Here is a 144,179-nt window from a genome sequence, read left to right as displayed (position 1 = left end):
AGGTCTATAAAATTATGCATGATGTGGATTAGGGATGTGCCAGAAACATAGTTCAAAGCATGGTTCTAGCCCTGAACAACGCTTTCCCTGAAATTAAAAAGAGGACTTTAAGAAAAAGGAGAGCAGTTCTTGCCTGCTCTGCACTGCCCCTTCCAGCTTCCTGCTGGGTCCCAAAACTATTCATGACAGAGGAGACTTCCCGGGCGCCATCAGTCTATCAATGGCTACTAGTCTGAGGGCTGTAGGCCACTTCCAGCCTAAGAGGCAAGATGCCTCTAAATACCATTTGCAGGGGAGTGACAGCAGGAGAGAGGGCATACCCCTATCTCTTGCCTGTGGGCTTCTCAGAGGCATCTGGTGGGCCACTGTGTGCTTTGCTGGCATAAGATACCTCAAGCTTGGTGCCCAGAGGGACAGGCACCAATTCCTTACTCCCTCTGCTACCAGGGCTACTGGAGAGGACTGTTCAAACTTAGATGCTAATATCATATCCTTCTAGTCCTAGGACCTAAGTGATCTTAGAAAGCCAACCCCAAGTCACTGCCTGGTACATCTAGCTGCAAAATTTCCTACAGTACCTCAGATACAATCTGAGTAACTCTTTGCTGATAGAAGCTATCTCTCTGTGCTTGTCTACTGGCCCACCAACAAATCCCTGTTGGCCCTCCACCTTCTGTTTCAGATACTGTCCAGCTATGGGACCTGGACTTTGTCTGCACTTGGATGTCAGTGATAGGCAGCTTGTCATGTGCTCTAGTCAATCCTTAAATGTTCCTCCTTGCATGCACCACCTGAAATAACTACCTAAGCAAGACTGTGTGGAGTTTCAAAAGGTTCCATACTGTTCCCAGTGCTCTATAACATCTACATGAAACCCTGGAAGAGATCTTCAGGAGGTTTGGTGCAGGGTGTTATCAATATGCCGATGACACCCAAATCTATTTCTCCACATAAACCTCCTTAGGAAAAGGCATAACTTCCCTAAATGCCCGCCTGTTGGCGGTAATGAGCTAAATGAGAGATAACACAATTTTAAAAGAACTGAACTGGCTGCTGCTATGTTTCCGAGCAAAAAACAAAGTGCTGGTTATTACTTATAAAGCCCTCAATGGCTTGAGTCCAGGGTGTTGAAGAGAGTGCCTCCTCTATCATGAACCCTGCCACCTATTAAGATAATCTGGGGAGGTCTGGTTACAATTGCCACTGGCCCTTCTCTGTGACTGCCCAGTACTTTGGAATTCACTCCCTTTCAGGGGAGTAACAAGGTTGGAGTGGGCCCAGAAGCAAACTTTTAAAATGGGCCCCCTGTCACTGCCTTCCTCTAAATTTTTAAAAATATATATTCAAGGAAGCTCGGGCAGGCATTGGGTGGGGGAGATATATCTCGGGGGGGGGAGGCCTGAGGCAGGGGACCCCGAGACAATGGTCTCCCCTTGCCCTATTATAGTTATGCCCCTACTCCTTTTCACAATAAGATCCCATCTCTGACTGCCTTTAAAAAGATCCTTAAGACACATATTTTATCAGGTTTTTAATTAAAGCTATTGAAAATATTTTAATTATTTTATTCTGTAAAAATGTTTTAATTACTTGTTTCTGTTTTTATGGTTGCTGTATTTTTAAATAATGTATACCACCTAGGGATACACATATCAAGCGGTCTATAGATAGATAGATAGATAGATAGATAGATAGATAGATAGATAGATAGATAGAACAATAAATAAATAAAACTGACAGTTATCTGCATCAACTCCTTGGCCTCAGCTCTGAATGCTTGACCTAACTACTGTACAGCATCAGGACCAGCTCTAGGCTAACCAGCAGCCTGTGCAAAAACTGAAATTGTCCCTGCTTCCTGCGAAAAATGCAGATATTATCAGATTCACCTCAACCATCATCTGAAGCTTGGCACCCTGTTTGTAGTACCCCCAAAGCATGGCATCCTGTTCAGTTACACGTCCTTAAAGCCAGTCTTATACAGTAGTGGGGACTTTAATACATCATAAGAAAATACATTAGAGTAACTTTTTTGTTATCATCTTTATAGAGGCAAATCTAATTCAGGGACCTTATGCAAAGTATGGTTAACTGGGGAGACATTTCTAATATGTTTCTATGTAACCTGCTTTTGGAATTTTTGTAGAGAACCCGTATATAAGTATTCATAGTAGTAGCAGCAGCAGCAGCAGCAGCAGTAGTAGTAATGATTTAAAAACAAAAAACAAAAAACAGTTCTCCAGGGATAATTCTGTATGTGAATAGGTAGTTAATGACTCAGGTCTGGGGAGCTTAAGTTTTCTTCTGTTTGTTCTAATATTATTTGCTCTAATGTTTTGTGCATGAGGGTACTAATGTGTACTTTTTTGTGCATGAGGATATGAGTGTGTACTGTTGTATAAGGAATATTGTTTTGCTACCACTAGGATGGGTATTTTGCTACTGCTTTAAGTTTGCTTAGGCAAACTAAGTTTTGCCATCCCCTGTTTTACAAGAATCTGTGAACATGACCAAAGAATCTCACCTTTTGTACAGGGGAGGGGGAGCATACTTCACTATTAACTTAGTCAGGGGTTGTCTTCTCAAACAGAGGAGCCAGAATTATAAATATACCAAGTGATAATTTTGCAGCTTGTTCTTCAGTCTGGAAAACTGACTGTTTTTCTTTTTTTTTGAAATGGAGTATGATGCAAAAACCGGTCTTGTATAATGGCTCATAAGCACCACCTTCAGGTAAAACATGTGCCTAAACAAATCTAATTTAAAGCCAGAGGGATGCAGTAGATAGGTTATAGGGTATGGAAATAAGCAACCCAGGGTTAAGTGCCCACTCCAATAGGCCTTCCAAGGCTTGTAAAGTGTTGTTTTTAAAAAGTATTTTAATTGGTTTTAAATGGTTTTAATTATTTTTGAATTGTTTTTATAATGTTTTTAGCACTGTGTGTTTTTATGTCTTTAAAAAGTTGTTGTACACCGCCCAGAGCCTCTAGATGAGGCAGTTTATAAATGTAATAAAATAATAATAATAATAAATATTATTATTATTTAAAGAAAGAAAGAAAAAGAAAAACAAGAAAGAAAGAAAAACAAGTTAAAATAATTGACATAGCAATACCAGGGGATAGCAGAATAGAAGAAAAAGAAATAGAAAAAATCACAAAATACAAAGATCTACCAATTGAAATTGAAAGGCTGTAGCAGAAAAAGACCAAAATAACCCCAGTGGTAATTGGCACCCTAGGTGCACTTCCAAAACAACTTGAAGAGCACCTCAACACCATAGGGGCCACAGAAATCACCATCAGCCAATTACAAAAAGCAACTTTACTGGGAACAGCCTATATTTTGCGGCGATATCTATAATAACCAACAGTATTGATGATAAAATTCAGCCATCCCAGGTCCTTGGGAAGGACTCAGTGTCTGGATTGACAAACCAGTCAATAACACCTGTCTGACTGTGTAAACAAGAAATAATAATAACAGTAGTAGTAGTAGTTCATGTTTGGCTGGTTGTTGTCTCAACAACCAAGACCCACCCACGGCCAACACAATAATGAGGTCTAATGAGGCAGCCAACTTAGGTGGCAGAATGGCAGAAGGAGTGGAGGTGCCCCACACCCACTGAGTGCTTCCATTGACTACCTCATTACGGAGCTGCCCTTACATGGTAGTCCCCTTACCTTTTCCTCCTCCTCATTCTGCTCCCTTCCATTCCAAAGGATAGACAGCGGAGAACACAGTAAGGCTGTTCTCACAAGCAGCCTAACCCAGGCTAGGGCAGCTAAGACTCCTCGTCTGCGGCACTTTGATCGAGGTGGATCCCAGTGCTGCCATGGCGCCTAACCCACCTTTTTGACCAGCCTTTTGCCAGGGTTAAGGGTGCAAGGGAAGTTTAGTTCAGCACAGCCCATCCACCCACCTCCAGTCATGTGAATAGCTTTACTGGCTGACATCCTGACTAATGATGCATGCTTGCTTCTAACAAAAGTGGCAGGAGCAGCAGCACAGGCAGCAGGAATGGGGCAGAGGCGAATGGTGGGGCTGCAGCAGCACCCCCTCAGCACCCCCAGTGGCCTGCATTCTTGGAATGCAGGTGAACACTGCCACCTCCATCCCCAGATGTCCCGCTGCATATCCTGTATAATCTGAACTGACACCAAGAGTAGAGGACTGATTCCACCACTGATATTTAAGTACTGCAAATTGAGCTTATTTTGTACTGTTGTTTATTAATGGTCAGATGAGATGGAATAATCCAAAGAATGTCAGTGGTTGCTATTTATGTAAATCTACAGATGAATAATCTGTAACACATTTTCCCTGCATCTGCTTTGCCATTAGTCCCTAACTTGCCCTGACAATATAGGGAGATTATTTTTTTTAAGTTTAGCAAATACCCAAGACATGATGACATCTTTATAGATTTTACTTGTTGGGTTGATAATGATCTGAGAACATACCACAAATCTGATAGCACCTTTGGGCAGAAACTGGATCCTTGTTTAAATAGTCTATCATGCACATTTAGAGAACTAGTGCAGTGTAGTGGCTAAGTGGCTGAGTTGCAGATCAGGCCTTTCTTGCTTTGAAATCAAATCTTGCCTCTGCTGTGAACTCACTAGATGGCTTTAGGAAAGCCACTCTGCTGGAATGTGGGGATAATAATTACTGCTAACGCAGCAAAGAGGGACCTTTTACAGTGGTGGATATCTTATGTTAAGCAAGGGGAGAGCAACTGTCCCTATCCAATCCCAGCACAGCATCCTTCTAGTAGCTGTTGCTGGTGTCAACCATGTAAGATTGTGAGCCCTTTTGGGACAGGTAACCACCATTTATTCATTCTTTTTCTAAGTAAACCACTTTGAGAATTCATGTTGAAAAGCGGTAAGTAAGCAAGCAAGCAAGCAAGCAGGGGCGTAGCTCTAATAGGGCAGGGGGAGACAGTTGTCTGGGGGCCCACTGCCGGGGGGGGGCAGAAGCAAGTCACATGACTGACTCCCCCAGCTGTGCACCCTCATGGGCTTCCTTCAGTTGTGTTCATCCTCTGAAATTGATGTGAATGTTAAGACCTGGAGCTACCAGAACAGCATGGCTTTCTCTAGTACCATTAAATGACTTGCATAGTCCACAATTTACAAAACCTTTTAAAAAATAATTTAGGTTGATGTTATATTGTGGCACATAAGATAGATAGATAGATAGATAGATAGATAGATAGATAGATAGATAGATAAAATTTTACTATGCTTTTTGTTACCACTATTCAGCCTCATTTAAGATTTCTTCACTTCATGAGCTGAGCTTCAGTGGTGGGGGGAGCACATTTTAAAATCTTGTCTCTGGGCCCACTCCAACCTTGCTACAGCCTAGAAAGTAAGTAGTAGTAGTAATAGTAGTAGTAGTAGTGATAGTGGTGGCAGCAGCAATAGTAGTAGTAGTACTCTTACCACAGAGGTTCTCAAACTTGGGTCCCCAGATGTTGCTGGATTACAACTTCCATAATCCTCAAAGGTCACTGTGGCCAACATCATCTGGGGACCCAGATTTGAGAACCCCCACATTATAGGGTTGTTTCTGTTTTGTTTTAATGTTGATATCCCGCTCATTGTTCAAGCTAGGCTGAGAGATAAGTGACTGGCCCAGAGTCACCAGGGCAATCCTTGTGCAGTGCGCCTTGAACATTCCAAAACCACAATACAAAAGTTAGGCATTAATATTATTACATTGCCTTGCAAGAACAAAATGCAGCATCTCTTGGTCGTTCATGAAGAACAGTTAGTTCTGTTGAGCAGGACTCTGTTTTTCATTACTATCCTTTCAGCAGTGTCTGAAATATTGCGGGATGGGGGGCCACAATGAAATAATAAGCAGTTGTTACTTATGAAATGTTGTGTGTCCCACAGGGATACGTCTTTGAACTGTGAACAAGCAGAGTGCGCTTGGCACTACAATAGAGGCTTTAAACATTTCTGCAAATGCCGACACAACGGGGAACAATTTTTCAAAGGCAGCGGCCATTAAAGACACAGGCAGCTGGACAGCCTGCTTCTAGACTGCACCAGCCAAGAACATGATTTTTATGAGAGATTTTCATTCATTTAACAGTTTGTGCTCACAAAACCAGATGTCTTAAATTAGTGGGACCCTGCTAGTGCCTACGCGGTTCATGTTTTCTCAGGTGGCAGTAAATAAGCAAAGATTCAGGGATGAGCTAAGAGAAAAGGAAGATCTTTTCTCTCTCTCGTGCTGATCACTTCATTGGATACTACTTTAAGTTCAAAATCAGTATCAAGGAACCATGGGGCACACTGGACATAATATAAAACCATAGGTCCATTCACACATTATGTTCAACACTTGTACAATGAGTGTACGCATATGAATATGAATACGATGACAACCTTTCCTTTTCAACAAAAGTTCCCAAAGTGGTTTTCATAGATATAAATAAATATTATTGACTGATTGATTGATTTGATTTGATTTGTATACTGCCCTTCCAAAATGGCTCAGGGCAGTTTACAATTAAAATGGCTCCCTGTCCTCAAAGAGCTCACAATCTAAAAATGAAACATAAGATAGACACCAGCAACAGCCACTGGAGAGATGCTGTGCTGGGGGATGGATAGGGCCAGTTGCTCTCTGCATGCAGGTACAGATCGGTACACTGGTACAGTCATTCACATGTTATATTGAATGCAGGTACAGAAGTACACTTCTTCTCTGTACCATGCATTTGGAGGTCCTGTATCCAGGTTCACTTTTTAAAAGAACACAAGTACAGTCATTCACACAAACAAGCCAGCATAGCGTAGTGGTTAGAGTGTTGGACTAGGGCCAGGGAGACCAGAGTTCGAATCCAAATTCAACCATGAAACACTGGGTGAATCTGGGCCAGTCATGTATCTCTCAGCCTAACCTACCTCACAGGGTTGATGTGAGGATAAAAAAATAACCATGTACACCACTTTAAGCTCCTCAGAGGAAGAGCGAGATATAAATGTAATAAATGTAATAAAGAAAGAAAGAAAGAAAGAAAGAGAAAGAAAATGTATGAGAGTACAGACATCAGTACACTCATACAGCATAATGTCTGAACTGGGCTCATGTATCACCACATTTCTGTCTATGGTTTTGTTTTCAAAATAGCAGCAGCAGAACTCTCTTAGTTGGGATTGGAGTCATGGTGCAAGGGAGAGGGGTCAATCCTTCCTGCCAGTGCCATTGAGAAGTCTCCACTACCTCTGCAAATTGTGCCTTGAGAAGCTTCAGGGAGCAGGAGCTTTCATTGATCCTGATGGTTAATGGTAAGCATCTTGGAGAAGGGATTAGAGCTGGGAGGATGTGAACGGTGAGATTAAAAAACTCCCCTCCCTGCACCATACAGGGATGTTTCAGGGCAAGGAAATGAAAGATGACAACTTTTCCCCATTTCCTCTCTCCAGAATGCCCCTTACCCCCCTCACTGTACGGCAATAAAATTATGTAGTTCAGAAGCTGACAAATAGCCCCAAATGTGACCCTCTAACACTGTATAGAACAGCAGATAAAGGTTTTGTGTAAAAGCTGTCCTTTCCCCCTTCTCCACTCCTAAAATTTCATCCCCACCCCCACCGCCTGCCCCCACTTCCATTAAAGGCCTGAACAAGCCTTTAGGTCTTTCAGCTCCTGTTTCAGACTGTAAGCGGCACTGAAATGGAGCACTCCTGTTAAGGACTTCATGTGGGTCCCACTTGTCCCCTCTAATAATGAATTTGGGTGGTTGAGTACCTATCATTTTGGAAGCAAAATGGGGGCAATCCAAAAACAAGGTAGTAGGCTCTATATACAGTACTGGTAGAAGGATCCCTAGGTACACAGAAGCATATACAATTGCAAATTAAAAGAAAAAAAGATTTAAAAACAAAAAAAAATTACAGCCTGTGAACTTCTAGGACCTATTAAATGTTGGAGGCACTGACATAAGAAAATACTACATTAAGTAATCTCATTGTCTGTGGGGGAACATCTGAGTTCACATTGAATGTTAAAGGCAGGAATTCCAGAGTTTTCACTTGCTCCCCAGCCCAGGGAAAGGAGGGGGAAGTCCTAAAGGAATGGAAGTTGGGCAGACTGTAATTTACATGTTATGTTCAATGCATGTACAATCTATGTATAGTATATGCATGTACACATTGGTCCACAATGTATAGTTATTCACATATATCCAGTGCACATACAGTGGTACATTTTCTATATGTACCTGCTTTGGAGAGGCCTGTACTCAGGTTCACCCTTAAAATGAATGCATGTAGTCATTCACACAAAAACAAGTACAAGTGTACAGACACCTGTATGCACATACAGGGTAATGTCTGAATGGAGCTTCAATGAGTCTGTTGTACAAATCTGTGTTTGTAGGTAGTTGAGCAGTGAAACATTAAAGATATAAATGGTGGGGGGAGAAAAATGGAGGGGGAGAAAGGAGATTGGCCTTAACAGTACATAGTAAGAATTCTAGTGAGAATGTGGGGTGGGAATGAGCCATGGCATTAAGAAAATCTCCTTTCTATCCAGCTCTGCCCAACCCACAATATAGCAAAAGAGCATTCAGGTTCAAGACTAACAGTCAGCACTGATCCTGAGCCTGTTAGCACTATATAGCACACCAGGGGAAGGTTAGGTGTTGGTGTTGGTGGGGACATACTGCAACATTTTAGCCCTGTTCAGACATTGAGGTCATCCACACACTCAAAAACTGTGTTCTATCCAGGTTTAGGAGCTGTGTGTGCTCCTAATCTTTTGTTCTGTGGAAGCAAGGTAGGAGGAAAACCTGGGTGGTTTTTCCTCCTACCTTGTTTCCATGCAATTATTTCTACCTAGGTTTTCCTCTTACCTTGCTTCCACACAACCAAAAATTGGGAGCGCACACAACTCCCAAACCCAGATCATTTTTGATTGTGTGAATGACCTCATTGTGTTGTACCTGCGTTCAGATGTCTAGACATGTTTTTGTGTGAATGACTGTACCTGTGTTTATCCCACAAATGCATGATATAGATGGGAAGCGTACTGTTGTACCTCAGTTCAACATAACAAGCCCTTTCTCACAGTCGGAGAAAGGGCTCAGAAGGGGTGAGGGGAGGAAGCCTCAAAATGCTTACCTCCCCCTCAGACCTCAAAATGCTTACCTCCCTGGCGTTGCTGGGCAGAGGATCGCCTGCCCAGACGACTGCCAGCTGCTCCCGGCAGCATGGAGGTTTGGAGGCCGGGAGGCCCCTGGAACTCCCACAATGCACGGCACGAGTGCGCTGTGCATTATGGGGGATCCCACTGATACTGGTCAGGAGCCCCACAGTGCAAGTAGCCAGGGCTGGCAGACGACCCAAAAAAATGGGATGAAGAAAGCTCTTTGCTCTCTCAACTTCATTGAACAGGCTGGCCTCTTCGCGGGGTTTGCCTCTGTGCTGTCACCGGGAGCCACACAGCTCCCAGCAGTTCTTACAATCAGCAAAGTCCGGGCTTGGCTTTCCTAGCCCAGTTTCAGCTGATTGTAAGAACAGTCTCAACATGTGCCTAACTCAACTGTACCTGCATACAGATCTATACCTGTGTACACTGAACACAGATTGCACGGCCATTGAACATAGCATGTGAATAGGGCTTTTGCTGTAGGTCTTCACTTATATTTATATATTTTCTAAGAACTCAGGGTCCTTTATATACAGTAAATTAGTCATACATCAACTCTAGGGTAGGCCATTATTTTCAGTATACATCCGTTGTTTTAATTCTAGATCTTTTCAGTACTAGTATTAACACATTCTACTCGGACCTGGTTTTTAACTCTTTTTTTTTTTTTGCCACATGTTTGCTCAGACGTTTTTTAGTATATCTTCGAGTAGTGGAGTTACCCTGTTCTAAAGTGACACCAGACGTCCCATCAGAAGACACACAAAGCTAGCTGGCTTATTGCAATCCTCTTCCTTTTCATAGTGAAATTTGTATTTTCCCAAGATAGCACCAGAGCCTTGCTATCAAATCTTGACTTGAATAACACAACAGCCAGAAGGTGTCAGCCTTTCCTTTTGGAGTATATGAAATTGTCACAGCGTGTTCCAGAGAAGTCTTTTGGAACTCATGCACACAAAATATTTTAAATGTTTTGTGGACTCAGTCCTGCATTCTGGGTGAAACTGAAGCTAAAACATGCCAGCTACAATCCAGCAAATCTCTAGCATGTACATAAAATATTGCATGCGTGCACCAAGGATTTTTTAATCCTTCAGTTCCTGCAGCCAAACTGCACACTGTTATCAAAGCTTCTGGTAGTCTAAAATGCAGTTCAGAGCACTTGGATGCAGGAAGGCAGAGAGGGAAGTAGGGTTAGATCTTGAAATCAATACTTTTGTTACTTGGGCAAGGCCTAAGTGGAACCTCATTATTGCTTAGAATTGCTGACTATTATTATTTTATTATTTTATTTTATTTATTTAACTCAATTTCTATATCACCATTCAAAAATTGCTCAGGGCGGTTTACACAGAGAAATAATAAATAAATAGGATGGATCCCTGTCTCCAAAGGGCTCACAATCTAAAAAGAAACATAAGATAGGCACCAGCAACAGTCACTGGAGGTACTGTGCTGGGGGTGGATAGGGCCAGTTACTCGCTCTTTACTGACTGTCTCATTAACTGCAGCTGGTGTCTGTAATCAGGACTGCTTTTATTATTTAATTTGTGTTTTATAATTGCTTTTATTGGGTTTTTAATTTGTTAGCCACCTTGTGGCATTTTTTAGATGGAAAGGCACACTGTCTTGTGGGTGCAATGATGGAAGAGCACATGAGTCTTTATCATAATAGAATTTCTGTTTGATTTTTTTCCTTGAGTTTCCCATGCATTTACATCTTTGAATTTATAATCCATATCCAGGAATGCACGCAATGTTGTTCTTAGTTTTCTTTCAAATGTGAAAAGAATTGAAATGCAATCCAATCTGGTTAAGGCTTTGTTGGTATTGTTTGTTAACACAATACTGTCACTTAAAAAATGAAAGCCTAGTGGAACTCTGGGAAATGGGGGGGGGGGGCAGAATAGTTTTAGAGTTGGCCTAGATACTTATAAAAGTATCTGCCAAATTGTGAAGCAATAAAGCTTTGATTACACACACATACACAGGAATCTCCTTGGACTGTAGTATAACACAAACAACAGTTCAGCAGGAAAGAATCCCATTTTCAAAGATGTAACCCTGTAATTCAATAGAGCCAGATGAGGATCTGTGTTTGAATCCTCTGCTGAGACTGGAAGTAATATGCTTGAAATTATATAGTTTTGCAAATGCTGTAAAGTAACAACAGGCACACAGAAGTACATTATCTGACACAACACAGGAATTCCATGCCTTGCAAAGAAGAATTTTAGACAAGAAATTATATGGTCAGGGGTGGACTAACTTTTTTGCTGCCCATAGGCAAAAGGTGTCTGCAGCCCCTAAAAAAGTTAAGCAGCTACTATGCGGCGGCAGCAGCTGTGGGGGATGGGGGGGTGAGAGGAGTGGAGAGGAGAGGAGTGTTCCTCTCCCTTTACGTTTATTTTTTTTTAAGCCATGGCGGCAGTAGCTGAGGGAGGGGGGTGAACAGGCAAGGGGAAAGTTCCCCCTTTTGCCCCCTAAAGTAAGATCACCGGTGGCGGTGGGATGGGGTGCAGCATGGCTGACTGCAGGGAGGGTGGGGGTCAACGAGGGGAGGGTGCACCTTTTTTAACCTGTGAAAACCTGCTGTGTGGCTGGGTGGCAGTGAGCTCTTTCCTCCTCCCCTTCTCCCAAATGACTGTGCATGGGCTCTGCTATCTGTAGCCCATTTCTGGCTTTCCTTCCTCGCCTGGTCACCCCCCCTCCCCACAGCTAGTGCCACCGTGGCTTTTTAAAAAAATAAAGTAAAAAGATGGAACGATCCTCTCCCCCCACCCCTACAGCTACCTATTCCCACCGCTGCTGCTTCCAGATAGGGGCAGCAAAATTTGAGGAACAGCACCTCTCCTCAAATTTTGCCACCATAGGCAGATGCCTCTTCTGCCTCTGCATTAATCCATGCCTGGATATGGTTGGCAATCGTGTTGGACAGCAGAGCAATTTCAGGAAAATGAGAAAAATGCAGAACCAACCGATAGTTTTGTCCTGCATCAAAGAACAGATCAATGCCTACCTGGGACCATGGTTCACTGATCAATAGGATCACCATCATGGGCTGCTTTTTTTTTTTAATAGAATCTATATTTTTGACATGTTCCACAATTTTGTATAAACATTTCTATGTCAGAATTCATGTTGGGCCGATATAGGGCACTTCTAGCATATCGTTTGCATTTTTCCATGCTCATGTGTGTTTTATATACCTGTTCTAGCATTTCTGCCTTTAGAATACCAGGAACTACAAATCTAGTATGTTTGAATAGAATTCCATCCAGCACACATAGGTCCCCCACAAAGTGGCTATAAGGCAGATGCATTTTAGACCCACCAGAATTAATAGCTTGGATGACTTGCTGCAAAATACTGTCCTGAGATGTGGCCTGTGCAATTGTTAACCACATCTGGTCAGAGATTGGGAATGTCTTCTTAAGCAGATTAACAGGTACTACATAAGATTCGGTGTCTGCTTCAGTCTCCGTCCCATTGTAAGCTCTGGACAAAGTGTCTGCAATCACTAAGTGTTTGCCAGGACTATACTCCAATTGCAGATCATATAACTGTAATTCAAAGAACAGCTTCTGCAATCTGGGAGGTGTGTCTGCTAACCCCCTCTTTGTTATCGATACCTATGGTTTGTGGTCAGTTTCTGCCACAATTGTTTGTGGTCAGTTTCTGCCACAATTGATCTCCCATAAATAAACACATGAAATGTCTTACAAGCAAACACTATTGCCAAAGCCTTTTTCAATTTGTGCATATTGTTCCTCTATTCTGGTTAGAGCTCTGGGTGCATAAGCAACAGGTTTCCAGGGATCACCATATTTCTGTAGAAATACTGCTGCACAGATATGCTGAAAAGCATCTGTTGACAACTTGGTGCGCCTTTTGCTGTCATACAACTGCAGAACTGGTGATGTCTTTAGTAGATATTTAAGTTTCTCAGTGTTGTGATTGGCATTCCTAGTCCACTGAGCATTTTTACACAATAGGTTCCTTAGATTCATTGTATGATCAGCTGAACAGGAAATTTCCCCCCAATAAAGTTCACCATGCCCTCAATTTTTTTGGTAAGCCCTCTTTATCTATGGTTGCTGGCATGTCTGTGATTGAGTGAATCCTACTGGGATCAGTATGGGCACCTTAGTCAGTTAACTTATCTCCAATATAGATTCTTTCTTTAACTCTAAATCAGCATTTTTGCCTGTTGAGTTTTAAACCAGCTGGATGAGCCCTCTCCAGTCTGTAATTTCATATTATGTTCTTTTAATGTATGTCCACTCCTCAGATCAAGATATCATCTATTTAGCCTCTAGTACCTTCTGTCCCTTCAAACATCAGTTGCAGTTTTCTGTGAAATACTTCAGGGGCAGAACACAGCCCAAATGGCAATCTAGAAAAGCAATACTGGTGGCCTTTGTTATTCGAAGGAGTTCCATTCTTGCCTATAACCTGCAAAACTGCGAAAACAACCTTACCCATATGGGAATCTAGGGATTAGGTCCCCCCCACACACACACACAAGATGCCAACAAAGTAGGAGGGGGCGGGGAGAGAAATAAATGAACAGTACCTTGCTCTCCAGGACTGCAGAAATGCCCCTGAAACCCCACAAATCAGGCAAATTTTTAGCAAACATTGGCAAAAAGATTTTATTTTTTTAAACAGAAAAAACTTCAAAATGGCTCCATGTTGTAAAATGACAGCCAGAAGTGACACTGGAAATAATTTCTGAATCATTTCCAGACACTCAGCAACCACGAATAGGCAAATTTTAGCCTATTTTTGTGCCATGGATAAAGAAACCAGGTCTTTAAGATCCATCTGTGGATATGTAAAACCACGGATGCTGGGACCACAGGCAACGAGGGCCACTTGTACCTTCCAAAAGGTGTATTGGAGAATCGAGCAGAGGTGTGTGTGTGTGTGTGTGTGTGTGTAGTCTATAAAAATATATACAACATAAATTTAATGTTTAATATCACTTAAATAATCAACCTAATGAAACATAAATTAATAAATTATAGTTAAGGACAATGCCTTCTGCTGGTAAATGTTTTCCTTGTTTTCATGGATAAGAAGGCAAAAATACCTGTATTTTTATATAACAACCTGGTGGGTAACAGAAGGGAATACATGTTCCAAAAGAAATATCAAACATTCCATAACGGAACCCCTAAAGTTAATAATAATAATCTGTTTTAAGGTCTTATCTCTAATTGACTCATACCAGGGCAATAAAATACATAATGAATAATGTTGTCCACCTGACCGGACCCACAGGGGCAGGAGACAGATGTATACATAAGAAAAATTTGTTGCACCTCACAATTGACCAAAAATCTGTCTTGCGGAAAATGTCATATAGGAAAATGTTCCCTTTTAACATCCTTGGGATCCAGACATAACCTTAGGGACCCATCCTTTAAAAAACAACAACAATGACTAGAGCATCAACCCATTCTGTGGGTTCCTCAACTTTTTATATTAAATCTAGTTCAATCAGTCTATCCAATTGCTGCTTTAACTCGTCTCCCGGAGCCAAAGGAACATTCTTGGATGCATGAATGATGGGAAAATAAGGCTTAGTCTGGTCAACTGAGAGTTTTCCTATGCCCATAAAGGCATCTTGAAAGTGGTCCTTAATGTTCATGAAGTCTTGGTCTTCCACACTATATAACCTTTTAATTAGACCAAGTGTCTCACAAGTTTTAAGTCCCGAGATAGGTATCCTATGTCCTAAACACACTACAAAGCATAGCTTCACATGTTACCCTTTTCCATGACATCTAGTTCACTGACTCCCAGAGTGGGAAGAAGCTTCTCACTGTAAGTCTTGAATTGAATCTGTTGATACTCCATATGACTTGACTTTCTCTCTAGGCTTCTCACAGTAACCTCAGATATCACATTCACTTGAGTGCCTGTATCCAGCTTGTATGTCACAAAACTTCTGTTAGTGTTTAGAAAAATTGTCCAATCACTGAAAGCTGTTGTGTCTTGAAAACATCCCACATAAAAGGTCTCCACTGTGTTTTCTCTGTGCAAAGGAGCACTGATGCTTTCTTCATCTTGCAGAACAGTGCTCTTCTTCTTCTTCTTCTTCCTCTTCCTCTTCCTCTTCTTGATTCAGAGGCTGTTCACATGAGTAGCCAAACCCAGGCTTGGGCAGCCATGCTCCTCATGAGAACAGTATCTTTATTTAACTATTTACATAGTAAGTATATGTTATACTTGGAGAGAAATACCAGTTCTGCACTGTTTCTCAGCTCAACTCTAACTGAGGGGTTGCTGTGTCACTTGACAATTATCTTTCAAGTTCACACTCTTAAAGAGGGTGATCTTCACATCCCCTCTACTCCTTCTGCCAGATAATTTATGAAAACGTTGAACAGCACAGGGCCTAGGACAGAGCCCTATGACACTCTTCTCAATATCTCCCTCCAGGGAGCCATTAATGAGTACTCACTGAGTATGGTTGTTCAACCAGCTGTGAATCCACCTAATAATAGCATTATCTAGCCCACATTTTACCAACTTGTCAACATGTATATCATGAGTGACTTTGTCAAATGTTTTGCTGAAATCAAGATACACTATGCCCACAGCACTACCATGATCTACTAAACTAGTACCTCTATCAAAAAAACAGATGAGATTAGTATGGCATGATTTATTCTTGACAAATCCTTGCTGGCTCCTACTAATCACCAGATTCTTTTGTAAGTGCTCACAAAAAGAATGCTTCATAATCTGTCCTAGGATCTTGCCAGTTATTGATATAAAACTGACAGTTCTATAGTTTCCCGGCTCCTCCTTATTCCCTTTTTTGAAGATAGAGACAACATTTGCTTAGCTCCAATTTCCTGGCAGCTCACCTGTTCTCCAGGTGTTTTCAAAGGCTGCAAACAGTGGTTCTGCAAATGCCTTCAGTGCCTGGGGATGTAATTCATCTGGAACTGGAGACTTGAAAACTCATTTAAGATAGTCAGGTGTTCTCTTATTATCTGTTTACTTCTCTCAAGGCACATTTCCCTGTTTTCTTCATTTGTGACATATGGACTATGTTTGCCTTGTGGGGTATAAAAAGTAGGACTGAGCTGAATGTACTAAAACAAACAATTTTGTCTTGAAAACTTTTGGGGGCTTTTCTCTGAAGGCAAGAGGTTTCACAAAAGGCTTCCTTTTACATGTCTCCTTTTTGCCACCTGTGTGCAGTTGTGGCAGCTGCATTCCTTGCTGCTGTTCAGCACCATTTTTAAAAAGTCAGCTGCTCCAGAAAAAGAGCAGGAAGCATTGCCCTTCTTTGATTTTGACTTCGTCTTCATGACCTCATCATATATCCAAACCTGATTGGCTATGTGGCATGATCACAAAGCCAAATCAGAGTGAAGGCAGTGCTTCCTGCCCTCACTTCAGTGATACCATGTAACCAAAGAAAACCATATGCTGCCAGCAGCAGTGCAGTTCCACTCTGGCCATGTGCAACGAAGCCTAGTGTGGCTAGGAATGGTCTGCATCCAGAGCAGTGCAGGGTCAGTTGCACCACCCATGCTGCAAGAGAGACCTGGGAGCATGCAGTGCCATGCATTCTCTGCTGTTTCAGGAATGTCGTGGGTCTCGGATCTGTTTGGGGAAATTTTCTGCCCCAAATGGAACAGATTCCTGGCCCGAAAGAACCCTGAAAAATGCATCAATTTGTCTTCAGCCCTGCATATATTCCTAACAGTATGCAAGCTCTATTCATATATTCCTAACAGTATGCAACAGCAAGAAACAGAAGAACCATACATCTGTATAAGAAGGAGAATTTCATATTTTGGATAGTGGAAAGCAGCACAATGAGAAAATAATTAAGTGGGTGAAAGGGGAGATTGCCCATATTGTGAAGTGCAAATATGTACTCTTGGAACCCATAAAAACCCAGGAAAGCAGAAAACAAAAAGTAATCAGAAGCTACTAGGGAAAAATTATGTGACACAGCATTCCAGGGTGTTTATGAAGAGACCACACACGCACATGTGCCCTTTCTGTTGGGGAGCACTTGTTCCACTACCAACAGAGCACACAGTGGAAATTTCCACTGCTACTCACAGCCCATCTCTAGTCTTTAACCCTAAATATCCTGAGTTTTTGCAACTCTTTATTGGTGGTTGAAATGCACAACCTTTACTTAAGTAAAGATAATGATTTGCAATCTGTCTTAATCTAATCTTCAGAGCTGACCAATAATAAAATTCTCTCTCTCTCTCTCTCTTTCTCTGTTTTACTGAGGAACACCATTTATCTGAACTGATCTGGACTAATTATTTATTTTCACAACTAAGTTGTCTTGCCATAATATTGTATTTTTATAAAATAATATTTATGTGCAGGTGATAAGTTGCAAAATATAACAGAAAGGATTTGTTACGAACGTATGCAACTATTTCATTAATGGGCAACAGTAACAATAATATCATAACTGATCTTGTTATAGCTCTAAGTACAGCACAAGTTACTTCTTGGTTGTATGATTCCTTGAGAAGCAAAATTAAACATGTGAAATCATCCTATTAAATTCAAGAGCCGGTAATATTTGTGCACATACTACAAAGATTCATAACAGACAAATTGTACCATTGTTTATCTTCCCTATGAAGTGTGTGAGTAGATTGTGGAAGTTTTCATTAAATTAAAATATATGATTATGCATGATTATTAAAAGTAATAATAATAATAATAATAATAATAATAATAATTCAATTTCTATACCGCCCTTCCAAAAATGGCTCAGAGCGGTTTACACAGAGAAATAACAAACAAATAAGATGGCTCCCTGTCCCCGAAGGGCTCACCATTTAAAAAGAAATAAAGGTAGACACCAGCAATAGTCACTGGAGGTACTGTGCTGGGGGTGGATAGGGCCAGTTACTCTCCCCCTGCTAAATAAAGAGAATCACCATGGTAAAAGGTGCCTCTTTGCCCAGTTAGCAGGGGTAATGTTTTATAGCCCCTTCCCCGCTCTCCCCAGTCCAGTGGGGGGGGGGATGTGGAGAGTCAGTGTCCCTAGCTGGAGAAGGAACTACATATGGACAGAGGTGGCACACATATGGTTCCACTCTAATTCAGCTGCTGGGGCTTCAAATGTGTTGTCTTTTCAAAAACCAGCAATAGTGTTGATTAGTGTTTGGAAGGGTATGACAAGACTAGATTTTTGTCTTTCACAGCTTCATCATCCCCACAAATTGCATTTTTCTTCTTCTGAGAGACCGGGGTGTGCACATGTGCAGACTAGTGTTGAAAATTCTCACTGAATAATTTTTGGCTTGAATTCAAGGATCCAGGAGGAATTTGGGAGTTGGCGAAACCAAGGTGATTGGGGGCCCCCTGCAAAATTATTTGAAACTTTTACTAGTTGGCTATAGTTGTCCTTTTTTCCACTTCAACTTCTTTTTTGCTGCCTCTTTGGCAGTAGCAGTCATGGAATTATTCCTGGGCAGCTAGCTCTTGCTGTCCATCAATATTATTATTATCCCCCCTCCCCCCAATGCCCCAGAATGATACTACATGCCAAGGCATTCTTGGGGGGAATCATAGACCTCTTCCCCACAAATGTTCAAATAATTTCTCAGTCCTCCCCCACCACTAATTCACTGAAATTTCACTTTTGCTGTCTCCACATGGAACAGAGAAAATGTGTGGACCTGTTCCGATTATCCCTTGTGTAATCTGATGTGCTATGCACCTGCACCAATGATGGCCCATCCAGGTGTGTGCGTGTGCGGGGGGGGGGAGAAAATGAGCCACAGATGAAGCTCACCCACTCTTCTCCCCCCACCTCAGCTGCCTCACTCTCCCTCATCTTGTCCCACCACAGCATTAACCCCAGGCATATGGGCTGGCCATACAACTGGTTCCTCAACCCAGCGAATCACCAGCCCACATGCCTGGGTGGGGTGCCTGGGAATGCCACGTTGGGGTGAGTTGAGGGAGAGCAAAGCAGTTGGGACAGGACGAGAAGAGTGGGAAGGAGCCAAACCTGTGCCTCGTTTTCTGACACACACACACACACACACACACACACACACACACCCTGATCCCGTTCCATCCGGATGGGCCACCACTGAGTGAAACAGGGCTATGGAAGCATCCCTTCTCCAGGAAAGATAATGTTTTGGTTTTTAAAAAAATATTTATATTCTGCTCTTCCTCCAAGGAGCCCAGTACATGGTTATGTTTACCCTCACAACAACCCTGTGAGGTAGATTAGGCTGAGAGATACATGGCTGGCCCAAGGCACCCATTGAGTTTCATGGCTGAATGGGGATTTCAACTGGGGTCTCCCTGGTCCTAGTCCAGCACTCTAACCATTACACCATGCTGGCTCTCTTCTCAGTATTCCTTCCAGTCAGTCTTCTCAGTATTCCTTCCAGTCAGATTTGGGGGAGGAAAAGGTCATTGGCCTAGTAAAAATATGATGTTTCCTTCCCACCCACAACCTAAGACTCATGTATTCCTCCTTTTCTCCCTCATATGAACATAGGGGGCTCCCTTATATCAAACCATTAATTCATCTGCCTAGATCAGTACTGTCTCTACCCTCCTTGCCCTAGCTGGGGAAACCAGGAATTGAACCTGGGACCTTCTGCATGCAAAGCACATACTCTTCCACTGAGCTATAAGCCGCCACCCCCCACTTACAAACTGCAGTGCCTTCTTTGCCTTTATATTGCTAATTATGGCTAGCATTGGTTCTGCAACAAATAGAAGGTATCCTAAGGCCACATTCACCTGTAATGCAAAACCGGAGATTGATAAACCTGCGGTTTCAATTTCAAACCATAAATCGCATCACAGACATTCCCTGAAGGCGAACAACCTATGGTTTCAGGAGAGGGGAGCCCCTCCCTCTTCCTGGTCCACCGAAGCCAATTAAAAAAAACTCTGTAGTGCTAGCATCGCCAGACTGCGGGCAAGGCATCAGCACATTTGGCCAGAGCAGCTGCCATTGGTCACGATCTTAAAGGGGGCGTGCCAAGCACAATTGTGCCTTTTCAGAACTGTCTGCCTACCATTGGCAAGGGAAGGGCCTAACCTGTTTAGGGCTTTATAGGTTATAATCTGCACTTTGTATTTTGCCTGGAAACCTATCAGAAGCCAGTGTAGTTCTTTCAGTACTGGAATATTGAAATACATGCTCCTGAACCAAGCACAGCTCAACAGCCTCATATAGCAACCTACCAGCAAATATCTATTTGCCACAAAAAGCCACACTGAGGGCAAATAGCAGTTCTGCAGGAGATTTCTGGAGGGCAAATGGCACAAGGGGGAAGTGTTAAACTCCTTCCCCCTCCATGTGCCACTGTCTAGATCTGGGCTCTCTGCAGTTGCTTTTTGGTTTAAAAGATCTTGTCTCTTAATGACGCATTTGAATGTGTAGTTTGCCCCTTAGAGCATTGGCAATTGTGTCTCATATAACATCTAATTTGGCACTTTTGTCTCATTAAAAGCAAACAAAAACAACCTCTACTGCGGCAGAATGGAGGTGGTTCTAGGGAAAGAGGCATGCAATGAATGCTAGCAATAGCAATTCAAAATGTGCTGCATATCAAAGGGAATGAGATGAGATCTTCATTCATGGTGTGAATTGGAATCCAGGAGAAAGGTGTAATTATGCGCTTTGATGTTAAGTTGGATGTCTTAATTCTTCTTAGAAGTGAACCAGCCAGTTTAGCCCTGGGGCTAGAATGACAGTTCGGATTGGTGAGAGCTTGATCCCAACCCAGCTGAAGAAACTGAGAGATGCAGAGGAGCCTTGAGGTGGGGGTGAGGGTCAACACAACAATAGACTTATGTGTGCATTTTTTCCCCACCCCTAACACTTTTCTTCTAAAGAAATAAACAAAAGCCCCGGTAACAAAGAGCTCAAATTAATTTCTAATCCACTCCAAACACGGAATGCATGAAGGGCTGGTTTGGATGAAATCTAAGGATGGTACAGGATTTATATATATATTTTTGAATAAAATATTACAATGTAAGATAATATAATTATTTTTAAAAACAGTAGAGAGGAAAAGAAAACCTCAGTAACTAATATACTTGTCTGGCCATGTGTACCTCTGGACCTCTCTAAGGGGTCAGTGGAAGCACCAAAGGCTCAGCCTCAGGGTAAGGGGAGGGGGTTGGCAACACCCAAGACCTCCTCCTTGGCAGCAGGGTTCTTTCCCCCCGAAAGTCCTGAGACTGGCTCCTCAATGAGAGACTACCACCCTCCTACTTGCTTCTGCCCCTCATCATTGGCTGGGTCCTTTTAAAGCAGCTTCACAGGCTGAGCACCCCGGCTACACCCTTCCTGCTCCCATTTTCCCACTCTTTATTTGCCCGTCCAAGTCATTCCCTTCCCCTCCATGCCGTTCCTCCTCTTCTCCCACCCCCAGCCCTGCTCCCCAGGTGGCCCCCATCCTTCTCTGTTGGCTTGTCCTGCCAACAATATTGGTGGGCGCCACTCATCCCATCAGGCTTCCTGACGGATGCCTGCACTGTCTCTCTCTCTAGCTCTGGCCTGCCGTCTGGCCCCTCTGTGTCCACACCTCCTCTTCCCCACTTGGGGTAAGCCAGAGTTGTCGACGGGTTGGCCAGACAATACTATAGGAAATCCTTTACCCCACTCATCAAAAATATCTAACGTCTTCTTCCTCACAAAGTTCATTAAAGTTGGACCAAATAGTTAAGAAATCCTCTTCTTTACTATTCTGTTGAAAAAGAACCAATTCAAATGTTGACAGAGAACACATATCAGTTATCCAGAATTGCAAATCAGAAGTAAATTTGCCCTTCCGATGCTGTATAATAATTCTCTCGGCAATTCCCTATGTTGAAGAACCCATAATTCTTGATGTAGAGATATATTCTATGCACTTGGGGATAGAGCCCAAGAGAGCACGGCCATCTTTAATAAACAGCGATCGCTATGAAGTCACATTAACAATCTCATGAATTTCAGACTAAAACAGAACAATAACAGGACCAGCCCAAAATATAAGTGTTCCCCCGGCCAAATTACACTTCTAAAACCTAAGGGACCCCCTGATTGTGTGGTAGGGTAGTGCATTCCTTCCCTCGTGCCAAACCCTACCAGTCATGCTTGCCCTAGGGCTGGCACCGAAATTTCACACCAAGTGAAATTCAAAGTGTATTTCAGGGTTCCTGCCAAGGTGAAACATCTGAAACAAGGGAAACCCAACAATTTTATGTGAGACAAGCGGAATTTATTGGTAGGTGGAGGTTCACATCCTTACCTCCTGGCCTGCCAGATGCTGACATGTTGAATGTAATGTTTACACATGTCTTGTGCATGCACATTCTCATGTGAATAAGCCCAATCCATATCTATTTGTATCTTTGTGTCATTATTTATTTAATAAATTTATATCCCACCTTTAGGCAGTATTGCTTGCAGAAAGACAAAAGGTCAAATGGCTGTGTTAAAAATTGTTTTAAGGTTCTCATTTTTAATTCGTTGTATGTTGTTGTAAACTGCCCAGAGTCAGAAGTTTGGGGTGGTCTACCAATTTGAGAAATAAAAATATATAGATATGAACTATTATTTACATGATAAAAATACCTAATTCACAAGTAAAAGGTCTTGTGGTAGCAAGCATGACTTGTCCCCATAGCTAAGCAGGGTCTGCCCTGGTTGCATCTGAATGGGAGACTAGAAGTGTGAGCACTGCAAGAGATTCCCCTCAGGGGATGAAGCCGCTCTGGGAAGAGCAGAAGGTTTCAAGTTCCCTCCCTGGCAGCATCTCCAAGATGGGGCTGAGAGAGATTCCTGCCTGTAACCTTGGAGAAGCCGCTGCCAGTCTGTGAAGACAATACTGAGCTAGGTAGACCAATGGTCTGACTCAGTATTTGGCAGCTTCCTATGTTCCTATAAAAGCCTTATGATAAGCCAAGTTATACAGCTGGTGGGTCTTTCCAGGCAAGACATTCCACAGTTGCTGTGGAACTTCAAATGAAGTCCTAGAGGAGCTATTTAGATGAAAAACCTCCCTATGTGATAAAGGTAAGTGCTGGGAGGGCATCAGAACATCCCTGGAGAACATCCTGATGGTCGTGCTCTCAGCACAGCCCCTTCCTAATCACATGAGCTAGTGAAGTATTGTCCAAACTGGCTCAGAACTAAACCAAATGATTCAAGAAATACGCTTATGTTCTCATAACATCATAACCTCTTAATATTTTTTTTCTTATGCATACTTTCCTGTAAAATCTTCTGGAATTTTGTCTTATGAAGAAGGAAGTAGTTGACAGGATAGCCTTTGCTGCTGCCATCAATAAAGAACTGTGCTTCTAATCTGGATAGGTAAAGGTGAAGTGTGTGCCGTCGAGCGACCAAAGAGCCCTGTGGTTATCTTTGGTAGAATACTGGAGGGGTTTACTATTGCCTCCTCCCGCACAGTATGAGATGATGCCTTTTAGCATCTTCCTATATCGCTGCTGCCCAATATAGGTGTTTCCCATAGTGTGGGAAACATACCAGCGGGGATTTGAACCGGCAACCTCTGGCTTGCTAGTCAAGTCATTTCCCTGCTGCTGAAACTGAATACATATTTATAAAATCGGAAAAAGAAGAGTTAATTTTTTAAATAGCTGTAGATATGGATTACAGATATAGATACAGATACCCTATATTATCTAGATATAAATACCCTGGGTATTTAAGAGAACGTCTTCCTTGCTACCACTGCCATGAGTCCCACCGCCCATTGAGATCATCCGGAAAGGTCCGTCCACAGTTGCCACCAGCTCACCTGGTGGCTATGCAGGGATGGGCCTTCTCTGTTGCTGCCTGAGACTCTGGAAGGCACTCCCTGCTGAAATAAGAGCCACCCCATCTCTGACAACTTTTTTAAAGTATCTGAAGACTCGTTTTTTTCTCACCCAAGCTTTTTAACCTGACTGTGCTAAAAAATGTTTTAAGGTTCTCATTTTTAATTTGTTGTATGTTGTTGTAAACTGCCCAGAGTCAGAAGTTTGGAGTGGTCTACCAATTTGAGAAATAAAAATATATAGATATGAACTATTATTTACATGATAAAAATACCTAACTCACAAGTAAATTGGCTTGAAAACTGGCTATGATTCTTCTCTGTTTGTCAGTGTGAACAGAGAGGTGCTCCAACTCATAAGATCTCAGTTCACTTCACCTCATTCTTTGCCTCTTTCTTACCTCAGGCAACTTCTCCTCAGCTTGGGTCTCATCCATCATACCCCGCTTCTCTTCAGCTGTACTCTCCCACGGTATCTCTCCCATGCCCAGGGCTTTCCTTAGGCCACCCCCCTTGCCACTCTATACCCTCCCCAGCTCTCCTGCTCTTTCTAAAACTCTCACTGCGGTGCCAAGAAATCAGTGCAGGTTTCCCTCATCCCCTCTATTGGCCTTTAACATACAAGTGAGTGTGCTGATAGTAGCTGTAATCATAGTTCATCTCAAAGGCTCCTCACAACTTACTTGTGCAGCCCACCAGGACAATGGAGGTCTGGATATGGTGGCCTACTTACACATGAACCTTACACATCAGGTGGGGCTGTGACTAAATAACCAAAGCATTGCTTACTAGGGTTTGCCTGCCTCAACAGCGTCAGTGCAGAATGCCAAACCTGTGCAGCAAGTCACTAGTCATGTGTGAGTGCTGTCCTTCCACCCAGCTTGCTCTAAAAACCATTTAGGTTCTTTGAGCATTCAGCAGGAAGACAAAAAAAAAAAGCTCAGATTGGTGGAATGTGCTCCCCTCTTTTCCTTTAAAATGATAGTCTCCATAATCCCCATGAGAAATGACACTCTCTGCATCATTCCCAGCTAAGGAAAGGCCTTGTGGGTCTTTGCACTGCAGCAGTATGCTCTCCTCCCCACTGCCTGCCCTCCTCCTTCTGGGCAAGACTTTTATTTTGCTTTTTTGTAAGATGGGGAGATGAAGTAGCAGGGGCAGGATGCACCTCCCCCTTTTGAATCACGTCCATCTGAACACAAATCGAAATGGGGCCGGAGTTCTTGTCTTTTGTGCAGTTGAAGTTGCTCTAACTGATGGCAGCAGTTGGTCTTACTGCTTACCCCTGCCAGCAGAACAAAGAGGCACCTTTCAAAATGGTGGATATCCTATATTTAGCAGAGGGAGAGCAACTGTCCCAATCCAACCTCAGCACAGCAACCTTCCAGCGGCTGTTGAGGGTGTCTACCTTGTGTTTCCCTTTTGGAACAGGAACCCTTTTGGAATTGTGAACCCTTTTGGAACAGGGAACCATCTTTCTTATCTATCTATCTATCTATCTATCTATCTATCTATCTATCTATCTATCCTGGTGGCAGCCAGGTTGGTCTCTGGGTCATCTCGGAGAGACCATATCACTCCTATCATAAAATATCTACACTGTTCGCCAATGTGTTTCTGGGCAAAATATAAGGTCTTGGTTATAACCTATAAAGCCCTAAACAGCTTTAGCCCTGGGTATTTAAGATAATGTCTTCTTTGCTATGAACCACACTGCCCATTGAGATCATCAGGAGAGGTCCGTCTGCAGTTGCCACCAGCTCGTCCAGTGGCTACTCAGGGACGGGCCTTCTCCATTGCTGCCCTGAGACTTTGGAACACGCTCCCTGCTGAAGTAAGAGCCTCCCCATCTCTTACAACTTTTAAAAAAGGCAGTCAAGACACATTTATTCACCCAGGCTTTAATTAGATACTGATTTAATAGTTTGATTTTTAATAGTTTTAACCTTTTAAATTTTTAATTGTTGTAATGTTTTAACCTTTTTATTTGTTGTTTTTATTCCTTTGTTGTAAACTGCCCAGAGTCTTGTGTTTTGGGCGGAATACAAATATGTTAAATAAAATAAAAAAATTATATATATATAAAAAATGCTTTAAGAACTTATGTTGGAAAATTGTATATTAGTAGTCCTTGTTGTAGTAATAGTAATAGCAGCAGCTGCTGCCTCCACCTTAATTATTGTAGAGGAAGTCCCTCCTCCCAGCTTTTGATAATCTCACCACTCATTGAAGCTGTGTCTGCAATTCTATTATGAGCCAGTTCAGGTCTCCAAATGTTCAGCACAGCAGGTGATTGGAGGAGAGGGGGAAACTACAGGACCAGGGACAGTAGCAGCACCAGAAGAAAACGTGAGGGAGGGAACAGAAGGGGCAAAGTGCATTTATGGGCAAGTGAGATGTATCCCACACATTAGATTTTTGGAACAGAAATGGGGGGTGATGGAGGAGCAAGCCACTTTTCTGAGGGTGCTTGCCCCCATGCACCACTTGGAACCGCCCATGACCAGGGAAGGAACAGGCAGGAAGGGCATAGTGTTATTTTCTCCTTCTTGAACTGGAGATGAGATGGACCAAAGCTCAATGATAGAATAGGACCTGATTCAATCCTGGATATCTCCAAATAGGACTGGGAAAGATGCCTACACAAAACCTTAGAGAACAACTACCAGGCAGTGAAAATACCAAGCTAGATTGACCAGTGGTAAAAGGCAGCTTAATATGTTCAGATTAAATGGGCAGTGTCCTATATACCAACCTTCTCCCATATGAAGCTGCCCAGTGATTATGATAATTCTTGAAGGACTTATCTGGGTGTTACAAACTTCTGAAAAGAGATCGGTAGTCATCAGGGAGAGGCCAGGAGGATCTCAGACTTGGGTCCCTAGATGTTGTTGTACCACAGCTTCCATCATCCTTAGCCACAATGACCTTATGGCTAGAGATGATGGGAATCACAGTCCAACATCTGGGGACCTAACTTTGAGAAGTCTTGGAATAGGGCCTTTTCAGCTGTAGCACCCCATCTCTGGAACTGATCTCCTGAGAAACATTTTCCTGCAACTGAGTCTTTGTGCCAGTTGAAGACCTTTTAAACTTGCCCCAGGTTTTTTTTAGAAAGTTTTAATCTCTCAGCTCTGGTCCTAACACTAAGATACCTGGAGGTGCTCTGCTGTGATGCCCTCAGTGGGTTGTTTGTGGATAAAATCTCCTGTATTCAGGCCGACTTGGATTCCACTTTTTCTGTAGGATCTATGGAGGAGGTGTCCAGCAATCCTTCTTGCAGTGTTAGGTAGGATCAGTTCAATCTGTGATTCCTGAGGATGTGGACAAGCTGCTTGGAGTGGTGCGGTCCACCACTTGTTCTCTGGACCCTTGCCTGACTTGGCTGCTTCGATCTAGCAGGGAGATCATTCGAGGAGGCCTGGTGAATATCATAAATGCATCGCTGAGGGAGGGTAAGGTGCCTCCATGCTTGAAGTAGGCAATAATTAGACCTGTTCTTAGGAAGCCTTCCCTGGATCCCTCGGCGATGGATAGTTCTAGGCCAATCTCTAATCTCCCTTGGTTGGGCAAGGTGATCGAGAGGGTGGTGGCCCACCAGCTCCAGGCAGTTCTGGAGGAAACTGATTAGCTAGACCCATTTCAAAATGGCTTTAGGGCTGGCTATGCGGTTGAGTCAGCCTTGGTTGGCCTGACAGATAACCTATACCGGGGAATCGACAGAGGGAATGTGACTCTGTTGGTTCTCTTGGATTTCTCGGCAGCATTCGATACCATCAATCATAGTATCCTTCTGGGTAGCCTGGGGGAGTTGGGGATAGGAGGCACTGCTTTGCAGTGGTTCTGCTCCTATCTCTCGGGCAGATCCCAGTTGGTGGAGCTTGGTGACAGTTGCTCTTCTAAACGAGAGCTGTTATTTGGTGTCCCTCAGGGCTCCATTCTGTCACCAATGCTTTTCAATATCTACATGAAACCGCTGGGTGAGGTCATCAGGAGAGTTGGTGCTGGGTGTTATCAGTATGCTGATGACACCCAAACCTACTTCTCTTTTTCATCTGCTTCATCAGGAAATGGCGTTGATTCTGTAAATGCCTGCCTACAGGCAGTAATGGGCTGGATGAGGGATATCAAATTGAAGCTAAATCCAAGCAAGACGGAGGTGCTCATTGTAGGGGCTCAGAATCTGAGGGATGAGCTAGATCTCCCTGTGCTGGATGGGGTCACACTCCCCCAAAAGGAGGCGGTATGCAGCTTAGGGGTACTCCTGGACCCAGACCTCACCCTGGTACCTCAGGTGGAAACCGGGGCCAGGAGTACTTTTTATAAGCATAGGCTGATTCAACAGCTGCGTCCATTCCTTGAGGAGGATGACCTCAGAACAATGGTGCACCAGCTGGTAACCTCCAGGCTTAACTACTATAATGCGCTCTACGTGGGGCTGCGTGTTGTAAACCTGTCAGGCTAGTCTCAAATTATATGACACCCAGGAGGCTGCCAGCACTGGCATTTAGCTTATCATCAGGTGAAGTGGAGAGTAGACAGAGAGACAAAGTAGGTTATCAGGCAAAGCAGTACAAGCAATCCCACAGCAGAGCTAGTCCCAGTCGTAATGATATCTAAGCCGGTTGACCAAGTCCAAATCGAGTTCCACAAGTAGAGTACAAATGGTCCGGGGTCAGTGCATGAGCAAATCAAGCAGGAACACAGCTGGGTAGTACAACAAACACGACGTTGCTTCCAGCACTGCAACTGTGGTGTGACAGTCTTAAATAAGTGGAAACCATGTGCTTTCAATCATTGGTCTCTGACTCAGCAATTCTCCTTGTTAGCCAAGTAGTTCTACATGTATGTCTCCTAATCTCCTCCTGTCTCTTCAACTGGTGCCTCTCTACAGCTGAGATCGTCTGCGTCTCCTCCACAGGAGCTGTCATACTAGGCTCCATCTCTTCCTTAACGTCCCGTGAATTGGCCCCGCTTGCCTCGGCAACTTCTTGCCTTTGAAGCTGCTGCACTCCCTTCTCCGCTGTCACACTGCCTGCCTCCTCCTCATCTTCAGAGTCTGATAGCATGCCCATGACACTGCCTTTGTACATAGTTCAGAAACTTCAGTTAGTTCAAAATGTGGCACCCAGGCTGGTCTCCAGGGCAACTTGTAGAGACCATATTATGCCTGTTTTGAAACAGCTGCACTGGCTGCCGATATGTTTCTGGGTGAAATACAGATTGCTGGTTATTACCTTGAACGACTTAGGTCCAGGTTACCTTAGAAAGCTCCTTCTTTGGTCTGATCCCCACCACATACTAAGATCATCTGAGGAGGTCCGGCTCCAGTTGCCACCGGCTCATCTGGTGGCAACTCAGAAGCAGGCCTTCTCCTAGACTGTGGAATGCACTCCCTGCAGAAATTCGTAATTTGGATTCTTTATTGGCATTTAGGAGAGCCCTAAAGACCTACCTGTTTGGCCTGGCCTTCCAGGGTTTTAAAATTGTTTTAAAGGGTTCTTAATGTATCAGGTTTTAGCTGCTTTATTGTATTTTAAAATCTTTGTTTTCTATCATTGATTGATTTTAACTGTTTTATGGTATTTGTGAACTGCCCTGAGCTATTCTGTAAAGACAGTCTAGAAATTGAACAAACAAACAAACAAACAAACAAACAAATAATAAGATATCTCTGCTTCCCTCTTGTTTTTTGTATTTGTTTTTTATTGGTGCTTTGAAAAAAATATTTGTTTTTTGTTTTTGTTTTTTAAATAAATTTTTATTAAAAAGTAAACTACAAGAAGAAAGCCGAAAAAGAAAAGCAAGCCACCATGCCCTAGACCAGGCCTGCTCAACTTAGGGCCCCCAGTTGTTTTTGGACTACAACTCCCACAATCCCCAGCCACAGTGGCCAATAGCCAGGGATTATGGGAGTTGTAGGCCAACATCTGCAGGAGGGCCAAAGTTGAGCAGCCCTGCCCTAGACGTTCCTGATAAATTTCCTTTGGGGGGAGGAGAGCTGGTCTTGTAGTAAAGTAAAGTGTGCCATTGAGTCAGTTTCAACTCCTGGTGGCCACAGAGCCCTGTGGTTGTCTTTGGTAGAATACAGGAGGGGTTTACCCTTGCCATCTCCTATGCAATATGTTTGTTTGCTGTTTGTTTGCCTTTCAGCATCTTCCTATATCGCTGCTGCCTGATATAGGTGTTTCCTATAGTCTGGGAAACGTACCAGTGGGGATTCAAACTGGCAACCTCTTGCTTGCTGGTCAAGTCATTTCCCCACTAAGCCATTAGGTGGCAGTCTTGTAGCAGCAAGCATGAATTGCCCCCTTTGCTAAGCAGGGTCTGCCTTGGCTTGCATTTGAATGGGTGACTACATGTGAGCACTGTAAGATATTTCCCTTAGGAGATGGGGCCATAGCTGAGTGGAAGAGAAGAAGGTCCCTGGTTCACTCCATGGCATCTCCAAGTAGGACTGGCAAAGACTCCTGCCTGAAACCTCGGAGCTAATATGGGCTTTGACAGACTGTGAGCCTGAGGATCAAACTACACATTATATAGAGCATATGCTTAATACTAACATATTAGGTGTGCTGTTGTCGTTGTTTTGTTTTGTTTTAGCTAAATAGCATCTGGACTGCAGATTAGGACCTCAACGTTACAGGGAGGAGGTTTTTTCTTTAAAGATAAATGTTTAATTTAAAGTTTTAAAACTGGTTTTATAATGCTTGTATTTTGTTGTTGTTTGTTGTTGTTATCTTCTTGGTTTTCTTTTTCATATAATTGTCATTCTTGTTTTTATGTCCATTTTAGTGTAAAATGCTTTGGATAAATATTATTGGGCGGGGGAGTAATGTAGAAATATATTGCAAATACATAAATAAATAAATGTCTCCCTGCACCGATTATGGTCCCGGTTAGTGTTCCCTCTAACAGGGATTCCCAGATGTTGACTACAACTCCCATAAACCCCAGCCAAAGGCCATTGCAGCTGGGGATGCTGGGAGTTGTAGTGAACAACATCTGGAAATCCCTGTTAGAGGGAACAATGGCCCCAGTCCCGACCAGTTGTTGTAGTTGTAGTTGTTGTTTTACACTTATATCCCGCTCTTCCTCCAAGGAGCCCAGAGAGGTGTACTACATACTTAGGTTTCTCCTCACAACAACCCTTTGAAGTAGGTTAGGCTGAGAGAGAAGTGACTGGCCCAGAGTCACCCAGCTAGTATCATGGCTGAATGGGGATTTGAACTCGGGGCTCCCCGGTCCTAGTCCAGCACTATAACCACTGCACCACGCTGGCTCCATCCCATGCTGGCTCCACAGTTCCCCCTGTGGTTGCTATTTACCCTGATGCCTCCCCTTGGTGTCAATGGAAGCTCTCTTCCTCAGAGAAAATCACCACAGGAGGTATTGGGACCATGATAAAGCAGAGAGTAAATCTCTCTCACTCCATACAGTGTTCCTGATCTGTGTGCTGGGGGAGGGCCAATCTGGGAGCTGTTAATTAATTAAAAAGCATGTTAGCCTTAAACATGTGCTTAAGGTATGGTTACTTTGACCCCCAGAGAAGGAACAGTGTGTAGAGAGAAGTGCTTAATAATTTCCTCTCCAGTTCTTTTCAAAATCAGATACAGATGCCTGTATCTCTCCCCTCCCCTATGCAGTTGGCGGTGGGGGGACACCTTGGGGAGGGTGATTTTGAGCTGGAAAATAACAGGAAGGGAAAGTATCAAGCGACATCTTTCTTCCTCTCAGTCATGCCTGCCCAGGCCGACCTTGGTAAACAAAAAATGCTGAGGAAGGAATCACAGAACACATCATTTAAGCCTAAGATTAAATACCTGGTTAATCCGTTTCCCCTTGACTAATCAAGGGTAAGCGTGGAACTGTCTTTGCTTCCTTGGCAGTTCCCAGGACATGGTAAGTTTTTGACAAGGAAATGGGAGGAGATCATCTGCCAGACTACCATCATATGTGCCATATTTTCACTTTGAATGAAACTTTTGTCTGAATGCAGAAAACAACAATGGACATTAGGACTGTTGTTGTGAAAGGAAGCAAGGAAAAGACCTGCTGATGATACGTAACAACTGGGCTGATGAGTGTTGCTGGAAGGACAAGAACAAAGGGGACACTTTAGGATACATATAATGAACTGTGGGGTGATTTCTCATTTATTGGCTATGGGGCTGCAGCATCGTGCAATTGTGACCGGGAGAGAAATTTGCTCTGATTTATATATGTGGGTTTTGTGATATCTGAGATTTTTGTGCAATAAACACTCACACACACACACCCCCACACACACTGATTTAAAGCAAAACAAGTTCAAAGACTATCAGCCTATCTGTTTTCTCATATGCATTCTATGGATAGAATCAGAGAAAAACCCACCAGCTAACATTTTGACCTGAGATTATTTTTTAATTATGCACTACAGATGGGGGACCTGAGCTCATTGAGCTCAGTGGTAGAATATCCCCTTGGCATACAGAAGGTTGCAGGTTTTATTTTATTTTATTTATTTCGTACATTTCTATACTGCCCCATTCAAAAAAGTCCCTGAGCAGTTCACAATATAATACCAGATTCAATCCCTGGCATCTCTAGATAAAAAGTGTGTGTGGGGGCGGGGGTGTGTGTGTGTGTGTGTGTCATCTGTGCCTTTGCCACGGTCAGATCACTTCCTTCCAAGGTTTAGAGTTTCAGTGGCTATATCACTTTACAAGGGCAGGGGACCTATTAAAATGGTCTGCCCCCAAAGACTGATAGACTCCAATGGATTTCTGAGGGCTCTGGGGGATTTTCCAGCTGCTATGGCAGGCGCTTCTATCAAAGCTCTAGTTGTTCTCTCTGGAAAGGAGAGATAGCTTGGACAGTTGACAAATGCCCTCTCATGCAGCACCTTGATATATACCTGAGATGAGGGTGATGAAGCAAACTGGGAGACAGCTGGAACACAAGTGGAGGAAAATTTGGGGTGAGTCTAAGCAAACACAGGCTAATGCTCATTACTGAGCCAATTCTGTGGCAGTGATGGAACTAAAGAAACATTTTTTTCCATCCACCATTGCATTGGGCATCTACCTCTCAATGTCCAGTGGGTAGTGCAGGGCCTCTTGAAATCTGGCCCTGGGCAAGATGTGTTAGAACCCTCGGTAGGACACTGTGACACGTTTGCCGAGTACTTTGAGGATAATGTTGCTCGCATTCACTAGGAGTTGGATTCTACAGTTGATGCAGTGTCATTGGGAGAGGTGTCCAGAGAGTACCACCTGGTCCAGTTTTGCTGGAAGAGTTTCAATTATTGGTGCTCAAGGATGTGGACATGTTGTTCAGTTGAGTTCAGCAGACCATGTGCATACTTGACCCTTGCCCTTCATGGCTTATTAAATCTAGTAGGGAGGGAACTTTTAGCTGGGTCCAGCAGGTTCTAAATGCCTCATTGAGAGAGGGAATGGTCCCAGCTTTGTTAAAGAAAGCTATCATTCGACCACTCCTAAAGAAACTCAGTCCGGACCCAGAAGATGTAAACAACTATAGGCCTGTGGCCAATATTCCCTTCCTGGGCAAGGTGCATGAGCGTGTAGTGGCTGACCAGCTCCAGACACTATTGCAGGAAATGGATTATCTAGATCCATTTCAATCAGGCTTCAGGCTTGGCTTTGGAATGGAATCTGCTTTGGTCACCCTGTGGGATGATCTGTGCAGAGAGAGTGACAGGGGGAGTACAACCCTGTTAATTCTCTTGGACCTCTCAGCAGGATAAGATTGACTATGCTATCCTTTTGGATAGGCTGGCTGAGTTGGGTGTGGGAGGTACTGCTTGGAGGTGGTTCCGCTCCTACCTCGAGGCCCATTTCCAAAAGGTGGTGCTATGGATTTACTATTCAGCCCCTTGGCAGTTGTGCTTTGGGGCTTCACAGGGTCCCATCCTTTCCCCTATTCTGTTTTACATCTACATGAAACCGCTGGGAGAGGTCATCTGGAGATTTGGCCTGAGGTGTCATCAGCATGCGAATGACACTCAGTTGTATCTCTCTTTTTCGTTAGATGCAGGTCAGGCAGTGACTTTCCTGAATCAGTGCCTGGATGCAGTAATGGACTGGATGAAGGTGAACAAGTTGAGACTCAATCCAGACAAGACAGAAGTACTGTTGGTCAGTGGTTCCTCTGCCTAGGAGAATGATGTTCAGCCTGTTCTAGATGGGCTTGCACTCGTCCTGAAGGACCAGGTTCACAGTCTGGGGTGCTCATTGATCCAGCACTGTTGCTAGAGGCTCAAGTGGCCTCTTTGGTTTGGAGCACCTTTTCTCAACTTTGGCTGATATGCCAACTGTGACCATACCTGGATAGGGATAGCTTGGCCACAGTTACTCATGCTCTAGTAACTTCTCGCATAGATTACTGCAATGCATTGTATGTGGGGCTGCCTTTGAAATGTCCTGATCCTAAGAACTTCTTTGAAGGCTCAACCTCAAGATCTTCTTCAGAGGCCCTGCTCCAAGTGCCCTTACCAAACGAGGTAAGTTAGGTGGCTACTACGGAGGGCCTTTTCAGTGGTTGCAACTGTTTATGGAACAGTCTTCCCAGTGAGGTTCACCTGGCACCATCACTTTGTTCTTTTGGATGCCAGGTGAAGACCTTTCTGTTCACAGGCTTTTTAAAATTGTGGTTTATTTTTTTAAAAAAAGTTTTTAAATTGTATTGTATTGTATTGTGTGTGATGTAATTGTATGTGTTTTATGAGTTTTTATTGGAAGTTTTAATGTTGTGTTTTGAGCCACCCAGAGTTTTGTAGGCTGAATAGGATCTGAATCAAATCAGTCTAAACTGGGTCCAGTTTGGCCAAGTTCAACCTGAACTGGACATTGGTTCTATTAGATACAAATGGGCCCAAATTGAGCCAATACAATTTGGACCCAACTTGGCCTCTGAAGTTTTTCACCATCCTAGTACTCTGTCAGTTTTTCAAAAGGGAGGGGACCATCGCTCAGTGACAGAACACATGCTTTATCGTATACAGAAGGTCCCAGTTTAAATTATCAGCAGCTCCTGGTAGGACTAGGGAAGACCCATCACTAAGACATTGGGGAAAGTACAATTTTTGTTAAAAAAAACAACAACTCTTTTTTATTCTAAAATGTGGCATAACTTGTATCCCCAAAACGGGGTGCTGGCGCTTCATTATATAACCCCTCGGGCTGCACATGGGCATACTGCACACGGGCATAGATGTGTTTTTTAAAAACCTGCTCTCATTGCTTCTGTATTTGGCCGAGCATTAGCCTGTCAGATTATTTTGAACACGTCTGGAAAAAGCCCCCGTGTGTTGAAAGGGAGCCAGACTATGCCTACGGAGAGAAGCAAATGGCCAGTTGTGGTGCTTTTTGCCAGCAGCTTCCTTAGTCAAGCAAATCAAGTGCCACCACTATCAGCTCTAGAATCAGATACCTTGAGATTCTGCTGCCCTTTGAAAAATTTCCCTGAGCTCGGACGCTGCAGTGGAAAATCCCCAGCTCTGAGGTGCTGTGGGAGGAGAAGTAATAATTGACCTGTTGTTGCATAGGTATGTCTATGGATATGGAAGCAGCAAGGCTGGCTTTCCAGGTAAACAAGCCTTCCCTGCAAGAATCTGGGAAAGAGGCAGGGGAAAGTGGCTGACAGCCAGACTGAATTGTTCCTGAGTAGTCCTGTTGAAATTAAGTAGGCCTTTAGAGTAACTCCTCCTCAGTAGCTTAGTCTGGGTGTCAGCCAGTGGCAGCAAAGAGAACGCTCCAAAATGTGCTGAGAATATTTTTGTTTCAAAAATTGTATAGAAATATATATCATCATAATCATCAATAAAAAAAATTGTGGCTGGTGTAATGAGGACAATTACTCAAAGTCATCCCATTGAAATTAAAAAGACAAGTTAGCCGCTGCCAGTCAGTGTAGACAATACTGAGCTAGATGGACCAACACTGACTCAGTATGAGGCAGCTTCCTGTGTACCTACACTCCTAGGACAATGGGCCAGTTCACACAGCCCCCTACAAGTGATAAAGGTGGGGATGTGCCAAGAATGTGCCTGCCCTGATGTCATTAAAGGCCATGCTAAGAACGTGTTGGCATGTCCTTTAATGATGTCAGGGCAGGTGCATTCTCGGCTAGTCCCTGCCTTCATCGTGTGTAGAAGGCTGTGTTCAGGTGGACCAGCTCAATGTCTTCCCTAGTCATTGTAATGCCAAAGACAGCTGGCTTCCACAATGCACCCACTTGGGCACCCTGCCTGACATACTGTGCAAGGCAATGTGGGGTGGGTGGGTTTGGAGCTCTGCCCACACACAGCTGTGCAGTGGCGGAGCCAGACCACGAGTGGCCCGTGCCCGGCCGCTGCTGCGGCCCCGCTCACCCCACCCCACCCCCCACATCTGACATCTCATGTGGGGGCTAGCCATGCAGACGTCAGATGCGGGGGGCATGGTCTGGCTCCCAAACGGGGCTGCGCGGCCCCATTCAGGAGTTAGAGCCAGGCCGATGCTGTGTTTGCAGCGTGGCCAGAAGCAGCTCTCACCTACCTTTAAGAGCTCTCCCTTGCTGTTTGGGAGCAAGATTGGGGCCAGCGCTGCATTTGCAGTGCGGCCATTTAACTCCCAAATGGGGCCTTGTGGCCTCGCTCGGGAGCTAAACCAGCACCCCCTGCATCTGACGTCAGACACGGGGGCGTGTCTGGGCGTCGGCCCAGGTTCTTTGAACCCGCTTGCCCAACGGTAGCTCTGCCCCTGCAGCTGTGTTATGTAAACACTGCCAATGGTTTTGCAGAATAGGGCTGTTCTGCTCCATCATAAAGTTACACAAATGCCATTGCACAATGCAATGCTTATTATTTCCAATGGGTGTCTCATCACACAACTGTGGATGTGGTGTCCTGTTCCGCCACACTGTCATCAGTGTTTGCACAGACACAGCAGCACAGGCAGTGCCCCAACCACCCTCGTTGCCTTATGCAGTATGTCCACCAATGACCATGGCATCATGCAATTTTACACATTTGCACAAGAGCGCTCTTGCACAGCATCACTGGCATTGTTTTAGATGTCCGCAATAGCACAGGTGGTGCAGAACTTATGGCGGTGTAACTTATGGTGATGTCTTCAGAACAGGTGGTGCAGAAGTTTAGATGTCCACAATAGCACTGGTGGTGCAAAGCTGTGTAGCTTGTTTGCCACTGAGCTTTAAAGTCCATGGAAACTCCCCTCTTGTGCGGGAATGGATCTCCCATGAACTCTATGACAAATGGCTGTGCAGAGGATTCGGGCTACAAGGGACTCCCATGCATCGGTTCTTCTTTGGAGAATAGAAAAGCCAGCCTTTATGTACATCTCTGTATCGCCTGCACCATTCAGAACTGCCCAGAATAGCTGGTCTAGTGACATGCCATCTTGATTTGTTCTGCATCTTGGCATTACAAAATTGCAGTCACAGAGGGGAGGAGGCTGATTAGCAATTCTGAGTGATTTATTTTGCCCATTTCAGAACTTAACGGCATGTCTGTATATTCAGTTCTCTCAAGTCCATGTGGCTAGCTAATTAATGTGTTAATCCAGGTTGTGGATAGATAGGCTTCTCTGAAGCTTTACAGCATTTGCTACTGTGGCATGTGTGGAACAGCTGGGTGTCAGAGAGAGGGGAGCGGGAGGGATGATTTGTTTGCATTTAGCAACCTACTAACCATAGGCAAGATAGAATGTTCTCAATGTAGAAAAAGTAGAGCTGGGCCAAATATTTCCAGTTTCTACTTTTTGGCTGAAAAATAGTGGCTGATATGATGCACAGCGTTATGGAGATGTAAAGCTGCATGCAAGACTGCTGTGGACTCAGAGGGCAACCACTATGCTGTTAAGAACAGCCAGATGTGCAACCAGCGCTACCAAAATTCCTCCTATGGTCACAAATGGGACCTTTTGCTCCTTGTGGCCACCTTTGGACATACCTTCAAACCGTGGGTCCAACGGACCTGCAGTTTCCCTCAGAGTCCCTGGCGTGCTCCCAGATGATTTATTTGCTGTCTGGGAGACTACAAAGGGGACGGAACTGGGTGCACAACCTTCCTTCAACCCATGAATGAAAGCTGCACCAGCCAATGGGATTCCGGCAGTGGGAGGAGCTTCCTCCCTTCACTTCAGTTTGGGTGAGAGGGAACCTTGACACAAACCAGACGACACAATGAAGCCTCTGGACCCTCAATTAGGTAAGTGAACCTTACCTGCAACCGAAGGTTCAGACTGAGATTTGGGGGAGGATTCGGAATTATGGTCAGGTCCGGGAACTGCGGTTCCGAAAATTCAGAAGTCACAGGAGGTGAACCTGAGGTGAGTTTGCCTCAGGTTTCCTGTGATGCCTGAAGGCGGCCAGGGCTATTTCCCATTCCGAAAAGTATTAGGTCTGCCTTCTGATTATGCAGCAGTCCTGGAATATAGCTTTGCATCTCCATGATGCTGCACACCACACCAGCCACCTTTTTTCAACCAAAAAGTAGAAAGTGGGGAATATTTGACCCAGCTCTAGCATTTTCTATATTGAAAGAATGCTGCATAGTCCATTCTACATGGTGAGGGCTGTCCTGAGGATTCATAAAGGGGTGGGGCTCTCAGCAGCTATACAAATTCTCAGTTTTGCTGGTTCAGCTGCTTACTTTCAGAGCTTGTGCCTCCAGAATACTGATTAACACTGCCTTGATTAACTTGGGTTTAGACACATGGATGCCGAATCATAGTTTTAGTATGGTCAGGATGCTGCTGGAAATCTGTGGCACATCCTGCCCCCCTCCCCGGTCACTTCAGAAGATTCCTTGGGGAGAGGAGATGTTAAACTAGTTTAAGCCTGTCCAGCAGACACATCATTACATTCACAGCGGGCAGGTTCAGATGGTTAAATGTCAGTGCCATGTGACTCCTCATAGGCCAAGTTCAGCTGTACTGGGGCACCTGAGGTTTGTGCAAGCTGCTGGTTCCGGGAATGCACATTCCACACAAGAGCCTCTACTACTGCCCCAGCTTCTGATATGCTGAGATCGGTTGCATTGGCCCAAACCACCAATCTTGGCATATCCTGCCCTGCTTCTCTCAGGGAACCCAACATCTGTAACTTAAACTTAAACTAAGTTAAAGATGTTGAGTTCCCTGATAGGACAGCAGAATATGCCAAAATTGGTGGCTTCATACAGCATGACCACTCTCGACATATCAAAAGCTGGGATGGAAGTAGAGGCTCTTGCGGGAAGCGCATGCTTCTAGGAAGCCAGTGGCTCACACAAAACACAGATGTTGCTATGTGTTGGAACCCAGCTGAGAATCCAAGAATCGCCTGTTCCAAACTCCTTTGCTTTCATGTGTGCAAGAACTTTTGAGTCGACTGAGTGTAGGAACAAGCCAAGATCACTTGTGTTGTCCAAACTGACTGATTTTGGTTTAATCTGACCTACTTACTTGAAATAAACCAAGTTATGAAACTTGCTTCAGAGCTTGGGTTCATATCTCAGTTTATCATGTCATGACTGATCTTGGTTTGCTCTTTATCTAAGTTAGAAATAAAATTCTTTTGACTCATATGTGGACAAGGGAGGGGGGGAAGCTCCCGAGATTAGGAGACATTGCATGGAACTGATATTTAACTGTGGTTCTGCATGCTGTCTGAACCCTCCCAGTGAAATAGGTGTGTGTGCAGTACTCACACATGGCAATTGGAGCACAGTTTTCATGGATTTGCAATTTGGATTTTACCTATGATATTTGTATCCCATTTTTCTTCCAAAGTGCTGAGGGCAGCATACATGGTCCCCCCTCCATTTTATCATCACAGCAATCCTGTGAGGTAGGTTAGGCTCACCCTAACCTTCACGGCCAAGCAGAGATTTGAACTTGGGTTCCACTGATTCTAGTCCAACATTCTAGAATCTGCTACATGACATAGAAATGCTTTCTGAGTATGGAATTTGTAACAGCTGAAGTTACTCTTACAAAGGAGGCCAGAGTTTGATTTAAAGGAAGCAACTTCTCTCTCTGCATGGAGACATTTGAATTGTGAGCCAAGACAGGAAAAGAATCCAGAATGTGTCACATGTTCATTCCCACCCTGCGAAGTTCACTCTGAGTTTCAAGCTTTGAAACTCCCTCTTACAACTAAAATCTAAAATGCAAGAAAACTCCATACATACATATGCCTCCATGCAGGACACAGATGATGTAATAAAGGGGAACTTCAAAAGAAACCCAGGTTTTGTTTAAAAATAAATGGGAAAGGAGTAAACTCATTGCCCTGTGTAAACATTTGCAGTGATGCAAAGTAAGAAAATGATAGGGGTAATGAAAAGAAGACCTGAACAAAAATAAAACCAACTGATTCAGCAAGCCAAAAGGAATGTTTTTCCTGCGGACAGATCATTAAGGTCTGCTGTACAGTATTGGCATAAAAATGAGCCAGGAGGCCAAACGAAATGAGACATGAGAGTTCCATGATGATTGGGATTCCTGATGCCTTTTTCTTTTTAAAAGGCAGCCCTGGGGGGCCCTTTGACCTGGATCAGAGCCATGACAGCGGGTGGATAGAAGTGGAGTCTCTGTGCTGATTTTTAAACATAAATCACTCCTCCAAACTGCTATTAGTCATGGAAGGGAAACCTATGGCACATGTTTTTGTCCTTCTGTGTTTTCCCCATAGTGGCTAATAGCAGCTTCAGGAAATAATCTGGATTGGGGTTGTGGCATGGGGCCAAAAGATGGGATCCCCCCCTCCCCTAACACCTTGGCTATGATCCAATTACTCACCACGCCGCCATCCCCACACAGCTGCTTTTGAGAAAGAAAAAATGTTCAGTATTCTCTAATCAAAGAATGCACACATTGCATCTAGTCTGAAGACCTCTTCAGATGTTATAAGCATGAGTGCTACTCACACTTGCAAAAGTAGGAAGTCCCACTCCACCACTGTCACTGACCTCATTCCACTGGGCACACATGCTTACAACATCATTTGTCCAAAGGGGGCATACCATGAGCATCATAAGGGGGATGCACTGTAAGTATGTCTGAAGGGCGATGCATGCTGCTGATTCCGTGGATCGATCCAGATTGCTGTTCACAGAATCACCAGTGAACATACTGATGACACATCCTCCTTCAGACAAACGGTGCCATAAGCTTCTGCACCCCTTGAGAGGAAGTGAGTTACAGCAGCGGAGCAGGACTACCTCCCCTCTTTGGCAGCTGTAAGCTTTAGTTTAGTTTATTGTTACAGTCGTAAACCAGCACAAAATAAAACAACAACCAGTAACAAGAACCATTATACAGTAGAGACATAGAAGAATGCTATAGTGTCTTATGGTCTAATAGTTCCACAGTTTGTGCTGGTCTATGACCGTAGTGGAGGTTGATTTGATTGATTCCATAAGCTAAACTTGTGGTTTAATCATCAAGTTTCTGATATTAGATATTATTTATTTGTTTTTTGTTTGTTTGTTAGTTTGTTTATACCCTGCCCCTCCAGTACACTGCTGCTCAGGGTGGCTCACAACATTAATAGATAGATACAATGTAATGTATCCTGAAGATGAAAAGGAGAAGTAGATTTGGGTGTCATCAGCATACTGATAACACCCAGCACCAAACCTCCTGATGACCTCACCCAGCGGTTTCATGTAGATATTAAAAAGCATTGGTGACAGAATGGAGCCCTGAGGGACTCCTAATAATAATAATAATAATAATAATAATAATAATAATAATAATAATAATAATAATAATTCGATTTCTATACCGCCCTTCCAAAAATGGCTCAGGGTGGTTTACAAAGAGAAATAACAAATAAGATGGCTCCCTGTCCTCAAAGGGCTCACATTCTAAAAAGAAACATAAGACACACACCAGCAACAGTCACTGGAGGTACTGTGCTGGGGGTGGATAGGGCCAGTTACTCTCCCCCTGCTAAATAAAGAGAATTACCACGGTAAAAGGTGCCTCTTTGCCCAGTTAGCAGGGGAAATAGCTATAATAGCTCCTGTTTTGAGGAGCAACTGTCACCAAGCTCCACCATCTGGAATCTACCTGAGAGATAGGAACGGAACCACTGCAAAGCAGTGCCCCCTATCCCCAACTCCCCCAGGCGATCCAGAAGGATACCATGCTCGGTGGTATCGAATGCCGCTGAGAGATCCAGAAGAACCAGCAGAATCACACTCCCTCTGTCGATTCCCCAGTAAAGGTCATCCGTCAGGCCGACCAAGGCTGTCTCAACCCCATAGCCAGCTTTAAAGCCAGTTTGAAATGGGTCTAGATAATCAGTTTCCTCCAAGACTGCCTGGAGCTGGTCGGCCACCACCCTCTCAATCACCTTGCCCAACCAAGGGAGATTCGAGATTGGCCTGTAGCTGTCCATCACTAAGAGGTCCAGGGAAGGCTTCTTTAAGAGTGGTCTAACCATTGCCTCCTTCAGGCAGGCGGGCACCCTACCCTCCCTCAGAGATGCATTTACGATATTAACTAGGCCACCTCCAACAATCTCCCTGCTAGGTAGAAGCAGCCAAGTTGGGCAAGGATCCAGAGAACAGGTGGTAGGCCGCACCGCCCCAAGCAGCTTGTCCACATCCTCAGGAACTGTTGCTTTCTTCTCGGGGCGCAAAGCACTTAGTGCCCATCCTGTCATCCTGTGCCCTTTCTTTATCATTTGTCAGGTGTGGGGAGCAAGGGACAGAGTGGGAAGAGGGAATTTGCAGCTTGATAGGCTGACAAGTCTGGGATGGGGCGTAGCGGCATCCCAGTAGCCCAGCAACTCAATAGCTGCATAGCTGACAGGAGGGGCATGGCTGATTTTCTGAGAGGCTTCCAGCGAGAAGTGCTGAAAGCATGGAGCAGCCACATCCTCAGTTAGGTCTGCACTGCCTCCTCTGTGACTGGGGTGTGGAAATTGGGGTGAAACTGTGGTTATGGCTGTGTAAGGAGTCAGATGTAATGCCTCTGCGGCAAAACCTCAGTTGTTGGCTTAGAGATGACCAAAGGTTCCAATTGGAGTTTGGCAAGGCAAACCAGAGTTAGCTGTTGGGCTGTAACCATGGTTTCGTGTGTTTGGGTGTAACAGAGTTACAACCTCAGCCAGATTTAACTGTGGTTAGTCATTACATCTGAATGTGGCCACAGTAACTTAAATATATTGGCTGATATTGAAGGCCATAGCAAGGTTGGAGTGGGTACTCGGACAAAAAGTGAAGAGGGCCTCTAGGGCTGAATCCTGACTCCCTCCCCCACCTTCTTCACTGAAAGCCTTTGTGGCTGGGAATGATGGGAGTTGTATAATCCAACAATATCGGAGACCCAAGGTTGGGAACCCCTGAACTATACTAATCAGATAGTAAAAGTTGTGGAGTGTATGTGAGTTGCAGCCTTTTTAATAAAAGTACGAGATGGATGATATTACATTCAACTTTTTAAAAGTTTTTAATTTCAAAGAGTAAGCAACACCCAGCTACAGAAAACAGGTTATTGCATCATAAATGGACATCAGGTCAAGATGAGCCTTCAGCCGTGTGTAATAACAGAGTATGGAAGCCCAGATATTTATTTTCCTGGGGTGGTAATAGGGTGTTACAAGCACACAAGAATGCTCTCCTTTTTGCTGGAGGTTATGTGTCTGTCAACACATTCAGGCTCCATGTTCTTTCCCTGGGGAATGCAAATGATTCGGGTTATAATGGTCACAAGCCGGGGGCAAAGAAGATGTGAATAAATGCATGTTTTTTTGTTCCTCCAGTTACTGCTCCTCCAGTTACCGAGTGTACAAGGAGTCCACATTCTTGATGGTCACTCGTGCAGCAGCCTTGAGCTTTGTAAACAGGAGTCAGCTCCTGCTGTGGATAACGTCACGTAGCAGGGCACACTTTCCTGAGCTCTGGGTCACGCCTGTGGCTCTCAGAAGGCTTAAGGAGGCCTGTTGAATCCAGTGGGGACAGGACAGCACATGCCGGAGTAGGAAGGCTGAGTTAGTGGTCGGTGGGAGGAAGAGGCGCTTCAGTCTGTTTCCCAAGTGCCCAGGACAAATTGCCAACATGCAGCGTGAAACAAGACCTTGTGCTTGTTACAAATTTCACGTAGTGTTGACACATGTGATAAGCACATGCTTCCAATCTGAACCTGTAGGGCTCTTATTGTGATGGGAAACAAGATGTTTCTTTCAAAGTGCTGAAACTGAATAGTAGTTATTTCTTGAAAACGTGTTTCCCTCTTGACTGGTGCAGAAGAATTGGATGGGAACCAGCAGTTGGCAGCAACTGATTCGTCAAGACACTTTTCCTTTTCAGAACAAAGCAAGGACCCTGACTGCAAGAGAGAGCCCTCTGCTCCACCCATAGGCTGACATCCTAACAAAGGCTGTATTTGCACAAGGACATGGTGCTAGCACAAGTCTGCTGCACTGGCTGGTTGCACTAGTGTGGAGCTTGCATCCCAGGCTAGTGTTGCATTGACACAAATACGTTTGCCCTTGAACAACAAGATGCACAACCCGTGGCATGCCTCATATGTTTTATGGGTAATGTTTGCACAACAGCACAATTCTCTGTACCCACATGATGTAGCACAACTTGTTGATTGCACAAGCACAATATTAGTCAGGCTATTAGCCACAGAATTGTACATGTGGGAGCTCTTTTGGATTTAAATTAAACACATGGAAGTGGGCTGTGTGCAACCTCATGCTTCCCCACCCCTGTTCAAATGTCACCTGAAAAGAGTTAGAATACACAAGCCATGGGGCCCTCTACCCAAGGGCTGCTAGGCTTGCCATCTTTTCCCCTGGCCTTGTTCCTGTGGCTTTAACAGCACCCTAACAAGGGCATAGCAAGGTTGGAGTGGGCCCTGGGACACAAAAGGGAAGCAGGGCCCCTGCCCTCCCCTGGCTTCTTTTCAGAAAGGTGCAAGGGGGAGAGCAAACCGCAAGTGGTCACCCATCTTGCGGGGCCCTCTCCCTTAGGGGCCCAGGGACATTTGTCCCTTCGTCTTCAATTTTGGCTATGCCCCTGCACCCTAATACACAGATGTTCAACTACTACAACTACTATAATATTTATATACTGCTTTTCAACAAAAGTTTCCAAAATGGTTTACACAGAGAAATGAATGAATTAATGAGATCGCTCCCTGTCCCCAAAGGGCTCACAATCTAAGAAGAAACATAAGACAGACACCAGCAGCAGTCACTGGGGATGTTGTGTTGGGGATGGATAGGGCCAGTTGCTCTCCCCATGCCAATTAGAGAGAATCACCACTTTTAAAAGGTGCCTCTTTGCCCAGTTAGCAGGGCAACTCTCTGGGTGCCTCTTTGCCCATTTCAGCAGGAGAAGCTTTCTCTAGCATGGAAATCTGGTAGGGAAAACACCGTCTGTTAAATGTCTATGTGGTGGTTAAAGCAACAGTAGCAGAGCCAGTAAAAAAGAAAGAGGGGGAAAAGGTGGAGATTTTAAGTTTTGCACCCACTTTGCAGTGAGTGAGGGGGCTGTGAGGGGGCAGCAGCACAGCCACTTTGCAGCGAGGGGGCATATACTTTGCATGCAGGTTCCCAAGTTCAGTCTCTGTTGGCCCTAGATGTGAGGCTCTCAAGCAGCGAGGCTGAGGAAAACTCCTATTTGAGACCTCGGAGGGCCACTGCCTGTTGGAGGAGGCAGGACTGGGCTCTTCACTGAGTTAAGGCAGTTTCATATTTCATTTATGTACTTTTATTTGGTTAATAGATTTGCATCTGCCTTTCAAATAAACAGCATCTCTGGTTTGGCCCCCAGCCCTTTCAAGATGCAAGAGGCATGTCGGCTATTGAATATCAAGGTGCTCTTTGCAGACGATGGAAAGAATAGCCCTGCAATAAATGCACTACCTCAATTGTGGTCACTTGGGGATGTAAAGGACCAAGGCAAGACAAAGGTTGCCCAAGGACTTCCAGTTCAAAATCTGGGAGGGGGCAAAAGCTGCACTCCAACTACCCCCCAGGCAGTGTTCCCTGTAACAAGGATCCCCAGATGTTGATTACAACTCCCATAGTCCCCAACCGAAGGCCTCTGCAGCCAGGGAAGATAGGCATTATAGTCAACCACACCTGGGAATTCCTGTTACAAAGAACACTGTCCTCAGGCTCACTTTTTGGGGCTGTCACAACCAATTTTGCACAGTGGCATGCCTCCCTCTGGTGACAGCTGTATTACTTTCCTCAGAAGTCCCTGGGAACTATATTGCGTGACAACACAGCATTGTTTCTGGGGGACTTTGGGGGAAAATGCTGGCTGCCAGTGGTGAAGAGGAGTATTGTTCCCCCCAGAAAGGCCCTCCTTCACCACCACTGCCCCCCTGTCCAATTTCCAAAATGCTCACATTTCAGACTTGCAAATGGGGCAAAAAATGTGTGTGTGGGGGTTTCACCCCAACTCTATAGATAAAACCCATAATAGCACTGCTTGAGCTGCAGTGCTACAGCCCAGGAGCAGCAGCAGGAACAAGGGAAAGGGAGGCGGCATGAATGAAGAGAGATTTATGGTAGAGATATTGCCACTGATCTGTCTGTCCTGAAGGATACAGGCAAATGGCAAACAATTCCAGCAAATTCTGCTGTTCATCTGCTGCTGGCCAATCCTGCCAATAAACTTCTGCAAATAAGTGGCTAAAAGTATTTTCAAGCAAGCACTATTGGATTCCATTGCTTCTAAGGGAATTGATCCCGAAACGCCTCTCCTGAGCTTGCTTGTTACAGAAAGCAAGATCCTCCTACAGATCCAAAGCCTAACAACATTTTATGATATAGGTAAACAAAACACCAAATCTGTGACCGCTAAGGTGGCCATGCATCCTCATTTGACCCGGACAGTCCTCTGTTTTGAGTAGCTGTATGGGGTTTGGTTCTGTATAGGCTCCAGGCATGATGTGAGCTCCTTTTCCTTCTCCCCGAGGCCCTTCATGTGACCAACAATGATACTGCCGCGTTCCACTTGCCGCCCTGCCAATGCATCTCTGTCTGGAAGAGGAAGTAGAAATGCTAGTATGGAGGACATTCTAACAGGGCCGGCCTGTCCACTGGGCAGACCTAGGTGCTTGCCTAAGGCACCAGTTCTTGGCGGGGGGGCATGGGCATGGGCTCTCCTGGAGAGAGAGAGAGGTAGGTTAGATGGCCCTGAGGATTGTAGTGCCTGCACTGCTGAGGGGAGGGAAGTGGCTGCAGTAGAGGAAGGGTGGGCATCAGGTGGGCTCTTCTGTTCCTGAATTATTTTCTCTCTCCTGCTGTATTCCCAAACCAGCATGAAATCGTCATTTACTGGTCATCCGTGCAAGCTGGGCATGCGACCCAGCGAATGAGCAGCCTGCGTGGCTCAAACCTAAGCTGGGTCTCTGCACTTCTCAGCTAGGTGGACACCAAAGTCAAACTTTGCCTAGGCCACCAAAAGTCCTAGGGCTGGCCTTGATCCTAAAGCATTCTCAGTACTGATCTTTCCACTTCCTTTTCCCGAGAAGGGAGAAGTGTCTCTGGGGAAGCAAGCAGGCTACTGCAATAGCAATGGCAGCAGCTGAGCAGAGGGTGCTTCCCTCCCTCTGATGCTGGCTACTGAAGTGGCCGGCTTACTTCCCCCAGTGACATGTCTTAGGAACATAGGAAGCTGCCTTCTACCAAGTCAGACTATTGGTCCATCTTGCTCATTATTGCCTACACAGACTGGCAGCGGCTTCTCCAAGGTTACAGGCAGGAGCCTCTCTCAGCCTTATCTAGAGATGCCAGGGGTTGAACCTGGGGCCTTCTGCATGCGGGCATGTAGATGCTCTTCACAGAGCGGCACCATCCCCTCAGGGGAATATCTTACAGAGCTGGCATATGTAGTCTCCCATTCAAATGCAAACCAGGGTGGGCCTGGCTTAGCAAAGGGGACAATTCATGCTTGCTACCACGACCTCAGCATTGTGGTACAACCTACACCAGAAGAGGAAGGGGGGAAGTGAGTTCTGAGGATGCTCCAAGCCAAGTGTCCCCAGTACTCATCTGAAGCAGAAGCCATGGCAGTGGTGGGAATATGAAATGCATGAGGGTGGGATGGGGGGGTGGGGCAGACAAAGCAACCCTGTAGGGCAGAGGTGCACAACCCAAATACTCCAGTGGGCCAGAACCAACCATGACTTAGTGTGTGGGGGCCAAGGTAAGTGTTCAGCACATGAATGATTACATTAAAATTAATTATTAAATATAAATGAAAACAATTATTAATTACTCATTAAAATATTAATGGAATTAATTAATGGAAGCCATTATTAGTTAACCACAGCATGAGGAGAGGAGTGAAGGATGCAAGCAACCGTTCCTCCTCTCTGCCCTTCAAGCACTTTCAAAGCTTAATTTTGAAAGGGGGCTGACCCCCATCAGGGCCATGGGGCAAAGCAGCACTTGGGACCTCACCTCAGGCACCACAACACTTTGAGCCCACTCCTGGGGCTAGAAAAAAAAGTCCCCGTGGGCCAGATCCAGCCCCCAGGCCTTATGCTGTGCAGGCCTGAAGTGTAGAGCATAGAAAAGAAATGCCCAAACTGGGCATAGGTATCTGTAATGCTGCGCCCCAAGGCTGCACTGGTGTCTGTAATGCTGCTCAGCCCTGATGCCACTCCCATCAAGTGGTTGCACAAGCAGCACTACCATGCAGTTGGTAGTAAATGCAGTTCCCCCCCCTTCACTGCACTAGGGAGAGCTGTGGTAGTGCTGCTTGCACAACTGCACGTTCAGAGCCCCACCGCATGGCGTTACAGAGGCATAACCCTGCTCATCATGTCGCTAATGGAAGTCGTGCGAGACTGGCCCTCTCATGAGACAGCCAGCCCACCAGGCAGCTGCCAGACAGAAGGAATCTGCTTGGGTCTGGAAGGGCTGCTTTGTTGGGGTGACCCTTTGCAACATCTTCCCAGGTTATGGTGGGACTGAACCCCCCCCCAGCATCCTTTGCCCTCCCCCCATCTGCATATCCCTTTCTAGAAAATGTGGATTTCCCCCTCCCCTCCCTCAATGTAAGCAGAATTCCCCCCCCCCACACACACACACCCAAGTCTCAAAACCAACAGGTTGTGTGGTGTTTTCGGGAAGTGGAGCTACTTGGGCGGGCAGCAGTGCCATGGCTGGCAGAGTGCTCCAAAAATCCAAGGTCGCATTTGGCTTGCCCCTTCTAGATCATGGCCAAGCATGGCCAAACCACTGACGCGGTGATGCTTTGCCCACAGTCGGGCCATGGAGCTGGCTAGGATAGGCCTTGGAGGTCAAGCAGCAGGGAGGGGCTGCCCTCTGCAACTGGAGTTTGGCGGGCCACCTTTATCTGAGGTTAGCCGTTATGTATGAATGCAGCCTATGTATTGGAAAATTATATCTTTGGTGTGCTTCTGTCCATTTTCCTTAAATTGTCTGGTTTGATTTTCATGTCTTTTTTTAATGTTACATTTTCTTTCTTTCATGGAAGCAAGAATGTATTTTTCTTTTTCAAGAAAACTAGATTGTCTTGTCAGCATTGGGATAAGCATTGGAATTCAGAGCCTGCCTAATTTGGAAGTCATTTCCCTAGATGTAACATTTGCCTCAACTTTTGCATACAGGAGGCACTCTTTAATTATTTGTTTTGCATGCAGGAGGACCTCTCTCTCTCTCTCTCTCTCCTCTCTCTCTCTCTCAGGGGTTGTGTTTCTGCCAATTAGTGCAAATATGGAAATGGTGAATAAAGAAAACTTACCCCTATGGAAATCCAGGGGTTAGGTGCCTTACTCAAAAGAATGTCCAAAAAAAGCAGGAAGGGAGGAGAAATAAGGGTAAAAAAGCATAGAACCTTGTTCTTCAGGTCTTCAGAAATGCCCCCCTCTTATTTTTCATTTTAAAAATTTTTTAACAAAAAAAAAAGCCACAAAATGGTTCTGTGCTTCAAGATGGCAACCAGAAATTACATCAGAAGTCATTTCTGGCCACTCAGGCAAAAATTGCCCACATTTCATGCCACAGATAAAGAAACTGGGTCTCTAATACCCATCCGCAGATACATTAAACCACAATCCTCAGAACTGCAGATAACGAGGGTTTCCTGTATATCAAAACCGAAATAAGGCTTTAATGTAAGAAATTCAGTGGCACACAGCCAACCTACTGGCCCGCTCCAAATTCAGCCTTGGGAGTATGCAAATAGCTCCTGCTTTTCCTCTTCCCTGTGACATGGGAGAAAACATATAAATCATATCATAAGCTATGTATCAAATAGCTTCAGATCAGAACATCATTTAAAAATATTTCTTCTGCATGGGGCAGGGGGATGACAAGAGCAACATCTAAGCCGGCTCCAATATAAGATATTTTATCCACAAACAACTCATTTAAAATGTCGCAGCAGGTAACTGATGGTTCCAAATTCTGTTTCAAGGGTGGAGGGATATGTACTGTCCCTCTCATAACCCTGAACAACTCTGCTGGGTATGAACTTGCAGATGCAATACGAGCAGAAAATAATCACTTCTTTGCCACACATATCACCTGAGCACAGATCTTCAAAGGCACTCTATGTTGTAATCTGTCTGATTTGAATTGAGTCTTTCTCCACTTGCGCTCAAGTTGTCCACCTTGCCATTTCAGTCACCTTAAGTGGCATAGCAAGGAAATGCTTGACTAACAAGCAGAAGGTTGCCAGTTCAAATCCCTGCTGGTATGTTTCCCAGACTATGGGAAACACCTATATCAGGCAGCAGCGATACAGGAAAATGCTGAAAGGCATCATCTCATACTGCACAGGAGATGGCAATGGTAAACCCCTCCTGTATTCTACCAAAAGAAAACCACAGGGCTCTGTGGGAACCAGGAGTTGAAATCGACATGACGGCACACTTTACTTTAGTTCTTTTGTATACTATGGGGCCAGTTTTGAACTGGATAGAAGGGGACACTTAGGAGTGATCATGTCTACGGTCCTGGTAAGTTTGCCATTCCAATTCTCCACTAGGGCATCAACACAATCACCAGCGGAACCAACACTAAATCCTTCCAAGGCTTCTTAGAATCATATTGGATCCAATAACCTTCTTGGGTGCACCATCCTAATAGGCCCCTCACCCCTGCAGAGGTGGGGCCTGATTGTGAGTCCAACCTTAACCAGATAGTGGTCCGTCCATGACAATGGGGAAATCACAGGAGTTCCCACCACACAACACCACCCTGATCAAAGTGAAAGACCAGTTCAAGTGTGTGACCAGCAAAATGCATTGTTCCCAAATCCGCTTGGGATAGGCCCATAGTTGTCATGGCCGCTAAGAACTCCTGAGCTGCTCCGGACAAATAGGTCGCAAAGTGAACACTGAATTCCCCAGCACCACAAGCCTGAGAGACTCCAACCGCCACCTTTCTAGTCCCCTCACCTGCTCCTCAACAGAGGACCCTGGAGGGAAAAGCTGGGACCAATCTGGGCCACCAGCCTCCCCCAGCCAAGTCTCTGTGATACATACCAGGCCAGCCCTTTCATCCATAATCAGATTGTGGATTATTTATGATTTATTCTGGACCAACCTGGCATTACAGAGGAGCAAGGTGAGGCTTTATGGGAGTTGGCATTGCTCTCCAGGATTAAAGAGCTGGCAGGACAGCTGGAAGGGGAAACAGCTATTACATTTCTGATTTACCTTCCCCTGAAATGGTCTGTTGACTTGCCAACATTACTTCTAATCCCCACCACCACCATAGTAGCTGCCCCATAAACAATAGACTTGTGGAATTCTCTGCCACAAGATGTGGTGACAGCCAACAACCTGGAAGGCTTTAAGAGGAGTATGGATAACTTCATGGAGGAGAGATCTATCAACGACTACTAGTCGCAGGGCTATAGGCCACCTCCAACCTCAAAGGCAGGATGCCTCTGAGTACCAGTTACAGAGGAGTAACAGCAGGAGAGAGGGCACGCCCTCAACTCCTGCCTGTGGCTTCCAGTGGCATCTGGTGGGCCACTGTGTAAAACAGGATGCTGGACTAGATGGGCTTTGAGCCATTTTAAAGAAGATTGGGAACCATTTTTGCTTTACTTAAAGAACTATTCTTCTAATCTGGACTTTTCAGTAGGGTTTGAAATATAGTAATAACAGCAAGTTGGGTTGGGTAAAAGCAAGTAGTAGTGTGGAGTGTGTATGTTTTGAATTATTATAGCAATGGTTTATATGTACAGTTATTGTGAACTGCACAGGTAGGTAAGCGGGAAGTCAATATTTACTTATATGTAGAAATGAATGTACTTTGAATGTAAAGCTATTGTATAAGCCAATAAAAATTCAAAATAAGAAAGAAAGAAAGAAAGAAAGAAAGAAAGAAAGAAGGGCCTTGGGCCTGATCCAGCAGGGCTGTTCTTATGTTCTTATGACCCCTGTCTCTCCATTGCCAGGCAAACCTAGAGACATTGTAGACTAATCTCACCCAAGATTCAGACAGCAGAAGCTATATAAGCAACAGCTTCAGCTTCTAAAACAGCCATAAAATAATATACTCTGCCCCAGCCCTCAATCCAGCACCAATGCTGGCCCCCTTTGGTGGCCGCCTACTGCCGGCTGTGTCTGTGTGCCTCATAAGGAAGCAGGGGCAGATTAAGCTCTTTGCTGCCCATAGGTGGCCAAAGATTTGCTGCCCCAGCGGCAAGGGAGGAATGAGGTGGGGGGAGTTAAATCTATTCTTAAACATTAAAACCACTGTCGTGCAGCAGCACAGTGGCGGAGAGGGTGGCAATGCCCCTCCTAACCCAGGCCTGCTTTTACCTCCTTGACCAAAATTTGCCACTGGGGGAATTTTGCCCCCATAGGCAGTTGCCTCTACTGCCTCTCCTTTAATCCGCCAGTGCTTATAAGCCCCAGAAACCTAGAGCCTCCCCTCTCAGGAGAGACTCAGCCTTGGCTGGTGATGGTAATCAATGCCCACTGGTGCAGCTAATCAGGCAATCAGTAATGGAAAGCCACAGCTCCAATGAAAGTATCTGAGCAAAATCAGAGCAGAGCAAAGCTGATCCTCTGGCCGTGCAGGAGGGCTCGGGGGCAGCAATCAATCCCCCCCATCCGAAACAGAGGAGACTAGCTGGCAAAGTCCAAGCCTCTTCTTACCTTGTTCCCTCCAGTCCTATGAAACTGCAGGATCGTGCATGGCCAAAAGGGAGATGTTCCTTTTCCTGCAAGAGCCCAAGAATGGTTTTTAAAGCGGAGGCCACTTTAACCAGTTAGCTCAGATGGTTTTACAAAACAATTAGAGCAGGCCTCTCAAATGGCAGCCCTCCGCCTACAAATGGCAGCCTACAACTCCCACCATCCCGGACACAGTGGCCCAAAGCCAGGAATGATGGGAGTTGTAGGCCAACATTTAAGAGAATGATGAACCCTGCTGCCTGTTAAGATAATCAAAGGAGGTTCTTCTGAGGGTGCTGCCAGTTTGCCTGAGGTGAGCCTTCTCTTTGGTTGCTCTCTCTATATTTCCACACACTTCCTGTTGAAATTAGAGCTGCTCCATCCCTGATGGCTTTTAGGAAAGAAAGGCACACCTGTTTAGCCAGGCTTTGAGTTAAGTTTTGACTGGTTCATTTTTTAAAATTGAATTGTTGTATATGTTTTAACATATGTTTTAAGTTTGGGGCTCTTTTTGTTTGTTTGTTAACTGTCTTAAGACTTTTGTAATAGGTGATATATAAATGTACTGAATGGATGGATGAATGAATTTGCAGGAGGGCCTAGGGGTGTGCACAGAACTGCCAAACTGCAGGCCAGCACTGGGGTGGGGGGTTGCTTTAAGAGCAGGGGGAGGGTTTACTTACTCTTCCCGCTCTGGAGCCCATAATTTTAGTAGTAATTGGGGTGGCAGGATACCTCCCTGCTGTCCCTTCTCCGCTTTCTCTGTAAAAAGCTCCCAGGAGTCCTCTGCGTGTGCGTGCATGCGCTTCACGTCTATGTGACGTGCGTGCATGTGCAGAGGACTCCTGGGAGTTTTTCATAGCAAAAGTGGGGAAGGGGCGGCAGGGAGGTATCCTGCCACCCCAATTACTATTAAAATTATGGGCGCCAGAGCAGGAAAGCAGCGGGAGGGGTAAGTAAACCCTCCCCCCGCTCTTAAAGCAACCTCCCCACCTGAACCGAACCACCCAGGTCCAGACTGGTCCGGAGGCCTTTAGAATGGCCTCTGGACCTGTCCGGGCACATCCCTAGGAGGGCCACAGTTTCAGACCCCTGAATTAGAGTAATGACTGGAGGAAAAGCCATTACAGATAAAAAGAGGCAGCAGGCTCAAAGGTAGCATACCTCTAATTACTAGGGCTGTGCATTGCATCAATCTGATACTTGGGTCTCCAGCTATACAAACCCTATCAAAGGACTTTTCACGAGAAACTATTCGTATGAAAATTACCTGCTATATCGGCAAACCATTCCATGCAATACCACAGTGTACTGGTATTGTATCGAGTCACCAGCAGGCTGCAGCATTGAAAATCCCTGCCTTTCCTTTCCTTGTCTCACTCCATAAGGAACCAGGAAAGGAAGCAATGTCATAATGTTGCATCCTTTTCCTGATGCATTGCTGGGGCAGGGAATGGCAGTGCCCTGTAATATAGGGAGCTGCCATCCCCGCCACCGCTCCCAGGAATGCACCAGGAAAAGGACACACTATCATGATGTTACTTCCTTTCCTGGAGCTTTCCCAGACAGCAAGCTTTACTGTGGGTTTTCTGCAAGGCTTTACTGCAAGTTCGAAGTTGCCCCAAAAAACAACGCAAAAAATAGATTTTTTTTAACCCCAGATATAAATCGGGCTACACTCTAACGCACAATGAAAAACCCGAATTGTATGTGAAGTGCTCCCTGATAGCTCGCAGGGACCTCGGGGTAAATTTGGCCAATATGTGAACACACACCTCCGATCCAGAGGTGATGCAAACTAAACGCCGGGTGTGAAAAACTTCCTGGGGCATTGTAGGGCTCCCTGATTGAAACAGGTTTCCGCCTATGTGGAAGATCTATGTGTGTACAATAAAGAAACCTGATTTCGTTATCCCTTTGTTGTTACATTCATCTGTCACCTTATCTCAAGGTGGTTTACAGTAGAAATATTAAAACAATAATAAAATCAATAACAATTAAAAACACACAGCCACAAAACCATAAATGCATCTCACAAAGCAGCACCAGTAGGGAAAAACCAGGTAGTGAGGGAGACCGGGGAGCAGTTGCCCATTGGAACAACAGTCCAAAGCCCAGGGGCAATGACAGACAAGGCCCTGCCCTGCATACACAGCGATTAAGTCTTTCTCATTGTCAGCACATGGAACAGAGTCCTCTCTGGCGATCCTGTCAAACCAGCAGGGACTTTTGAGAGCAGGTGGCCCTTCAGGTATTGTCAGGCATTACGAGTTGGGAGAGAGGAAAAAGATCCTGCTGAAGCAAAATCAACAAGAAATGTAAAGAAGGTGGACTGAGGGATGGGAGGCAGGCAGGCAGGGTTTAAGTTCCTCTGCTGCTCAGCAAATTATCCATTTGCTGTGGATAAATTTTTGAACTGTAATGCTTAGGTTACATTGGGAGTGATCAGTTTCCAAGCTGTAATTGAATAAAGTTCAATGACATCAGTAACTTCTAGCTTGGTCATTTAGTTTCTTCCTTCACGCATGTTAGGAGATCCCAACCTTGGATCCCCAGGTATTGTTAGACTACAACTCCCATCATCCCAAGCCAATGGCCTTTGGTCATTGTGGCTGGGGGTGATAGAAAGTGCAGTCCAACAACATCTGGGACCCAAGGTGGGGAATTCCTGGCATATATGTATAGAATGCCCATATTTGCTATATCTCACACTTTCAAAAGCCACTCTAGCTGCCCTAGTGGTACTTTTCTGTTCCAGATTTTTGCCAGTGATATTCTGGTTGCTGGCAGTCCGTGCCAGACTAGTTCCATATGCTCTCTGTTTACTGACTTTTTAGGATCTCTGCGCGGGATCTCTGCTTTTCATCTGTTGAAAAGGAATTGTTTTGCCAACAATTCTCCACAAATTGCATTTATATATTTAGGTTGTAAGCTTGTAGTCAGGGCCTGTATGGTTTTTGAGGATTGTAGAGGGCGTAGCAATGTTGAATATAAATACATATAACTATTTATAAGCAATATATATTATGCCAGAATTATTTTCCAAAACTGTAACCTTAGACCAGGGCTAGGTGACGCGCTGCTCTCCAGATGTTGCTGAACTACAACTCCCATCATCTCCAGCCACAATTTATTACAGCTGGGGATGATGGGAGTTGTAGTTCAGCAACATCTGGAGAGCCACAAGTTGCCTTTCTCTGCCTTAGATAGACCAGGGAGCAGTGAGTAGAACACTAGAGGTTTCTTGAAAGTTTTGTGGCAGCCAATCACCTGGTGTTTTCCAGATTAACCCCTACAACAGTGTCATGATGTATCTGCAAAGTGTGCTTCCGTACTTCCTGTGTTGTGACACCACAGTCCCTATGCTTTCAGAGGGGTGCTGTTCACATTTTGGATGCCTTGTTTCGGATTTTATCACTGCAATTGAGTGCTATAATGTTGTATGTCCCTTGCAAAAAAGTAGCTGTGTTTTCCGTTGTAGATTCTGGGGATCATTTTCAATTCGGTCCTGCCAAACTGAGGCATTTTACCACAGTAGTAGTGGGTAATCTGAAAAGTGTCCTGTCTTAAGAAGCAAGATACTTTCCCATGTTAGGCCAGCAATGCATACCTTTCAGCTGGATGACCATCAGAATCTGGTTTCTTCGGGAAACAGGACCTGTTCTCCTTTATTCTTTGGGATCATGCCCCCTTCGGGGAATAGCAGTGCTAGTTATCTAGTTTCCCTACACTTTTTAAAGTTTAGGTTCGCATTTACTAGGGCCCGTATGAATGTTCTGCCCTCAGCCCCTCTGGAAAAGATTTAAGGGATTGCCCGACTCTGGCTTATGCCCTTGTGGTGCAGGCCTCCCTGAAACGGTTTCGCATGTGTTGTTATATTGCTCTCTTTACTGTGATACCAGGAAAGCACTTATATTCCCTTTGTTAGAGCAATTTCCAGGAAGAGCTGACTCCTTCTATTTGAACTTCTGTCTTGAGGACCAAAATAATGAGGCCACTAAAGTGGTGGTGAAATTCTTTTATGTTGCTATCAGATTAAGATCTTGTTTATGGTCTACTATAATTCATAGGAGCTTACTGTTTTATTCTTTTATTATGTTTACTATGTATAATATTTTGTTTTAATGCGTTTTTATGTCTTTTGTACGGTCTATGGCTGTAATAAAATTAATTGATTGATTGAATTGAATGACCAGCTACAGTAAAAAATTAACACCTCTAGCTATGTGCACACCGCTCCCCTCCCCAACAGAGGTCCAATGCTGTCTTGCCCCACACCCCTGGTGGGGGCAATCCCCTTTTCAAAACTGACCCTTACAAGCTATGAAAGTGGCCCGGGGAGGAAGGGAGGCTACCAGCAGCCTCCTCTTCTCTTCCATGCTTCTTGCAGGTTTTGCAAGGAGTGTGAAGAGAGATGTTCCTTGCAAAGTTTAAGGGTCAGATTGGCCCCATAGAGTTGCTCTGCTTTTGACATTAGAGTCTGGCTCTCCAATAATCTGCCATCTGAGACTACTGCCTCATGAAAGGACTACCCCGAGAATGCCATAAAGCAGGTTCTACAGACTAAACCGGAATAGGATTGCAGCCCCTTACTTTTCTGCAGAACTTTCTGATATCCCAGCCCTGCCTAGGATTGCAATACTGTGCCTTTCCCCAGTGGTTTTGAGTATATTTACTAATTCATCAGATATGCAACACATTTGAGCTAATCAGATCACATCTCCAACAAGAATGAGAACTATAGATTTTACATCATCTGGCAGATGTAGAATACTGTCAATGTAAACTATTTTAAGAAATTCTTTCACATTTAAAGTAGACATGGGTTGTGTTTTGGCCTGGTTTAATTAGATTTGCAATATTTCCTGATTTAGTTTATACACTTAACTGGGGTCTGCAAGTATCAGAACTAACTGGGAAGGCTGTTTACATGATGACTGAGATGTTCAGAACAAGAGCTGAACTGCTGCGGATGTGGGAACAGCATGTTCCACAGCATAAAAGATGACCTCATATGGTTTTGAATCTCTGCATGACCTCAGAATCCCTGCACCGCCTCTGTGCATTTCAGAATCCTATAATGAAAACAGAAAGAGGGGGAAATTAGCCAGTCCAGTTAAAGGTCCATACTCGATTTCTAATTTTTAAACAAGAAATATCTAAAACTGCATTCTATTTTAGGCACTTAATTTAAGGTATGTCTTATCCCTTTCTGCTTGGTAGTTAAAATGCACTTTTGAAACAGATTATCTGCATATATGTTGAGACCATGAAATGGCAGCTGGCTGATACCTAAAGGATTTAATGGAAATCTGAATACATGGGTTGCTCTTTTTGTTGCTGAAATCCATCCTGGGGACCAATGACTGCTGAAAATTCTTTGGCTCATAAGGTTGTTTGCTATCATATGGCACTCAAATATTTGCTGAGAAACTGCAGCTCTCTTTGTCCTGACCTGTCACTGCATGGTTCTATTGTGCAAAACAGATAATATGAATGCCCTTCATTCTTCTACAAAAGCTAATATTACATCTCCTTATTTTACACTGGATTACTTTCCTGAATGAGCTGCTTGCCTCAAGGGGCTATATTTGTCCTGGAGCAAGATCATCAAAGGGCTTCTTATCTTGGGATAAGATAAGCTACCAAAGAATCTACACTCTACATATGCTACCAGAGAAACAACACTCAGAACACCTCAGAAACAACAAACCCAGTACCCCATGGGTTAGCAACCCATGGGGGAGGTTGGCACTGCACCACCACTCTCTCTGGGCCACCCCAGTGCCTCCCAAGTGCAGTTATGGGGCTGCTGAAACCTCCATTATTCCCTATGGGGAAAAAATCTTAAAGACACGTAAACTTCATTAATTGTTTAAAAATCAATTAAAAACTAAACACACAACTTTTTAAATTCAGTTGCAACCCAAACCCTCCCTCCAAACAGGAAAAAAAACCCAAGAATACACAATTCCAGAGGGGTGTGTGTGAAAATGGGGTACACTCACTCAGTCTAGGGGGCTTCACCCAGTTGTCCACTTCTCTTTCTTCTTCAATCTTCTTCTTGACTTCTCCTTCTCCTTCTTCAGTCTTCAGATTTGTGGGGGCTGGGGCAACAGCCTGGAAAATCTGGGAGGAAAGGGGGTGGCTGGCTAGGTAGCCAGTGGCCACAGGGGCTGGTGGCTGGCACACAGTAGGCACAAGCAGGCAGTGATTCTCTCAAGGGGGTGAAAAAAGAATTCTTCTCAGAATTCAAAAAAATAAAAAAATAAAAAAGCAATGCAGCAGAGATAATTTTTTTAATTCATTCCCAGGCTCCTAGCCACACTAGCCACTAGCCAGCAGGGGCGGGCAGGCTGGGTGGGCAGGCTGGGCTCAGGCTGGCAAGGCAATGGGCATAGGCAGCACAGGGGCAATGGCATGGTGGCAAGCAAAGCAAAGTTATCTCCCCCCCACTCTCCTCCTGAGGCAGAACAAGGCAGAATGGTGGCTGGCCGGCTGGGAACAAAGGTATGAATGAATCCCTCCTTGAACCCCGTTCCTTGCCTCTTCTTCGACCCTTCCCCTGGCCAATGTGGGTTCGGTCAGAAGTGGCAAGAGCCAATTGGGAGCAAGGAGGGAATGGAGGGAATTATCAGGAGATCAGCCCATGCTTAGTTCATTGATCTGAAGGCAGGAAATAGGCAGGACATTCAAATAGACGTCAAAGACAAAATGGAGACTGACTCTGAGATTGCTACAAAATGGAGGTCTGAATCAACAAATCTTTTGGAGCCGAAACGGGCGATTCGTTTCGGCTCCAAAACTTTTGGATTTGGCCATCAGGTGATTTGTTTGGTCTACAAATCGCCTGAAACAGCCCATTTTGGGTACAAATCATTTTGTACCCGAAACATTTCACACATCCCTAGAAATTTTTACCTGCAACCTTGGAGAAGCCACTGCCAGTCTGTGTGGACAATACTGAGCTAGATGGACCAATGGCCTGATTCGGTAGAAGGCAGCTTCCTATGTTCCTGTGTTCACAATCAGCACCCACGTGGCCATATATATTTACTGTACACCATTCTTTGGGTCGTTGTTCTGCATATGTCATGTTATAAAGAGTTATGGAAGGTCTTTTAGCTGGACTAAGTTATGTCAGGTATACCTGGAACAACTGAAACAGATACCCTGTAATAAAATAGATGAATGTGTTTTCCAGGTCCCAAGTAGAGTATCTTGGGCAAAGCCACTTGCTGAAAGGTGATCAAGTCACAGAACCACATTCTGTGGTTCAAAATGGGTGCTGAAAGCCTGCTTAGGTATTCTATACTGTTATGGCAGATTCTTGCTAAACCTTTCAACAGTCCTGGGACCAGGGCACTGATTACTGAATAAAAGAAGTAAAGTGGGTGTGTGGCCTGCTCAAAGAAGAGTAAGTCTATGAATCTCTCTGGAAACTTGAAACATCACTGGTTCATTGTGATGCCTCAAACCTCTATCATATGAGATTCCTCACTTTATAGTGTTGGATTCTTATAAAAAATCCATCTGTTTCATTGTTAGCACCTGCTGAAGAATGATATTCCTACCTGTATAAAAAAGACTGACCATAATATTTTGAGCAAGCTGATCCCCCACACAATACATTTGTTGTTGGCCATTCACCATTATAACAGACCTGAAACCCTTGTTGGAGTTGTTTGGTGAACATGCTGTCATAAACCTCCACTTCAGGAATGGGCACTGATTGGGTTGTTTAACAAAGAATATCAGTATTCTTTGTTATTTATTTATTTGTAAATTATTTATTTGATTTCTATACTGCCCTTCCAAAAATGGCTCAGGGCGGTTTACACAGAGAAATGATAAATAAATAAGATGGATCCCTGTCCCCAAAGGGCTCACAATCTAAAAAGAAACATGAGATAGACACCCGCAACAGTCACTGGAGGTACAGTGCTGGGGGTGGATAGGGCCAGTTACTCTCCCCCAACTAAATAAAAGAGAATCATCACATTAAAAGGTGCCTATTTGCCAAGTTAGCAGGGGCAGGCTGTCCAGGGCAGGCTATTGCAAATGCTGATTGACTGAGTCAGTCATTGCCTGATCAGCTGGGTGATCTACCACAAAAGCAGGAGTCCTTTTACTCCAGAAGTTGGCCTGTCCATATTTCAGCACAACCAACTAGTACCTGGTCCATGGCCTATTCAGGACCCAATTTTATCATCAGTATGTTCATTAGTATTGTTGAACAGCTGGCCCATGACTCCAGTGAAGTGAGCAAGGAAAGTGGATAAGTACAATGGGCTATGCAGATACGAATACATGGAAAATGCTCCTTGATGTGCTCCATGATGTGTTCCATCCTGACTTAACCAGAATGAAGGCAACCTACTTGGGGTGCATGTGGTGGCACATCCAACCCAAGCCTTTCCTGTGCCTGAGACAGTGAGGCGAGTCTCATAATCAGTGAGACTCGCCGGAATGGGGTTTGCGGGGAGAGTGGGCTTAGCCCGCTCTTCCTGCAGACGATCAGGGTGGTAGCCCTGGGCGGCCGGATCGGCCACCCACATGACTGCCGAATCCGTCACGGAGCCAGCAGGGGCTGTGGGGATTGGGGGCCCTGTGGTTTCCGGAAGCTCCAGGATGCCCTGTGCAAGTGCACAGGGCATCCTGGAGCGACCCCTGAGCCTGGCAGGTTGCTTGCAGCCTCCTGGTCGGAAGTCTACTCATGTGTCTCCACACTCCTCAGTGACACAAGAACAGAACACTGGAGTTAATGGAGCACTCGCCCTGTTAACCTCAGCTAAAGAAGGGGTAGTTTTGGCGGTTTGCTGCTGGGAGCTGCACAGTTCCTGTGGCAGCACACGATCGCCAAAAAGCGGGCTAGGCTCCCTTAGTCCGCTTTTTGCCCATCATGAGAATCACCTCAGTGTAGCCAGCCAATTCCTTCTTGGTATAAACCCCTGTGGATCATCCTGCTAGCTTGCAAACTGGCCATCAGAAGGACTGAGACACTTCTATCGTACCTCCAAGCTGGACTGAGCTTCCAGTTGTGGAGACACTGATGGAAAAGATGGCATTGTACTGCAAGAATCTCCCAAAATTTGTCCACTCAGCTTAGATGCATCTTTAGAATCTGAGTCTTGTCAATCTGTGAACTACCTGAGCAAAGTTTCTAAACCTGCTAAACCTCCAGGACTAGTTGGCCCATTGCCATCTACAGTGGCCCTGGCTTCCTATCTTTGGCTTGCAGATCAAACAAAATCGGAAGACATCCTCTGAATGAAGCTCTAGCAAGAAATGTCCGGGGAAGCTTAGGCAGAAGAATGTGGTTCCCCTATTGACTTATGAGACTGGGTGGTTAACCTCGAATCTTTAGGTAGGTATTCAGTTGGTTAATTCATTGTTTGTAATAAGCTGTTTGACAATGAAGGGAGAGGGATGCAATTACTTCCCAGTCAATCTCCTGCTAAGTAGAAGATCTAATACTTATATGGGGGCAGGGTTTTCATGTTGCCAGAAATGCTTGACTGTGCCTCATGGTCTGTACTCCAGTTCTTGTTTGTAAATTAGGGCTTGCTTATAATAGTGGAAGATTGTGTATTTCAGTGCTTCCATGGGTAAAAAAAGTTGGCTCAAAGTGCACCCCTCTATTTTTGTTCCCACTTTCATAGCGGGCTGAAATTGGGTTGGGGGAGTGATCCAGCAGCTTTGGGGGGGGGGCTACTAAAGTTTCTTTGCAATTTCTTGGGGTGGGAGCCTTACCTAAGGTGGGGAGCTGTCCTTCTTCTTGCTTTTAACACTTTCCCCCTTCTTTAACAAAGCTTTGGGCAGCAGCCATGGCATTAAGCACTGGCTTTGTTGCCTAGCTGGTGCCATTTTTATTCCCAGAATGCACAAAGAATGATGCTGTGTCATGAGGTGGCCTCATTCCCTGGTGCATTTATGGAAAGAATTGCTGGTAACATTGCCCACAATGCTGTCAATTTTTTAAAAAGTTTAAAACAAGAAACAGTTTCACACTCTGCTGCCCCCAGCCTTGGGTAAGCCCATCCCCACCCACAATGAGAGCTTTCATAATTCTCATTTCTGACTAACTACCCCCCCCCAACCACTGAAATATTGACAAACTGGGGGCATGTGTGTGGGGGGGGGAGATGAATATTTTTGCGCAGGCCTACTTTCTGTGCTTGTGGAGATATAGCATGCCAGAGAGCAGGTTTTTAGCTTATTCCCAGGGGCGTAGCTTCTATTGGACAAGGGGGGACGATTGTACCTGGGCCCAAAGGGTTTGAGAGGCCCCCAAGCATGGGTGTAGGGTCCATTGGACAAGTGTGCCCTGCAGCTAGGGTGTGCACACTCCTTCCAAGCATGATGGGAAGAGAAGAAATGCGCTGGGGCTGGGCTTCCTTTCTCCTCCCTCCTCCCACACCTCCTCCTCCCAGGCAGTGGGCTGCCCCGCACCACCCTTGACACTCCTGGACACCGCAGCCATGCTGCCTGGCCCCAATCTGCTGCCCCCAGCAGAGGACAGTGACTCCCAGTGGCCGGCTCCTCACCCAGTGACCCAGTCTGACTCCACACTGTTGAGCCAGCACTGCTGCTGGCCACCCTTCCGCTCTGCGCAGAAGGTGAGCCAGCAGAAGGGAAGGCTTGCGGGAGGAGGGTTAGGTTGTCCCACCCCTTACATCTGACATCAGATACAGGGGGCGTGGCTTGGGCACTGAGGCACGCACACGCGACAGAGGCAATCCCTGCTAACTTGGCAAAGAGGCACCTTTTTAATGTGGTGATTCTCTTTATTTAGCAAGGGGAGAGTAACTGGCCCTGTCCACCCCCAGCACAGTACCTCCAGTGACTGTTGCTGGTATCCATCTGATGTTTCTTTTTCGATTGTGAGCCCTTTGGGGACAGGGATCCATCTTATTTATTTATTATTTCTCTGTGTAAACCGCCCTGAGCCATTTTTGGAAGGGTGGTCTAGAAATTGAATTAATGAATAAATAAATAAACACTGGGGAAAGGACCACCAGTGGGAGTTTGTCCCCCAGCTGCCGGCAAACTCCCTACGCCCCTAGCCATGTGCTTCATTTCTATGTTTGGACTGGACAATTCAATCACTTCTTGTTTTCACTGCCAACCTCTTCTCTCTTTTTTGAAGAAATTTTTTACTGTAAGCTTTTTTGTGGGGGGCGGAGGAACACTTGTCAGACTGCCTGCTGCTTCCCTGGCACCTGCGCAAGTATTACCAACCCATTAAACATCTAGGTTACTTTCAAAGTAAGATTGCCTCCAATTCGATGGCAATTTCACCATGTCAACTACTACATCACACTAATCCTTTAAATCCATACTAGGCTATGTGTGTACATTCAACTGTACCCGCTTAGAGCAGGGAATCCCAATTTTGAGTCCCCAGATGCTGATGAACTACTGCTCCCATCATCCCTAGCCACAATGACCAAAGGCCATTGTGGCCGGGGTTGATGGGAATTGTAGTCCAACAGTCTCTAAGTACTCCAGGTTGGGCACCCCAGGCTTGGGGTCCTGCTATAGAAGCTTTGCCCCTTTCTTTTCTTATCCCCCCTCCAATACCAATGCTATTTCTCCTTATCTTCTTGTCCAGCTGCCTTGTTAAGATTGTAATGATCTCTGCCTGTTGATTGTGCTGTAGCCATAATGAACAGCAATAATCATATGGACTCTTCTGCCACAGAACCCCCAATCTAGCATGCACATGGCTTCCTTGGAGCCTGACATTCATGTCATTTGGCACACAGCAACCTCCGTAACTAGAGCACTCCATATTCGTATACAAGTAAATATCACTGGGTCAGGTTTAGAGGCCCTCAATGAGGTGTTGAAATCCAGATGCTCTTACGTTTGGCTGGTGCCTCTTAGATCTTCTGCTGCCATGTAGTAAAATCGGGGCGTCAGTCCTCTCAGAGTGATGTACTGTACCTTTCATTTGCTTCCAGGAGCATAAGTTCAAACTGGTGAGTAACTTCTATATTCTGGCACCTTCCTGTCAGTAGCTTTACCTTAGGTATTCTTCTCTACTGATGTTTATTACAGCCACATCATTAAGAAACCAGCAGAAAGTCCCATTGAAATGAATTGGACTTGAGAACGAAGTGTTTTGATACAGGGCTGAGTGTCAGGGGTGTAAAAAGATTGGAGTGAGCCCTGCGATAAGAAGCCAAGATGGCCCCCCCTTCTTTTTCTCTCCCCCGATCCCAACCCATGTCTTTGCTGCAGAACTGTAAAGATATAGTGAGAATCAAAATATTCTTGGCATGCCCTTTCTCTTGCTTCCATGCAAATAATATCACACCTTCACAGACATGTTCATGCACAACTTCCCCAGGAACAGGAACATTTTAAAGATATATACTTATTACAGTTGCTTCATATATCCACATGACATCAACACTCAAGAGCAAAAAGTGAGCTGTCACCCAGCCAGAGGACCCCCCTCCCTCAGTGGCCCAGGAACATTTGTTCTCCCCTTAAGGACAGCCCTGCTGGATCAGGCTCAAGGTCCATCTAGTCCATCATCTTGTTTCCCACAGTAGCCCATCAGAGGCTTCTGGGAGGCCACAGGCAAGAGATGAAGGCATGCCTTCTCTCCTGCTGTTGCTCCACTGCGACTGGTATTTAGAGGCATCTTGCCTCTGAGGCTGGAGGTGGCCTATAGCCATCAGACTAGTAGCCATTGATAGACCTGCCCTCCATCAATCTGTCTAAGTCCCTTTTAAAGCCTCCAGGCTGGTGGCCATCACCACATTGGGTGGCAGAGAATTCCATAGATTAATTATACACTGTATGGAAAAGTGTTTCCTTTTCTCGGTCCTAACTTCCTGGCAATCAGTTTCATGGGATAACCCCTGTTTCTAGTGTTGAAAGAGAGCAAAATGTATCTCTATTCAATCTCTCCACACCATGCATACTGTAATTTTATAGTCATCTACCATGTTGCCCCTCAATTGTCTTTTTTTCTAAACTAAAAAGCCTAGGTGTTGTAGCCTTACCTTGTAAGGAAGGTGCTCCAGGCCCCTGATCATCTTGGTTGCCCTCTTCTGCACCTTTTCCAGTTCTACAATGTCCTTTTTGAGATACAGTGACCAGAACCGCACCCAGTCCTCCAAATGTGGCCACACCATAGATTTGTATAAGGGCATTATGAAATTAGCAGTTTTATTTTCACTCCCATTCCTAATGATTCAGAGCATGGAATGTGCGATTTCCACAGCTGCCACACACTGAGTCAAAACCTCTTGTTTAATTATAGCTGTGCTCCTGCTGAGGGTTCATTCATGTGACCAAACCAGCATGTTTGGAATGTGAATGGAGTTATCTTAGGAAAAGTGGGCATATTAAGTTTAATGATACCATAAACTCCAGCTTTATCCAGCTCTTTCTCCAAGGAGGTAATGGTGGTGTATATGGTCTCTTTTATCCTCGCAGCAACCCTGTAAAGTAGATTAAATAGAGAAGAGAAACTGGCCCAAAGTGAACTTCATCTAGTGAGCTTCATGGCTAGATTGATTTGAATCCTCGTCTTCCAGTCAGAGTGGGCATACTTATGGCTTCCAGGAGCTTTTGGGTGGGGTGGGTGAGGTGGAGGGAGCAGAGCCTTGGAGGCTATTAGCACAAAATAGTGGCTTGGGGAGGCATATTGGAGTCACAAAATGGTGGCATAGGGAGAAGGTAGTCACAGAACAGCAGGTTCTACAAAAATATAGACAGACAGAACAGGGACTTTATCAGTTAAACCCTTGAACTTCCAGAGACTTTTGTTGCCGGATAGACGGGGAGAAAGAGAGGCTGCTCTGTGGAAGGAGAAACCGTAGAAAAATTAAAAGCAACTTTGAGCACTAAGAGAGTGATTAAAAATGACAAGGCCGTGCACCCATTCAGCTTGCCAATCAGCTCTGCAGTACTGGCTGGAAGAGAAGGCACAGACAAGCAAGCCCTATTTCAGACAGGCCCAGGAGTTACTGGTAGGGGTGTGCATGAACCATTTGATCGCAAACCAATCCACCATGAACTGGGCCAGTTCAGTGGTTCGATCGTGGACCGGACTGGCCTCCAGGAGAGGCCCTCCATATGGGCTAGTCCGTAATTGAAACAAACTGAGCCTGGTCTGTGGCGGACTGGTTTGAACCAGTTCAGCAGTTTGAGGGGCTATGCTTGTAAAGGGGAGCACTCCTTATCCTCTCACATTGTCAAAGTAAACATTTCTTTTACTGAGAAACGTTTTCAGCTATAAAAGTGAGTGGTGCCTCTGATTTTAATTCAGAAAAAATGTACCTCAAAAAAGGCGCACCTCATTAAAAAGTGTACCTCAAATTAAACAAGATTTATGGAGGTCGGGGAATGTAGCAGGGTGAAGGCAGTTGCCTCTGGCAGCAAATCTAGTGAAACAGATTTGGAGCATTCCCTACACAGACAGACAGACAGACACATTAATCTTTGTTGCAGACAGCAACACCACAAAACCAATTGTAGCACCATGCTAGCCAACCCGGCTCTATGGGTGGCACCACTCTAGCCCAACTCTATGGGTGGAGTTCCCTCCTTTCCCTGAACTTTCACTTCCTCTCCCTCCTCCTCCTCCTATTTTAATTGAGCATGGGAGAAGGAAGAGTAAATCTGGGCCATTCACCTGTGCCCAGTGCTGCTTCTTTCACCACAGCTGGGTAGCTGCCCATGGTTGTTGCCGTTGTCAGGTATTAGCCATGCTCTCACCAGCAACCAACCCATTGGCAAAGAGCAGAGGCAGCATGGTAGGAACAGCAGCAAGAGCTGTTCAAATGCTGCTGCCCGCAGCCAGCTACCAAACAGCCGGTTAAGGGGGTGGAGTACAAGTGTGTATGGGGGGAGGAAATTGAGAGATGGTGTCCCATTTCTACTTCAGGTGCCCAAATGTGTTTGTAATGCAATAGAGTTTTCTGATAGGATCTCTCCTCTCTTTAAATTTCTGCAAAAAGCAGACCTGGTTGCCCTCATTTGGTTGCCTACTAATGGAATTCCCTTCCCATGGAAGCTCATCTGGCCCCCTCATTGTTATTCTTTCATCGTCAGGCAAAGATGTTTTTATTCTCCTAGGCTGTTGACAGTTTGAATACATTTTAGCTGCTGGTTTTGCTGCTCTTTTAATTACTATCATTGTGGTTTATTCTGTGTTGTTATTATTATTTCTTGTTTACACAGTCAGACAGGTGTTATTGACTGGTTTGTTTTATCCAGACATCAAGTCCTTCCCAAGGACCTGGGATGGCTGGATTTTATCATCAATGATGTTGGTTATTATAGATATCGTCGCAAAATATAGGCTGTTTCTGCTGGTGATTTCTGTGGCCCCATGGTGTTGAGGTGCTCTTCAAGTTGTTTTGGAATTGCACCTAGGGTGCCAATTACCACTGGGATTATTTTGGTCTTTTTCTGCCACAGCCTTTCAATTTCAATTTGTAGATCTTTGTATTTTGTGATTTTTTCTATTTCTTTTTCTTCTGTTCTGCTATCCCCTGGTATTGCTATGTTGATTATTTTAACTTGTTTTTCTTTCTTCTCGACTACAGTTATATCTGGTGTATTGTGTGGCAGATGTTTGTCTGTCTGTAGTCGGAAGTCCCATAATATTTTTGCGTCTTCATTTTCTACCACTTCTTCAATTGTATGGTTCCACCAATTTTTGGCTACAGGTAGCTTGTATTTTTTGCAGATGTTCCAGTGTATCATCCCTGCTACTTTGCCATGCCTTTCGTTGTAGTCAGTCTGTGTGATCTTTTTACAACAGCTGATTAGGTGGTCCACTGTTTCATCTGCTTCTTTACAAAGGTAGCACTTGCTGTTTGTGGTTGATTTTTCGACTTTTGCTCTTATTGCATTTGTTCTTAGTGCCTGTTCTTGTGCAGCCAGTATTAAACCCTTTGTTTCTTTCTTCATGTTGCCATTCTTAAGCCATTGCCAGGTCTTGGTGATATCTGATTTTCCACTTATATTGTGCAAATATTGACCATGCAGGGGCTTATTTTTCCATTTTTCTGCTCGGTTCTTGACTTGTTCTTTCTTGTAGGCATGCTTTGTTTCATTGGTGTTGAATAGTTTCTCATTATTGACCATTTGAAGTGCATCTTCTTCACTGTCCTTTTTATATTCTTCAAGGCCTCTTTTCTCCTCCTCTACTGTTTGATGGACTTGCAGCATTCCTCTTCTACCTGAGCTGCGAGGAAGGTATAGCCTATCTACATCACTGCGGTGGTGCAGAGCATGATTGATGGTCATGACTTTCCTGGTCTTACGATCTAGCATGTCTAACTCTGCCTGGGTCCAATCTATTATTCCTGCAGTGTATCTGATAACAGGTATAGCCCAGGTGTTTATGGCTTGTATGGTGTTCCTGCCATTGAGTTTGGACTTTAGGATTTTTCTAACTCTCCTGATGTATTCACTTCCAATTTTTCTTTTAACTTCAGCGTGTGCAATGTTATCAGCCTGGAGAATGCCCAAGTATTTGTAGTGTTCTTTCTTTATTATTTTTATTTTTTTACACAGTCAGGCAGGTGTTATTGACTGGTTTGTTTTATCCAGACATCGAGTCCTTCCCAAGGACCTAGGATGGCTGAATTTTATTGTCAATGTTGTTGCTGTTGTTATAGATCGTCGCAGAATATAGGCTGTTCCTAGTAAAGTTGCTTTTTGTAATTGGCTGATGGTGATTTCTGTGGCCCCTATGGTGTTGAGGTGCTCTTCAAGGTCTTTTGGAACTGCACCCAGGGTGCCAATTACCGCTGGGATTATTTTGGTCTTTTTCTGCCACATCCTTTCAATAATAAATAAATAAATAAATAAATAAATAAATAAATAAATAAATAAATATTATTAGTTTTTACGTGTCTTTGTTAACTGCCTTGCGGTATGTACATGTAGAAAATAAAATAAAAGAATGGGATTGCAAGATTATGGGAAGCTAACCCTTTCCCCACATGCCATTTTCTAATTAAAATTGCCCACCAAGCCGCAAATTATCCTGTTATGGAAAATGCATGTGTACTTGTAGGTTTTCTCTCTAAGGGCAAATAGCAGCACTGGGCCTTTAAATGGGAAAATAGCTCAGAGGAAAAGGTTTTTTAAAAAAACCAAAAACCTCCCACAGCACCATAGTCTCAGTTCTACTCCCCATATGCAATGGCTTGTTCCAAACATGCCAGGATAGGAGATCTGAGATTTGAAAGTCTGGAAACAGTCTATGGCAAAGTCTAGTGTACAGGACTATTCTTCAGGAAAGAGATTACAGACAGCTACTTGTATATCTCTCTTTTTAAAAACAACAACAACAGAGAAAAACCGTTGGGCAGTTAATCTCCACATATGGTCTGCAGGAAAAACCTTGGGATCCATTTCTTTAGATGTACATTATTCTCTTTGATCAAATCCTTCCTGTTTAGTTTACTTGACAATTTTCCCTATCGTGAATTTTATTTTGGTTCTCCCTACAAAACTGCAGCAACAGCAAAGCTGATATCCCACAGCTTCTATTTTGCTCTTGGAAAATCCTATGCATCTCCCATAGGCCCACCCCCTTTATGTTAATTTGTGGGGCTTTACATATCCCCTCCCAAAGCTCTCCCTCTCTTAAGTAAACCAGCCCAAGCTGTCAGAAACAGTAAGAGCTGCATTTGCTGACCGAATGCTTGCTTTCCTTTCAGCTCCCTGTCCTTGAAAGTGTAATGTTTTAAAACCCAGTCATTGCATGTGCAGTTTCAACCACAGGGAGATATTTTGGGGTCCTGTGGAAAATTGCAACAGCTTGGAATACAAAGAGGAATATAGCTGTATTTGAACACTGGGAAGCTGGAGTGGTCACCACAGCACTGCTACGATCTCTGCAGAGAGACAGAAGAGAAGTATCGCTTTACAACATTCTATATATGTGTTTTTCAAAACCCTGTGGACCTTGATTATGAGAAACCATCAAATTCCTGCTAGCAGAGTCGATGCCTTGTGCTCAGGAATAGGAGCTTCATGTCCAGGTAGTGACTCTTCTTCAGCTGTCAGCTCTGAGCATCAGATGAAGAACAAACATCATTTCACCAAAAGAAGAGACCCCAGTGACATATGGACCATGAACCAAGCAGCCAACATCAGAACAAGTGTGTGCGCGTTCCACAGGTTGGGCAACAGCAAACACAATGACAACTATTATGCAGGTAAGAGTATGTGTGCATGTGTGTCTGTGTGTGAAAAATGATTTGAGATATTTTGGCTGTGTTCTCGCAATCATAGCCTTCCTGATTAAAGAGTTAACCAGAATTGTTGCACCCTGTACAGGTGGTTGCATTTCACAGGATAGATAACCAGGGTCTAATCCTGGTTAAATGTGGTTTAACCACAGTGGTTTGACCAGGACTGCCTGAGAAATCTGCATTCTCACAATCAGCTCCACAGGTCTCAGCAATCCTGGTTAACTCTTTAATCAGGGTTGCTATGAGTGTGAGAATGCAACCAAGGTCTGCAAGATCAGGCTTGGTATGCGGTCACACAGCACAAGTAGTTTGGAGAGAAGGGGAAGGGGATCAAATCAGATTTAAAGGCAAAACTCTGCCATTGGTCAAATCTGGCAAGATGACAAATATTTATATGCCGCTTTTCAACAGATGTTCCCAAAGCACTTTGCATAGATATACACAAACAAACAAATAAATAAAATGGCTCCCTGTCCCCAAATGGCTGACAATCCCTGTCCCCAAAGGGCTTCGCACAACCTGCCGGGCGGGTGGGAGGGGGAAGGCTTCCCAAACCTTGCCTCCCCCCACCAGATGATCGGATATTCCTAGGTGGGAGTGCAGAGTGCACTCGCACACGATCAGCCCCGCTCCATGCAGCGCAGAGCAGGGCAGATTGATCTGAGGCCGGGACTCATTGTCTCAGCCTCTGTGAAGCCCACAATGCAGCATGTGATATGCGTACTGCATTGGGTGATTCCCCCAAGAGAAATGTGTGCGGGCCATGCTAGAAGCAGCCCGTGCTAGCAAATGAGCAGGTAGCTGGGGGTAAGGGAGCGCTCATTCCTTTAACATAGGAACATAGGAAACTGCCATAGACTGAGTCAGACCATTGGTCTATCTAGCTCAGTATTGTCTTCACAGACTGGCAGCGGCTTCTCCAAGGTTGCAGGCAGGAATCTCTCTCAGCCCTATCTTGGAGAAGCCAGGGAGGGAACTTGGAGCCTAAATGCTCTTCCCAGAGCAGCTCCATCCCCTGAGGGGAATATCTTGCAGTGCTCACACATCAAGTCTCCCATTCATATGCAATCAGGGCAGACCCTGCTTAGCTATGGGGACAAGTCATGCTTGCTACCACAAGACCAGCTCTCCTCTCCAGCCGAACTTAAAAGCCGGGCTAGGTGGCACTGACCCACCGGGATCGGACCCAATCCTGGACATTCTCACACGCAGCCTAACCTGGCTGGGCGTCCCTAGCCTGGGTTAGGCTGTGCGTGAGAACAGCCTCAGCAGGTGTGAATACTGGATCACACTGGAGTAAATGGCAAAACTCCTGTTGGTTTCCATGATTTAAGGTTGCATGGAATGGGAGCGATTGATACTCCACATCTATTTCAAACATTAAGGCGGCAATTCTAAATGTTTTTAACTGGAAGTGACCCCACTGAACACAACTGAGTCTTACTTCTGAGTAGACAAGGATTGTGCTTCACCTCTTGTGTTTTTAAAACAGATATTGAGCTTGTTCTAATATTATCCTGGTATCAGATCTGTTTAAGTATCGTGTTGTTTCTACAACATCTAAATAGTCAAGGGTATACTGAAATGGCACAGAACTCAACAGGGTCTCTTCTTAAATGCTTTTAGATCACCAACCCTACAGCTTTTCCCAGAAAAAAGGGTGGAAGAATGGGCAAACTACAGATTTTGCCGGAAGGAAACTCAGATTTTATTATCATAATAAGCTTTTCAGATTAAATATATTAGCATGCACATCATTATTTCTTATTTATGTACTAAAAACACACTCCCATATATTTCAGTAAGAGAGATGTAAAGGTATGTATAACTCTTCCACTTAATAATGGCCTCTGGCCATTGTGATTGGGGATGATGGGAACTGTAAGCCAACATCAGGGGACCCAAGTCTGAGAACCCATGCCTTAAAGTACCCTGGCCCAAAACTGAGCTTTAAAGGTGAAAACCAGCACCTTAAATTGCATGATACAACCTGGCAGCCATTGAAGCTGGTATGGAAATGGAGTAATATGTTCCCTAAAGCTGGCTTTAGTCAACACCCTTTGAAGTTTCTGAACCTCTTTAAGGGCAGTCCCACATACAGTGGCTGACATATAGAGCAAGGATGCACTGATGCAGTGAGACAGCAGCCTAAAAGAACATCCCAACTAACTGCACCAGTGCATCAGGGAAGGAGCAATTCTCCCCTTCCCCAGGAAATCCTCCGTGCCACCCGAAAATATGTCTCTGAGGGTTGCACAGCCTTTGGGGACATATTTTTAGGTACCACAGAGGATTTCTTGGGGAACAAGAGGACATAACAATTGTACCTTCTCTGCTGCACTGGTGCAGTTAGTTGGGAAGTTCTGTTAGGCTGTTCTTTCGTTGCATTGGTGCTAGGGGTGTGTATGAACCTCTTGATGCTGAACCAGTTCATCTTGGCCCAGTCCGGTTCAGTGGCTCAAGCTTGCTAAAGAGGGATTGCTGCTTGCGTGGGCTGCAGCGGGTGGGGGAGTGGTGGTGCTGGCAGCCAGGCTGGGCTGGTAAAAACTTTAAATTACTTCTCTCACCACCACCCCGGCCACCCTTTAGTGGATTCCCCCAACACTTTACCATTGAACCCTCAATGGATTCCCCTTTACTAGTATAGCTGCTCGAACCGCCAAATCGGTTCAGTCAAACAGACCAGACCAGCTGATCAGTTCAGCCAAACTGGTTCAGCAACAGGTGGTTCAGATAGAATTTGATCCAAATTTGAACTAAACTGCAATTTTTGGTAAGTGCACACTCCTAATTGGTGCTTCCTTGCTCTGTATGTTGCCCAACCTGTTACAGTAGTCCAGTCATGAAGTAACTAAAGCATTCGTAACTGTAGGCATATCAGAGTCTTGTGGAACTCTGAATAGGGTTTAAAACTCTGTTTTAGAAGGGTTCAGCTCTCCACTAATGCAATTGCCACCTCTTGTTGAGAATTATTTTTGGTTATAACCAATGGAGGATATTTTTCCAGGAGGTCTGTAAAGGCGTATGGGGAACCTACAGGCAGAATGTTGCTTTCAGTTCTGTTTTGCTCAGTGGTGGAGAATTGTGACGAGGAGAAATGTTTGCTGACCTGGCCAATGGAAAACACTCCCAGTTCACAAATTGGTGAAGGATATGAGTTCGTCGCTGCACTGAGCAATGGTTGTGCAAACAAAAAGAGTATGCCTTTCTGAGTTTTAGCCAGTTCGATTCATTCTGGCTTTCTTTCAGTATTGTCAAGTGCTCATTTCTGTTAAAGATCCTAGATATTTTGGAGCATAATTGCACTACATCACGGGATTTTGTGGTCCTAAGACACCACAAGCCGTTTGTCTTTTTTTCACATGTGTGTATGTACTTGTTAGAATGAAGATGTTTTGGACTCAAACAGCTGAACAAATGTAGATAGATTCATTCAATAACACAGCAATCGCAAGAACACTTGATGATATGTGAGCAGATTTATCAAAAGCATAGTGGATTTGGGAATGGCAATCAGAATTTTCAGATCGAGATTTGGAAGTAGTGAAACTACAACATTTTTCAGTTCCTTTATTTTGTTTTGGTGACAAATCTAAAATTATGGCTCGATTATTAAATATTTTTTTCAAATGAATAACCTAAGTCATATTTAGTCATTGTATAGTGCAGTACTATTTTATGAATTTCAGCCAGTTACTACAGGTAATAAGGGTGGAAACACAAGTGTAAACAAAGGACAGTTACTCAACAGCCTTAATTAGACCTCAGCAGCTCCTCAAAAAGTAGGTTTTCTGTGTGAAATTTCAGACATATTTAGGGGCTAGATTTTTCTTAAATGTGGAAGGGGTCTAGAATCATCTCTTGCAGCTAGGTCTGAAGAAGGCTTGGCATTGCTCTACTAGAGTCCATTATTAAAATTCTTCTTCATTTACCTAAATCGATGGTCCTCACTGTGGGAGATGCAGTGAGATGTGGGAGATGGCTATGAGAGCTGAGAGTTCTTTCTGACCCCTTCCAGTTTTGTGTGCATCTTGATTGGACAAGGAGGAAAGGAGTAGTCCTCCTCATCCATTTACTATTTCCCATGCAATGCAAAATGTGTGATTCAAAATTTTGCTCCCCCCTAACCTTTTATATGGATTGATGATGCTTGGAGCCAGTGACATGGTTTTACAGCCTGTTGAATTCTTCCAGTATCTTTTATATTTTGTTGCTTAGAAGTTTGTCCCAGTGGGGATCCTATAGAGAGTGTGGGAGGTGGAGTCAGAAAGGGAAAGGGAGGGAAACGAGAAAGAGAAAATGGAGTTGCTTCTGAGTAAATTCTTAGTTAAATCTATATAAGATTACTTTGTGTTTGTGAGAGAAGCAGCTATAAAACACAGCCTCGTCTAGATCTATGGCACCTTGTTATGAAAATATCTGAGATCTCTTGGCTGACATAATAAGTTGCATGTAGAGTTAAATATAAAGTCCAAGTTACCCACCAGGTTTCAGAGTCTTGATGCTTGGCATGATGATCTAGTGGCACAGTTTCTGCTGGCAGAGGGCCCTGATCAAATAACTGAATCCTGATACAACATCCAAAAATACTTCTGTTCTTGACTTACAGGAAAGGAGGGCAACCCTTTCTCCCAAATGGTAGCATTCAAACATCTATCTATCTATCTATCTATCTATCTATCTATCTAATTTGTACACCACCCCAAACTTTGCTCTCTGGGCGGTTAACAATAGCATAAAACAACTTAAAAACAAATACAAAAAACTTAAAACAATTTAGCAATTTAAAAATAAACCAGAGATTAAAACCTAAAAAAAAAAAAAAAAATTAGGAAGCTGAGAAAGCTTGGGCAAAAAGATGGGTTTTCAGGTGTGTGTTTTTTAATTTCCAGAGATGAGGAGGATCATATCTCAGCAGGGAGCGCATTCCACAATCTCGGGGAGAGACTGAGAAGGCCCATCTCTGTGTAGTCACCAAACGAGTTGACAGTAACTGGAGATGGACCTCTTCAGATGACCTCAATGGTGGTGGGGCTTGTAGTGAAGAAGACGGTCTCTTAGATACCCAGGGCCCAAACCATGTAGGGCTTTATAACTAGCACTTTGTATTTTGTCTGGAAACCTATTGGCAGCCAGTGTAGCTCCATCAGTAAAGGAGTCACATGGTCTCTCCGAGATGACCCAGAGACCAACCTGGCTGCTGCATTCTGAACCAACTGAAGTTTCCGGACTATGTACAAAGGCAGCCTCACATAGAGTGCATTACAGAAGTCAAGTCTGGAGGTTACCAACAGATGTACCACTGTTTTGAGGTCATTGGTCTCGAGAAACAGGCGCAGCTGGCGTATCAGTCAGAGCTGATAGAAAGCACCCATGGCCACAGCCTCAACCTGAGAAACCAGAGAGAGGTGTGAATCCAGAAGTACTCCCAGACTGCGAACCTGTTCCTTTTGGGGAAGTGTGACCCCATTTAGAACAGGTAGATCAAAATTGTCTCTAGAGTTATAAGTCTAAATTATATCATTCCCAAAGACGTAGGTTCTTCATCATTAAGTACTGCAGTGCAGGGGTGCAGATCCCCCATAGCATTTAAGGAGTTCCCCACTCATTTTACTGAATCCCCCCTCACTAAAGAAAATTACCTATCTCTCTCCCTCAAAAGTATCTTTCCTCTCCCCCACAAAAAAAATTAAGTGAGGAGTTGCTCAAGGCTCACAGCTCCCAAACCCATAGAACACCATTTTCGTGTGTATGAATGACCTCAGAATGTTCTTTGAATTAAAATATCTGATGTAATCCACAGTGCAATCATGCTTCAATGAGAAGTAATATTGTCTTTACACAGTGATGCTTTAACTACTATTTCTAAATGAAAGTTTCTACATGTTTAGGCAAATCCTGCTTTTAGCTCTAAGGCTTTCATGATGCTTGGCAGCATTGTAGGTGTCTGTAGAACAAGCTAAACATATCCGATTACACAAACTGCCAGCACCTGGTACACTGAAGATACTAAACTCTTCAATGTAGCTTTAATCCAAGGCCTTTTAAAGACTTGTCTACACATTGAATGGGACCACATAAACATCATCTGTATTTGATGCATGGGACCATTTCATATTTAGACTGTATGTTAAAATTGAAGCATTGATTTTGTTTAGTTATTCCTTCCTTACTAGCTTTAATTTAAAAAAATGGCAGCACCATTGGATCAATTTTAAGAATCATATATTAATAAACAAGATATTTAATAATGTTGGTAATGGCTGATTTTTTAAAATGTTTAATCCTGCTGCTCAGTGTTTACAACCCACAGAGCACTGGTGAAACCTGAATGGGAACGAATGTCAAAGAACTGATGACAGGCAATCTGATAAGATGTTTTTGCAGAGGACCATATGCCAACATCATAGACAGTGGCTGAAATAAAGCAAGGCACTAAAGTTGTGATTAAGTGTTGCAATTAAGATGACTGAGGGGAGACATGATAGAGATCTATTAAATCATGCATGGTGTGGAGAATGTTGATAGAGAGAATTCCTCCCTCCTTTCGCATAACACAAGAAACAGGGGTCATCCCATGAAACTGATTGCCAAGAAGTTTAGAACTGACAAAAGGAAGTACTTCTTCATACAATGCATAATTAACCTCTGGAATTCTCTGCCACAATATGTGGTGACAGCCAACAAGCTGAATGGCTTTAAGAGGAGTTTAGATAAATTCGTGGAGGAGAGGCAGGGAAGTAATAGCAGGAGAGAGGGCATGCAGTCCACTTTATTATTGTTGCTGTTGTGAGCCCTTTGGGGACAGAGAACCATTTTATTTATTTATTTGTTCATTCATTCATTCATATCTTTATATCTGTGTAAACTGCTTTGGGAACTTTTGTTGAAAAGTGGTATATAAATATTTGCTGTGTTGTATATTGCACTCTTGCCTGTGGGCTCCCCAGGGGCATTGGTGGGCCACTCTGTGAAACAGGATGCTGGACTAGATGGGCCGTGGGCCTGATGCAGCAGGGCTGTTCTTATGTATTCAGAAGTAAACTCTCTTTATTTCTGTGCAATTTATTAGGCCTATGCGTGTTCAGAAAATTTGGATTTGGATTTGACTCAATCTGGCTTCGACAATTTTGGATTAGGATCCTATGGGCTCTGACAATGTTAAATATTGAATTGGATTTGGAATCTGAATTCTGACTTAAATTCAGATTTTTCCCATGGAGAAATCAGGGGTGGGGGGAGGACCAAAAGTCACTGCTTGGTCCTGGAGCCTTGAAACATGTCACACATGTGGGAAAGGAGATCAGAACCCCCTGTAGTGCATTGGAAGAGAATTGGTCAATTCCATGATACTTGGTGAATTTTTGAAATGTTGGTTTTTAAATGGCTAAAAATGGTGAAATCTTACTTGTTTCAGTTTCAGAAACCTTCTGAAACTGAAGACCCTCCATGGACCATCATTCCAACAGCATGTTGAGAAATCTGCCCTTTGTCTTCATGAAAAGGGGTAACAGCATGCCCCTTTTGCCTCTCCCTTTCATATTTCTGGAATGGATGGGCATGCAGGTATTAAATCTGGCACATATGAATTCCACATTGGCAGGACTCTGTGTTGTTTTTCAAAGCTATGGGTCACTCCTCTGATTTTTTGTGAATTGGGGGGGAATTAAAAATGGCTAAAAATGGTGAAATCTGGCTTGAAACAAACTTTACAAAAAGTTCTAGATCTGAATCCCCTCCTTGGACCATCATCCTACCACTATGTGGAGGTGAAAGTAGGTTAGGCTGAGAGAGAAGTGACTGGCCCGGAGTCACCCAGCTAGTTTCATGGCTGAATGGGGATTTGAACTCGGGTCTCCCCGGTCCTAGTCCAGCACTCTAACCACTACACTATGCTGGCTTTCATGAAGGCTTTCATGAAAGGCTTTCTATGAAGGCTTTCATGAGATTCCTCTACATGCTGTTGGAATGATGGACTAAGAAGGGTCTTCACTTTCAGAAGTTTCTATCTTCAGTTTCTAGAAGTTGTTTCTAGTTTGGAACATACCAGATTTGCCCATTTTTAGCCATTCTTTCAAATATTTCAAAAATTCACTAACAATCATGGAATTGACCAAGCGTCTTCAAATTCACTACAGGGCCGCCTGTCCTCCTTCCTAACGTGTGGCAAGTTTCATGGCTCTAGGGCCAACTGGTGACTTTTGGTGCGGGGTTTCCCCCAATTTTCCCATTCACCTCTACGGGGTGTGTGTGTGTTGCCATTTTGCAAATTCCAAAATTAATTCCAACATTTTAGAATTAATTTTGACTTTATCTAACCAGTTTTCAGGGGGAGGGGGACTGGATTTGGATTTTACCAATTTTGGTTAATTTTGGATAAAATCTGAATTTTTGAATCTGAATTTGCACAGACTAACAATTTACTTCCAGTGTGTTTATGGATGAAACAGAAATAATGTTTTCACAGCAACTGAGATTATTTAGATGCATCCTCGATAATCCAAAATGTTCCTCTTCAAGGTCAAGTTCTGAAAATAGCAGCTTTCCGTATTTAAAGCAGCAGCCAGCTATAGGTGGTGCTGAATGGCTGGTGTCACAAAACTATCTCTCCCTCTTTCCCAAATCAGCTTTAAAGCTTTTTAGATTTCTGCATTTTTTTAAAAAATTAAAATTAGTGACAAACAAATATTAATCTGAATAAAGCACACCACATTTTTTAAAGGCAAGCAGCCCACATGAAGCAGAGGGGAAAGGCAAGACTAATAATTTCATCAGTGTTTTATTTGCTAGCACTCACATCTGTATTTTGAATACAAATACGAGGAATATTTATATGCTGCTTTTCAACAAAAGTTCCCAAAGCGGTTTACATAGAAATAAATAAATAAATAAAATGGCTCCCTGTCCCCAAAGGGCTCACAATCTAAACAAGAAACATATAAGATAGTCACCAGCCCCTGGAGGGATGCTGTGCTGGGGATGGATAGGGCCAGTTGCTCTCCCCCTGCTCAGTAAAGAGAATCATCACTTTTAAAAGGGGCCTCTTTGCTTTGTTTAGCAGGGGATTTCGATGGCAGAGCTGGTTAGGAAACCAGGCTCATTAGGCTGGAGAGAGTTTCAAAAATGCTGGTCCCCTGGGTGTGGCCCAGGGCAGACTGATTCCAGGGCAAAGTGATTCCAGAGGGGCCAGGGCAGGGCGGACTGATTCCAGGGCAAAGTGTGGTGGGGTCAGGGACATATTTTGGAGGAACCTAACTGTCTGGGGCAGAAGCAGAATGCAATCTGATAGGTTAAGGGAGGAATCAGAACAGAACCTGGAATTTACTGGCTTCTGACCAATACAGGTGACCTCACAAAAGACCATTTTACAGATCAGTCCAGCGAGACACTGGCTGGTTAATGGTAGACTGCCAGTGATGGGAGAGGAGGACTCTTCAGGACAAGCTGAAGGCAAATATAAAGGTAGGAGTTGTTGTGTGTGTGTTTTTTTTAGTGAGGTCTAGTCAGCACTGCTTTGGGAATTTTGGTTCTGCCACCCAAATATTAAACTGCTGTTCTTTTGCCCTCTGATCTTTGGGTCCCTGGGCCTAGCTGTTGCTATTTGTCTAATCTTCTATTTGTCTAACAGTGGTTGCTATTTGTCTAAGCTCTGGCCTTCTTTCAACCCTCCATTACAGTGCTTGAATTATGGAGCGGGAGGTAGAGGCTCTTAATTACATCAATTAATTCCCCATTTGCCCAGTCTTGGCCAAATTATGGCCCCACTCTAGCCTTTAAGAACAGTACCTAGGGCAAGCCTCAGGAAAGGTGAGGGAGCTGAGGAAGAATTCAAGCATTATCATAGCTGCACCAATAGGGTCTTCAGACTAAGATCTTCGAAAACCCAGCCAGATCCATGAATGGCGGCTTCAGTTTAACAGGAGGGGACTGCAGCTCAGTGGCAGAGCATCTGCTTTGTATGCTTTGTATGCAGGTTCAATCGCTGGCACCTCCAGGTAGGGCTGGGAAAGACACCTGCCTGAAACTTTGGAGCGCCACTGCTTGTCAGTCTAAGCCAGGGCCACATAACTTCGGCCCAATCACTGTTAAAAGAGGAGGGCTGGTCTTGTGGTAAAGGTAAAGTGTGCCATCAAGTGGATTTCGACTCCGGGCACCCACAGGGCCCTGTGGTTGTCTTTGGTGGAATACAGGAGGGATTTACTGTTGCCTCCTCCCACGCAGTATGAGATGATGCCTTTCAGCATCTTCCTATATCGCTACTGCCCAATCCCCCAGCGGGGATTTGAACTGGCAACCTTCTGCTTGTTAGTCAAGCATTTCCCCACGGTGCCACTTAAGGTGACTGCTAGCAAGCATGAATTGTCCCTTTTGCTAAGCAGGGTATGCCCTGGCTTGCATTTGAATGGGAGACTACATGTTTGAGCACTGTAAGATATTCCCCTTAGAGGATGGGGCCACTCTGGGAAGACCACTTCTATGCTTGCATGCAGATGGTTCAAGGTTCCCTCCTTGGCATCCCAAATAGGGCTGACCCTATTTGGGATGGCAAGGAGACTCCTGCCTCTAACCTTGGAGAAGCTGCTGCCTGTCTGTGTAAACAATACTGGGCAAGATGGACCAATGGTCTGACTCAGTATACAGCAGCTACCTATGTTCTTATGAGTATTGTTTTATTAATGGCTGGAACATACATAGCACAATTCAGGGATGTCAAGGAAAACAGGCTTGTAACTATCACTGTAATAACTATTATATATTTTGAAGAATTTGTTTATCGGACATAAAGTCATACTTCCCAATGACTTACAGATAAGAAATTTTGCATACACAATCCTGCCACTGAAATTAACCAAATGTACTACTTTTTACATTGGAATATGCTCGGTGGAATTTTTTTTAAAGAAATTGGTATTTTAAAGAGGAAATTCTGAATGTCATACTTTCCGGTTCCCTACAGATACCTAATTTTGCATGAACAATCCTGCTACTTAAATTAGCTGAATGCACTGCTTTTTACACCAGAATATGCTCACTGAAAGGTTTAAATAATGTTAACCTTAAATAATGTTAAGCCACCATAAACTGCATTTTGGTGACAACCAAGGAATGCCTGGTCCCGGGTTTGCAGTTAGCCATTTCCTCAAACCGGAGCTGAGGGAGGAAGCTCCTCCCTCACTCCGGCTGCTATTGGCTGCGTGGGCTGTCCTTCAGGAAAGAGGGAAGCCCGCACATCCAGGTCCCCTGTCTCTCTGCAGTCTCCAATATGTCTGAACACAGACGGGAGAGTGGGGGGACAGGGGTGCGGAACCACGGGTCCACTGAACCCGCAGTTCTGTATTTCGTCTGAACCGGGCCTTTGTCAATGGAGATTGTCGGAAATTGAGTCTGGGAGTTTCTGCACATGCAAAGTAAGCAAACATTTGAACTGGCTGTCTTAAAACAGCAAGGGGGTAGTCCTCTTGGGACAGGGAATTTCCCAGAAATGCAGAAGTGCTGCTACATAATCATTCTTTTAGGTAAAAAGTAAGGAATGCCCTCCAGCACATCATCTGATCAGCAAAGATAGATAACAATGGCAAAAACCATGTTTGCTGCAGCCCGGGAAGCATACAGCACTGGCAGAAAGGAAAGAGAGAAATAGCACCCTGCTCTGCAGTCGTTATTTATGAGGTTGGCAGACAGATTCATTGCCCGGTCCTCTCTTGGCAGAAAAGGGAGGGTTATTCCAGTTCCAGCATCCAGAGACGGCCCCTTTGGCAGGCTCCTGCAGTGACTCTTCCAGCAACCTCCTGTGCTCAAAGTGGCTGAGCTGCTCTGGACTGGAGCAACCCGGTCTTATCCGGTTACTACGAAACCAGCCTTTCAGAGCATGTTTCCTGCTGTTGGTCAGGAGCAGGAGGGTGGGCTGCTGCAGTCTACTCCTCCCCTTTCCTCTGCCTCATCCTCAGCCTGTACTTCTATGTGTGTGATAGAAGAAGCTGGAGAGGGAGGGAGGGAGGTGTTTTGTGAGCTGCTTTTCCTGGTTGGCTATACCTCCTGCTGTCACTAATGGAAGAGAACAGGCCTCACTTCTCCTTCTCCTTTCCTTTCCTCCAAGAAAGCTGACAGTATCGTTTTTGTCCCAAATAAGCTAACACGGTTAGAAGCACCTTGGCCATTCCTATAGGCTTCCTTCTGACCCTGACTATACTGTTTTCTTCAGCATCACTCAGATCAGTAAGTCTCTATATATTTTCGACATCGAATTTTGCTCCCTGTTTTCTTTCTGGAACTAAATTCCCCTCCACATGTATGTTAAGGTTACTGTCATACCTTCACCACAGATCAACAGCATGCTTCTAGTAGAAGTAGATCTCCCAGGCATGTGCTATGTGCATGTGTGTGAGAGAAGATAAACATAATGCATCATGACTAGACAGTGGCCTTCACTCTAAATACACTTAGGAGCCAACACTAGGCTAGACATCATGTGGATTAAGTAAGGTTCCAATCCCACATTTCTCTTATAATGATAACACAGATCTGGGGGTGGAGTTGGCATCAACACAAGCAGAGGTGCTCTTACCCCTGGACTTCCGAGCCCAAGTCCAGAGCCTCCACAGCCCCTGGGGGCCCCCCAGATCCTCTTTAGTTTGTCCTGGGTGGTGTGGTTGCCCAGCCGAGCACGATGATGCTTAGTTTGCAGGGTGGGGGGCTCTAAAGGCCTTTAGGTCCAGGTTCCAAAGACTCAGTATCCCAGGGAGGCACTTATGATACCAGCTCAGGCCCCTTGAGTGAGATTGGATCCAGCCAGCAACCAATCAATAATTGGAGAGTTGCTACCAATCAAAGTAGGCAGTACTGGGCTAGATGGACCAGTGGTCTGACTTGCTCTAAGGCAGCTTCTGGTATTCAGATCTAATATACAGTTAACAGAGTAGTGCCTGTCTTGATCCCTGCCCCCACCCCCATCCCCACAGCCCCAAGAATAGAATATTGTGGTTTACAATATACTGTGAAATCCCAATCTCCTGATTTCTCTGCCAATGAGATATCCAGCCAGTCAGAAACACTCTCTGTCGGTTCCTCCCAGTCCAGTTTCTTGACCTATTGCAACAGTTTTTTTCTCTTTCATTCTGGCACAGAACATTTGCAATTCCTGCCAGCTTCCTACAGCCTTCCAGCTTCAGTAAACAGTAATTCACTGAAAACTGACAATAGCAGGTTCAGTAGTTTGTTTTTCATATCCTTTCCTCTTCATCTCTTTATTTTATGTTTGTTAGTGCAATGTCTTTTGCCATGACAAGTTTTAAAGACTTTACGTGTTTCTATATCGGAGGATTTTCATAACAAGGTGGATCGATCTAATGTTAGAATCTTAGCATTTTTGAAAAATGGGAGGAAGGAGATGAGGAATAATGCCATTTCAGGAGATCCCACTCCTCCATCAAAAATGCCTAGGAAAGGATATAAGATGTGCACTCATTAAAAGGGAATCCTAAATGAAGGATTGAAGAAGCCTGTAAGGACACCAAAGCCCTATTCAGATGTTATGTAATATGAGTGTACAGATGGCTGTGTGTTCATACATGTTTTTGTGTGAATTTCTGTACCTGCATTCATTTTAAAAGTGAACCTGGTTACAAGCCCCTGAAATGCATGGTACAGGTAGGAACTGTACTGCTGTACATGTGTTCAACATAATGTGTGAATAACTGTACCTGTGCACAGATCTGTATCGGATGTGTACACTCATACAAATGCTGTGCATAATGGGTTAATAGGGCTTATATCAGGGCCGAAATTACACATGATCTGAAGTGCTCTATGAAGAGGAATGCTTAGACTGGCATATTCTCTTCTTTAACCAAAGGTACCCTGGGGGCCTGATTCAGATTGGGACTGTGGGAAGGGGTGTTAACCCTTTACTCCTGCACCAGTTTCCCAGCAACCCCCCCCCCGCCCTTCAATCTGCTGTTTGCCCCTGAATCATCCATTTGTTACAAACAGATGCTTCAGGGGCAAAGAACAAGTTGAAGGAGTGGTTTTTGCTGGGCAACTGGTGCAGAAGGAAAAGGTTAACACCCCTCCCCACAGTCCCAATCTGAATCAGGTCCCTAGGGTGCTATTTGTTAAAGAAGAGAATATGCCAGTCTTAAGTACTCCATGTAATAACACATTTAAGGTGATATGTAGCCTGGCTTTTAAACATGAAAAGAGATGAGGAAACAAGACCACAGTCATGCACTGGCTGCTACTGCCCTCTGGTGAATTTGAACAACATCAGAACAGCTCCTATCGGGAGCTATTTATGGCTCGGAACAAACAAAGGTTTTCTTTTAGCTCAAGTAGGGGCAGAGGATTGTGTGGTCTGGGTGGAAGAATATCTGAATCCTCTGTTCTCACTACAGAAAACAGCCTTAAAATGATCAAGGCTGCTGAAGTGCGGAAGGTTGAATTTTCAGCTTGATCTTCAAAGTTTCCCGGCGAAGCACCAAAACTCTGCTGCAGATTTTTAAAGCTATGGTTGAAGAATCTCCGTGGAATCAATTAATTCTGCTGAGACCAAGTGTGTGTGTGTCTGTGTCTGTGTCTGTGTAGAAACGGATTGGCACCTTTATGTCTGTTGCCCGCCACTAGGGCTCAGCAGAGTTTCTTATCACCAGGAGGGCAGAGGGGCATAGAAGGGCACTGCTTGGAAGACATGATAAAGTTGGGAGCAGGGATAGCCCCCCATCAAGGAAGCACCTCAAAAGGTGGATTGGGGGGTCATTTTGGGGGTGCCAGAATGTGTTCCCATTGCCCGTGCCACAGCAGACTCTGCTGCAACACCTCTCTGACCTCACCAGCATTGGAGCCTTGCCATCCTGTGTGTGTGTGTGTGTGTGTGTGTGTGTGTGTGTGTGTGTGTGTGTGTGTGTGACATCCAGTCAACTGGAGTGGAGTGTGGGGTAGACATGCCGCTGGCCCCCTGCTTGTTTGCGCCCCCTTCCTTGTACCCATCCATTGCCTGGTGGATGGATGCAAGGAGGTGGAGGCAACCAAGGTCCCTATTCTGACGAAATAGAGGACATCACTGGTTGGCCCCTGCATGCATGCACACACGCGCATGCACGCGTGCACAAATACACACACACACAGCAACAAGGAGGAGGCCACCTGCCCTGCCTTGCTTCCTTCCTCCGTTTTCCTCATTCATCCTTTGATGCTGCTGCTCCAGCAGCTCACTCAACCATATGTCCATTGATCTGACGCACACGGCTCCCCTTCAGTGGTGCAGGGTGCCCCCTCCTCCCTAATGATTCCTGGGAATTTTACATGCATGGCTTTTAGCTCACATCTCCAAAATGGGGGGTGCGAGTTCACATATCAGCCGGATTTACCCTGAAGTTGCAGTGGGCTGTCAGGGACCAGTTCACACACAATTCTGGCTTTCCCTGAATTAGGGCTGCACTTTCTAGCTTAGCCCAAATTATGTCCAGGGTAAAAAAAAAAAAAAAATCCTCTATTTGCAGCAGCTTTTTCTGAAGAAGAAAAAACAAGGTTTCTGGTGTGTCCCGACACTTCTCCATGATGTGTGGAGGGGACATTGCCAATAAATTGGCTTTTGTGTGTGTTTTTAAAATATTTGCTGGGTGGATTTGCGGAATGCCGAGGGTCAGCATTGGAGGCTGCTTGTCTCGCTGGGCTTCCGCAAGGAAGGGGAGTTTGACAGCTGTATTCCTTATTGTCTGCTTTGCCGACTGTGGCTAGCTTTGCTTGGGAAGAATCCAAGCTGTTATTGAAATGGGCTAAACGGAGAGCCAATGCCCTTTTGGAGCCTGTAATAAGAGAAATATAGCAAAGGGCTTTGGACACTGGGAGTACTGCTTGCTGTGTACTTCTTCAAGGCTGCTTTCCTCCACCCTCCCGCATAGCCTGCCTTTTCCCAGCAAGCCAGCTGGAAACTGAAGGTGGAGGGGAGAGAAACTCCCTGCGAGCAATCATGCAGCTTTGGAAGTGTTTACCTAGGATGGAGCTTGGGCAAAATAGAGCCAGCCGCACATGCTTTTGTTGGCGATGGGGAGGCAGTGTTGTGGTGGAGGGAGCACAACTTTCGTGGGTAGGCTTTGGCCAGGGGGAGATCGTGTTTGCTTCTGGCTGTGTTAAAAAAGTTTGGTGAACGTAGAAAATAGAAAATCCATTCCAGGCTGGGCTCAGAGAACAGTGTTGGCTAGTGGTGGTGGTGGGGAGGGACCCTTATAGAGAAAGGACTGTTGCAAGGTACATTGGTGATGTTGGGGCTAATGGAGGGGGCAGCTTTTCACCATGTGTTGGAAACTCAGAGCTTAATTTTCAAAAATGAGAGGAGCCGGGACTCAAGTCCGGGACTTGGTTGTGACCGCAACAGCACTCTGCACATGCTCAAAGGGTTTTTTTCTTGCTTCACGTAGTTTGGAATGGTTCTAGGTGGGCCCTAGTACTAATTAAGCCCTGTTGAAATGTGAATTGTCAAGAAGTCAGCCCAGGCTAGCATCTCTCCAACTTCTCATTCCAAATTGAGAAAGGAAACTTTGGGATAATTCATGTGTGTGGTGGGGAAGGAATCGCTGAAAAATAGAGCCCATTGATTTCCTTGATATGAATAAATTATCCTAGAGGATCCCTCAATTATTATGCATGCCATAAGTATAAAAATGACCCCCCAAATTGGGAGTGGTTTCTATGAACATCCATGCAGATAAATTTGCTGAGATAATGCTGCTGTTTTGACTAGTCAGTCTTGCGGAATGCTGACTGTCAAACTAACCCCTCAAAAGATCTCTTGCCTCCTCCTCTGTGGATGTGATTGGTTGGAGAAAAAACCCAGAGCAAGCTGTGGGAACACACACAGGAAAAAGATCTGCAGGGAATGCGGAGAGGAGCCAACCCTATGCCACAAGGTATCTGAAGAGGGAATCTGTTTCGCAGCAGATTTGCAGCTGTTTAATTTGGGGGATTAAATGGACTGTCCATTTAATCCCCCAAATTAAACAGATGCAAATCTGCTGCAAAGCAGATTCATTCTTCAGGTACCCCGTGGCATGAAGCCATGTCTGGATAATTTCCTGGCTAGCTTTCTTGGTGCTGCTGGACACTACCAGAAGAGAGCAGGGGCCAGTAGGGGCCTCATGGAGGCAGCTCTCCCTGATGCTCTCATCATGCGCCCTCTTTCCCCCACTAGTGCCTGGCACTGGAAAAGCTAAATGGCCAGGGAGTATGCTTTTGTCTTTTTCCTGAAGGAGGACTCCGGCCAGCTGGATACCTTTCCTGGTGCTGGATGCCATCAGGGGAAGCAGGAGATGAGTGGACATGGTTAGTCTCCCATTCCCTCCAGGCAGAGGAAGCAGCAAGGCAGAAGGCACGGCGGCAGGAGTGAAAAGAGAGAGGGGGGCAGAAGAACAGTATTTGAACTTGTGTTAATCGGAGAATTAGAAGGGCAGTTTGGAAACAAGGGAAGACTGGTGCTGGGAAGTCTAGCTGGAACATGGGCATCCCTGTCCTTCAGTTTTGCTATTAAAGTGGTGATGGAGCTGAAGGAGGCACATGCTCACTGCTGCTGCCCCCACCCCACTGCCTGCTAAGACGATCTCCTCCTCCTCCACATTGTGCCCAACCTGTCTGGCCCCTGATAGTGAGCACTCATAATAAAAGTATTTTCCCACTCACACTCTACTCATATTTTATGAAAGTCCTGTGGAGTTCCTGCAGTATATTTAAGAGCAGAATGCTATTCTGGTTCCTGAGTAAGCAATACTAATAATTACTGGAGAAGAAAAGCACTGCTGTTCATAAACTGCCTACAAAAAAAAACACCTTTACTAGACGGGACATCATTCAGTTCAGGGATTCTCCTTGTCTCTAGATAATAAAAGTTTATTTCAATACACAATAATGAGGTCATTCACACGATCAAAAGCTGTGTTCTACCCAGGTTTTGGAGCTGTGTGTGCTCCCAATTTCTGGTTGTGTGGAAGCAAGGTAGGAGGAAAACCTGGGTAGAAGTGATTGTGTGGAAGCAAGGTAGGAGGAAATCTACTCAGGTTTTCCTCCTACCTTGCTTCCACACAATCACTTCTACCCAGGTTTTCCTCCTACTTTGCTTCCACACAACCGAAAATTGGGAGCACACACAACTCTTAAACCCGGGTAGAACACAGTTTTTGATTGTGTGAATGACCTCGTGTATTCAGTCACTCATTACACACTCTTGTAGCTAGTTTTATTGGAACAGAAAAGATTTGATTATACTGTATGGGTTTCATAAGCAGCATTTTCCAGGTGAGTTTCGCACACTGGCTGGCTTCACACATAGTGTCAGATCTGTGGCTGCCATGAGCCTTACTTACAGTCAGTTACAATCAGGAGCCTTACAGTCTTGGTGACAATATGTCAAGACTGGGCATGAAGTGATAATCAGGCTTGAGGGAGGACTAGGTCTCAATTACTCTAATTGCTTGGAGGGTGGGCTTCTTTATTAGGGATGTGCAAAAAATTTCGGGCACAGAACGATCTGTGCCCGAAACGAACAATTTCGGGTGATTCGGGGCCGAACCGAATCACCCCCGATGCCCCCCGAATTTTTTCGGGCACGAGCCGAATCACCCGAATTTCGGGCACAAAAAATTCGGGTGATTCGGTTCATGGTTGATTTTTGGCGATTTTTTAAAGTTTTAGTGACTTTGGGGCAGTTCGGGGGCATAGCATGGGATTTGGGCAAAAGGAGTGGGGTGGGGTGGTAGTGCCTAATGGGTGCAGGCTACCACCCCAATTTCAGGGGGATTGGGCAAAGGGCTGATTTTTGGTAAATTTCTGAAAATTTCATGTCTTTGGGGCAGATTGGGGCATATTGGGGCAGAAAGTGGGGGCTGGGGCAGAATAGTGGGGTGGGGTGGTAGTGCCTCATGGGTGCAGGCTAACACCCCAATTTCAGGGGGTTTGGACAAAGGGGTGATTTTTTGAGAATTTTTGAAGTTTTGGTGACTTTGGGGCAGTTTGGGGGCAGAAAGTGGATCTGCCCCAAAATAGTGGGGTGGGGTGGTAGTGCCTCATGGGTGGAGGCTACCACACCAATTTCAGGGGGATTGGGCAGAGGGCTGATTTTTTGAGAATTTTTGAAGTTTGGGTGTCTTTGGGGCAGATTGGGGGCAGAAAGTGGATCTGCCCCAAAGGAGTGGGGTGGGCTGGTAGATAGTGCCTGATGGCTGGAGGCTACCACCCATCCCCAATTTAAGAGTGATTGGGCAGAGGGGTGAATTATGGTGAATTTATTTGTATGAGGTTTGTCTTCATAAGGTGAAGTGTGCTAAATTGATTACTTCCTCATATTATTCATAGTAAGGGAAAGTGTGTAAAAGTGAAAGTGGGGTCATGAGAGTTGTTTAATTGAAAAAAATCTCATTTGCTATGATAGAATGAGAATTCACACCTCAGAAAAAACTTCTGAGGTGTGAATTCTCATTCTATCATAGCAAATGAGATTTTTTTCAATTAAACAACTCTCATGACCCCACTTTCACTTTTACACACTTTCCTTTACTATGAATAATATGAGGAAGTAATCAATTTAGCACACTTCACCTTATGAAGACAAACTTCATACAAATAAATTCACCATAATTCACCCCTCTGCCCAATCACTCTTAAATTGGGGATGGGTGGTAGCCTCCAGCCATCAGGCACTATCTACCAGCCCACCCCACTCCTTTGGGGCAGATCCACTTTCTGCCCCCAATCTGCCCCAAAGACACCCAAACTTCAAAAATTCTCAAAAAATCAGCCCTCTGCCCAATCCCCCTGAAATTGGTGTGGTAGCCTCCACCCATGAGGCACTACCACCCCACCCCACTATTTTGGGGCAGATCCACTTTCTGCCCCCAAACTGCCCCAAAGTCACCAAAACTTCAAAAATTCTCAAAAAATCACCCCTTTGTCCAAACCCCCTGAAATTGGGGTGGTAGCCTGCACCCATTAGGCACTACCACCCCACCCCACTATTCTGCCCCAGCCCCCACTTTCTGCCCCAATATGCCCCAATCTGCCCCAAAGACATGAAATTTTCAGAAATTTACCAAAAATCAGCCCTTTGCCCAATCCCCCTGAAATTGGGGTGGTAGCCTGCACCCATTAGGCACTACCACCCCACCCCACTCCTTTTGCCCAAATCCCATGCTATGCCCCCAAACTGCCCCAAAGTCACTAAAACTTTAAAAATTCACAAAAAATCAGGACTTTGCCCAATCCCCCTGAAATTGGGGTAGTAGACTCTACCCATTGGGCACTACCACCCCACCCCAAAATTTTGCCCCTGGGCCCCTTTTTACCCCCCCGAATCGATTCGGATTCGGATTAAATCCGAATCCGAACCGAATCAAGGGTGATTCGGGTGACCCAGATTCGGGCACAAAACAGAACGGGGGTGATTCGGCTCGGGTCCGAGCCGAATCACCCAAAAATCTGAATTGCACACCCCTATTCTTTATGACTGTTTGGAGGGTGGGCTTCTCTGAATAAGGAAGAAAGCCCAGGAGAATCAAAACTTTGTGGCCCAATCCAGAGTGAGGGGCAGGGTTTACTGGACAACATCCCAAAAGGAGTAGGGGAGGTGTGTGAGAGAGTTCAGTTCTTCCCTGAAGGCTTCTGAAGGAGGTCTGATCAGCAACTACTGCAAGGAATACGAATACAAAATATTTTTATTTATTTATTCATTCATTCATTCATTCAATTTTTATACCACCTTTCCGAAATGGCTCAGGGTGGTTTAGAATTTAAAATATACCGCTTTTCAACAAAAAGTTTCCAAAGCAGTTTACATAGATATAAATAAATAAAACTAAATGGATCCCTGTCTGCAAAGGGCTCACAATCTAAAAAAGAAACATAAGATAGCAACAGCCACTGGAGGGATTCTGTGCTGGGGATGGATAAGGCCAGTTGCTCTCCGCCTGCTAAATAAAGAGAATCACCACTTTTAAAAGGTGCCTCTGCTCATTTAGCAGGAGACTGCTCAAGGAAAGTGGAGACTAACAGCCTTAGGCTGGGAATCAACTGGAAGTTCCTTACTTGGAAATAGAAATGATAGGGACCAGTTTAGCTAGACGCCATCAGGGAATTTATAATTGTTTAAATGCTTGGATCTGACTGCATGGTTCTATAGTTCTGGGGAAGAGATTTACTTGAATGGAAGCAGTGATTGTTGATACCTCTATAGTATTGTACACTCTGTACGATCTCAGCATATCCTGCTTTACTTGCGGCAGGGAACCCAACATCTGCAACTTAGATTTGATGTCTGAGTCTGTGCCACCATCTTAGCATATTGTTACTGAGGCTGGAAGTAGGACTCGCATGCATTCCTGGGCTATAGCTGTTCCCACAGGTTCGGTGCTATGTGTGAAACTGGCCACGTAATGGAGAGAGAGGATTTAAATGTGCATTATATATGTTTTAAAACACCCTCTAAAGCCAATGCCTATTCTGCATTTAGTAAGTGGTTATGCCATTAAGAACATTCCAACATAAATTGGTATTCTAGTTAAGCCAAGATCAATATGCCACTATATAAAGTTGCTTAACTATATGTGTGGTGAATCAATGAATATGTTAATATGTTTGTCTTGAGAGATGCTGCAAGTCTTGTGGGACACATTATACCTGTGTGGGATATATTCATAATCAAGTTTTAAATACATGGCCAAGTTATCAATAACTTTCTCCACATACAGAACTCTGCCTCCCTCCAATTTTACTGGGCTATAATCATAAATGGCTCGGGAGAAATAGTTCAGTATTGCCTTTTCTTTAAATAGAATCCACCAAGCAGCAATTACTTTCAAGAGGGCTGTTTGGGCCATAACTGGATTGCTGCTGGAGTTTAATAACATTATTACTTCCATTACATCATTCGCAGGAGAATGCAGAGGAGGTTTGTGGATGGTTTATACAGAAAAGCATGGGGACAACACCAATAATAGGAAAAATGCTAGAGAAAGCTGGTGAAGTGCAATCATAATTGAAGAAATAATTTTCAATATGTTTCAGATATCCTAATTAGGGAGGAACTGTAACACATACATATATTTATAACTGATTAGCAACCATTGTTTAAAAAAATGTAATTACTCCAGAATCAAAATCTTAGTACTACCTAATCATGCCCTAATGTTGCTATTACAATACCTTTCTGTAGCAAACAAAGGTAAAATGTATCAATAGCCTGGTTTTGCACGCCCATGTGAATAGCCTCATGGTTTCACCCACTCAGTTCCTGGCTAGAAAGGAAATTAGGAGGTTGGCTTGACTTCTGGGAGGCTGGAGGAGTCTCCTACCAACTTGGCTTCTACTGCTTGTTCTGGGGTAGAGGAGGGAGTGAATGAGATTTCTTTAAACAAACAATGGGGGCCTTACAAAATAATCAGTTAGAGTTATAGGACCACAACTGAGTGTATTGTCTGACATCTTATTGTAAAGTTCCAGTATGGTGGGTTAGTGAAAGGGGGAGTGGGAAATATTTGGGGGGGAGCACCCCACTATCCCTAAATGCCCCTTGGAATCATCCCTGATGTATGCACAAATGAAGTGTGTTATTAAGCAGCAACTGGAACACCCTGTTACTACTGCTACTTTCAGTGTTTTAAAAAGCTTCTTTTATTAGCTTTTGTGCAATGAATATTTCAAGGATTGATTGCGCCTGCTTCTTTTTGTATAGCTTGCATTATTACATTACGGAGACAGTTGGGGCTCAGTTTCCATATTTGCTCAAACTTTAAACACAGAGAAAGTGCAAGTATGGTAGACAAAAGTGTCACTGTGCATTATGGATACAAATTGTCCCCATTCTTTGTTGCAGCTTATGCACATGCAACAAGTAAACAATAGATACACCCCTGAGAGAAAATGGAAAGGGTGATGCTTGCAGGCCTGAAGTAGGCTTGGTTTAAATAAATGAAAAGTGACTTTTCCAGGGTATAGAATGACACAGAAAACCCCAAAGAATGAGTAAAGAGGAAAGGTCTTTTTTGCAAACTTTATTTGCATCCACACAGCATTTAATATTGATTTTTTTGTTCTTCCCCTAGACAAATCAGTGATTGCGCGGCCCATATTTGTTTTCAAGAAGAAGGAATGGCCTTGCAAGGTATGAAAGGAAGCTGCCCCATCAGGCTCTATTCACAAAGAAATGTGCAGATCCAGATTCCCCCCACCCTTTCTTGTTACAAGAGCGGTCCCTGCTGAAGTCCCTGGAACTATTCTTTAGTTTAGGGCTGAAAGGACTAATCCTAAACTATGTAAAGTAGCGTGAAAACTAGTAACACCACCCAGAAGGGTTGGGAGTGGGGAAGGTGTTGCTTCCAGTAGCCTACAGAACAAAACCGGTTTGATCAAAATTGCAAAAAAGTGAGGGATACCCCAGAACCTCAATTTTTGTTTCACTATGAAATTAGGAGGTTTGAATTCAAGGTAATCACTATGTTCACAGGCCCCCTGAATGATATTCATTCATACTGAACACATTCTCAAAATAGGGGTATCCCTTAATATGACATGGCAACTATCAACCTAAGTGTAACTAATACTTTTTTATTTATTTAGAGGCCTGCAGAAAACCCTGTTTACAAGACTGAAAATGGTAATAATTTGTTTTCTTTTGCAATCTTTCAAGGCAATTTTGTTATAATGGGTGTGGTGGTATTTTATTTAGTGGCTGGAGATCCATTTTAAGTTGTGGGCCCCTACTTCTGTGGCCCTTCTGAAGTCTAGGGGTATGCATGGTACTGATTCAGGCAGTTCTGTTCAAATTTGAACGTCGAGCCTCTGGTTCAGTTCGATGCTCAAACCAGGTTGTACCAGTTCAGAACCAGTTTGATCAGGTTCGAGGGGTATGCTTGTAAAGGGGAATCCTGTGAGAATACCCCTTTACAAGTGGTAGGGGCTGCCTTTAAAATACTTCTAATGGTGGCCAGGAGGGCTGTGAAAGGGCAAATTACCACCAGCGCCAGCTCCTCTATACTTCAGAATGGGTCCAGCACTCCCAGCAGCACCAGTGCTACCAGCAGCATATGTGCGGAGGCTGAAACCAGGCCACACTGCTGGGAGCACTGGACCTGGCCTGGAGTTTATAGGAGCCGCCAGTAATGGTGGTAAGGTGCCCTCTCACCATCGCCCCTGGCTGCCATTAGAAGTATTTTAAAGGCAAGTTTCCCCGCTTTGCTTGTAAAAGGAATCCTCCCTGGATCCCCCTTTACAAGCATACCCCTCAAACTGCTGAACTTGTTCTGAACCAGTTCCATTTGAACCAAGGTCAGTTCGGACTGAACTCAGACCAGCCCCCCCTTTGGGGTTGGCGGTTTGGTTTGAGTTTGAACTGGTCAAATCAGCCCAGTTCGAATCAAACTGGGTTCAAATCAAACTGGTTCCGCACATCCCTACTGGACTCACCCTCCTGGAAAATAGCAGTGATTCCCATCAATGATCCCTCTGATTTTTTTCAGCTCTGTGTGGAATGAGTTTTGTTCTGGGCAGCATTATCAAGGCAGTGTGTGCACACCTGCATTCAGAGTGGGGCCTTTCCTGATTCAACCTGAGTGAAATCTAAATTGAACTGAGCAGACATCCAAAAACTTCTGAGCGTTTGCACATCCACATGTTTTAGAGGGAACAGTGATTCCCTTGCCAGGAAATATCCTCTGTAGTCCTCTCTCTCCTGTGGTCTGGCATCAAGCTGGAGAGTCTGCTATTAGGAGGACATTACATCTTTTTGGAAGTAGGCTCCCTGTTTATACAGACTTTACAGAGTTCATACCGGGAATTAGAAAATGGTTTTCTGTCCCCAAGGGGCTCTCCATCTAAAAATAAATGCACGCCATTAATTTTCTGAGTTAAGAGTTGAGGGGTGACCATACTTTAACCACATCTAGGTTTTATGCCAGGGTTGGTACTGTGACATCTCTTTAGGGGTTGCCTCTTCAACACTTTGACACCACACAAGTCCTGAGCATCAGCTCCCAACACATCTTTCCCCAACAAAACAAGTACATCTTCAACATATGTAACAGCACCCTACTGAGGCATGCTATCTTATATTTCTGCTAAGTCTCCCTTGACCAAGCTAGGAGTAAATTTCATATAATCTTCAAGTAGACTCCACTTCTCTGCTGCACTTTCCAAGTTGGATAAAAACACATAGGTGTTATCTCCAGGAGCAAAAGGAGTAAAGTCCTTGTGAGTGATCTCTGCTGTTGTTGCTGCTGCTGGAACTTTAACTACAATATCCCCCTCTTGTGTTTCACCCACTCGTCTTCCAATTGCCTCTATAGTTTCATCCACTCTTCTTCAAACTGGCACCGTTCTCTGGTAGGGATGTGCACGGGACCGGTCCAGAGCCGGTCCGGGCCTCTGAACCTAAGGGCCTTCGAAACTGTCCAGACCTGGGGCCAGTTCGGCGGCTTGATGTCGGGGGTGTGTGTGGACCTTTAAGGGTGGGGGAGGGTGTACTTACCGCTCCTGCTGCTTTTCCCCCTCCAGCACTACCGGTTTTTAAGGCATTTGGGGCGGCAGGGTACCTGCCTCCCGCCCCTTCCCCTGTTCCTCGGCTAAAAGCCTCAAAAGGCAAACTGTGTGTGTGTACGCCGTGTGCGTGTCACGTCCGTGCGTGCACACGATGCAGGGAACACACGGACGTGACACGCGCGCATGGCGTGCACATGCACAGTCCACCTTTTGAAGCTTTTAGCTGAGGAACAGGGGGAGGGGCAGCAGGGAAGTACCCTGCTGCCACAAATGCCTTAAAAATTGGGAGCACTGGAGGAGGGAAAGCGGTGGGAGGGGTAAGTACACCCTCCCTCACCCTTAAAGAGTCCCCCTTCCCAGTGCCGGACAACGGAGTTGCAGTTCCGTGCACATCACTATTCTCTGGCACTCTGCTCTCTTGTCCTTTAATTCAGTTCTCAGCTTCTCTTCCTCCATCCTCCTCAACTGGTTCTGCTCTTTTAGTACCTGTATGTACATTGGCCCTGGCTGACCACATCCCACAGGTACCCTGGGCTCCTTCACCGTTAGAGCCGCTTGCAATTGAGGATCTCTGATGACAGCCCTCTGATGTCTAGGCACTCACTAGGAACAGTAAACCTAAGGTGTGACACAGTCCAATAAGCTCAGCCTTATTCATGTGTTATTCATCCTTGCTGCAATGACTCTGCAGAGCCCACTCAAACTAAAATCCCTTGGCTAGGTATCCTTGGACTTCAGTTGACCAAGTTCCTTAATATATCAGATCCTTGCCTTATTTCTCTGTCAGTTACATTGCATCCCATTGCTATAGCCACCACATGTGATATCGCACCTTGAAGGTTTTCACATGGGGCTTTTAAAGCCCTTTAACATGCATCTCCTTCAGAATGGAGGGGGTGCATTCACATATCAGCCAGATTTACCCTGAAGTCCCTATAAGTTATCGGGGAGCAGTTCACACACAATTCGGGTTTTTCACTGTGCATTAGAGTGCAGCCCGATTATATCTGGAGTTTTTTTTTTAAAAAAAATATTTATTTAAAATATTTATACCCCGGCCCTCCGTTACTTCTTGGGGCAGCTCACAAAATCCACTATTTACGTCATTTTCGGGGGACAACTTTGAGTGTGCAGTAAAGCCTCCCAGGTGCTTTCCAGATTAGCTGCTCAACAGCAGCAAAATGCTTCTGTTCAGGCAAATTGCTTTCAAAACGTAAACAGCAGGGGGAGCAGTCTCATGAAAATGAAGAATCCGAAAAAACAGCAACTTCTTTACGCTGGATATACGACATCATAGCACTATCTTGCAGTGATTAAATTCGAAACAAGGCATTGGAAATATCAACGGCACCCTGCTGTGCGCGTAGGGACTTCAGTGTCACAACACAGGAAGTGTGGAAGCACACTTCGCAGATACATCATGAAACTATTGTAGAGTTTAATCTGGAAAGCGCCCCAGTAAAGCCTTCTGTGTGTAAAGGTCCCTTGAGGTTTTGAGATGTTTTTGGCTGCTGCCACCTCCTCATCTGCATACGGAATCCCCACTGCCCAATCACCACAGTGCTTTTGCTGCCTCCATTCCATTCCATTCAGAACCACCAGTATAAAGTTATACCATAATTCAAACATAAATACAAGCGAACACCACAAACCCCCATTTTGTCACAGTTACCAGGTTGTGGGTGGCTTTGGAGTAAAGCCATCCACTGGTGGACCCCAGTGACAGAGTGGCAGAGGTTCAGAGCCCTTTGCAGCAGCTGTGCTAAGCATTATGAAGCACATCAGACTGCTGCTGGCACCTTGACACCCAGGTAAACTCCTTGCACAAGGGTTTGGGAGAGAGATACCTGCATAGCAGGGGTGAGGAATGCTTCACAGCAGTTTCTCTTGCTCCCCCACTTTTTCTTTTAATGCAGCCTGGAACCAACACTGGCACAAGGTCTAGACTCTAGAGCATGCATTGTCACCTTGGCTAAGCAGGGTCCACCCTGGTTTGCATTTGAATGGGAGACAACACGTGAGCACTGTAAGATATTCCCCTCAGGGGATGGAGCCGCTCTGGGAAGAGCATCTAGGTTCCAAGTTCCCACCCTGGCATCTCCAGTATAGGACAAGATTTTTTAGGACAAGATTGAACCAACAAACTACAAAAGCATACAGAGCTGAGAGAGACTCCTGCCTGCAATCTTGCAAAGCCACTGCCAGTCTGTGAAGACAATACTGAGCTGAATGGACCAATGGTCTGACTCGGTAGAAGGCAGCTTCCTATGTTCCTGGGTTCCTAAGCCTACAACTTGGTCAGCTCTTAACTCCAAAAATCATGCAAAGATGGAATGAGCATCTTGCTCAGTCAATCTTTATTGTTACGGTCACAGACCAGAACAATATAAACAATACCTTAGATAAAAAATTTAAAGGATTAAAAGGATTTAAAATACAGTTATATCTAAAATTGGGAAAGTTGAGACAACGAAGATAAAGCATCTTGCATTGCTGTTGAAATATGATCGTAGCAGGTAGCAAGGCTGCCACAAAAGATTCCAGGTTGCATTTCCGACTGCAGGTACCACCCAATTTGAATGGAGTCAGGCACTGAGCAGGCCAGTGTCTTACTTGGCGGACTCCTGATGCTGGCCCTGCCTTGCGCCCCCAGCTACAGTAATCTCATTCCAGCTGAACAGGTAGTTGGGGAGTGAGTACAGCCTCTCCTTTTTCAGGGAGATTATTTGACTACCAGCTCCCCACTGATGATCATAAAAGAGGCTGTGTTCTCACAAGGAGGATGATCGCGTTTGAAGAGTTAACTGCAGCTGGTGAGCCTTCCGCGCTCCTGTGGAGCATGTTGTGAGAACCTTGAATTTCCAGGCTGTCCTGGTTAAATCACCATGACATGCTTGTGAGACTCCCTGATCATAGTTAACTCTTTAATCATAAGAAGACGGGCACAGTCAAAATAGAAAAGATAATTTAACAAGGGACCAGTTTGCAGGAGTGCCAGCCAGCACACATGATCAGAACTGGGTCACACTGAGATCATGTCTGCCCTGATGTCACAGCAGGTCGCGATGTGTTCTTGGGCTGTCCTTTATTTGCATGAGTGGTGGGGCTTCATCTGAATTGCCCCTCTACACATGGTCCACCACAAGCCTGTTCTGGAGCATGTGTAGAGGGATGATTCAGATGAACGTTCCCCTCATGTGATTAAGGCACTTTGGATGAACACTCCCCTCATTCCCCAGTCCAGATCATGTGTGCTGGTGGCTAGTGCTCGTGCAAGCCGGACCAATGTCTGTGTGGCCTTGTGTTGAATTCTTGGGTTGTTTTAATGTAATATATTGCTACCATTTATAGGATTGCAGTGCAGGATGATTTACTGTTTCTCCCTCCCTCCACCTTTTAGTTTTCATTGGTTGCTCCAGAAAACGTGCAAGATCCTCATCTTTTTCTTTCCAAACTTCAGACTTCCAGTCCTACAGAGGTATGAGTTTGAACCTTTCTCCACTCTTAGTGCTTTATATTATATTATATTTATAACCCAATCCTAGCAAAGTCTGGTAACACAGTTAACTGAACTGGAATTATGTGCTGAACTATTTTCCTTGAATATGCATTGATTTAGATTTCAAAATCTTAAACATAACTCACAGTGGATGATGTGTCACCCTGTGATGGAAACTGTAAGAATAATAAACAGCATTTCTTAGTATTTACCTAATATCTGCCATATTTTACTATCAAAAAACTATCCTGGTATAATTCTGTTTGCATACTGGTATAATTACCTCTGCTAAAATTATAACATGTGAAGGGCAAAGTAGAAATTATACTTGCTTCTTATATTTCCAGAAACTGTGCTGTCCAACAAACGGATTAGATCATCTTCCTTTACTATTCTTCCAACATTTCCACCATCCCAGCCAGGTAAATTAAAACCTGAGTAAACAGTGAATACTTAAGATCAGTACAAGGGACCACAACAGTGGATTTGTTAAGTCTCAAGACAGTTTTGGTTCATTGGTGAATGGTGGGAACTGTGAGACCTGTAAGAATATCTTCACTCTAGGCTTAAATCGGCTCTTCCTTAAATTAGTCAGCAAAAACTACCCTGGTAAGAACATATACTTGATTTCCCTTCTTGGTCTATAAATGTTACATTGGTCTGCAGAATGGAAGGTGGTTTGAAAGAGAGGCATTGCTGTTTCTCGTGTGTACACTTGTTTTGCTTTCATCTCTAGAAAACAAGTAATGTTTCAGTAAACTGAAAAACCTGTTTAACCAGAGGGGGCAAAGTGAGACAGAAGAATGCATGTACATGAGGGCTGTGCATTGAGTCAGATCTGACAGGCATATGGGAACCAATTTTGGTGCTTTGTGTCAGGCATTATCAAAACAAGTTCCACAACAACAGGTGGGACCCTGACAGTTGGAACTGTGATTAAATTCTCTGCTCTCCTTACTGAACTTTGTTGGACCCTCCCCTTCCCCACTGTCCTCTCACCATCCCCCTCCCTTACCTGGGAGCCAAGTGGGAGCACGAGACAGCAGGCATGAAGTCCTCTTTCTGTCCTCTGGAGCTCCAAATCCAGACAGCTTATTGCAGGCATTTCTCTGTGTCTTCTACTTTAAAAGATACCTTGAGATCATTCACACAATCAAAAAACTGTGTTCTGTCTGGGTTTGGGAGCAGTGTGTGCTCTCAATTTTCAATTGTGTGAAAGCAAGGTAGGAGGAAAATCTGGGAGCACACTCAGCTCCCAATCCCAGGTATAACATAGTTTTTGATTGTGTGAATGATCTCAGAGTTTAGCTCTTTTTAGATCCCAAAGTGGTGCAGCAAATTGTGAGAATTGTAGTTCTTTTAAGGGATGCAACCTTGGTTTAAAAGAACTACAATTCCCATAATCCCACATGCCAGTCAGGGACCTACAAGGATTTTAAAGAAAAGGGGTCAGGGGAAGGCAGGGGGGTGGGGAAAGGGCAGGAGAAGGGTAGAGGAAGGTAGGAGAAGGGGAGGGTCTAAATGAAGATCAGAAAATTTGTGAGTTTTCCAACACAATCTAACCAAACCTGACAGTTTGCGGGGTCAAGTTGGTCCTTCCTGGCAATTTCCCTGTTGAGTTGGATCAGATTAGATCTGACCATTTTGAGCCTGCAGAGGTCTAGTGTACATCATGATTTGAGGATGCATCACTCAAACCACTTTCCATTCTCAAAGACCATAACAAGGGCTGAACAACACATTCCAATTGATTACTTTAATTACTAATACTGTTTGTTATATTAAGGGATGTCCTTAGATCTGGAACATCTCTTTTAATTTTTTTAAAAAGGCACCCTCAGGGACAGCAGTTTAACCCTCTGCCCCCGCCCCTATTTTCCTGCCACTAATCCTTCCCAAATCTGCTTTTAGCCCCTGACTGTTTGCATTTCTAGAGGAAAATGGTGCAAAGGAAAAAGAGTCTGTTGTTGCCCCCAGACTCTGGAACGCTCTCCCACCAGTGAACATTCGCTCTGTGACAGCTGTGGCTGCTTTTAAAAAACCCCAACTAAAAGCCTTTTTATTTACTCAGGCTTTCGCCTCCTAGAGACTGCCAGAGTTCTCGGCTTTCTTGCGTTTGTTTCTTTTTAATTGTTTCTTGGTGGTTTATGGTTTTAATGTTTAATTGATTTTAAGGTTTTAAATGTAACTTTTACAGAATTTTATTGTTTTTTAACTTTTGTGAACTGCCTTGAGATGCATTATGAAAGGTGGTATAAAAACTGAACAATAAATAAATAAAATAAACAAACTCCCCCCTCCATGTGCTGTGGTCCTAAAGAGGCACCCTTTAAAGTGGCTATTCTCATATTAGCAGGATTTTTTTCAACCCCCTGTTGTGTGTCAAATGTCAAGCTGTGGCTGGTTTGTTAAACTTGGAGTCCTCTGCCTGGATTTATATTTTCAACTTCTGGCTGAAATTGATTTTCCCCCTTTCTGGCTTAGCTCCCTTAATCTTTGAGGATGAGCACCCCTCTGATTGGAGCCTCAATCACTGAAAAATTAAAAGTATACTAGCTGGGCCAGGCGCAGAACATCTGCACCTCTAGTTTGGCCCAGCTGTTTTTTCGCCACTGGCACCAAACTTCCTGCCTGCCTGCCAGCCGCCTCCAGCTGATGTGCCACCACTTCCTCCAGTCGGCCGGCCTCCTCCTCCCGGCGGCACAGCTTCACCCGCTGGCCAGCCTCCTCCTCCCACTAGCATGGCTTCGCCCACCGGCCGGCCACCTTCTCCCACCGGCGTGGCTTTGCCCGCTGGCCAGCCCCATCCTCCCACCGATGTGGATTCGCCTGCCAGCGTAGTTCCACTGGCCGGCCGCCTCCTCCCGCCAGCCTGGCTCCACCAGCCACCGTGGCTGTTTTCTTCCCTGTCCCCGTTGCTTATCCCGCGGCAGCTACTTGCAAACTTTAGCGAGAGCTGCCACACATAGGATTAGCGACGGGTACGTTTAAGAGAATTAAATATATAGATGGACTGTCAAGAGAATTTCTACTCCCCCTGAACTATGATAATGCCAGAGTGATCCTTAAGCAACGTATTATCAATATGGGACACCAGATAGATTTAGGTTGGGCATCAAGTTACAGGTGGTTTGGAGCAGTTAAGCCCTTGCAAAAACCAACCCAACTATCTGTATAATCTGACATATCCAACTCACAGAAGAACCCTGACACTAGCCCAGATGGATATATTGCCCTCTGTGGTATTAGAAGGTAGATTTAGGAGGGTACCTTTTTTGGAGAGATTGTGTCCTTGTGAGAATGGCGATATTGAAACAGTAGGTCATGTGCTCCTGTATTGCTCATTTTATCATGATCTGAGACTTAGACTTATTGCCCCTCTTGTTTTTAGATATCCAAATAATTCTGATGAGTTTTATATAAACTTATTTCTTTCTGATTTGTATACTGATGTCTCACATCGGAGATGGTTAATACAGACTCTTAATTTGTTTTGTTTTTATTTTGTTATATTTTATGTGTATGTTTATATATATGCATGCACTGGTATCGATGTTCACTTTTGGGGACTCTTGTATCTGGATTTGATCTGTGTGCTGAACTTTGATCTCAATAAACTGAATTGAATATTTAGCAAGGGAGAGCAACTGTCCCTATCCATCCCCAGAAGAGCATCCCTTCAGTGGTTGTTGCTGTTATCTACCTTACTTTTCCTTTTAGATCATGAGCCCTTTGGGGTCAGAAACCACCTTATTTATTGTTTGTCTATGTAAACTGCTTTGAGCACTTTGTTGAAAAGTGGTATATAAATATTCATAGTAGTAGTATTAATGTGGATCAGGCCTCTGTAGTTACGTTATTTTTAAGAGAGATTGGCAGACTTAAGCATTTCTCTTAAAGACACATTTAGCTTAATGTGTTGACTGATTGACACAATTAATGACGCATTTAGCTTAACGTGTAGTTTGGCTCTCAGCCAAACTGTTCTCTCCACTGGGCTCTTGATCTGTGCTTAGCTTTTGTGGCTAATCCAGGCGCATAGGGAGGCTAGCAGCAGCCAGTGTGCAGCCACGGCCTCCTGGCCCCGCCCCCATGTCTGATGTCAGGTGCAGGGGCCCAGCTAGCCACACCCTGCATCTGATGTCAGATGCGGGGGCGTGGTCTACCTCCCAAACTGGACCTCACGGCTCCATTTGGAAGGGAGATTGGCCTGCGCTGCATTGGGCAGCGTGGGCCGGAGCGACTCCCCCTGCCAGCTGTTCTGGCCAATGCAGCGTGGGCCGATCTTCCTCCTAAACGAAGCCGTGCGGCCCTGTTTGGGAGGGAGATCAATCGGCCCCGCTGTGTTGGCAGCAAGACCAGGAACAGTGCTCCCTGCCTTTATGGCAGGGACAGTCACTCTGGCCATGCTGCTAATGCAGCACGGGCCAATTTCAGTTCCAAACGGGGTGCGCAGCCATTTGGGACTGAAATAACACCCCCTCCCCCTCACGTCTGACGTCAGATGCGGTGGGGGGGCGTGTCTGGGGCTGCGCTCGCGGCACCTGATTGGTGGCAGCCTGGGTTCTTTGAACCTGTTCACCCAATGGTGGCTCCACCCCTGTGCTAATCTTTATGATTAACCCTTGAGTCTTCATGCACATAACTCAATAACAGTTCTCATACATTTCACTGGAGAAGGATTTGACATCAAATCCCACATATTTTTACCCTCTTTTAAAAGGGTTTGATAAGTATTTCTTGTGAACATATTGGACTGTTTCAGAGAATGAAACTCACACATCATACTGAAGTGCATTATGAAAATAGACAAATGGATTAGGAACTTGGTTGTACTTATCCCTGTGGTCTAACATTTCTTTTGTAGTAAAGAAGAATAATATATTCATGACCTCTGTGTTACAACAAAAGAGCATGGATGTGGAAGACACCGAAAAAGGTAAGTATAGTTATTTTATTTATTTTGTTCATTTGTTTTGTTCAGTATATTTCTACACTGCCCCAGTTTACAACAAACATAAAATAAAATTTCAAAAAAATAAAACAGTTTAAACATCACAATTCTGGTTTAAAACCTTGTGTGAATAAATGCATCTTAAGAGTATTTTCAAAAGCTGTCAGAGATGGGGAGGCCCTTATTTTGGCAGGGAGTGCTTTCCAAAGCCTCGGGGAGGCAACAGATAAGGTCCGCCCCTGAGTAGCCACCAGATGAACTGGTGGCAATTGCAGAAGGACCTTTCTGGATTATCTCAGTGGGAGGAGGGGCTCATAATGAAGAAGAAAATAAATAGTTATTACTGTGTAATAGGATACACTACACCCCCACACACCAGCACACATATTCCCATATAAAAACTTGAAGCAAATCAAATTGACAAAGCTGGTTAACAGAGTGGGGAGAAACCTCTCTACCTCACGAAATCCAAGCATGCATGTTGCCCAGCCTGTGCAAATCACTCTGTTGGCATCTCTGAGGTATGCATGGCTATTGAATGGTACAGTAGCTGTTGGCACTTGTAAACTTGTACACATCAGGTTGCATGCTGTCCAACCAATCCTCTTTAAGCCCAGCCTGCAGCTGTAATTCTGCAACTCTCTGTTATCTCACAGTACCATGTGCCCCCTGGAAGTGTTTTCCTGTACAAATAGTTCCAGATTTCTGTCTATGTAAATTCTTTGGGATTTCTTAGGTGAAGTTATGCAAGGAAAATGGGCAAACTCAAAGGTACTAGAAACACTGACTGACATTCAGACTAAATTACTCAATGTACTACTTAGGAGTTACTCTCAGGGGCACTGTTATGTATGGACCTAGGGGCCCAAGTCCATGTGCACAGTCTCCTCGAGGGCCCCTTTTATATTTCTGGAGCAGATTGGCCTAGAATTCTGAAATTTGGCACAGATGTAGGAAAGATTACCAGGACTCTGTGTATTGATTTTTAAGTGGATTGGTCAATGCATTGATTTTTTTTTTAATGAAATTTTGAATTTAAAAAATAAAAAGTCATATAAGTGGCTTGTTTCATGGCAGGAAATCACAAAAACTTCTGGAACTGAAGCCCCCACCTTGGATCATCATTCCACTCCTATATGAATGAATCTGCCCATTGCCTTCATTAAAAAGGGTAAACATTGCCCCTTTTATAGTTCCAGAATGGCTTGGCCTAGAGTTCTGAAATTGGGCACAGATGCAGGACAGGTTAGCAGAATATTGTGTATTGATCTTGAAATGGATTGGTCATTCCATTGATTTTTAATGATTTTTTTGAATTTAAAAAAAAAAACTTCCCCCAAAAGTCCTATAAGTGGCTTGTTTCATGGTAGAAAATTACAAAAACTTCTGAAATTCAAGTCCCCTCTTGGACCATCACTCCACCTCCATGTGAAGGATTCTGCCCTTTCCCTTCACAAAAAAGTGCAATGTGCTCCCCTTTTTGTCCAACCCATTACATTTCCGGAATGGTTGGGCTTAAGAGTTTTGGAATTTGGCACACATGTAGCCCAAGATGGCAGGGTTCTGTTTATTTTTATTTCAAGGAAAGCAGTCAATCCTGTGATTTTTAATGAAAGCTGCCAGAAAGAGTTATCTCTATCCATAGAGGCTGCTCACATGCAGGCAAAACTAGGTTAACAAAGCCAAGCCCAGTCCTGCCATGCATGCGAACCACCAGTATTGGGCCCAATCCCGGCGACGCTTCGGTTGCAAACCCACCAAGCCAGTCACCCTCCTAAATGAAGTTAAGGGAGCAAGCACCCAGACTCTCAATGATGATTGTCTGCAGGGAGATAAGTTTTTTAAGGCTTCCTCACCCGTCGTGAGAAAAGACTCATAGTGTACTTCACACCTAGTGGAAGTGGAACTGTTACATCTGAATAAACAAACATTTTTTAAAACAAATGCACTATGCTCATGGTGGTTTGTGATCCATGCATGAGAACTGTGAAACAAGGGGCATGTGTTGTGGTTTTAATTTATTTTCCTTACAAATGCACTATATGATCAAATTGGTTTTGTGTTTGAACAGTGGAGCAAGGGACACATGTTGTGTCCCAGTTAGTTTGTGAATAGTCAAGAAGCTGTGTGAATCCATTGGGGCTTGCACAGTCTTTTTCTTTTCTGGCAAATGCGCTTTGGCCCAGGTCTGTGAGTTTGTGATGAATGAACAAGATGATGTATGTATTGTGTAGTCTTCCCACCCCCATCCCTGCTAAATGCACTCTAGCCCAGACTTGTCATTTTATGGTAAAATGTCTATATACAGAGAAGATGCGTATTTTACAGGGGCCCCACACCATAAGCTCATTAGGTCCAGGGTCCAAAATTACCTAACTGCATCTCTGGTTACTCTAAAGGACTACTTAATAGTACTACTTAATTTCAGTTGTATTTTTGTTGAGTAATGTAGTCAGGATGTCAGCCACTCATTTTTTTAACTATTAAACACTCACACAACCCTCAGGCAGGGGCAGAGCCACCATAGAGCGAACAGATTCAAAGAACCCGGGCCGCCTCACTCAGGGGGCTGCACCTCGTGCTCCAGCTATGCCCCCTAAGTCTGACGCCAGATGCAGGCGGCGTAGTTTGCTGGCAAATGAGGCCATGTGGGGAGAGCCGCTCAGCCGTGCTGCAAACGCAGCACTGGCTGGATTTTACTTGCAATGGGGTACCCGGCCCCATTTGTGAGCAAACCACACACCTTGCGTCTGATGTCAGACGCTAGTGTCTGATGTTGGGGGCATGGCTAGAGGGATCACAGCAGCGGGCTGAACCAGGGCCACCGCTGGCCTCCCTCCACTACTGTCCTCAGAGGCATATTTGCAGGAGGCATAGTGAGCTTCAGAGGGAAGGGGAGATTGGTTAAAGTTGCCCACCATTCACATAGCACCAGCTCAGTGTTGGTCGAAATGTCATCCAGTGTGTAAAAAGTTGTAACAGTAAGAATGAAATCTTATTTATTTTCTGTTTTGAAGGTATTTCATCCACAAATGTACAGCGAGATGTTTTAAGGCCGGCCATCTTACAGCCTCCACAAACTCCTATGTATAGACAAGAAAACACGATAAGCACTAAAAATGTTTTGGAGGATAAACATAAAACAGAGGTAAAATATAGTGTAAATGTGAAGCATATGTTGCTGTTTTTTCATCGATGACTCACTGACATTACTTTATGGAACTGCTGTCTCAAGAAGTGAATATTTTTTTGAGAACTAGGGTGATGCAAAAGAGTTCTACATTTGTGTACTATCCTCCTCCTCCTCCTTGTTGTTGTTATTATGCTGCTTTCAACAGAATAGTTCTCAAAGCAGTTTACAAAGCAAAAGGAATGAGGAGATGGTTCCTTGTCCCAAAGGGGCTCACAATCTTAAAAGAATCATGATGATAGCAGTATAGGAGAACCTCGTTAACTGCGGGTCCAGCACCCAAGGTTTCACATATCTGTGGTTGGGGAATGGACACCCAACCTCAGTATATGCGGAAAAACAGGGGGGAGGGTTAGATCCACGTATCTGTTGGTCAGGGGTGGCTGGAAATGACCTTGGAGGTCATTTACAGCCACCATTTGTGTTCAGGAGAGGTCGGGAGCCATTTTATGTTCCCCCATCAAAAAAGCTCTCAAACCCACCAGTTTTTTACTCTTGGGGGAGCATTGCTGGATTGCTGGGGATCCACAAAGCATGGTCGGCCACCCTCCCTCCCACATTTCTAGGGCCATTTAACCCATTTTCCAGACCTCCAGGAACCTAACCCCTGGATTTAAAGGTAAAGTGTGCCGACTCCCTAATCTATTTCGACTCCCTAATTACTCAGTATTCGCGGTTTCTGTAGCTGCGGTAGTAGCGGAGAATGGAACCCCAACAATTACTGAGGTTATCCTATAAAGATCTCTGGAAGGAATGCTATGTTGGGCAGAATAGGATAGTTGCTCTCCTACTAAATATAAGAAAACCACTGCATTTTAAATGTGCTTCTTTGTCCAGTTAGCAGAGGTGAAGATTGTGCAGAAAGGGGTACTTTTGGCAGGTTCAGCTTGTCATAGTGGTGTGAAAGAAGCTACTGTTGCAATTCTTCTTCCATACAACAATTAGGTTCCATGCCTGTGCACATTTGGAAGGAAGTCCCTCTGCATTCAGTGGGACCTACTTCTTCCTTCACATGAAGAGATTGTGCTGTCAATGTAACTGTCCTCCTTTGTATCAGAGTCAGTGAGAAAACATTCCAGGTCATGCTGTCTTGGAAGGATATTCTGTTGAAATCAACTATACTTGTAAGAAAATATGTTTAAATTAGATGCCAAAGATATACATGGAGTTGTATATCTATTAGAGATTATGCACATAATCTCATTGCACAAGATTATGCCTTGTGCAATAGAACATATTGATTTAGTTGCTTGATAAGACTGGAATTTTTTTGCTACGATTGCCACATTTTCTATTAGATAGAGCCTCTGTGCTTTCAAGACCTTAAAAACACAGATAAAAATTATAATGTGGCTTTTCCTGATATGTAGATGCAGTGATGAGGAAAGCTTGTTCTATTAAACTTCTGCCTCTCATACTGCTATAAAGGCATCTTCTGTTAAACTTCTGCTTGTCATTTCTCATTTAAAGGCATAGGAAGTCTGCAAGGAAAAAAATACTTGCAATCCTAGCTGTTGATTGACAGGTTGTTGTAAAATTATGCCTCTGCTTTCTGCTTAGGTAACATAGCTGGGTAGATTATTCCATCATGCAATAGGTTAGTCTATGTGATTTTTGGTTGCTTTTAATTCTAATACTTAGTGTGTTGACTTGTTTTCTTCCCCCAAGGTATCTGAAAACACTTATCGCAGGATGGACAGCTCAGAAAAGCCTAAAGTAATAGGGTAAGATGACTGGAATTCTATTTTCTGTGTTATAACCTGGAGAAGTGGAGCACCATGTCAGGTTGAAGGGCCAGGAGGAAAGCAAAATTGCAGCCTATTCTTGGATTATATTTAGGTTCAAATTCCAAAAAGGTGGATTTCAAGAGCATTTATAGTGCTTAGACTTATGTCGGGATGCCATGTTACCTGGTTGCTTGGGTGGCACTGTGGAGTCTGGAGAAGGGTATGGCATCCCTCCTGTGGGGCTTTCGTTCCCTTCAGGGGATGGCAGCGATGAGAAGGGTCCAGGCTGGTTAGGTCCCAGTGGGGTTGAGAGGGCAAGGCAGGGAGAGCTGCAAGAAACAGCTCTAGGGAGACAGCTAGGTTGGGTGTGGCAGGAAACAGGAAGCAAGGTCAGGAAGGGGGCGGGGCTGCTTCTGAGTATGGGAGCCAGGAGTTCTCCCAGAGAGGGACCTGGCTGAATGCAGCAAGCCAGGAGGAGGACTCAGGTGACAAGCTAACCTCCTCCCCTGGCTGTTCCTGTACTTTTTGGGGTTGCTCCAATCATTCTGAAGGGCCACCTCGTCCCCTGGGAGTCTGACAACTTAATAATAACAATAGGAAATTGTTGTTATTTTTTTTATTATTATTATTATTATTATTATTATTATTATTATTATTATTATTATTATTATTAACATATTAATATTATTATTATTAATAACAATAGGAAATTGTTGTTATATTATTATTGTTGTTGTTGTTATTCCTGAGGAATGTCTTCTGGAAGGCAGTGTCTGGGGGTGGGATGGGCAACTGTACTTTCCTGCAGAGATCCTCCAGTCTTTTTAACATGCCTGTAGCCTCTGAGGAGGATGCAGTCACAGTCTCTCTTGGTCCCATTACCAGCCTCCCTCTTCTGGCACCATGTTTTGCCTCGTAGCAGATAAGAGAGGGAGATGGGCAGTGGGAATACAGTGCTCACAACATATTGGCTCTCTAGCTACTGCCATAAATAGGAGAGGGACAGTACCTCAATGGTGGAGCCTGGGCATTTCACGGAGGAGGTTTCACATTCAAGTCCTGGTATCTCTAGACAGCTGCTACCAGTCAATGTAAATGATACTGAGTTAGATGGATTAATGGTCTGGCTCAGTATTAGGTACTTTTGTGTATTTAAATATGTGTCTGAGTAAAGCCAAATGGTTTCAATAGGGCTTACTCAAAGTGGGCACTCAGGTTTCCAGCTTCCCCCCGCCCCCCAAGCTGGACTCCTATGTCTTTTAAAAGCCTGGTACACTCAGAAATTTAGGAGGTGGCGCAGTTCTCCTTTCATCTACATAGCGGAGAAAGCTTCACCTATGGAATTGCTGCTGGCCATTAAGCTGTTAAAGCCACGAGAGTTCAGCCAGGGTGGAAAAAGTTGACAGCCCTAATCTGTGCATACATTTAAATGGTTTTCCACTTCTTTAAAAATAACATCCAAAATTGATGTGGTTTTCTGTTCTTGTTGTTTCAGCAACCAGCTACCTGAAGGCAGAACCTTTTCAAACAGCAGACATTCTAATTTTGTATTTGGGGAAAATATAGTAGAAAGAGTTTTGGTACGTATTAAAGGTCTTCATCGGTTCTGGAGGAAAAATTAACAAAAGTGTCTCAGTTGAACTTCTATCAACAATGTTTGTGTAACACCATGCATTACCCCAGTTTTTTAAAATACCCATAAATTGTTTTTAAAATACTAATAATATTTCATGCTCTTCTGAATTTAAATCTTGTTCAGGGGCGGCCCCTCCATGAGGCAAGGTGAGGAGGTCGCCGCAGGCAGCAGATTATTGGGACACCAGTGAGGTAGTAAACTGCCCTTCTGCCCCCAGCTTTTTAAAAAAGGAAGGGAAGAATTTTGAGGAGGCTGCACATGATGGAGAATTTTGAGGAGGCTGCACACAAATTTGACACCTTGCCTTAGGCTCAAAGTGGCCTTGAGTTGCCAGTGATCTTATTAAGCTATTTTGTATTGGTAAAAGAACTAAAAAAAACCTTTTAAAATATGTGCTTTAAAATATGGGAGCCAATTAGTGGCCAGTATGACAAATTCAGAACTGACTGCTTGTGAAACTGTCTGAATCCTGCAATATAAGAACTCCAGTTCTTATAAAATATTATCAAAACATATGCTGTAATTATGTAGCTGATGTTCTGTTTTATTCTACTAAAACAGAGGACTGACATACCAATACCTTATTTATTTTATTTATTATTCGGTTTCTATACTGCTTTTCATTAAAATAATCATGAAGTGGTTTACAATATAATTAAAACAATGTGTACATGATTAAAACAATATCACCTAGCTTTCATTCCACTGTGTGTATCCTATGATGTAATTAGTTGTTCATTTTTAAAAATTGCTGTATGTCTGCATTTGATATGCTTTAAAGTTCCTTATTGCCTTCATAATGTCTTCAGTTGTTTGTTATGTTTTTCTGCAATTTTTTTTTCTAGAGGCCTGAGACATTCCCAGAGCTGCATTCTGAAACCAAGCTGCAGAATGAAAAAGAATCTTCATTCACAGTTGACTTTCATACCAGTTCCCCATTGAGAAGTAGGTGTTGCTTCTTAACAAACAAACAAACAGTGTATACCCCCACCCCTAATATATTGTATGTTAGAATATTGTGCCCAGGGAAGCAAAAAGCCCCATTAAATTCAAAAGCACCAAAAGGCCAATTTTCAAATTCCTGTCATATTTTTAAAAAACTTACTAAGCTGCCTGATAGTGAGTCAGACCACTGGTCCATGTTGCCCAGTATTGTCTCCTTGATTGACTAGCAGCAGCTCTGCAAGGCCTTGGGCAGAAATCTTTCCCAATTGTGCTACTTGTGAACCTTTTTTCTTTTTAAACAAGCAGTTCAGCTGCAAACTAAAGTACCTACTTTCAGTGTGGATCAGGGTGCATGACATCATCACAAACCATGCCGTTCAGGTGTCCCTATGTGGCACAACATCTGTACCAAATTTGGTGCAAATCGGTGCACGCATTGTGAAGTTGTTAGCGGGCGACACACAGACAGACGTACAGTCAGCAAGGCAATCTCATAAGGGTACTTCCCATGAGGAAAGTCGGCTAAAAAACTGGAGATATTGTGAGTTGAGCCTGGGACCTCATGCATACAAACTATGTGTTCTGCCACTGAGCTTTGACTCCTATGAACCAAAAATCATAGGTAAGCCTAAAGATATCTTGATAAAACAGGTTAATTTTGAACCAAAGGCAATCAGAAGAGTAACAGGCAATTGGCAACAGAAAATATTTGATATTGTAAAAAAAATAAAATTCTTTCCAATTTTCTCTTTCCTTGTACAGCATCAGTTTTTGCCAAGAATACAACACTAGCTGAATCAGCTGCTGCTTACATTTCTAACAAACCAGCACAGAGATTTTTATTAGATAAAGTTGAAGTAACCACAGGAGAAGAAGCAGAACACAATGTGTTGCAGGTATTTTTACTACTTTTTAAAACTACCTATATTCTGACAACACACTGAGCTTATGCTTTTTGACTACCTTTTCCTATTGATATAACTGGAATTTAAGCACCAGAAGTGTTATCTGGACTAGGGCTGATTGTTGGGTCAGGAACGTTACCTTTTTCTTTGGTACACAGCTGAGCTAACATTTTTTACATTGTTTTCCTAAGTAGCCAATGTGCAAGGTATTTGCTGTGAATATAGCTTTCACAGATATTATCATAGTCTACTAATAGGCCCATTCACTCGTTATATTCAGTGTTTGTGCAATCTGTGTTCTGTGTACTCAGATTACAGATCTGTACACAGGTACATTCATTCACATGTTATGCTGGACGCAGGTTCAGAAGTGCACTTCCTATCTACTACTACCACTACTACTATAATATTTATATACTGCTTGTCAACCAAAGTTCTCAAAGCAGCTTACACAGAAAAATAAATAATACATCAAGAAGATGGTCCCCTATCCCCAAAGGGCTCACAATCTAAAAAGAAACATAAGGCAGATACCAATAACAGCCACTGGAGGGATGCTATGCTGGGGTTGGATAGGGCCAGTTGCTCTCCCACTGCTAAATATAAAGAAAATCACCACTTTGAAAGATGCCTCTTTGCTTAGTTAGCAGGGGTCTGTATCGTGCATTTGAAGAGCAGGTATCCAGGTTCACTTTTAAAATGAACACAGGTACAGTCATTCTCACGAACATGTGTACGAGTGTACAGATATATGTACATTCTTACAGCATAATGTCTGAATCGAGCTCTTATGTTTTGGTAATCTAGTTCACAGCAAACTGAATCCCATAATACTCTTTCTCTTTCAAATTCTGCCACTTGATCCCACGAAGCCATCAGTATAACCTGAAATGCAGCCATTGGGCCATAAAGTCCTCAAGGCTGGCTCACGTCTTTCTCAGATTCTTCTTCTGAAGGCTTTCTCTCATGGCTCTCTCTCCCACAGAGAGAGAGAGAGAGTCACAGTTGCTAGGCAATTTCTGGGCCTGCTCTCTAATAGCTTCCTACCATGAACTAATGAAAGAGGCAACTGTAGTAGGACTGATCAAGAGGAAGACCTCATGCGTGCTCATGCAGAAATGTAGGGAAATAGAGCTTCTGGAGGTTGACTGCAGAGCTGCTACGAAGAAGACCTTCACATGTGGTTCTTGTCCATAAAGGCGCCAGAAGATGGGAAGTAGGGACTATGAGGTGGGGGGGGGATGATTGTGCCCCGGCCACCAGAGTCGGGGTGCACCAAGGCACCCTGTCGCCCTTGGCCAGGTTGCCCCCTCCCACACCCAGTTGGCGAACAAAGCACTGGCTGGCTGGGAGCTCAAGGCGTGCCCCATTTCTCCCCTGACTGTTTCACTGAAATGCTGGCTGTGCTGGGAAGGAAAGCCCAGTTGACTGGGAAGAATGGGAAAGGGTCCAAACAGACCCCTTTCCTGGGCAGTGACCCTGCCTCATGCATCTGACATCAGACACAGGGGGCATGGCTTGAGGCACTCACGCTAAGCACACATAGGAACATAGGAAGCTGCCATATACTGAGTCAGACCATTGGTCCATCTAGCTCAGTATTGTCTTCACAGACTGGCAGCGGCTTCTCCAAGGTTGCAGGCAGGAATCTCTCTCAGCCCTATCTTGCAGAAGCCAGGGAGGGAACTTGGAACCTTCTGCTCTTCCCAGAGTGGCTCCATCCCCTGAGGGGAATATCTTCCAGTGCTCACACTTCTAGTCTCCCTTTCATATGCAACCAGGGCAGACCCTGCTTAGCTTAAGGGGACAAGTTATGCTTGCTACCACAAGACCAGCTCTCCTCTCCTTGATTTTGGGCGCCTAGGGTGCAGGGGAGCCGTTAAATGACTTTGTCCTCTGGCCATGGCCAAGCTCCCTATGACCCTGTGCAGTGTGATGTACATCAGGGCTTGAGGCCTGGAGGCACAGCTACAACACATCTGGGCACACAGAAAGCTGACCATCACCCACCTGGCTGGCTGAGAGAGATGAATCGAGGCTGCCAGAGAGCAAGTAAAAAGGTATGCTGACAAACTGATATGGGCTGCCTGGATTGAGGAGCTGGGGCAGAGCTGGAAGCTTTACAGGGCCAAATAAATCCCAGTGACCTCTCTGTGTCTCCAGATGATGGATGAATCGGTAACTTGCAGTACCACCTCCTAGCATTAGTGGCACCTAAGCAGATCAGAGTGGAGGCAAGCAGCTCCCTCTGCTGGTAAGCAGCTGCAAAGAATAAGATACTTTGGTCTGGCTGCAAAAGTTGCTGGTTCAAGACCCCAAAAGCCTACATTGCACAAGAGGAGGAGGAGGAGAAATATAGTTGTGGCTGCAGTCAGCCAGCAAAAGAGCTGAAGGAGGCAAAGAGGCTAGAGTGAAACCTCATATAGGTGAAGAGGGAAAGGAGAGGGGATAGCTAAGATTTCTCAGAGCAGAGAAAGTCATTTTGCTACTTAGAGAGCTGCCTTATACCAAGTCAGACCTTTGGTCCATCAAGCTCAGTCTTGTCTGCACTGACTGACAGTGGCTATCCAGGGTTTCAGGCAAGAGTCTTTCCCAGCCCTTCATGGAGATTCCAGGAACTGAACTTGGGGTCTTCTGCACGCAAGCAGATGCTCTACTACTGAGCTACAGCCCATCCCCTAAGGGGAATATTACAGCAGACAGTACTCACTGGCAGTCACCCATCCAAATGAAAATCAAGGAGAACCCTACTTAGCAAAGGGGACCATTTATGATTGCTTCCGCAAGATTGGCTTTCCACTGCTCCTTCACGCGGTCATCTCAACACTTCCTATTGACTGTGCTGAGGAAGGTATAGCCAGTTAATCAATGTAGGCAGAAGTGTACCTAGGTAATTTTGGAGCCTGGACCTAAAGGCCTTTTGTGGGGGGAACCCCTGCCCATGCCATCTCCACCAGATAATCTGCAATGCACTGTTTTTTACACCGGAACATGTTCAGGGAAAGCTGGAAACGCTTTAAAAAAATTTTTTTTTAGAAGAGATTCTGAATAGGATACTTCCCACTGACTTGCAGAGAGCTACCACATTCTGCATGGACAATCCTGCCACTTAAATTGGGGGGCCGCTCAGCATTTGGAGGTTCCCCAGGTCTGGGGGGGACTGGACAGCCACCTGGAAGACCAGTCCAAAGAGCACCACTTAATGTAGGCACCAGCAACTCTGTCTGGGTGACACTTTTTAAAGGCTTCTTTAAAATTATGTGAGAGCCACCATTCCAGAACCAATAGCTAATTAACCAAAGCACCACCTTCTAGCTAGCTGCATAGTGCAAATACTTGTTTTTACAAAAACACCGAAGAAGTGAAAGTAAATAGTTCAATGATATATTCAAGATAAACTACCGTGGTTTAGACTCTGCAAAAGAAATCAAGATGCAACTCTAGAGACTTTTTTTAAAAAACCTCAGTCCTCTGTTAGTATGCATACATTTGTTAAACTTTTGGCCTGGTCCAGCTATGTGCCTGTGCAGCAGGACAGGACTGTGCCTCAGTCCTCTTTGAAAAGCAGTAATCTCGCTTTTACATCCAGTCTGCCCTGGATTTCATTCCAGGGCAGACTAAATCCAGCCACCTCTCAAGAAGACGGAGCAATTACTGCTTTCTTAACAGGCTTTTACTATCAAACATGCCATACACAATAAATACAAATTTATATATAAACGACTTAAGAGGACCCGATACACATTGCAGAGTCCATATTGAAGAGTCCATATTAGCTCAAAGCAGGGGTGGGTAAACCTGGCCCTCTAGATGATGCTGAACTACAACTCCCATCTTTCCCAGCCACAGAGTATGGTTGGGGATGCTGGGAGTCGTAGTCCGAAAATAGCTGGAGGGCCAAGTTTGCCCACCCTGGCTTAAAGCATACATGTTAATACAGTAGCTGTGATGTCATTAAATACTGGCCTGCAAGTTGGACAGACCTTATCCAAGTAATTATCTGATCTTAAGGATGTTGTAATTTAACCAATCTAACTAGATTCCAGTTCTTACTAGGGATGTGCACAGAACCGGCGAGTTATGGCTTTAAGGGCAGGAGAGGGTGCACTTACTCCACCCTGCCCCACCCCAGAAGCCCGTCGGGGCGGCAGCATACCTCCCTGCCACCCCGCTCTAATGTTATCCGGAAGTAGCTGGACGTAGCAGCTGCAACTGTGCATGTCGCTCGCGTGCGCATGCATGTCGCGTATGTCACGCACATGCACCCAACGTGCGTGCATGAGTGCGACGTGCACGTGACACAGCTGCAGCTGCTACTTCCGAGTACTTCTGGATAACGTTGGAGTGGGGTGGCAGGGAAGTATGCTGCCACTCTGACGGGCTTCTAGCGAAATGTGCACCGGTGGGGGAAACGCAGCTTGGGGGGGGGTAAATGCATCCTCCCTTGCCCTTAAAGCTTCCACCACCACCCCCGCCGTCGAACCCTCGAGCCGGGCAATGTTCGAACTGGTTCAGAGGCCCATAAAAGGGACTCTGAACCTGTTCGTGGACATCCCTAGTTCTTACTTATCCATTCAGACTTTGTAGGTGCAGCTGAATTTCTCCAGTGGTTTGCTGGCACCAATCTAGCTGAGTGTTAACCCCATCTTCAGAAACAAATTGGGCCTGAAACTGCAAAGGCAGCTGCAGAGGGAAGGGGGGATCACTGAAAATCATCCTTGCCCTCTCTAGACATGCAGTAGTGGTCCCCTTGCACAATTTTTATGCAGTATGTTGGAGAAGAGCTAAATGTGGAACTGTTTGTATTTATTTATTATTTATTTATTTAACATATTTTTATCCCACCCAAAACTTACGTCTCTGGGCCGTTTACAACAAAAAATGACAACAGAAAAGTTAAAACGTTAGTTAAAACAAATAAATGTTTAGAAAACTATAAATATTTCTAAGAATATTTAGAAAACTAGATTTTTCTTTTCTTAAAAACATCTGTACTACACGTGTTGTTGTTTTTAAATGTGTTTGCATTGTTTACCATGTTTATGCTGCTTGACAGTTTCCACTGAATTTTTCCACCATAGATCCACTGCAGGCTTTTTAGATTTAATAAGGCATCGTTGTCCTGGACTGAAAGAGGCAGCGGCTGCCTGAGACTTAATGATACGTCCAGCAATCAATGTGGAATGCTACAGTCTAGATTGGGTAAGAATTCTTGTCATCTTCTATCTTTCCTCACAAGTTATTAATGTTGGACATGTGCAACCGTGCCCACATTTTATTTCTATCTATAGTACGTTGTCAAATAATCTATATATTTAATTCTCTAAGTCATACCCGTTGCTAATCCCATGTGTGGCAGTTCTCTCAAGAGTTCGGAGAGCTGCCAGATAGGCTAGTCACGGTATGGGTGGGAGAGGGGAAAATGGCGGCGGCGGCCCAAGAAAACTGCAATGGGCAGCCGGACAGCTGGTGGCAGGACAAACCGGCGGTGGGCTGCACGCTGTGCGGGCAGGAAAAACGGTGGGGGATGGGTGGGCAGGCAAAACGGCTGTGACAGCGGCCGGGGAAGAAGGCAGCAATGCAGGTGGGCGGGTGGGCCAGTGGGTAGGGGAAGGAAGAAGCTGGGCGGGCGGGGGATGGGAGAGAAAACGACGGCAATGGGGGAAACGACGGCAATGGGGCAGTGGGGAGGGAGGCGACGGCAGGGCAGGTGGCTAGAGGCTCTGTGCTCAACCCAGCTAGTTTGGAATATAAAAGCTCCACTTTAGCAGAGAAATGGGTGTGTTAAAGCCCATTAGAATTGTTGGGCTTGAGCACACCTTGCTGTATTGTGGCCTACATAAGGTTAAGGTGCCTTTCAAAGGTGTCTGTTAAGGCCTGATCTACCCTTGCAGGAGAATGAGATGGTAGGATTCTGAGGTGACAGAGTGGAATGTACCACTTTAGGCTGCAGATGGGAGGAGGCAATTATTAAATATTTACCTGACATAAAAACCTCTCTGCTAGACACACACACACACACACACCCCTAGTGCAAATGGGGTACAGTTTTAGCTCAGCCCATATTCTGTTTCCTGGGAATTATTTTTGTGTGGGAATATTTAAAAACATATTCTTCTACTATGTACAGTTCTGAAAGAGGTTCAACATATCTATGTATTGTACCTTTGTGTGTGCATGCCTTTCTTTTTCAGTGTGTAAGCCAATTTTTAGCCCAGGCTAAAAACTGAAAAAGACAAAACGAAACACCATCACTAAAAAAAAAAAAAAAAATCTTAAAGAGGAACTGCAGCAATACAACCCAAACACAGAGTCTGTGAAAGGGCCATAAAAATCGACTTACAGGAGCATCTTACATTACACTAAATGCCCCCTAAATAGAAAAGCCTCTACTAGCCTTCAAAAAGTCATAAGGGAGGGGACTAGATGTGCCTCCCGAGAGCCTGCGTTCCAAAGTCCAGGCACCATGACTGAGAAAACCACATACCCACACACTGCACTTCAGATGTTAAAACATGGAGTAGAATATCCCTGGTAGATCTCAACAGGTGTGCAGTTTTTATGGGAGCAGATAGTGTTTTGAATGCTCCAGAACCATTTAGCACTTTAAAAGTGACAACCGGTACCTTAAATCAGATGTGGAAAACTGCCAGCAGCCCATGTATGTATGTATGTATTGTCATATTTTGTTACTGCCTGATATGTACATCTCTAGGCAGAGTACAAAATTTAAAATATTTAAAAGTCACAGATTAAAATACATGACACAATAAAAACAACTAGCTGGGCATCTGTGCCTCTAGTTCTCCCCGCCCAGCCTTTCCCTTCCTCCAGCTTTCTCCCGCCTGCCCCGTTCCCGCCCAGCTGCCTGCCCCCCTCACCATTTTCTTCCTCCTTCTCGCCCGCCCGCCTCCACCTCAGTTTCCTCTCGGTCCCCGCCAGTCTCCGCCACCATTGCCTCCTCACTTTCCCACCATCCGGCGCTGTCATTTGCCCGCCTGCCACCACCGTATATTCCAGCCTACCAGCCGGCTGCCCATCCCCATCACTATATGGCAGCTCTCCGAACTCTCGCGAGAGCTGCCACACATGGGATTAGCGAGAGGTATGTCTAAGAGAAATAAATATATAGATAGAATAAAATAGCTATTAAAACAAGATTTTTTTAATTATTAAAATCAATTCTAATTAAAAGCCTGCAAAAACAGGAGAGTCTTGATGTTCTTCCTGAAAACAAACAGAGAAGGAAATGTTCTTATTTCAGCAGGGAGCATATTCCAATGTAGATCAAAAAGCAATAATCATGTACTCCAAATAAATATTCTTAGACTCTTTGACATAGTTATGCAGTTAAGGGGGCTGGGGGATAAACTTGTCATGGCTTTTACACATGGGTTAATGAAGTGACTGAGATCTATAGCATTGCTAGGTAAATCTCCTGCATTGACTAAAGGGGATTTCAATTTCCCTACATTTCTTTTTAATATTCAGTTTCTCCTGCTTATAGTCATGCGAAATCAAGGAAGTATGAGGCTTATTCTTAACAGCAAACTCTGGACTCAGATGGTCATAGAAAGAGCAAATCGGAAGAGTCTCTGCATCACAGCAACAGACCTGGAGGATTGTTCTATCAAGGTGTTTCTAATACAGGTAGGGCAGAAAAGTAAAAAGAGGCTTTGTAAAGTGCAGTTCTACTTAAAAGTAAAGTGTGCCGTCGAGTTGGTGTTGACTCCTGGCAACCACAGAGCCCTCTGGTTGTTTTTGGTAGAATACAGGATGGGTTTATCATTGCCATCTCCTGCACAGTATGAGATTATGCCTTTTCAGCATCTTCTTAGATCACTGCTGCCTGATATAGGTGTTTCCCATAGTTTGGGAAACATATCAGTGGGGATTCGAACCGGCAACCTCTAGCTTGATAATCAAGTCATTTCCCCACTGCACCATTTAATTCAGTGGGCTTGCTTCTACTTCCCTAGTACAGGGCTGGGCAAACTTGGCCCTCCAGATGTTGAAACACAACTCCCATCATCCCCAGCCACAATAAATTGTGGCTGGAGATGATGGGAGTTGTAGTTGTAACAAGGGATAATGGGAGTTGTAGTTCAGTGCCATCGGCGGGTCAAGTTTGTCCAGCCCTGTCCCTAGGATGCTTAGGATCCTAGTCCAAATGGAAATAGCACTGCACAACTGCATGGACACTGTTTCAAATCATTGTACAACTATCTGGCTGCTTTTCACATTGCACAGCCGCCCCGGCAGGCTCCTAACCACCAGCATACTGCTGTGAAGAATGTCAGCCACTGTTCTTGGTTCTATGTGAGGTTTTGCATTAATGAAATGAATTGATAGGTTGTGGGGATGACCAACATGTTGCCTTTTGATGCAGCACAGAGATACTGCTAAGTATAAAACTCATTACTCTATCAGTGTCATACGGTTCATGCTAATGAGCCGGCATGGTGCAGGGGTTAGAGGGCCAGATTAGGCTCTTGGGAGACCCAGGATTAAATTCCTACTCAGCCATGTAACTTAGTAGGGTGGTCTTGGACTCTTTCTCAGCCTAACCTACCTTACAGGATTGATGTGAGGATAAAATGTGGGGGGATAGACAAAGACTGCACTCGGCATGGATTTGCCCGCCCTCGTCAGGGAAAAGATAACCCACTCCTCACGCCACTTACACCACTGCCCTTTGAGATCTTTGGAAGAAGTGTGGGGAAATGTAATAAATAACTCATTCTCTCCTATTGCTGGTTATCAATATCATACTAGACCCTCATTCTTTGCCATACTCTTGCCAAAGTCCTGTCTCACATACAGCTGTTAAAGGCATAAAGTGTGTGTCCCTTTCTTTTCCTGTTACATGTTTTATGTCTTTAACAGTAAGTGTGGCTTTTCACTATCACTGCTTCTCCATGCTAGGGACAGCTACATGTTAGGGCCTTGCACACAATTTTATGGGGGTGGTTTGAGCAGAGTAAAGAGCTCCTGCCCTGGTTTCCACAGACAAGCAGACCCTCTGTTTGGGTCTGCAGGTTGAGGACCCAGACAATCCAGGCAGCCTTGGTCTCCATTTTTGAAATTGGGAGCTGGGTCTTCCAAGGATCGAAAGAGCTATCCCACCATGCATTGCACTGGGAACCCTCTTTACAACATCAGCTGCCCCATGAAGGGGCAGGAAGCAGCACCAGCACTACTGAAGGCATTATTTGCAAAGGACCAAAGAGTGTGCTGTGCAGAGTGGCCCGTTCAGAGATGTAAGATAGAGCCCAACAGCACTCTACTACATACATGGCTGCTTACTCATGGGGACTCCTAGAAATGGCAAATGCACCCACATAATCAACACACCAAGCTAGGATAGCTGCTATTTTCATCCTACTTCAGTAAAAATGAAAAACAAGGTACAGGATCTGGGCTACCCACAATTGAGTGAGCTGAGTTGGAGGGTTTTGCATGGGTTCTCAGAAGCCTGCAAACCTGGACTGCATGCCTCCTACCTTCATTTTGATAATCATGTGAACAGCTGCTAGGGTTGCCAACTGTCCCTCATTACGCGAAATGTCCCTCATTTCAGGGATGAAATGTTGGTCCCTATAGGGACAGCATTTGTCCTTACTTTTGGTGGCGGAGTGAGCAGCTTCTTTATTTTTGAGAAGTTTTGGGTTGAAAAGTGGTATAATTTGAATATGTTCTAAATAATAATAATGCTGGCATTATTCAAAAACATATAATTCAATTTTCAGTTTTAATTTGAACCTAATAATTGTGGTTTTTAATCTGACTTTAAAAAATTATTTAATTTTATTACTTTTATTGTATCTGTGTCTATCTTATTGTTGTGAGCCACCCCAAGCAGTAGTGCACTGGAGGGGCGGGCTATAAATATTTTAAATAAATAATAATAGATTTAATAATAGATGTCAATGATAGGCTCTTGATTACCATAGCATACACCCCCCAGCCCCTCCCCCCCAACTTGTGTCACTCATTCTGGCAATGAAATGTTGGCAACCCTAACAGCCCTGATGCATTTCTACCTGCCATGCAGCTGTTATAGGCACGGAGCATCCCCGGGGGTGGGGCTCAGTCTTAGAAGTAAATTGCAATTGTAAGTCAATTAAATATACTTTTGCATTTGGTGTTGTGTTTTTATGCTACAAAAACACATTGGCCGTTCTCTCTCAGCCAGAGGCTCTGTTCTTTCCAATAATTTTGGGATCTCTTTTCCCATTTGCTCCGCCTTTTCATCACGGGTTCATGTTTTTGTGTGTGACACAGGCAAGCTCCAAAGATGCTGACTCTCTGTACGCAGCCATCCATCACCGCCTGGTTGCGCTGAGAAGCTCTGCTGAGCAGGAAGGTAATGCCAACCAGGTGGAGCCAGAGACAGATCTCCAGCCACCCAACTGTGACAGTGATGATGAAGAGAATGAAGAAGTGACTCAAGTAAAACACAAGTCAGGTGAGCAGAGCCTCCTCAAACTACAGCTTCGTGTTTGCATGATTCTCCTGTACACTCTGGTTGCTGTCTGCATGAAATATCCATGTGCACCTAAGTCTGGGGCAATGGCTATGTTGCAATGGTGCATAGCACAGTCAATGTTATTGCATACCTGCCAACTTGTCCCTATTTTCCAGTTCAGGCGAATGGAGAAATAGGGACATGTTGGCAGGGATGCTGTTCACTCCCTTGTTTTTCATACTTGGCTGGATGTGCACTCTTGAAGGAGAAGGGAGATCATGCCACCTCTAGAAAGTGGTTTGTTTGTTTTTAATGAATGAGATGAACAGATTTCCTGTTCTATTCCTTTATTCTGTGAGTTTGCTCTGCCCTGTGTTCCATTCCTCATAGGAAGCTGATTTATACTGAGCCAGACCATTGGTCTACCTAGCTCACTATACAGACTGGCAGAGGCTTCTCCAAGGTTATCGGCAGGAGCCTCTCTCAGCCCTGAGGGTCCCATCCAGCCCTCTCTCAGCCAGTGCAGGTGCTTTCCCCAAAGCAGCCCCATCCCCCAAGGGGAGTATCTTGCCATGGTCACATGTAGTCTCCCATTCAAATGCAAACCAGGGCAGATCCTGCTTAGCAATGGGGGATAATTCATGCTTGCCAGCTAATGATGCAGCAGGGAAATGACTTGATTATCAAGCCAGAGGTTGCTGGTTTGAATCCCCGCTGGTACACCTATATCGGGCAGCAGCGATATAGGAAGATGCTGAAAGGCATCATCTCAATCTGTGCGGGAGGAGACAATGGTAAACCCCTCCTGTATTGTGTGACACACTTTGTATTCTACCAAAGACAACCACAGGGCTCTGTGGTTGCCAGGAGTTGACACCAACTCGACAGTATGCTTTACCATTATCTGTACCACAAGACCAGCTCTCCTAAATTCCAGTTGAACTCCAAGGATTTCTAAAATTCATTCCAGAATTACAGCATGCACAGAGTCTCACAGCTTTCAGTTCAGTGTTATCTTCCCCTCCCTCTGCATTTCTGATTCACACGGGTCAACAGATATACGGATTAAGCATCACAAAAATGCAATTAGTGTATTCAAACATAATGATTGTGTCAAGATTGTGTGGTGGTGGTGGTGGTGTGCGGGGATTGTTTTGCTGACATGGATAAATTCCGTCCAGTGGAGAGTCTTGTCAGGACTATGGAGTAATTATAGAAATGTTGGTGAGCAAGCTTGGAGAAGAGCTTTTTAACTTCAGCAAAGCCCTTCCTGAATAAGGGGCAAAGCTCCAGAGCCTCAAGAGTTCTTCTATGAACCGGAGGTCAGAAATTCACCAGCTTTCCTTCCCTGCTCCCCATCAGCCCCCTCTGTTGTTCTAAAAAGGAAGTGTCTTTTATTCATCTACCACAAAGGTAGATGGGACAGCCCTAGCTTCATGGTACAGCACATATTTTGCATGTAGAATATCCTGTGTCCAATCAATGGCATCTCCAGTTACAAGAATTGTAGATGGCAGGGCTGGGAAAGATCTTTGCCTGAGACCCTCAAGAACTGTTCTGTGTAAACTGACAGTATAAGACAGCTTCATATGGCCACACTGTAATGGTTCTCATACTGCAATGTTAAAAAATGAATGTGGGGACAATGTAAAAAGGTGTGCTGGAGCAGAGAACTGAATGAGAGAACTGAATGAGTGAAAGAACATCTCCTCCCTTAACTAAAGGAATAATTCTGAAAACTCTGTGTACTTGCCAGAGGAAGATCATAAAAGGCTGCAATTTGTTTGCACAGTTGAAGGTAATATCCATTCCAAGGGAGTGCTGATTTGCAAGTTAAGCAATCATGTTGACAAGCAAAGGCCTCTGACACAGATTTAGGAAATAACAGCTAAGGGTCAATGAGCAATGATAAGTGAGGTCACAATCCCTGGGGGACATCCTATTGTGCAAATCCATTCATTTTGATGGACTCCCCAGTGGTGTGTAAGTGCATGCATGGATGTTTGATGCACAAGATAAAAACAGTAGAGTGATATAAATTCTGATGATACCTTCCAGTCTGCCCTTGCAAATTCTTCTTTGATTAAGCTCCAGATTATTGCTGACACCCTAGTCCCGTTATCAAGCAACCTTTTTAAATGCTGTTTTAAAATATTCTTTTAAAATTTTTAAATTGTTGTAATGTTTTAAACTTTTTGTTTTTGTTTTAACTAATGTTTTACTTTCTGTTTTTATTTTGTTGTAAACCGCCCAGAGACGTAAGTTTTGGGCGGTAAATAAACCTTGACAAAGCCGCTGACTATGTCCACTTATTCTGCGTATCTTTCATGCCAACTTCCCCTGATGTGATAACATCAAGGCATGCAATACCACTTTGCTGTGCTTTCAACCCACCTATCATCCTTTGCAAAATATTTCATGCCAAGCTAGCGCTGCTAAATTTGTTTCTGTGCCTTTAACAGTTATCTGACAGGCAGACTAGTGAAGCTTTTACCATATATGCATCTTCATGCCGAGGAAAACCAGATCAGCTGATTCTGTCTGTTATAAATGTGTTAAAGGCACAGAGACTCTGCCCATAAAAGGGTATGTCAGGAACAAGACTGTGAAGCTTTAATTTAACAGAAGATCTATTCCTTTTATAGTTTAGGCAGGGGCTTCTAAAAGGATAGGATCTGCTCTCCTCCATGTTAAAGAGGTGTGTGTGTAAACCCTTCACGTTAAAAGGATTTGCTGCAATTCTACATCTGAATTGCTTTTGATGCACATCCCTAGTAAATTGCAAGAGATTGTAACATTGATGTAAAGTTCAAATGTATACAAGTTAAGCACAGCGATCATTTGCAGCAAGTGATAGCATTTTCTAGGTTTGCTATGCTAATTTCACAACTGTAGTGGAAAAGAAAACCATTGTCTCGATGGAGATCGGAACAAATAGAAATGAACTATTTGGAGTGTCTCTCTGACATTCTTATAGTCAGAAGAGTATAAGACTATACAGGTATATAGTCTTGTATATATAGACTATATATATAATTTCTGATTTCTGATAATCTGCAGAGTAGCCTGGGAAACTGAAATGTTCACCTAGTGTGTCTGAACATTGCTATTTTTGATTACAGATTTTTATCCATCTATTCTTTTGCATAGGGTCTGTCTAGTTGATATTTATTTTAACTGCAACATAAATTATGATGGAAGATGTTATGAGGTGTCTAGGTGATGGGAGATATTATGGGGTGTAATTCCTTAGTACCATCTGTTGACAATCCATGAAAAAACTGGATTTTTCTCAAGTCAGAATTAAAGTGGTATTGAAAAGACATTGCTATTTCACAGATAGCCAGCAGATGGCTCTATGAAATTACATGAAATTACATGTAGACGTCCCGTAAAATCTCTTGTTGGAATTTGTACTGAAGCTGGAATAAATTACCATCTAGAAAGGTAGATCTCTGTAGACTGCAGAAAAGCATTGTTGGGTGATGGCATAATGTCACATTGGAGGGCAAGCAGGTGAATGAGCTCTTAATGGTATTAGGCCCTCCAATAGTAACCGAGTGGAAACTTTGTTGTATTAAGGGCCATTATTCTAGTTTGTTTGTTGCAGTCCACCATATTTCTTCTACCATATAGCTAGTACTATGAATATTTATATACTTCTCTGTCTTCAACCAAAATTCTCAAAGCGGTTTACATAGAAAAATAAATAAAACATAAATAAGATGGTCCCCTGTCCCCAAAGGACTCGCAATCTAAATTTCAACTATGCTTGAAATTCTTTTGAATTAATAACTCAGTGGCTGCATCTGGTATCTTTGTCCACAATCCAATGAAGCTATATCTCTTTCTATCCAAAAGCAGTCAGGATTTTCTTCTGTTTCCACTGCAGCCATTTACACTGCCGAAGAGCCAAGCTACTTTTCTGTTCGCATTTTAACATTTAGAACAAAAATTGATTGCTTCCTCAGCATGTGGGGGAATCTTCAAAGAAACTCCTGATTCTTCAGTCTTTCCCCCTCCGGACCACCTGAAAGTATGCTAGCAACCACTGTTGGACTAAGTAATACAACAGGAACCAGTTTTGGTCTAAAAGAATGAAGCCTTTGGAAAAGCTGGCAAGCATGACTGCTTAACGTGCTCAGAGTACTCAATATTCCCTTTTGCCTTGTTCTCAAGAGGCCTTTTGTTCTTGCTTGTAGAGCTTGCCAGCTGAAAAACTCCAGTATTCTAGTGAAAGCTGTGATCATTTCAACTCATTGTTCTGTTCATGAGGACACACTGTTATATATCTTAGTTATACTTGAGTCCTCCTTTCTTTCTTTCATTTATTATGACATATGCATATGGTGTATAGATTTTGAGATCACACTTCAGACAGAAAAAAACCTGTGCATTGTGAAGAGCTTACATACAAGATGGAAGAGAGGGGCTTAATCGGCCGCCACACATTCCCAAAGGCTTCCTGCCCCACCTTGCAGGATCCCACAAAAGGCTAGCAGGGTTGTTGCACAATTTCTGCAGTGCCATTTGCCAGCCAGCTCTTGCTTTCTGTGAATAACCCCAAGCTTTTCATTAGTGCTTTTCTGGTGGCAAATGAGGAAAAGGGGTGGGTTATTTGCAAAGAGCCAGAGCTGGCCAATAGGTGGCACTGTGGAAATTGCACAAAGTCCCTGCTGGTCATCTGACCAGCCTATAAGATCCCTCTGGGAAAGAAGACACAATCCTTTGGGAGTGTGTGGGGGCTGAATAAGCTGTCACCTCCAACTTGTGCGCAAGTCCTTCACATCTCCCCAGCCTTCTGATCATGGAAACAAGCTCCATCATACTTATAGCACTTCAGACAAATACTGTAAACATGAAGAATGGGCTGTATAAGGATGGACAAACTGAAGTTCAACCTAGACAAGATGGGGATGTTTCTGATTAGTAAATCTGCTGATTTGGGAATTGGAGTATAGCCTGTGTGGGTTGTGACTGTACTCCCCTTGAAGATTCAGGTTCACAGGCTAGGGCTGTGCCTGGACTCAGCTCTGAACCTGGATACTCAAGTGATGGCTGTGGCCAGGAGTGCCTGTGGGAAGTTTTCTTGGTACACCAGCTGTGTCCATTCCTGGAAACTGCAGATCTGGACAGTTGTTGCTTCTTGGTTGGACCTTTTTGGGAAAGTGTTCAGAACCTTACAACATAATTGACACAGTCTCATTAAAACACGAATACAACAAAAACAAAGGACCTGCAAATGGACCTGCATGGTGTGGCCAGAGTGCTGACAGGAGCTAGTTATAGGGATCATGTCACTTCCTGTTAAAATAACTGCCCTGAGTCCTAACTGGTTTCTGCATGTGATTTAAAGTGCTGGTGAAAGAGGGTTTTCTCTGTGCCCTTACCCAAGCTGTGGAACTGCCTCCCACAGGAGGTTCAGTTTGCCCCCTCTGTTGGCTTTTCACAGCCAAGCAAAAGCTTTTTTTTTTTTTTTTTTTTGGCAGGCATTTGGAACATAGGGAGGTCATTCACATGACCACAAGTGGGTGGGATGGGAACAGTTTTCCCTCTAACAGGAATTCCCAGATGTTGTTGACTACAACTCCCATAATCCCCAAGAAAAAGCCATTGCAGCTGGGGATTCTGGGCACTGTAGTCAACAATACCTGGGAATCCCTATTAGAGGGAACACTGGATGGGAGTAAGGCAAATGCCTACCTGCCTTCCCCAGATGACCATTTACCCATCAGTGCTCTGCTGCCCATGCACCCACATGAACAGCGAGCCCAGCAGTGATCGGGAGGGGGGGAAGCAAGCAAGAGCCAGCAGGCATCCCACAATGCACCATGAGCAGCGCGTGCATACTACTGGCTACTCCTTCCCCCCAGCTCTATCATAAAGATGGCTGCTGGCAGCCCAGGAGCAGCTGCCGGCAGTGCGGCGTCCCAGATGACCAAAGAGTGAGGTAGGAGGTACGTGCTTGTCCTCCTACCTCACTTTAAATCAGGGCTACCAACCCAGTCAGGGCTACTCAAAGGAGGAGCAGTAGGATTAAGAGTGATCCCAGGGCCCCAGACAACCAACCCTACCTGGATTAGCCATGACCTACCCAGGTAGGGCTGGTCGTGAGAATGGACTCAAGGACATATAATTCTCTGTGTCTGCTGCCAGTGCTATGATCCTCTGTTTTGATAGCATTTGTGTTCTAATGGGACTGTGTTAATTATGTTGTAAGCCACCCTGAGTGCTCAATTGAATGGAAATGTGGGATATTTTAAATAAGTAACTAGCTGGATCAGGGCCAGCGTGCATTGGCACACAGGAAAGTTCCATCAAGCTAGAGACAGTCATGCACACTGGTCTCTGGATGCTGACCAATGAAATATAAGTAGAGGGTTCTCCCCCCCCCCATCACTCAAAGTTCCCACAGAAAACAGCAAGGCACTTGTTTGGAAAACACTTTTTCTGAAGGCATAAACAATAGTTTTACACTCTATTATTCACGGTGCTGATGGCATTCATAAAACATTTTCTAAAGATAAATTATTCATGGTGTAGCAGAATCCTATCTGTTGTGATCTTGATCAAGGTGTCATGATTGCATTCTTGTTCACAAACTGCTTGCATACGTCTTATCAGGTGTAGCTCCACACCAAGCAATTCTAGAAAAAAACTGCTTTATTTCAATAATTGACCCCAAGCTGTGCTAAGAATTAAGTTATTTCTGCTCATCTTTTTTTGTGTTTGAAAGCTATTTTTCTTCAATAGATAAGTACTTACGTAGTGAGTTGCAAATGTTCATAGAAAAGTTGCAGTTTCTCCTAAAATTAAACATCCAGCTGTTGCTTACTTGCATGTTTATTTAAATACTTGAAACTGGAGTGTTACAAATATCTGTGACATAAATAACGTATTTATATTTTTCTGGATATTGGTTCATACACTCTTCTGAGAATCAACAGTGGGAGCTGTGAGTTCTAAGTTGGGAACAAAAGCAAAATAAACAAAAATCTCGGGTTGTGGCTAAGAGAGAGTGATGGGAGATGGATCAAGTTTGGCTCAGGAGTAGAAGGCATGAGAAGTGTGTGGGGGAGAATTTAAATCAACGTCTTATTTAGTAGAGAAACCCAGGCTGACGAGAACAGAGCTCATAGAGGAGAGCTGGAGGCAATTGCTTAAGATCTAAAACAAGTAAAGGTTTATTTAAAGAAGTTACAAATGTAGATAGAAAACCTGCACCAGTAGTGTACCTACACTACTTGCACCCTGTACTAGCTACCTCATGGTGGAAGGAAGAAGAAGCAACAGAGAGAACAAAGAAGAGAGTGTCCTAAGAGTATCAGCCAGTCACAAGAGACTGGAGTACAGAGAGAACAAGGGGGCAGTCCTACACTCCCTGCCTCTACTCCTAATATCCCTAGTGGTCAATAGGAGTATTGGTGCTGAGAGCTGAACTTGTTGGAGTCATATCTCCAACAAGAAGCTCTTGAAAAAATACCTGGATAAGAGGGGAGGAGAGCTGGTCTCTGGAGTGGGCGTGGTATGTGATAGTAAGGTGGACCCTGCTAAGCTGGGTCCACATTGGTCTGCATTTGCATAGGTGACTTACATGTGAGCTACATCTGTAAGATATCCCCCTTAATGTAATGCGTGTTGTCGAGTCAGTGTAGACTCCTGGTGACCACAGAGCCCTGTGGTTGTCTTTGGCAGAATACAGATGAGGTCTACCATTGCCATCTCCCACGCAGTATGAGATTATGCCTTTCAGCATCTTCCTATATTGCTGCTGCCCAATAGAAGTGTTTCCCATTGTCTGGGAAACATACCAGTGGGGATTCGAACTGGATTTTTTTTTAAATTTTCCACCTTTTGGCTAGATAGACCAATGGTCTGACTTGGTATATGGCAGCTTCCTATGTACCAAACCTAGACCTCCCAGGAGGCTGATAACCATTAAAAGGCAATCTCTTACAATAATAAGAGTGAAAAACAAGAACTGGATCCAGCAAACAGGAACACAAATGAAGTAATAATAATAACAATACACGTGCCCCTCTCTCTCTCACTTGTTGGCTGAACTGTGCACCTGCGCATGATGTCACGGACATGCAACTTGCATAGTCAAACTGCGCATGTGTGCAGTTCGGCCAGACGGTGAGAGAGAAGAGGGCGTGCTGGCTGGCCGGAGAGACCCGGCCCAGCCACAATGCCGGCCAGCTCCACACGGGGGCAAAGATAAGAAGTGGTAGCGGGGCAGGGGCATGGCGGAGCAGGGGTGGCAGGGAGGTCTGCTTGGGAGGCCCCCTGACCCTCTGGGCCCAAGGACATTTGTCCCTTCTTGTCCAATGAATGCTATGCCCATGAATACATGTATCTGAATCCAACCAACCTCCCTTTTCCCCTGAGCAAAGGGGTGAAGGAGACAACAATTTGAAGTGGAAAAGTGGTATAAGAAAGATTAAGTACCCTTCCTTCAGCCTGCTTTTCTGCTCCACACTGTTCCACCCATACTGGCTTTTTCTAGAAAGAAAAAAGGGGTAGCCGCATAGTCTGCTGAAAATTCTTCTTAACCCCCATATATTTTAAATGATAGAAATACTGTTTCTACAGATGGTTGTTGGCACTTAGTTTAGTATGGCACATGGGCAGTTTAACCGTGTTATGACTGAAGTTGAAGGTGGAGGGGGGGAACCCAACCTAATTTTAGTGACAGGTAGTATTAATTGGCTATGTGACAACCTCTTCCACAAATGGTTGTCTCACATGAGATTTAGTAGTCTGAATTCAGACAGTAACATCTTATGTCATATAGAAGGTTGATGTAGTTTTTTCTTCTGTGAAATAACCAATGACATTGCATTCTCTTTCAGATCATTCTCAATGGATTCGCAGACAACCAGCAGTCTGTTCATAACAATTTTCTACCTCCAATACAAGCTACAAGAATGGAAAGTCTTGTTAAAATACTGCAAGTGATCTCATAGCATCAACAAATGAGGAAATTCTGTGTATTTTTGCTATAATTAAAGGACAAGAATGAACTTTTCAAGGTGGACGTAGGAGTACTTAAAAGTTCATGGAAGATGCACTTTAAGCGTTCCAGTCAATATTCCTTTTATTCAAATAGGAATATGAGAATGGCCCCAATTCTTTGAGAAACGATTTTTTAAGCTTTGTAATGAATCAACTTTAAGGGCAATATTAAAGGAAAAGATAAACTTAATCCAGGTTCACTCATCATATTGATGGAATTCATCATTTATCTATGAATTACTGAATGTGTTATTTCTACATAGATTTATCTACAGAAGGGCTATCCATAAAAATCTGCGTAGTATCCACTTTGGGCACAGTTGTTATAAATACTTTTTTAATGTTCAAAGTCTGATATTCAGCATATGATATTTGCACCTTTTCCCCCCATGCACAGAACCCTAGTTTAGGTAACTACCCCAATCCAACAAATACAATCTGAATGTAGAAACAAATGTTTGCAGGTGCATATACCATAAAGGTAAAGTGTGCCATCAAGTCGGTGTTAACTCCTGGAGACCACAGAGCTGCACAAAACCCTTTTTTGTACGTGTGTGTGAGGAAGACTGAACTGAGCAACATGGGGAAAACAGACACAGGTACATAGGAAGCTGCCTTATACTGAGTCAAACCATTGGTCCATCTAGCTCAGTATTGTCTTCACAGACTGGCATCAGTTTCTCCAGGGTTGCAGGCAGGAGTCTCTCAGCCCTATCTTGGAGATGCCAGGGAGGGAACTTGGAACCTTTTGCATGCAAGCATGCAAATGCTCTTCTCAGAGCAGCCTCATCCCCTAAGGGGAATATCTTGTGGTGCTCACTCATGTAGTTTCCCATCCGATTGCAAACCATGGTGGGCCCTGCTTAGCAAAAAGGACAGTTAATGCTTGCTACCACAAGAACAATGTGAACGATGGGACTGGGACTATGGGATTGTCCCACAGACACCCCTTGTTGCTTATGCCTTGGACACTGCTTTTCAGTGGTCAGCAGTCTACTTTGGATTGAGCCAAATGTCTGTGTATAATCAATGCATCTAAACTATTTAAAAGATAATTTTCTTTATAAGATAAGCCATATTACTGGCTATTAATATTGTGTTGAGAGCAAGAGATCTCGTTCTGCTGCAACATCATTGCAAGGTTTGCTGAAGACTGTGAGCAAAATTATGCTTGGAGTTTTCAGGTTAGCATGTAACAAGCCATTGTTATTACAAATGCATCTTGTTAGCCTTTTTATTATTATTAAATATGCAGTTACATAGACAGTTGTATCATTTGCATGTGCAAAGGGATAAACCAGAAATATTTCTCAGTCTCAACTACTCCTGAAAACTTTGCCTTACATGGATGAGATATCCTAATGCTAAAGGTAAAAGCTTTATTATTAACTAGAGGCAAACTTAAAAGCAAATATGTTGTTTACTAAGAATGTACCTCTCAGCTTAGCACACACAATGGTCCAAAGAGTGTGTCCAAACTGACTGACTAATACAAACTAGTCTGTAAACTACTGGATTTTTAGAAGAAAGAAATGCAAGGGCTTAGGGAAAAAGTTGGCTGGCATCCAGACTAATGTTGTGTGTGTGGAATAATATTTTGCACATCCAGTAGGGGAGGGGCGATTTTCACTAATCTCTTGCTTTTGCAGTCCCTCCATGCCTCCTGAAAATATTTCCCTGATAGTCCCAATGCCCTCGGGGACATGTCTTCAGGAGGCATAGGGGACTGCAGAGGGAAGAGGGGACTGGCAAAAAATTTCCCTCCCTCAGCATGCACATTAGTCTAGATGTCAACCATCATATCCAGTGGCAGTTCCCAGTGGCTAATGCATCCTCCATGAGTCAGTACATGAAGCTCAGCCATCTTTTGTGTGTCTAGAAATATAAGGGGTGTGTGTGAATAAATAACATGAATTTAAGTAGCATCAAAACTGCTTATTCCAGAAACATTAACACACAACATTTTCCAGTGTGACCACTTCCTGTCTTAACACATTAATTCCAGTGACATAAGGACATAGGAAGCTGCCATATACTGAGTCAGACCATAGGTCTATCTAGCCCAGTATTGTCTACACAAACTGGCAGCAGCTTCTCCAAGGCTGCGGGCAGTAATCTCTCAGCCCTATCTTGGAGATGCCAGAGAGGGAACTTGGAACCTTCTGCTCTTTCCAGAGCGGCTCCATCCTCTGAGGGGAATCTCTTACAGTGCTGACGCTTCTAGTCCCCCATTCATATGCAACCAGGGCAGACCCTGCTTAGCTAAGGGAACAAGTCATGCTTGCTACCACAATACCAGCTCTCCTCTATCCAAGACAATGATTGAGAAGCTTTTTTATTCTACCAGAGAAAAAGGTTTTTGATAATGCGTGTAGTCAATTATGCACCATATTTATTCACCAGTTTATAGGTTCATCCACTATGTCTGTGCAACTGTTTCTGAACAATTCGCACCACTTGTACAATTTTTTTGATAAACAATTGTCTCCATATTGTGCACACATTTTACAGAAAATTTGACTTGGTTTAACTCCTTTTGACAATAAAAATTGAATCTGACAGAGGAGCCACCATTTTGAAAACTCTGTGACAATATTGCCAACTTTATATGGACACAATGGCCTCTTCTCACAACCAGTGAGAAGGACTAGAGGGTGGGCTGTGGGGAAGGCTGGTTAAACCTACCTTCCCCACAGACGAGCAGTCCTTCCTTGGGCAGGCAGATCACCCGCCCAGATGAGCACTAGCTCCAAGGGTCGGGGTGCCAGGATGCACCGCATTATTAGGATACCCGACTCCCCGAGCTGTCACTGACACATAATTGGCAAAACGGGGTTAGGAGAGCGCTCACTTTCCGACCCCCCTTTTGAGGAGAGGCTCCACAAGTGGGTTTGCCGCCGGGATCGGACGTGAGCCTGGCGGTTCACACACACATGCAAAACCAGGCTGGGCTCCCTTAGCCTGGTTTTGCACACACGTCTGAATGGCCTCTATGAGTACTATGTTCAGACACGAATAAAGGTATGTAGGAACTTGGTCCTCTAGCTGTTGTTGAACTCCCAGTTCCATAATCCCCAGACACAATTTATTGGAGTTGGAGTTCAACAACAGCTGGAGGGCCAAGTTTGCCCACCCTGTGTGTCGTAATTGGTATGTAGTGGGTATATATGGCTGCAAAAAAAAAAAAAAAAAAAAGTAACCCCCTTATTTATTGAAACACGCCCCCCCCCCCACACACACTTTGTATATGTTTCTCTTAGTTTACAGAAAACACTTCTCATGTGAAATTTTAACATCATTCTTCCTCACTGCTCTCTTGCTGTGATGGGCTATTTCTGCCCCCATTTTACTTATCATGAATTAGGACTGCTATCCAAAATCCTTTTATTATTTATTTATTTATTTATTTACACAGACAGATGTTATTGACTGGTTTGTTTTATCCAGACATCGAGTCCTTCCCAAGGACCTGGGATGGCTGAATTTTATTATTTTTATTACAGCAATGTTGTTGCTGCTGTTATAGATATTGTCGCAGAATATAGGCTGTTCCCAGTAAAGCTGCTTTTTGTAATTGGCTGCTGGTGATTTCTGTGGCCCCTATGGTGTTGAGGTGTTCTTCAAGTTGTTTTGGAATTGCACCTAGGGCGCCAATTACCACTGGGATTATTTTGGTCTTCTTTTGCCACAGCCTTTCAATTTCAATTTGTAGATCTTTGTATTTGGTGATTTTTTCTATTTCTTTTTCTTCTATTCTGCTATCCCCTGGTACTGCTATGTCGATTATTTTGACTTGTTTTTCTTTCTTCTCGACTACAGTTATATCTGGTGTATTGTGTGGCAGATGTTTGTCTGTCTGTAGTCGGAAGTCCCATAATATTTTTGCATCTTCATTTTCTACAACTTTTTCAATTGCATGGTCCCACCAATTTTTGGCTACAGGTAGCTTGTATTTTTTGCAGATGTTCCAGTGTATCATCCCTGCAACTTTGCCATGCCTTTGTTTGTAGTCAGTCTGTGCGATCTTTTTACAACAGCTGATTAGGTGGTCCACGGTTTCATCCGCTTCTTTACAAAGGCGGCACTTGCTGTTTGTGGTTGATTTTTCGACTTTTGCTCTTATTGCATTTGTTCTTAGTGCCTGTTCTTGTGCAGCCAATATTAAACCCTCTGTTTCTTTCTTCAAGTTGCCATTCTTAAGCCATTGCCAGGTCTTGCTGATGTCTGATTTTCCACTTATATTGTGCAAATATTGACCATGCAGTGGCTTATTTTTCCATTTTTCTGCTTGGTTCTTGACTTGTTCTTTCTTATAGGCCTGCTTTGTTTCATTGGTGTTGAATAGTTTCTCATTATTGACCATTTGAAGTGCATCTTCTTCACTGTCCTTGATATATTCTTCAAGGCCTCTTTTCTCCTCCTCTACTGTTTGATGGACTTGCAGCATTCCTCTTCCACCTGAGCTGCGAGGGAGGTATAGCTCAGGGATTCTCAACGTTGGGCCCCCAGATGTTCTTGGACTTCAACTCCCATAAAACCCAACCAAAGGTCACTGGGGCTAGGGATTATGGGAGTTGAAGTCCAACAAAATCTGGGGGCCCAACGTTGAGAATCCCTGGTATAGCCTATCTACATCACTGCGGGGGCGCAGAGCATGATGGTCATTATTTTCCTGGTCTTACGATCTAGCATCTCTAGCTCTGCCTGGGTCCAGTCTATTATTCCTGCAGTGTATCTGATAACAGGTATAGCCCAGGTGTTTATGGCGTGTATGGTGTTCCCACCATTGAGTTTGGACTTGAGGATTTTTCTAACTCTCCTGATGTATTCACTTCCAATTTTTCTTTTAACTTCAGTGTGTGCGATGTTACCAGCCTGGAGAATGCCCAAGTATTTGTAATGTTCTTTCTCTTCCAGGTTCTTGATCTTGCTTCCACTGGGCAGTTCTATTCCTTCTGTTTTTCTTATTTTTCCTCTGTTCATTATTAATGCAGCACACTTGTCTAGTCCAAACTCCATTGCTATATCGCTACTGAATATACGGACAGTGTTTAGCAGTGATTCGATTTCTAACTGGGTCTTTCCATACAACTTCAGATCGTCCATGTACAGCAGATGGTTGATTTGACTTGATGTTTTAGATGTTTGGTATCCGAGGCCTGTTTTGTTTAGTATTTGTGAAAGTGGGGTCATGGCGATTACAAACAACAGAGGGGATAGTGAGTCCTCTTGGAAAATGCCTCTTCTAATGCTAACCTGTCCAAGTGTCTCACCATTGATTGTTAACTGTGTACTCCACATGCTCATTGCTTTTTAAAAAATAAATATCTGAATGTTTTTGCTGACACCAGTTGTTTCTAAACATTTTAGTATCCATGTGTGAGGCTATGAGTCAAAGGCTTTCTTGTAGTCAATCCATGCAACACTTAGATTGGTTTTTCTTCTCTTGCAGTTTTCTAAAATCATTTTGTCAATTAGCAGCTGGTCTTTTGTACCCCTGGTGTTCGGGCAATTTCCTTTCTGTTCAACTGGAAGCTGTTTGTTAGTTAATAAGTGTTGCATCACTTCATCTGCTATTATTCCAGTTAATAATTTGAACATGGTTGTTCAAATGGTTATTATTATTATCATGGTTGTTGTTATTATTTATTTGATTTTGCCTTTTGATAGCCCTTCTAAAAATCAACCTCTATTTTTGGGTGGGAAAATCTATGGCCCAAGTCTAACCATGTCCAGAAATGGGTTTTTTTGAGTTCCTATATAAGAGGCCTCCATCACAGCAAGACTGTGAGGCTATTCTCACGACCAGTGAAAATCGGGCTAGGAGAGCCTAGCCCGATTTTCGCTGGTTGTGTAAACCACCGGGCTCACAGGCAAGCCCGGTGGTTTACAAGCAGGTAATCCGCTGATTTGCCCCTACCCTTAAACCCACTTTGCGGAGCAAGCGCTCCACAAACCCGGTTTTTAAAATCGTGTGTTGCTGCAGCGCAACTCCCCGCCACGGCAATTCATGAGTAGACCCTCGACCAGAAGGCTAAAAAGCAGCCTCCCGGCTCGGGGGGTCTCTCCAGCATGCCCTTGCGCTCACGCACGGCATGCTGGAACTTCTGGGGGCCACGTGGCCCCCGATCCCTGCAGCCCCCGCTGGCTCCATGACGGAGCTGACAGTCATGTGGGCGGCCGATCTGGCTGCCCAGGGCTCTGCAGGAGCTCATCTGCAGGGAGAGCGGGCTAAGCCCACTCTGCCCACTTAACCCCATCTAGCGGTTCCCACTGATTGTGGAAACCAGCTCTGTACTTCTTACTCCAACTTCCCTGCTGGTCTCCATTGTCCAAGATGAAACTATCCTAGAGCAAGCTCTCTAGGAATTCTGCATGTAATTCACGTGCCTGGCACTCTTGTGGAGTCACAAGAGTGAATCCACAAGAGTAACAGCAACAGTCCTCCCTGTTGCTGTTAGGGAGCATTGGAGGAGGCCAATACCCAGCACCCAAAAATAGGGCTCTTGACCCATCTATGGGCCTCAGATTCTACCAAACCTTACCAGATACTGGCTGAACCCATGAGTCTAAAGTTTAGTGATTTGTTCAGATTTATCTAGCAATTCCATCACTGAGAGAATTACAACCCAAGTTCAATTCATTTGACTAGATTAGGCATTCCCATCCTTGAGTCCACAAATGATGTTGAACTACAACTGCCATCATCCCCAGCCATAATAACCTTTAGCCCAGTTGTAGTCCAAGAACATCTGAAAACCAAGCTGGGGGATCCCTGACCTAGACTATTATAGCCTCATTCAATCCATCTTGCTCATCTCTTTTTATATAATTGATAAAAGTATTAATAATCTACCTCCAACAGTTTATAGAGATTTATAAATGGGGAGCTGAAAAGGTGCTTTCACATTGAGCAATAGTATGTTCATCAAACTGTAACCGTCCAAATTGTGCCGACAGTGCATAACGGCCCAATTCAGATGCCAAATGGAGCCAGGATTCGATCCTGGTTTTGCACTATATTCCCTAGGCTTGGGTATGTGCTGCCGACTTTCCTTCATGCACAAGTTAGGAGGAGGATTCTACTTCTGATTCTAGCTTAAAACAGCCCAGGATCTGTCATGGCTTCTGAACCAGGTGATCTTGTCTGAAAATAAACCAGGATCTGAAGCTGAGATACAATCCAGCTTCAGATCCTGGTTTATTTGCAAACTTTTGGTTTATCTGCAAACTTGGATGTCCAACTAGGCCGATGTGTAGGGAACAGTTAAGATAATTGTTTCCTAAGAGTAATTACATCAAGTTCTAGGTGTTTTCAGCCACAAGCATGTTCTCTGCACTTCGCCAAAAGTTAGCATTTGTATGGAGAGAAGTTAGCTAAAGGTGCCAAAACTGAAGTGATGCCTTTAAGCTTCTACAAGGAATGTATGCGTTTTTTGGTGTGGTATCCACTATTAACAGGGATTGAGTACAGCCATCAAATTGCTATGGTGGTCCACAGCTTTGGAATCCATGCAAATGACCATGGAATGGATGCATAAATACAGCAAAGGCAAAGCCCATCAATGTAATTTACCAGCTCACACTATTACATCCCTTCCTTTAAACTATCACCCATAAGGCAGATAAACTCTGGAGCAGTTTTTGAATAGTTCCTATCAAAATACAAAGCCATAAACCATAAATAAGCTTCGGCTGTTTGCAAAGCACAGCAGCCAAACTATTTAGCAACAGGTCATAGTGAGGATATTGTACCACTGAGTCTCTTTGATCTATTCCTGCTGCCCTCAAACTCCCAGCCCAATTCAAGGTCTCTGATCTTGCAGTCAAAATCTTGCAATGAGCCTGTCTGAAGAATCTACATACCTCACATCCCTTCTCCATAAATAAGCATGGTGCCACATGCACTGCCCTACAAATAGATTTCACTTATTCTAACAATACAACACCTAACCTGTATCTAGAAGGCACATTTTGATGCCAATCAATCTCACCCCCAGAACAGATTATACCACTTATTTCCATAGGGAAAAAATACAGAATGTACTGACGCACAAACTCAAACTTACGTCTCCAAGTTTATTTGAATCACGGGAGAAAAGCAGAGTAGAAAAATGCAATTGATAAACACATGTACTTGAAAGTTGTTCCTAGGGATTTCAGGGGCACTTACTTCCTGGGACATGTTAAAGTCTACTCATAAATACAGGCACACTCAAACTTTGCACTAAATAAGCTATTATTACAGGTTGTGAAAGAATGCAAATATTTTATTGCTTGTTTTTAGCTAAGTGGGGAGAAAATTAAAATACTATAGTAAAGAGGCCATGTGATTCCATCAGCAGAGCTATACAAATGCTATGAAATTTTATTCTTAATAACTTGGTACTTTTTTAAAAATCACTTTTTAAAAAGTTGCTCATTTAGTAGTAGTAATTATTATTGTTGTTGTCCTATCATTCAGTTCTTTTAAATTACAATATATTATTATATAACAAGTTACCTAATTTTTTCATATTCAGTGTCTTGGATATTATATAATAAACAAGGAAAAAAATAAAGTATTAACACAGACAATGGGGGGGAAAATCAGTCTTGACTGTCTCCTTCAGCACTTCTTGTTTCAAATATTGTATGTGTTTTTCCCTAAAAATTTAGAAGATGCTGCTGTCATTTTGAAAAACATTATTATATTGCCTTTGAATTAAATGATTTAAATTAATGCAGGTATCTCTCCTTCCTTATTAAACACCTTTCTTTTCTTCTTTATTGATATTTGAAAGTATTGGTTCAAAATCTGTTATAGATGTAGACAAAGGCATATAAAAATAGTTATTAATCATTACTGACCACTATCCTGAGATCCTGGTTTTGTTTTGTTAATTTCACTGGACAATTTTTAAATGAATTATACCAGTAATGGCATACATTGCTCTCTCCCCCCACCCCCCAAATACTGACAACAAAATTTCTTAACACTGCAACTGAAGCAATTTAGTAATTCAACACCTGGAAGGACAGTGTGACATCGGAACTGGACCAATTGAGTTAATTAAAGTATAGCTTGAGTTTGCTCTGGCAGGGGATCTTTCAGACTACATCTAAACAGCCGTGACTAAGACTGGAAATGCCATTTTTAATCAGTGGTACAGATTGCCCAAACTCAGCATCTTTTATATTACCACCACGATTGCTGAATTTATGTTTTGTGTATAGCATGGAATGGAAATGGAAAATAACACTTATTTTCTGGAATTCAATCACAATGTTTTGAGTCGATTAGGACAACTTTCTGCATAGACAGGAAGGCTATTATTCACACAAGCAGCCTAGCCCAGGTTAGGCTGCTCGTGTGCAGCGTTGGGAGCCAAGCTGCTCCCAGTGCTGCCCTCTCTCAAAACTCTGCTTTTTACCCTAGCCTTTAGTTGAGGTTAAGGGCATGAGTGTACCCTTAAACCTGGTGCCGGCCAGGGTCTGTGTGAACACTCGGGCTCCTTGCAGCCTGAGTGGACAGAGATAGACACTTAGAGCGCCTGTCTCCCAGGGGAATCCCCCAATGCACTGCACTCGTCTCACGGTGCATTATGGGATTTCCAGAGGCTGGGGCACATTGTCCTGGCCTCCAGAGATCTGAGCAGCATGAATCGTTTGGGAGTGCAGTCCCACCAACGTCCAATGATCATCTGGGGGGAAGGTAAGTTTTGTGCAGCCTTCCCCTCTGCCTACCAGTCTGCGGTTGTGTGAATACCCTTAATATGTATCTTCCGCAGCCTGTCTACAAAATTATGCATCTTCTGCAGTGTTTCTGTAGTAAATAGTTGGAATTGGGAAATGAATAAGGAAAACATTGTTAACTAAAGGAGTGCCTAGTTATTTATGTGTTATATATTTTCCCCTGGGAATGAATATATATATATATATATATACACACACACACACACACACCCCTGGGAACATATGTTTGTGGGAAAGAAATTCTGCTCAATGCATAACTTTTTAAAAGTAACCAATGCTACAAAAAGAAACAAAAATGTGGACATAAACATTGCCAGAAAAAGAGCAGCTGCTCTTCAGTCTGGGCAAGTTCTCATACGTTGCCTCTAGAGCTGAATATAGACGCTGTCGCAAGATATGTTGCAGAAGCAAGACAGTTATCCCAAAATTCTCTGCCATTGTGCAAACTCTCAAAGTAGGTGCAGCCACTTGCAATCCAAAAGTTGCTTCCAATATCCTGTGTGATGACGCTGTGACTAAAGAGATTCTGGCACACACCTCTCAGATTGTACACCCTCATCAGTGGATGGCTGCTTCTGTAGTCAAGCTAGCCCTGGAGCACATTTTAAAGTATTCCTGTGGTGGCACACATCATGTAGAAACTTGTTACAGGATCAGAGCCACCCATCCTTTATTTATTTGGAGAAGGATATGTCAGTCGATATAAGATTCCTGCCATCTCATGTGCCATATAATCCTTCCAAAAAAACCTATGGGATTAACAGTTCCAATACTATGTTTTTCTTTCTTTCTTTCTTTGTCTCTCTGGGAATTACTGTATTCCAAAGCAAATAAGAAGATAAGAACAGAAGCAAATAAGAAGAGCCCTGCTGCATCAGGCCCAAGGCCTACCTAGTCCAGCATCCTGTTGCCCTCGGTGGCCCACCAGATGCCTCTGGAAAGCCCACAAGAAGGACATGAAGCCATTCTGCTGGCTCCCCTGCAACCAGTATTCAGAGGCATTCTGCCTCTAAACCGGGATATAGCATATATTTATTTATTTAGTACATGTATATACTGCCCCATACAAAAAGATCCCTGGGCGGTTCACAATATAAAACCAATTAAAACATTAACATAATAAAACAAAATACAATAAAAACTCTAAAACCAAAGCTTTAAAACTATTAACTAAAAGCCTGACTAAACAGGGAGGTTTTTAGGTCCTTCTAAAAGGGGAAAAGAGAGAA

General features: G+C 44.2%; 1 protein-coding gene and 1 long non-coding RNA gene across 5 annotated transcripts; one reads left to right on the top strand and one right to left on the bottom strand.

The window, feature by feature from the left end:
- Positions 1-43,481: 43,481 nt before the first annotated feature.
- On the bottom strand, positions 43,482-53,311 carry LOC128342497 (uncharacterized). Its single transcript, XR_008315024.1, has 3 exons — positions 53,111-53,311; positions 49,735-50,197; positions 43,482-47,000 (listed from the first exon to the last, which is right to left on the bottom strand). It is a non-coding gene; the product is annotated as an uncharacterized LOC128342497 (long non-coding RNA).
- A 17,480-nt stretch (positions 53,312-70,791) lies between these two features.
- Positions 70,792-142,060, top strand: RANBP3L (RAN binding protein 3 like). Of its 4 annotated transcripts, none has more exons than XM_053300402.1 (16): positions 71,167-71,331; positions 80,739-80,829; positions 94,443-94,501; positions 94,957-94,993; positions 100,274-100,351; positions 100,720-100,794; positions 105,240-105,311; positions 108,344-108,474; positions 110,185-110,240; positions 111,739-111,823; positions 112,725-112,824; positions 113,587-113,720; positions 118,811-118,931; positions 121,237-121,379; positions 124,014-124,197; positions 133,053-142,060. In XM_053300402.1, exons 1-16 carry the CDS (start codon positions 71,314-71,316, stop codon positions 133,094-133,096), a joined length of 1,428 nt encoding a protein of 475 aa, XP_053156377.1. In that variant the 5' UTR covers positions 71,167-71,313; the 3' UTR covers positions 133,097-142,060. The 4 variants fall into 4 exon arrangements, 3 of the variants coding, with proteins under 3 accessions (XP_053156375.1, XP_053156377.1, XP_053156376.1); XM_053300401.1 differs by having other exon boundaries at positions 80,712-80,829; XM_053300400.1 differs by lacking the exon at positions 80,739-80,829 and having other exon boundaries at positions 70,792-71,331.
- Positions 142,061-144,179: the final 2,119 nt, after the last annotated feature.

The sequence above is a fragment of the Hemicordylus capensis genome, chromosome 2, assembly GCF_027244095.1.
Source record: "Hemicordylus capensis ecotype Gifberg chromosome 2, rHemCap1.1.pri, whole genome shotgun sequence".
NCBI lineage: Eukaryota > Metazoa > Chordata > Lepidosauria > Squamata > Cordylidae > Hemicordylus > Hemicordylus capensis.
Note: the sequence above shows the minus strand (reverse complement) of the source record. Positions and strands in the feature narration are given on the sequence as shown.

Bases quoted from the DNA above. Each gene is read 5' to 3' on its own strand.
- RANBP3L (XM_053300400.1), top strand. From the start codon at position 71,085: ATGAGAAACCATCAAATTCCTGCTAGCAGAGTCGATGCCTTGTGCTCA. The intron at 94,502-94,956 runs GTATGAAAGGAA...TTATTTATTTAG, and splicing joins AGAAGGAATGGCCTTGCAAG to AGGCCTGCAGAAAACCCTGT. The intron at 94,994-100,273 runs GTAATAATTTGT...TCCACCTTTTAG, and splicing joins TGTTTACAAGACTGAAAATG to TTTTCATTGGTTGCTCCAGA.